This window comes from Lolium perenne, chromosome 4, assembly GCF_019359855.2.
Source record: "Lolium perenne isolate Kyuss_39 chromosome 4, Kyuss_2.0, whole genome shotgun sequence".
Taxonomy (NCBI): domain Eukaryota; kingdom Viridiplantae; phylum Streptophyta; class Magnoliopsida; order Poales; family Poaceae; genus Lolium; species Lolium perenne.
Window position 1 is genome coordinate 50,251,285 of NC_067247.2, and position 112,022 is coordinate 50,363,306.

Genomic DNA, 112,022 nt, shown 5'->3' on the forward strand with positions numbered 1-112,022 from the left:
GCTCGGATGATGGCTCCGCCTACATAGCTTCTGACGAAGAGCAGTCCTCCGAGAACCTGTGAAACAATGAGAATCGATGCATCACTTTTGACCCCGGAGTGGGTTTGTAATGAATAACTTAAATTTTTAAGTAGCTAGGGACGAAAACATGTTATGCGCGGGCGGAGAACACTTATCCTGCTATCCGTTTAATATTATATGCATGTTTCGTTTTTGTGTTGGAAAGCAAGTGCTGACCTCGTTGTTTTCCGGCTTGCCCGCTTGACCTTCCGCGAGCCGGAAGACCTTAGCCGGAAACACTCGCCAGCGGCGACGAAGCCCAATGGCAATCCGTCAATAACCGTGGAAACAAGCCCCCAAGCATAGGTGCCGGAAATTGCTACTAGGAATCCACGAGTTCGCAACAGATAACAATTTAATCAGAAAACTTAAGCTTACGTCCTAAAGGACGATTTTTGAAAATCACGACTTTTGTATACGCCTAGGCGGAAATATCCAGCTCTGCGGTTTTGGTCGGAAAACATACATGATCTAAAAATGAACAAGTAAAGGAGGTAGAAGACTCAAAGAGTGAACCATAAGCTTTATTTCATTGATCATGTATAACTATTACAGAGTTTGTAACTCGGAAAAAATACGCTAAGTGTAGAAAGGACGTAGCTGTGCGATGTTCCAAGGGCGATCTGTCTCGTCGTAGATGTCATCCGGATCCTCACGCTTGCGTTTCCGGTGCCAATTAGCGGGTCTGTCCTTCAGCTCTCGGAAATCAACAAGGTAGTACGATCCGTTATGAAGCACTTTTCTAACGACGAAGGGTCCTTCCCATGGAGACTGCAGCTTATGGTCTTTCACCTGCCGAAGGCGGAGGACCAGGTCTCCTGTCATGAAAGAGCGATTCCGAACTCGACGACTGTGATAACGTCGGAGCTTCTGCTGGTAGATGGCGGAGCGCTGGTCAGCTAAATTCCGAGCTTCCTCGATCAGGTCCACAGATAGCTGTCTGGCCTCGTCAGCTGTTTCTTCATTGAAGGCGGAAACTCGCGGCGAATCGTGGATGATGTCGGAGGGAAGCACGGCTTCGGATCCGTATACCAGGAAAAATGGGGTAAACCCTGTTGACCTGTTGGGGGTAGTTCGCAAACTCCACAAGACAGCTTCCAACTCGTCAGCCCAAGCTCCAGCTGCTCGTCGCAGCGGTTCTTCAAGACGTGGCTTAATTCCTGATAATATTAGGCCGTTAGCCCTTTCAACTTGACCATTGGATTGTGGGTGAGCCACAGATGCAAGGTCTAGTCGAATCCCTACTGTCTCACAATAATCCTTCAATTCTCCCTGTGCGAAGTTTGTGCCATTATCTGTGATTATGCTGTGTGGGATGCCGAATCTCATCACGAGGCTGCAGACAAATTTTAGTGCCGTGGCACCATCGGCTTTTCTCACTGGCTTTGCCTCGATCCATTTGCTGAATTTGTCAACAGCGACCAAGAGGTATTCAAAACCGCCAGGAGAAGATCTTTTTAACTTACCCACCATATCGAGCCCCCAGACCGCAAATGGCCTGGTGATAGGTATGGTCTTCAGCTCTTGGGCTGGAGCGTTTGGTTGAGTAGCGTAGTACTGACAACCTCGGCATGTCTTGACTATCTTATCAGCATCTTCTTTAGCTGTGAGCCAGTAAAAGCCTAGCCGAAAAGCTTTTGCAACGAGTGACCTGGGAGCGGCATGATGCCCGCAATCCCCTGCGTGGATCTCTCTGAGTATTTCAATGCCATCTTGGCTGGAGACGCATTTGAGGAAAATTCCCGTTGCGCTTCGTTTGTAGAGCTGTCCATCAACGATTGTGTAGGATCTTGCTCGTCTGATGATCTGTCGTGCTAGGACCTCGTCCTCCGGCAACTTCTGATCAATGAGATAGTCCAGGAAAGGCTGGGTCCAAGCCGGAATGATAGCCATCACTTCCTTTGCCGGAGATACTGCCACTTCTGGATTTTCTGGGTTAGCGCCCTTTACTGAGGGTATCCGTAGGTGCTCGAGGAAAATGCCAGGCGGAATTTGCTTCCTGCCGGATCCGAGCTTGGATAGCATGTCTGCCGCTGCGTTATCGTCTCTCCTGACGTACTTGACTTCGTATCCGAGGAAGCACTTGGCGATCTCGTCAACTTCGTCTCTATAGGCCGCCATGACGGAGTTTCTGGCGTTCCAGGTTCCGGCTACTTGTTGTGCCACCAGGTCGGAATCTCCACAGCATATGATGTGCTTGATCCCGATTTCTTTAGCGATGCGCAGACTGTGTAGTAGAGCCTCGTATTCCACCATATTGTTTGTAGCTTCGAAGTGGATCTGCAGAACATACTGCAGTTCTTCTCCGGTAGGGGACTTCAGGGTGACTCCGGCTCCTGAGCCTTGATGCTGCTTGGATCCATCGAAGTGCATGACCCATGTTTCTGGTTCCGGCTCCAGACTTGCATCCGAAGCTTCTGTCCAATCTGCGACGAAATCTGCCAAGACTTGGGATTTAACCGCAGTCCTAGGTTTGTAGGTGATGTCGAAGGCGGATAATTCGATGCCCCATTTAGCCGTACGTCCTATTGCGTCAGCGTTGTTGAGAATCGTCGACAGCGGAGCCTTGCTCACAACTGTTACTGGGTGCTCTTGGAAGTAATGTCTCAGCTTCCGGCTGCCTAGGAACACTCCATAAGCTAGCTTCTGAAAGTGAGGGTATCTTTGCTTTGACTCCGTCAGTACCTCGCTAATGTAATAGACTGGTCTTTGGACATCATATTCATGACCTTCTTCCTTTCTCTCCACCACGATGACGAGACTGATGACTTTGTTGGTAGCTGCCAGGTAAAGGAGCATTGGCTCTGACTCTGCTGGGGCTGCCAAGATAGGTGGGGAGGTGAGTATGTCCTTCAACCCTTGAAGAGCTGCATCCGCTGCCTCGTCCCAGACAAACTTGTCTGTTTTCTTCAACAGCTTGTACAGGGGAAGTGCCTTCTCGCCAAGACGGCTAACAAACCTGCTGATTGCTGCGACGCAACCAGTGAGCCGTTGCACATCTTTGAGACAAGTTGGCCTTTTTATGCACAAAATTGCCTTGATTTTTTCCGGGTTCACTTCAATGCCCCTGTTAGAGACAATGAAGCCAAGGAGTTTTCCAGCTGGTACGCCAAAGACGCACTTCAGCGGATTCAACATCATCTTGTACCGACGGAGATTCTCAAAGGTTTCTGTGAGGTCGCTGATCAAGTCGGATCCTTTCCGAGTCATGACCGCGATGTCGTCGACGTAGGCGTGTACGTTCCGGCCGATTTGGTCCTTCAAGCACCGCTGCATCGTACGTTGGTAGGTGGCACCTGCGTTTTTCAAGCCAAAGGGCATAGTAACATAGCAGTAAGTGCCGAAGGGGGTGATGAACGAAGTCGCCTTTTGGTCAGACTCCTTCATCCGGATCTGATGATACCCGGAATACGCATCAAGAAAACACAGAAGTTCCGCCCCCGCCGTCGAATCAATGACTTGGTCAATGCGCGGCAAGGGGAACGGATCCTTCGGACAATGCTTGTTCAAGCCGGAGTAATCGATGCACATTCTTAGTATTTCAGTGTTCTTTTTGGGTACAAGGACGGGATTTGCGACCCAATCAGTGTGGATCACTTCTATTACAAAACCTGCCTCTAGTAACTTTGCTAATTCCATTCCTATGGCGCGGCGCTTCTTATCTCCAAAGCGTCGCATAGCTTGCTTCACCGGTTTGGGGTCCATGTTGGCTCCGATTGAGACCTGCTTGGAATCTTCGCCTTCCTTGAAGTTGACTTTCTTGGTCTCTATCGCGGCCCTGAAGGAGTTTTTCTGTTCTGAGATCTGCTTCTTGGTGGTCTGCATTTCAGTCGGATCCACCGCGGCTCTGTAGCCTTTCAGCTCTTCTCCAGATATTACAGACTCTGCGAAGGCGGCTTCGCCCTGCTCGCACTCATGAGCCTTTTTGTAGTCTCCGGATATGGTAATCATACCCTTAGGACCCGGAATCTTGAGCTTGTTGTAGATGTAGCACGCTCTCGCGTGGAACTTGTGGTAGGTGGGCCTGCCGAAGATGACGTGGTAGGAGCTCTTGAAGGGCACAACTTCAAACGTGATCTTTTCTTCGCGGAAATTGTGAACGTCGCCGAAGGCCACGGGAAGTGTGATGCTGCCGAGGGAATTCGTCTTCTTACCCGGAACCACGCCATGAAACTCAGTTGTGCTGTGTTTGAGCTGTTCCTTGGTGAGTTCATCCGCTCTAGAGTCTCCAGGTACATGATGTTCAAGCTGGCTCCACCATCCATGAGGCACTTGGAGAAATCATACCCGTCTATGCGGGGACTTACAACCAAGGCGTAGCATTCTTTTGGCACAATAACAGGGTGATCCTCCCTGTCAAATGTGCACGGGACTTCCGACCACCTGACATACTGCGGCACAGCCGGAACTGTGGCGTTCAGGATCCGGGTAGCTGACTTGGTAGCGCGGACTGTTGGGGTTCCGAGGAAAGTGTGGTAAGCCCCCACGCTCTTTTTCTCGAATGGGTTGGATTTACCTGCGGACCCTGCCTTGGGATCCGGCGAGTTATCATCCTCATCCATTGCCTCGAAACTGTCCTCCTCCTTGTCTTTTTTCTTGCCCTTGCCTCCTTTGCCGCGAGGGCGGTGCTTCCGGGCTCGCTTGTATCCTGCTTCCGGGTCGTTTTTCAGATCGTTGACCCACTTGCAGTTGCGGTTAGTGTGAGTGGACTTCCATGTAACCGGATCCAGGTGGGCCAGGCAGGGCATGTCTCTGTACTCCTCGTAGGTTTGCGGGCCGCGGGATCCGCCAGCTGTGACCTCAGTGCCGTGCTGCTGACCCCTGCCGGCTCCGCCTCCACGGCCGCGTCCTCTTCCACCTCCTGAACCTCCGCGTTGGAACGCCATGGCGACCATCTCGGATCCGCCACTTTTCTGGTCATCAGGTGGGTTTTTGCGTTTATGGCCGCTGGTGTTACCGTTGTCACGGTTCTTCTTTTGCTAGTGCAGGGGAATTGCCGTCGCTGCTAGATCTCCGCCTGCGTCGTCATCGGCGGCAGTGTGATCGCTGGCGATGGTGATCATGTCATCCAACGTCAGTTTGTTTGCATTGACCAAGCAAGTTAGCTTGTGTCGCAGCAATCCTCCTCGCTGCAAGCCCCCAATGAAGGCGTGCATTGTTGTGCGGTTGTCGACGTTCTCGCACTCGTTTCTGCATGCCAACCATCGGGTGAGGAAATTCCTCGATGTTTCACCCTTCTTCTGGATACATGCCTGCAGGTCGCTTGTTGTGGCAGGTCTCTTGTAGGTGCCCCTGAAGTGTTTCTCGAAAGCATTCTTCAGGTCAAACCAGCAAAAGATGGAATTCTTCTCGAGGTCGCTGAGCCAGATCCGGGCTGGACCTACAAGGTACAACTGAAGCATGCGGCAGGCGATGTTAGGGGTTCCTCCGGCGAAGGTTACAACATTATAGTAATCCTCAATCCAGGTATCCGGCCTTTCCATGCCATCATAATTCTTCAGATTTCCAGGTAGCTTGAGATTCATCCTTGGCTTTGGTTCCTCTCGAATCATCCTGCCAAAGCATTTTGGGCCAATGTAGTCAGATCTGTACTCATTGAGGCGTTCTCGGGCGTCGCGTGGGCCGCCGCCTGGGGTTTTTGAGCGGGAGCGGGATCTTCGGCCACCGCCTCCGCCTCCGCCTCCGCCGCTGGGTGGCGGTGAAGGGGACCTGCGAGGGGGCCTGTAAGATTTTTTGCTTCCGCCTTCTAAATCCCGGCGGTCTTCCCGAGGCTCGCTCCGGCTTCGGTGGCTACCTTCACCTTGGTGATAGTCTCCTCCGTCGTTCCGGCTCCTGCGAGGCTCTGGCTCACGTTCCGCGTTCCGGCTCCTCCTGGGCTCCAGCTCGCGATCATTGTTCCGGCTCCTTCTGGGCTCGGGCTCATGATCGTTGTTCTGGTTCCGACGTGGTTCCAGCGTGCGCGCCTTGGTCCTTGGCGGCGGCATATTGTCGCGGATGTTAATTCCACCAACCCCATGGGGCCTGGTGTTTCCGGCTGGACTGCGGCGGCGAGGTGGCGGGGGACGCGGGTACCCGTTAGGCGGAGGTGACGGATCCCGGTACTTGTTCCTACCAGTGTACATTGCATCCTTTCCCTTCTTTGGGTCTGACGGAGGCGTCTTCGACGGCACGGGGATTGGGGTCGGGTGTTCCCTTGCTTTTCTTCTGCGCTCCATGGATCCGGTGCGCGATTCATCATCAGGGTGGCGATTGATACGGGCGTCCTTCTGCGCGGTGGATACACAGAGATCCGGATTGGATTCCAACCTGCGCGAAGTATCGGCATTACTCTGCTGCTGCATTGCAGAAGCAACGAGCTTGCAGACGTAATCAATATCAATTTCCTCGTCCTTTTTGTTCAGGATTTCCGCCGCTTTCTGCATGTTATCCTTTGGAGTTGCGAGCGGCTGCTGTTCAACAGGGGTTGCGAAGTTGATCCTGCGGGGCGGGATTGCTTCTCTGACGATTCTATCAGCCTCCGCCTGTGCGTAGGTCATTTTCACCTCCCACTCTTTTCTCATACTCTTGACTTGCTCGAGTGTTGCGGTGATTTCGTGATCCTGTCTTTCGAAGCGATCCATGATATGCGCAGCTTCTTCCCTCTCATCCAATATAGCAGCTGCGGTATTGGCGAACTTCTTGGCTGTAGCCAGCATTTCCTTTCTGGTGGCCTCTAAAGCCTCCGGATCTGCGGCGTCGCCGGGGGTTATTGGCTTGTTGAGGACGTCTGACTTTGCGACCAAATCCATGCGTGCTTGTGCAACTATTTCCTCCGGAGACAGGACATCCTCGAACGGACGTTCCCGATCTAACGGAGATCCGGCATTAGATGGTCCTGGGTCGGAGGTGGTGTTTTCATCTTCGCGTTCCTGCTGTTCCAGCGGTGCCACGGTTGCGAGAACCTGCATAGGCTGGGCGGAATCGACCTCAGGTTGCTCACCGCCTCCGAGCTCTTCTATCTTGCGATTGAACTCTTCCGTGTCCATAGAGGAGGAATCATCGGAAGTTGGGCTCAGGTTGCCCAGAAGCGACTCTTCACCCGGGGCGTCGCTTTCTCCGACAGCCTCTTGCTGATCCGAGCGCCGTCGTTCTCCGCAGACCTCAACTCCGTGCACGGGACCAGCTCCGACTTCTTGAGGGGCGGCTCCTGCGGTATGGGCTATGAAGTGTACGAAGTGACACCTTTGCTTCTCTAACACCTGGGAGACCCAGGCGGATCTGCATTGGTCTTCCACCGTTATTTCCTGCTCAGGGGCGGATTGGGTGGGTTTTGATTTTTTCAGATCTAAGGCGGAATCCTCCTTAGGAAGTTCCTGCGACTCAGATCGGATCTTCGCGACTGCGCGTCTTCCAGCGGTCGCGTCAGCGTTACTTACCAGTGGGTTTCCGTCGGAATCGACGGTTTCCCCGATGAAGATGTGTATGCCGCCGATTGGGACGATGGAGAGCTTGACAGGGTTAGTCTTAGCCGGAATCCAGCACTCATCCGGAGGGACGATCGGAAGATTCCCGGCGTAAAGAACACGCCCCACCGCAATCGTGTCGTCGTAGCTTCCCATGGCGGAACCCTCCCGGTTCCGGCCTCCAGACGCCGCAGGCCCCACGGTGGGCGCCAACTGTCGTTGCCTATTCGACGGTACCTCGGAGGAGGGATCCTCACGAGGGGGAGAAGAAGTAGGGGCCATAGGGCGGAGTGCACACGGGACGGTGGTACGCGAGTTACCCAGCTTCGGAACACCTGCACGATGACAGGGCCTACTGCCGCTTGTCTGGAATTATCTGGGCGCTTTCGCGATGTTACAATGAGTTGTGGTTGTGCCCCTACGGCTCCCAGGATCCGGCTTATAAAGACGCACGGATCTAGGGTTTACATGGAGAGTCCTAGCCGGATTACAGGTTTGTCTAACTACGGTACAATGTCTTGCCGTGTACGTCAAGGATCCACCCTTCCATCTATGTCGTACCGGATCCGGGTACCTACTGGGCCTTCATGGATCCGGGTTCCTCCAAAAAGGTCGGTCGGATCCGACTCCCTGCTCCTGGGCCGGACATCTTCCATCAAGATCAACAGCAACTGGGCCGCCCGATGGGCTACATGCCTCATCACCATCTGTGGGCCACCCGGGCTTGCCGGATCTAGGCACTGTCGATGGTACACCTATGAAGTATACCCACGACAGATACCTTAAATAGGTGTGGGACAGTTAAAGATGCGCTTGTGATTCGGATGGCCCGAAGAAGGAGAATAATAAACGAGAGCGAGAGGGGACAATCCAGAGACGCCAGGAAGTACTGTAGATATGATTATCATCATCATGTATTCCCTTGCTTTCTGAGTTTGGACTGACTGATCTCCCGTATGGGGCCATTCGGTCTAGCACAAGCCAAGAGCATGTGGCCTGTGGCGGCGACTGACAGATTCAAAGGCAGGAAAAGCTCGCCAAGATGCCAGCATCGTGTGTACTCCGACCTTGTGTACAGAAGCCATCCCATTATTTTCCCGGTGGGCTTGACCTTCTTCACTTGATCGCGCATGCATACGTGCGCGCTTAGCGCACCCACACGCCATTTCCCGTCACTTTCCCCCGTCCAAGGCCTGCTCGACGTCACTGCATAGCTCGGCGCCGCTCCAGCTATCCAGGCCCGTATAAAAAAACAACGATAGAGCCAGCCTCTGTGCTCCGCGCACTTTCTTGAGTGGCGTAGGATAGAGGAGGAGAGGCTGGGCTCGCAGTGCCGTCGTGGAGAGAGATGGGATCGCTGGGGAAGGATGCGCCGTCATCGGCGGCGCCGGCGGGGGAGGGCAGCTCGAGCGTGGTGCTGGCGGTGAACGGCGTGCGGCGCGAGGCCGCCGGCGTCCACCCGTCCATGACGCTGCTCGAGTTCCTCCGCACCAGGACGCCCGTCCGGGGACCCAAGCTCGGCTGCGGCGAAGGTACGTCGTCTATCTCCTCTTCTTCTTTCCGGCTTGATCAGTTCCTTCCCGGCGGCGAGAATCTTTAGTTGAGTAGACAAGCCGCCCGCGGATCAAAGGCGGCTAGCTCGAACGAAGCGACGAGCCCGGCGGGCCATGCGTGCGAGGTATGGATTCTTCGATCCGGTTTTCTCTAGTACGTGCGCGGCTCACGAGCGACGTGTATTTTTCTCCATCCCATACGTGCTGTACATACGTGCATCGGGTACTGGTGCTACTATTCCCGTGATTGCATTCTTTCCTTTTCCTTTACTTTTTCTGTGTACTTGATTCATCAGGTACAGAGATCGCGCAATATATATCAGTGTCCACCGCTTTGCCTTTTTCTGCAAAAAGTTCTTTGCTTCCTCCTTCACGACACACAACGATTTGGCGCGATTGCTCGTATCATACGGGTGCGTGCGTGGCATCTTCTTTGAGCGCTATCATAGGTCCATTAACCATTTAGACAACAAATCTCCTCCTCGCTTTCTCCGGTCTCCGTGACAATGTCACCATCTGACAGAGATCCATGGCGAACAGACCAAACCAAGACAAAGTACACATCCTACACCGCACACGGCACACCGCACACGACATGCCTCGATCGCCACAGAAGATCTCTGTATTAACTTTTCAACCTGCTCTCAGAACTTGACACCACAGACGATCAAACTAATCACTACTCCACCTTCGCGGGACAGAGTACTTAAAAACTGTAGTTTGAATAGTAGTATGCCATTATGCAAGCAAAACGATATGCCTTGGCTCTTCACTTTTCTCATAGTGGAGTCGGCATACAATGAGATCAACAATCTAGATTTGTTCAAAAAATTTAAAGAAAAACTTTTCGTAGGTATGGATCACTGGACCTTTCAATCTCGGCTTTGTACTTGTTTAGTTAGGGGCCATATGCAACTGAGAATATAGTATTATCTTAGCAACTTTGGAACGTGTATCAATTTGGTTGGTAGATAGCGATACTGTTATCAGTGGCAAACTTTTTGCCGCTAAGTCGGTACCGAACTTTGGCCCATATCAATTGAAATAAAACATGTTGTCCAAGTTAAAAAAAAAAAATTGATTCATAAAATTATGAAGAAATATGGAAGAAGTGCCACCTTCGATCGAGACGAGCAGAAAATCAACTCTATGCCAACTGAAGTTAACTTAGGGCATGTACAATGCTAGACTCTTAACTGGATGCTTAGAGAGAAAAACATTAATACCAAAAATTAGGAAATCATCTAAGCGCTCCTCTTTCCAATCGGAGATGCTAATTGCCAATGCAAAAATGCTTCTCTTGGCCCGCCGCACTCTGTGTTTTGCTATGTAGGAAGCCAAGCGCTTGCTGCACATGTTTGCGCCGACGCTACAACTAGCGTTGGGATTTGAGGCGTAACCGTTAATTGGCTGGGAAAACAATCCTGGCGCCCACCCTTAGCGCCGCATGTTGTACTTTCCTTTACGGCCAATACATCGAGATGAACAGAGGAGCAGTGGCTCCAAGAGTGGTGTCTCCAATGGTGTTGGGACACTTTGTATAGCCCTTGAGAGATTCTAAATATCCGTCGAGTGGCCATATTTTATACTGATTTTCACTATTTGTCTCCTGTTGTGCTAGATTTGAGCCCACTTCGCCATTTTGACATGCTTCTCATTCTATGATTTACAAATAACTATCCCAATTATAGTTAATGATTTCTCGCCTATTTGTACCAAACTTTTTTACCCATCCCGCCACTAATTGTAACTTATGTCATTATGTGACACATTAAATCAATATACTAGTAACATCTATCGTGTTGCTAGACATTAAGATAAATTCCTGTTAATAAATTTCATTATCGATCATTGAGATATTTTTGATGTGCTAAATTGAAAGTATATTCTCATAAAAAAATTATGTTTGTTTAATTTTGGTAGAGGCATCTTTTCCTAGACGAGTTTATCAATATACGTAAGTAAGAAATAACGGTACATGATTCATCCCATTTTTTTCTTATCGCTATTCCATCATATGCAGGCTTGCGCCACTTAATGAATTAAGATGTGTTTAAAGTTATGTATTTGAGTTAATATTTATCCTCACATATTTAAATAGTGTGCCAGTGTGTTCTAGAAGATGAGTAAATAGTATGTTCACAAGTACAACAAATATCTTACATATCTATGTATTTTCGTATTTTTAACACATTGTACGTGATACGGTCTTAATCATAGTTATCATAACCGTGATTCTGCCATGCGATTCTACAATCCAAATTGAGTGGACTGGTTCTACGATTATAGTAAATAGTAAACAGAACCTACGATTTTACTATTTTGATAGTTATGATCCTATAGTTCGCGATCTAACCATATAGGTCCCGATCTGATTCAAAATTACTTACGATTCTCATGACCTTGGTCTTAAGTACTGATATTATGCCAATACAAAAATTTGTCTACCACGTTGAGATGACCAATATTTTCGTCTCGGTTGGATTATCTGATCCGGTCTTTTCTAGTTGCACGCACGGTCCTTGCAAGGTAGGCAGAGTGGAGAGGAGAGATAAGCACTATGCCACTATGTCAAACTAGGGTTTCGCAGTGCCCAATGAGGGGACAGATAATTCGCCGTGTGGCTAGCTATGGTGTAGCACTCATTGACTTATTCAAGAGCAGGAAAAGTTCACTGGATGCCAGCACAAGTCCCCATCGTACGTGCGTAGTCTAGTGTAAGTTCTGGCCAGATGGACCTGGGTGACATATATGGACGATGCTTTTTCTTCTTCTTATCTTCGAAGGGGAAGGACGATGTTTCAGTACAGGATCATCGGTCCAAAATTAACCTGGTACGTGGCCTTGACCTTGTTGACGTGCTCGTACGTGCGCGCTGAGCGCACCCGCACGCCATTTCCCGTCGATTTCCCCAACGCCGACGTCACTGCATAGCTTAGCCCGCTCAATCGCTATATATATATATACATGCCTCGCCGCTCTAGGTATCAAGTCCGTATAAAGGACGGCGGCTTCCTCTGTGCCCCGCGGCACTTTCTTGAGAGAGGAGGGGACTGGTCGGGTTGTGCTGTCGAGGAGAGAGATGGGGTCGTTGGGGAAGGGTGCGGCGGCCGCGGGAGAGAGCTCGCGGGTGGTGCTGGCGGTGAACGGCGTGCGCCGCGAGGCGGCCGGCGTTCACCCGTCCATGACGCTGCTCGAGTTCCTCCGCACCAAGACGCCGGTCCGGGGACCCAAGCTCGGCTGCGGCGAAGGTATGAGCACTCCCACTCGACGATTCCATCGTTTTTCTTTTCATTTTCGGTTCGTTCCTGTGAGAATCTTCAGCGCTCTAGGCGCGGTTTGAGGCGGCTCGAACGTAACGACGAGCTCGGACGACCATGCGAGTTGCTCTCATTTGGATTGCTCGATCCGATTTTCTCTAGTACGCGGTCTTCGATAGAGCTTTTTTTTTTCCATAGATAGAGCTAACTTCGTTTACGAGCGACTTGTATTTTTCTCCACACCATACCTAGGTACGTGTAGGAGAAACGAAGGGAGAGATATATCATGGGAATTACTCCCTCTATATATAGTAAAATAAGTGGCGCAAGTTTGGCTAAATTAGAAAATATTTATGTGGTCTAGATACTTGTAAATCTACACAAATCTGTAACAGTTATTTTCCTTTCGAGAAAGTAATTATAATTATTACAGATTTGCTAGTTCTCAGCTTTTCACTCAAGTCATACACTGTTCGATTGCATTGTGATTCGTGCATATATGAGTTGGAAGTTTGGTTGTAAGTGGGAGTTGGGACAACGGTCTTTCATTGCAAGTGTGGTCGCAATTTAAAGATATAATTCATAATCTGGCCGATAGATTTGCTTTATAATTCGTGCTAGTATTAAATTTAGAATATGAGTTATAACTGAGATTTGATAACGCTATCTAACTAACTGAAAAACTAATATAGCTGCCGCGCCGGACTACTATACCCCTGATTACATCCTCCTCTTCTTATTTTGTGCTAGGTTTTGTATCGCTATCGTGCTTCATTCATCACGTGCATGTATAGATGGCAAACGAATGTCGAGTATAGTTTCCTTTTTCTACAATTTTCTTTGCTCTCTCCTTGACGGCACACACGGATTTGGTGATCTCGGTCCTATCATACGTGTGCGTGCGTGGCATCTTTTTTGTCCCTCTTCTTTGAGCGCTATCGTACGTACGTCAATTATCCATCCAACGAACAAATGTCCTCGCTTTCTACGGCCTCCGTGTGAGCACGCGTCAATGTCACGATCTGATGGAGATTGGCGAACAGACCACAAATACACATCCTACCTGTTTAGTTATTGATGCTACTTCTGCTTGCCGGCCAGGGGGCGACTCCATCTCCTGCACACTGCACACGACCTGCCTCGCCACAGGAGATCTCGGTACTGGCTTTCCAACGTGCTCTACACCACACACGATCACACGAATCACTACATACATATGCCTTTCACTTGTCTAGCCAATCCAACTATTTATTCATTTGATGTTGACCTATAATTCAGGGAACGGTGAGCTAGGGGATTAGCATCACTTTATACAGCTCAATGATTCAGGCAAAAGGATATCCGTTCTCTGTTTACTTTTCTCGTATATAGTGGAGTAGGCATGCAATGAGATCAATAATCTAGATTTCGTTCAGATATATTAAAAAACTCGTAGTAGGCATACAAGGGAATCACTCCTCCCACATTATTGGACCTTTTACTCTCAAATTTGCACTTTTTTATTCTTTTAGTTGGGTGGTCAGGTCCTATATGCAACTGAGAATATATAATCTTAGGAACTTTGGCACGGTGTTTATTCTTTTGCACTTGTCTATTCTTATTGTTGATGTTGTAATATTTTAATGAAAGTCATGTTATTTTGCAAAGGGCATGATATCTTAAAAAAAGTATCACATAAAAATAATCTTTAAATATGGAAACAATAATTTAATGTTCACAAATATAAATAATTATGACATGATAGGTATGCCTAAGAAATATAGAAAGACGATTAAAGGAGGCTTAACATTTGTTCACAAGCTTTTGATGAATAAATGTAAAATTAAATTGAATATTCTGAATGATTCAGATCCAAAATAGCCCATGATTTTATATCGGTATAAAATTGTTTGATTTCCATTTGCCAAATTTAGCAAAATGTTCTGTTACATTCTTGATCATTTTTAGGCAGACAGAAGCAGCCGGTTTGGTTTCAGCAGATACGATCATAACCAGTGGTGTTTCTGATTTACCGCTGATTTACGATGTCCCGTTGCTGCGTGCAGGTGGATGCGGCGCATGCGTGGTCCTGATCTCGAAGTACGACCCGGCCACCGACGAGGTGACCGAGTTCTCGGCGAGCTCCTGCCTGACGCTCGTCGGCAGCCTGAACCACTGCTCGGTGACCACCAGCGAGGGCATCGGCAACACCCGCGATGGCTACCACCCGGTGCAGCAGCGCCTCGCCGGCTTCCACGCCTCCCAGTGCGGCTTCTGCACCCCCGGCATGTGCATGTCCATCTTCTCCGCGCTCGTCAAGGCCGACAAGCCTGGCGCCACCAGCGATGCGGCCCCGGCGCCGACCGGGTTCTCCAAGCTCACCTGCTCCGAGGCCGAGCACGCCGTATCCGGCAACCTCTGCCGCTGCACCGGCTACCGGCCCATCGTTGACACCTGCAAGAGCTTCGCCGCCGACGTCGACCTCGAGGACCTCGGCCTCAACTCCTTCTGGAAGAAAGGCGCTGACCGTGCCGACGTCGACAAGCTGCCGGCATACTCCGCGGGTGCCGTGTGCACGTTCCCCGAGTTCCTCAAGGCCGAGATCAAGTCCTCCCTGGAACATCAAACGAACGATGTCCCGCCGGTGATCGCCGGCGACGACGGCTGGTACCATCCCAAGAGTATCCAGGAGCTGCACAGCCTCTTCGACGCCAACTGGTTCGATGAAACTTCAGTCAAGATCGTGGCGTCCAACACCGGCGCAGGAGTGTACAAAGAGCAAGACCTCTACGAGAAGTACATCGACATCAAAGGGATCCCGGAGCTGTCAGTCATCGACAGGAGCAGCAAGGGGGTGGAGATCGGTGCGGCCGTGTCCATCACCAAAGCCATCGAGGTCTTCTCCGACGGCACTCCGGTGTTCAGAAAGATCGCCGGTCACCTCAGCAAGGTGGCCTCGCCGTTCGTCCGGAACACGGCGACCATCGGCGGCAACCTGATCATGGCGCAGCGGCTACGGTTCCCCTCGGACATCGCCACCGTCCTCCTCGCCGCCGGCACCACCGTCACCATCCACACGGCTTCCAAGATGCTCTGCCTTACGCTGGAGGAGTTCCTCGAGCAGCCTCCCTACGACGCCAAGACAATACTACTCAGCATATTTGTCCCGGACTGGGGTTCAGAGAGTGTCATCTTTGAGACCTCCCGGGCAGCTCCGAGACCGTTCGGCAATGCTGTCTCCTATGTCAATTCTGCATTCCTGGCAAGGACTTCAGGGGACCTCCTCATCGAGGAAATCTGCCTCGCTTTCGGCGCTTTCGGTGTCGATCACGCGATCCGGGCTCGGAAGGTTGAGGACTTCTTGAAGGGGAAATCAGTGAGTGCGCCTGTGATACTTGAAGCAGTTCAGTTGCTCAAAGATGTTATCACGCCGTCAGGAGACACCACACACCCGGAGTACAGAGTCAGCTTGGCTGTCAGTTTCTTGTTCACTTTCCTGTCTTCACTAAGCAAGGACCTGGTTGAACCGACAAAGGATATTATCCCCAACGGTTCTGATGTTAATGGGATCATGAATGGTAGCACTGAGTACTTACCTGAGAAGAATGCTGAGGTCGCTAGCGATGACTTGCCGATTCGCTCTAGGCAAGAACTTGTTTTCACTGACGAATACAAACCTGTCGGCAAACCAATCACAAAAGCCGGGGCAGAGCTACAGGCTTCAGGTATAATCTTAGACCTTTAACTTTCGAGAGTTTACTTCAGCTACTTTGCACTCTATCTCTTCAATTACAAGTGTTAGTACTTCTTGACAGTGTAGGTCAACCTTATAACTTAATGGCCTTGCCCTTGAGTGCTTAACTCTAGATTTCTATAGCCTGAACTTCTGAGCATTGTTTAGAGCAATTCCAATAGTATAGCCAACTGCTGGCTATAACAAGGTGTCATATCATTTGTAGTCATCTTATAGCTAACATATATAATAGTTGGCTATAAGAATGAAGCACTTTACTAACATATGGCCCACCTTTCACTCTCACAAAGTGCCTAGGAGCACGTGCAAGAGCTGGCTATTGCATAGTAGCCCACCTCCCTTCTCTCTCCTCTTCTCTCTCCTCCAACTCATCTAAAATATATTATTTAATGTCTTATAGTCAGCTGACTGGACTCTATTGTACTTGCTCTTATGGTTATATTTTGTTCAGAACAAGATATTTTGATAGTTCTTTTCTTCAAGACACAGATCACTTGGTAGTTCTTTTTGTTCATATCTAGTATACTTGTCCAGTCAATGCTGAGCCATCTGCTATGCTTAATCCCTGGATATATTACCTCCACATTTTTGGTGGCACCTTTAGCTTCTCTATCCCGAAGCATGCACTTGACCATAATCTTGGTTCTTGTCCAGGTGAGGCTGTGTATGTTGATGACATCCCTGCTCCCAAGGATTGCCTCTATGGAGCATTTATCTACAGCACACACCCTCATGCTCATATAAAGGGTGTCAACTTCAAATCATCTTTGGCTGCACAAAAGGTCATCACGGTTATCTCTGCAAAGGACATTCCTGCCGGTGGAAAGAACGTTGGATCAGTCTTCCCGAAACTCGGAGAAGAGGCGCTCTTCGGTGATCCGGTTTCGGAATTTGCTGGTCAAAATATTGGCGTTGTGGTACTCTCTTCTTAACCACCTGAACTCAATTTCAGAAAAAGGAACCCAACGTTTTGAAAAACTGTTTGAGCTTACAATTTTGTTGCCTTGCTCTTATTCAGATCGCTGAAACACAGAAGTACGCCTATATGGCAGCAAAGCAAGCTGTCATCGAGTACAGCACCGAGAATCTTGAGCCGCCAATTCTGACAATAGAGGATGCTATCCAACATAACAGCTACTTCCATCCTCCCCCATTTTTGGTTCCTCGGCCAGTTGGGGACTTCGACAAGGGGATGTCTGAAGCTGATCACAAGATATTGTCAGGAGAGGTACACACTTCATTCCAGGATGCTACAGTTAGCTTGTGACAATCCCCAATATATACTCACACATAGTATCCCACAGGTGAAACTTGAGTCCCAGTACTACTTCTACATGGAGACGCAGACCGCTTTGGCCATCCCGGACGAAGATAACTGTATCACCATCTACTCCTCGACGCAGATACCTGAAGTCACTCAGAATATCGTCGCAGACCTCCTCGGCCTTCCGTACCACAATGTTCGTATCATCACGAGAAGAGTTGGCGGTGGCTTCGGTGGGAAGGCAATGAAAGGATGCCATGTAAGTTCCCCAACAATTTGCACAATTTGTTTGCAATTGGTAGTACAATAATCTTCTGATCATGGAGGAATTATTTGTGTTCTTCAGGTGGCATGTGCGTGTGCACTTGCAGCCTACAAGCTGCGGCGCCCTGTCCGGATGTACCTTGACCGCAAGACGGACATGATAATGGCCGGAGGGCGGCACCCCATGAAGGTGAAGTACAACGTCGGGTTCAAGTCGGACGGCACTTTAACAGCCCTACACATGGACCTCGGGATCAACGCTGGTATATCGCCCGACATGAGCCCGTTGATGCCGTCGGCCATCATCGGCTCCCTGAAGAAGTACAACTGGGGCGCCCTGGCCTTCGACGTCAAGGTGTGCAAGACCAACGTGTCGTCCAAGTCGGCGGTGCGGGCACCCGGCGACGTGCAGGGCTCCTTCATTGCGGAGGCCATCATCGAGCACGTTGCGTCGACGCTCGGCGCCGACACCAACTCCGTCCGGAGGAAGAACCTCCACGGCATCGAGAGCCTCACGGCGTTCTACGGGGACGCCGTGGGGGATGCCGCCACGTACAGCCTCGTCGACATGTTCGACAGGCTCGCCGCGTCGCCGGAGTACCGGAGCAGGGCGGCGGCGGTGGAGCAGTTCAACGGCACCAGCAAGTGGAAGAAGCGCGGCATCTCGTGCGTGCCGATCACGTACGAGGTGAGGCTCCGGCCGTCGCCGGGGAAGGTGTCGATCATGAACGACGGGTCCATCGCCGTCGAGGTCGGCGGCGTGGAGATCGGCCAGGGGCTGTACACCAAGGTGAAGCAGATGACGGCGTTCGGGCTGGCGGAGCTCGTCCCTGACGCCGACGGGCTCCTGGACAAGGTGCGCGTGATCCAGGCCGACTCGCTGAGCATGGTCCAGGGCGGTTTCACTGGCGGGAGCACCACCTCCGAGGTTAGCTGCGAGGCGGTCCGGCTGTCGTGCGCCACGCTCGTCGAGCGCCTCAAGCCCATCAAGGAGAGCATGGAGGCCAAATCCGGCGCGGCGGCGCCGTGGAGCGCCTTGATCGCCCAGGCGTCGATGGCGAGCGTGAACCTGTCGGCGCACGCCTACTGGACGCCCGACCCGGCGTTCGTAAAATACATCAACTACGGCGCCGGCGTCAGCGAGGTGGAGATCGACGTGCTGACGGGAGCGACGACGATCCTGAGGAGCGACCTGCTGTACGACTGCGGGCAGAGCCTGAACCCGGCGGTGGACCTCGGCCAGGTGAGCTCGCGCGCCGCCGGCCGATTCAGATGCATGGAGATCGATGGTTGTGAGCTCTGGTCTTAACTCTTAAGTCTTAACTGATTTTTTGTCGAACACTCAGGTGGAGGGGTCGTTCGTGCAAGGCGTGGGGTTCTTCACGAACGAGGAGTACGCGACGAACGCGGACGGGATGGTGATCAACGACGGCACGTGGACGTACAAGATCCCCACGGTGGACACCATCCCCAAGCAGCTCAACGTGGAGCTCATCAACAGCGCACGCGACCACAAGCGGGTGCTCTCCTCCAAGGCCTCCGGCGAGCCGCCGCTGCTGCTGGCCGCGTCCGTGCACTGCGCCATGCGGGAGGCCATCCGCGCGGCCAGGACCGAGTTCTCCGCCGACTCGCCGCTCACGTTCCAGATGGACGTGCCGGCCACCATGGCCCACGTCAAGGAGCTCTGCGGCCTCGACGTCGTCGAGAGGCACCTACAGAGCCTCTCCGCCGCCGCCGCTGCAAAGGCGTGATGCTGTTTGTCAGTTGTGTAGACATATGGTGGAAAGTGTGTACTGTAACGAGACAAACCATGGTTTGGGACAACAATGGCCGGTGAGCTTGTGTCATGCTGTGTATAGAAGAGAGACATAATAAAGCTGTCGACTTGGATTCTCATCGGCCGACGGAAATTCTACATTGTTTATCGGATGGATTGTCAACCCGGTGAAAGACAACCAGAAGTCCCAGATGGCCCAGACTGAAGGGAGACAGTGCAGCCAGCTATGCATTTTTCACCTAAGCTCCTCAGACGCTAATGTTATCATGTACAAAACTTGCCCCATGTCTTCTAAGAAATCAAAGTGGAAACAATTGAAGACCAATGAGTATGCGTACTGTGTGTTAAATTTTTAATTTGTAAAGGAGAACACATCATAAGCTATCTATAAGAGCACCACGATCTATCGCAGTCTAAATAGAAAATACAAAGCAAACACACATTAAGTAACATGAGTATAATCAGGACTGAAGTAACAAAAAATATTATGTACATGCCTGAAGAGGATTGAAATGCGGAGAATTCACGGTTCTAATTATCCCATCAACACTCCAATCTGGCAGAGATGGAATTGGTTTTGTCCTAGGAAATAAAACTTCAACAAGGTCACGTCGACGATTAGCAGCTGCTTGCACGATTGGAATTGCATCATGCTATATCATAAAGAAAACTGAGATTAGATGCTATATAATCCAGCACGGAAATGACAAAGCCATCAGTGTCATTTGATTTTCTTTCGAGAAAAAATAACACTGAGAAAAAGGGATATTCTTGAATTCATCACACTGACAGTAACAGTTCGAGACACTGCCCAACACATTAGATAATTTGCAGCAAAACTAGACACAGTTACCCTTCTTGAACCATAGTACATGGACTCGGAAGAACACCTAAAAATAAGAAGTTATTGCTAGTAGAGCCTAGAGCTGCAAACTTAGCACTAGACCTGGAGGAACCTACTAGTAACATGATTCTGAGATGAGATATGTAAGACCTGTTATTCCACTTAGCACTAGAGCTGCAAACTTGGGATGTCTTCCCAAGTCTGAAACACTGACGGATACCCACACAGATGCACTTGAATAAAACCTACTGTACAGTATTTAGTTGAACATGAACAAAATATATATTGTAGTTGTATCTCAGGAGATATTTAATTAGATTCCACCCTGTATGAGATGCAAGGAGAAAGTGACTATATTGCAAATCGCAAAGCTTACGAGGAAGTAAAAAGGGAGATGAAGGCAGAGATATACTTACCATGTTAGGAGTGTTAGGGTCAGCTCCAGCCTCTAGAAGCAACTTGACAATCTCGGTTAAGCCATTTTTAACTGCTTGTATTAAAGGAGCTGATGCAGGGTAACCAGGTGGAGCATTCACATCAGCACCAACCTATGGATACCAGTAAAATAGGTTTAGTAACAGAACTTGCACAAGTAATCATGCCACATTCAACTAGAAATAACAAGTAATCTACGAAATCAGGACTCAATTAAACATTAAAAACATAAGAAAATACATGAAGTCAGCAGATAAATAGACCTCAATCAGTAGCTTGATGCATTTCAAGGACTTCGCAGAGCAAGCCAACAGGAGGGGTGAAGCAAAGTGATGGGACACTTTGTTGAGCTGAAAAGGGAAACGAATGATAGTTCTGAAAAGATTTATCTATATCACATAATAATATTTTTATGAACCCACCAAGTATTTTGATGCATCTCCAAAAGTAAACCATTAGATCATCAAGCTAAGTCCCAATCCATTTAACCAATTCAAACGAAGCTTGGTCGTTCCCCTTCCCCCGCTACAGTAGGGAGGGGCGATTTTCTGAATCCTCACCGGAGATCCACCTCGCTCGCCGTCGGGTCGTCGATTCCTCCTCCTCCGGCGGCCGCCCCGGCGGCGGGAGGGCGGGGAATCGTCGATCCATGGCTTGTACATAGTGTAGGGTTCTCTAGGTGGCCTGCCGGCGGTGCTGTGAAGGTGGTGGTGCGGTCGGCGTGGCGTTTTGAGATGGAGCTCGTCCTCTTCGACGGCGGTGCTCTTCGGAGCTCTGCGGTGGAGCTCTCGTCTTCCCCGAGCTCACGAATCCGCGGATCCGTCGAGTTTGTCAAGCCCTCACCGGCGGCGGCGTGGCGGTCGAGCCGGAGTTCCAAGAATAAGGAGAAGGAGGTTATGAGGAGTCCGGCGATGGAGGTGGGGTGCGGTGGTGTAAGTTCTCAGGAGCTGGCGACCGGCGACTTCCCGTCCGCGGAGGGGCTGCACCTGATCCAAGCCATCAAGGGGTGCAGCGGCGGCGGCGCGCCACCGGCGGCATCGAGCTCGTCTTCTTCATCGGGATCCAGGGGTCTTCTTTGTATTTCTGGCTTTGTTTCTGGGTCTTTCTGTAAGAACTGGACTTTAATATAATTTCCTTTTCTGCGCAAAAAAAAAAAAGTCCCAATCCATTTAGGTGACAATGGAATCATTATCTAAAAAAAAGGTGACAATGGAATAGACAACTTACATCAGCAGCATGCTCCAGCAGAACCTTCACAACCTCAACATGATCATTAAAAGCAGCAATGTGTAATGGCGCCCCACAATAATTAACAAGATCCACAGGAACTCCTTTGGACAGCAACAGCCTTGCAGCCTCACAGTGCCCTGAGGGACAGTAAAGATAATACAAATATAGATATATCAGTACCAGAGCCTCTACAACACCATTTGTATGAAAGCAATGTCATTCCTTCGATTTCCAGAGCCAAGAGCGAATTCAAGAATGAGAAAGCACACCTTCCACTGCTGCAAAGTGCAGCGGCGTGGAGCCCATCTCGTCAGGCATCGCAGGGTCACCGCCGTGGTCGAGAAGGTACCTCATAACCTGTCCTCCCACTGGACTGTCATGGAACGCAGAGATAATAGTGTGTTGCAATTCCTTGTCTGGGCCAATCCAAATTCTGCCTTGGTATCTGAGTACTCCCTTGGACAATGAGAAGAGGGGGTCACACTGGGGATCAATTATCAACTTCTGTATAAGCTGAGAAGTGTAGGAGTCATCCTTATAGCTGTCGACGACCTTGTCAAGCCAATCAGGTTGCACCACAGTGGCTACCATCAATGGTGAGGAATGGACAGGCTTCCTGGACAATGCGTCTGCAGCCCCATTGAGAACACCTTTCTTGTACTGCACAGTATACTGGAGCCCCATGAGTTTAGTTAGAGCACGGCGTTGCCATTCCGTGTGTAACCTTTGGTCAGTCAAATGAGCTAGACTCTTATGGTCAGTTTTTATCACAAATTCCCCAATCTGAAGATAGGAGCGCGAAATAGGGGACGGAGGACGGGAGGGGCGCCTAACCGCCGCCGTATAAAAGAAAAAGTTTATCGCGCGCGAGACGCAAATTGATGCTTCTACAGGTGCTTCAACAGGCGTTGTAAAATAGAGCGCGGGTCAAAAGCGCTATCTCGTGCGAGACTGGCTTTTCAGAACCTGGGTGCATGTGAACCCACTTTTTCAAAAGTGCGTTTGTGATGTAAAAACATGTTTTAAAAATAGAAACACAAAATGAATGCAAAGGTGATCTCAAATATGTGCCCTGGACATGAGTTTCGTGACGAAAAAACCTTTTATTTTGCCTCGGTAAAAAAGTGAAATTTTGCAGGGCTATATAGCAGTATATATGTGACGTATTTTGTCTTTTTAGATTCTAAAATAAAAAAGTGGTTTCTCCGCGAAAACTTTCTACGCACACATGGAACATGCATACGTACCCCGTTATTTTTATTTCAGAATTTTTTAACATTTGGAAAATGCATTTCCCACCTGGTTCACGTGCACCTAGGTTCAACTGTGACTTTTCCTATCTCGTGCACTATATCTACTGCGCCAAAAAGAGCGCAGGAATAACTACCCAGTTTTACAGCTCCAAAATTTAGAGCTTCTGTTGGACATAAATATGGTCTCACGCGCGAAACACGAATAGAGCGTGCTGCAAAGTGCTTTTAGAGCACCAAAATTTAGCGCGACTATTAAAGATGCTCTAAGAATAGAATGGTATTGCGCGGAAAAATTACGGAGATTTATTTAAACGAAAACGTTAAGACTGTGTTTGGATGCCTTTATGAACATATCCTTTCATCTTAGTTGTAGACTTCGTTTTCCATAACATATCATTATTGCTTCTAGCTGATTATAATGTTGTACTTCCTCCACCTATCAAAAATGTCTCAATTTTATTCGCGCGTAGTTGAGATGAGATACTTTTGGGAAATCTGTCATGAAGCTGAGGGCTGCGCCTTCAAATTTGGTTGGGGCAGTACCCATATAACTACCACGACTGAAATCTGTCATGAAGCTGAGGGCTGCGCCTTCACGATACCAGGCCTTGGACCAACGGGGCCGGATCAGTCTACACTTGTGCGCGTTTCCAAAGCTTTAACCCCATGTCTCAGACGCAGCCAGCAGAGGCTACTGTTGGCAAACATGGAGGCGTCAAGTGGGTTTATTTGAATTACCTGCATTTACAATGAGCAAACGTGCTCTCAGTCTAGCTCAACAGGTTGATGCAACAATGATGAATGGATCTACTAACAGGCTCTATGAACCACCTCGCTGCCTTTTTCAGTAGTTTGTTTGTTTTCTTTTTCTAAAAAAAGGCCTATGCATCATTAGTTTAATTAATGTCTGACCTGATGTAACAAAACCCTGCATATAGTTGTTGCTCACTTAAGCAAAGAAAGGACATCTCAAGATGAAGTGCTAAACTATAAGTGTCATTGTACGAGAGAAAAACAATCCACATGCCGTTGTTTCATCATCGGGTGTAAGGCATGCATGGCTCTATGGATACTGAGTTCATCGTAAACCATTCTGAGCCTGATTTTCTAAACCATTTGTTGTGTGATCTTTGCGATTGTTCCAAACAAGTACTGGAGAGGGTTATGCACTTACCAGGCCATAGAAGGATAGTGCTATAACGTAGTCCTCCTTTGCAAATGCTTCCTTTGCGCGTGACTTCCAATCTGCAATTCTCTCTTTCACCGAAACTACAGGCTGAACACAATAGCATGCTCAGTTACAGGTGTAAAGATTGATCGTTTGGACACCACAGCAATAGTTTAAAGTTTGAAAATTAAATAATGTGCTGTTTGATCAAAATTCCTTCAATTATAAATCTTGATAGATTTGCAAACTTGGTTGGGGTAGTGCCATACAACCACCACGACTGAAATCTGTCAGAAACTCCCCTATTGAACAAAACGTCAATTAAATTTTAATACATAGCTCTATATTTAGGTACGCGTAATGACATCTTCCATCCAAATACATCAAGGATGCTTGTACCAAGATTTTATGAAGAACCTACAGGCTTGCAGATAGAACAAGGAGGTTACAATTTCACTAATGTTATCATGTACAGAACTTGCCCTATTTCTTCTAAGAAATCAAAGTGGAAACAATTGAAGACCAATGAGTATGTGTACTGTGTGTTAAATTTTTAATTTGTAAAGGAGAACACATCATAAGCTATCTATAAGAGCACCACGATTTATCGCGGTCTAAATAGAAAATACAAAGCAAACACACATTAAGTAACATGAGTATAACCAGGACTGAAGTAACAAAAAATATTATGTACATGCCTGAAGAGGATTGAAATGCGGAGAATTCACGGTTCTAATTATCCCATCAACACTCCATCGTCGAGACGCCGGCAAGCGGGGCGGAACCATAAGTCGCGGCCCCGCGCTGCTTTCGCGGCGTCGTCGCAGAGTCGGAGGACGTCGTCGCCGTCGCTGTTGTCCTCTCACCGTCGCGGCCTGCCGTTGCCGCCGAAGTCTCCGTTGCCCGTCTCGCGCGCCGACCACTCATGGCTGACGGACAATGGCGCTGTCGTCGCACTCAGGTCGTTAGGCGATGCTTCAAGGGCGAGGGCGAGCCCCGGGCTATCATCAGGCTCATCAGCAGTGCGGTGTAGCAACTCCAATCTGGCAGAGATGGAATTGGTTTTGTCCTAGGAAACAAAACTTCAACAAGGTTTGTGGTTTGTCGTGAGAGCTAAATTAGCCTATGAGCACACTCGCAATCCAGATTGCCATAGAGACTCTCCACATTTCCTGCCGCACAGCCGCCTGCCGTTGTTTCGCGCTGTGGTTCCCAAGCTGCACGGACTGAACCAACAACAAAAATGAGTCTGTCCGTGGACAAACGAGTACCTACAGTGAGAATCTGTGAAACTAACCTGATCGATGACATCAACCGATTGACGACGGCCTCGCCGGATTGCAGCTGCCTGCGGACTAGAAGAAGAACAAGAGCTGGGCCGCCGCGGAGTATTCATCCAACACACGAATCCAATCAATATAAACAATTATCACTTATCAGACCTAACCAACAAATCACAACACATTCTGGAGCAACAAAATATTGGCCTGAGTCGCATCCCTCGCCACTCCCATCGATTACCCAAATCCGGACTGAGAGTCCATGACTTGCTCTTCTCTCCTCTCCTCGACAAAGTCAAAGTCTAAGTCACACGCGTAACTCGCACGCGACCTGTGACGACGAGCTTGTACTTATAGAGGAAGGCTTGAGGTAAGAGAGGATGACTACAGATCTTTGGTGCTCACATGGACGGAGGGGATGAAAGGATGAGATGGGGGAGGCCTGGATCGGTGACGTGGAGGCTCATCTTGGGAAAGGAGCATGTCTCGGGAAACAAAAGGAAATGGCATGTAAACGAGGCATGGATGCGCTATTTAATCTCCTGATTTGCTGGCATCCATATGGTTTTGCATACGCTGATTTCCTGCCGGATAGTTATGGTGCTTGTTCTTCTTCTCGCATGGATCACTCAGTATTATTCATCGGTTAGTCAATTAGTCCACATCAGACCACACATACCTTGCACGCGCAACATCTTGCCACTAACCGTCGTTCACCCCGGATGGTACTTGCTGCGTTAGGCTCTGCTAACAATTCTGAATCGTGAGCCAACTCTACTTATTTATTACTCAAATTGATCGAGTGGTGTACTGAGTAGAATCTAAAATTTTACAATTCCAAAATTATGATTCTACGGTTCACAATCCTACCATATACCAGACTTTGTTGTCAGCACGCTACGGCTGTGTATTGGGACATGTCGATTCCGTTCATCTGCGAGGTTTTTTTTTAACGGAATTGCTAAGTTTCAGCTAGCTGAGACATAGCTTATGTCTTAATTAGTCACGTGCTTCATCGTTGGATTTTGTTTCAGCTTGAAGATTCGTGTTTACTGCTTTTTGTACTTTGTTTAGGCCCGCATCGAAACACACTGATGTAATTCGACTGAGACATAAGTTAAGTCTCAGTCGATCGAGACTTAGACACACCCTTTTTTCAATGACAATGTCTTGTAAAAGTTAAACTCGCAAGTTTGAAGAATTACCAAAGCCACAACTAGCACAACATTCATGCATGAGCTGGGTAAGTGCAAGTTGCATCCATTAGAGCACATCAGTACGTCATGCAAACAGTACAAACCATAATATATCTCGTTTCAATACAACCGGACAACTAGTATAATACATGGCACCACACCGAAACTAAATACGACAACCAGTTCACGATCCCTTACATGAATCCATCACCTCTTTGAATGAATTGGATTTTCATAAACCAAGACATAAACTAAGTTATATTCTTCTCTCAGGAACAAACTTGACTAATGGTACATGAAGAATCATGTCTGTTGACAAGTATCAAGAAAAAAACACCACCTCGCCACGGCCACACCACCGGGATCTACACCATATATATAATAACAAGAGCAATTCATCATCCAGCGCTAACAACAACATACATCACACCCGAGCCAAGATGAAAAAGCATCACTTCCACCATCCTTCCTACGAAGCAGACCCTTTTCTCACCTCGCCATCAGGGAAAAATGTAGCCCTCTGTCGCCTTCAGCTCCGACCACACAAGCTCTCACCCGTGCCCAGCCACCAAGCGCATTTACATGTCCACCATTGCATTATTCAGCTCCAAGGTCTCGATCCGGCCTTCATGGAGTCTGTTGCAGCAACACCGGAAGGATTTCCCATTACTTATTATTTATCAAAGGGTGCAAATATATTTCACAGCATGTTAGATCTAACAAAATCAACTCTTGCTCACATCAGGGGGATAAACATGACACAATGATGATAACCAGCTGATTTTATGCTTCAAATATTCGTACCATTCTGCAAAAAAACATGCATGACAACAAAAGCTCCATGAGCGGCATGAGAGGAAACTACTACTCAGACACACATTGGACAGCGAAAGTATCTTACTTGAGGGTCTCGTCATACGCAAGTCTTAATTAAACAGTTTTGAACCAGAATATCCTTATCCTGTGATCGGGGGTTGTGACAACATATTGAGTGCTATCGCTGCTCACCTAGACAGTACCTGCTCATTCAGTAGAAATATTTCATGTATATTAAGAAGACTAACAGTGGCTATCATTTCTAAGAAGTCTCAGACGTCAGATCTCATAATGCACTAGACATAAGTAGTTTTTTTGCCAAACGATTGATATAATTTTGGGCTATTATATATAGTTCACGTCAGGATGAAGTGATCTAGCCAACTAGTGATGAGATAAGAAGGATATATCTTACATAATATTCAGGAATCTCATAGGAAATTAAGCACTAGCAACACAGTCCACCATTTGGAGCAACCATACAAAACATTGTAAACATTCAGCAAAAGAAAACTAATATGCCAACAAGTGATAAGTATTAAGCAAATGGTCATATCTAAGTTCAAAATCTGGCTGCATCATCTAAATGAGAGATATTCAGCAAATTAATGATCATGTGAATTCAAATATTAGCACCATAACCTCTAATAACAGGCCCAGATGACGAATTCTTAGTACTACAACTAGAGAACTAGGTAGCCAGATCATCATCATCATCACCATAATTCAAGGCCATCGCCTTGATGGCCAGAACATAGAGAGGAACAAGAATCTACCTAGACACAACATGGAGTCGAAGCAGAAGAAGGGCCACTGCTCCAGGTCTTCCAGATTCCTCCAAGTTATGCATCAGGATGCAGCTCCCAGGTACCCATCTTGGTCGTCTGGTCCTTTTCTTGAAATCCTTCAACAAGAACAAAACATGATTTGTCATCTCTAAAAGTAGATTTAGCAAGAATATATAAATTAGGAGGATGGTTTCGACTTAAAATTCACATGACATGGGGAGCAACCGTACATCTATAGGCCACCACACAGTCAAAAGAGCTTGAATTTGATTAAGACAGGTACCAGATCAAACAGCGCAAAGCATTCAAACTTACTACAACCAAAGCTGAAAACATCAATTGCAACATATGTTTAGTGCTGAAAACATCAATCGATTGCTTATCAACCTGGGAAAAAGAAACAACGTATATTAATGACACAAGATGTTGCATTTATGAAAGAATGAGAAAAGATGGCATATATCAATCTTGTATCAGTCTTTCATAAAAGTAGAGCAACCTCTCTATGTTTTCTTCAAATCCTTTTTGTTCCTTTCCAGCAGTTCCTTTTCATTTACAAAGCACTTGACATGTACACTAAAATCAATTGCAACGACTGCTAGGCTGGGCTGACAGACAATAGTGACATCAAGACGGGGATTTTGAAATTAGCTACAACAATTGCATCATGGATTAAAATAATAATAAAAATTGTTACTTATGTCTAATCAGCTAAACACCATAGCAAGTTAGTGGAAGATATAGAAAATAAGTGTCACTGCTTTGCTCCATAAGAATATTATTTCAAAATTCAGATAAGTCAATATATCAAGCTGGCCTTGTGTCCCCCCGGTAAGTTCCCCTATCAAAAAAAAAAGTCACAACAGGTCGCCGACGCAATACCAAAGGCCTCCACCACCACCTTCGACGGTAGCGGCTAGCTGCGAAGCGCACAATGGGTCCTGGCGGCGAGGTCGGTGAAGTTTCGCACACCAGCGAGCTCATCTCCAAGCCGGAACACCAGATCGACCTCTCTTATCAGCGCCGCCAACATGTCATATTCTGGTGGGTTCCTGGAGCAAGGCGGTTCCGCGACCAAGACCATGCCGAACCGAGTCGCTTCACATCTGTTTGCCATCAGCAGCAACAGCTAGACACAATCAAGGAAATGAATGAATGCACAGAGAATATATCAAAAAAAGGGCAGCCCGGTGCATGAAGCCCCCACTTTGTGCGGAGTGTGGTGAAGGGTCAGACCACATTGGGTCATTGTACACAGCCTTTCCTTGCAATTTTTGCAAGAGGATGTTTCCATGACTTAACCAGTGACCTTCTTGTCACAAGGCAACAGCTTTTACCACTGCGCCAAGGCACATCGAATAAATAAGCAACAACAATCCTAATTTACAAGGCAATACTTAGGTGATTCTTTGTAACCATCGTGTGGTGATTCCTCTGTACAACACTACTAGACCATGAAAGCGCGCGCTGCTGCGCCCGTCCATAATGTGTAAAAAACTGAAGAAATGTCTGAGAAATTTAGATAATAGAAACATTTGTTGAGGTCTAAAAAATGAATTAGGATAATAGAAATTATTTTTTTATCAAGTTAGAAATTATACTCACATTGATGCTTTTCGTTTTTACACATTGCACATGTTGTATCATGAGAAGAATATTCAAAAATTGGATAAATCAAACGTTTACAACATTTTGTCCTCTAAAGGATCACTAGTAGAAAACCTCTCATCCATCTAAGCCATAAATACCGGTTCCCTTACGAACCGGTACTAAAGGGTGTATTAGTACCGGTTGCACAGCTCAGACCTTTAGTACCGGTTCGTAAGGACCTTTAATACCGGTTCGTGACACGAACCGGTACTAAAGGGTTCGCGTCAGCTGAAAAACCTTTAGTACCGGTTCGTGACACGAACCGGTACTAAAGGGTAGACCTTTAGTACCGGTTCGTGTCACGGACCGGTACTAAAGGTTTTTCTGCTCCCCCACGCAGCTCCACCCCCCCCCCCCCCCGGATCGCCTTTTTTGACACTGTAAAATAGAAAAGAAAATGATAGAAAATTCAAAAAATAAAATGTTTTCAGATTCTTCTATGTTATGCAACCTACTATTAGGAAAAATTAACAAATTTGAATTTTCACTTTTTTTGCAAAAAAGTTTTAAAAAATGGTAAAACCGCAATAACTTTTGCATACGACGTCGAAAAAATACGTATAATATATCAAAAAAATCCTGGGAAAAAGTTACATCCGAATTCACCAGGGTTTACCCGGTTAGCCAATTTTTAGATTCTCAAAATTCCAAATGAAAATATGAAAGCAGGAAGATTTTAGTTTTTTTCCAGAAATTTAAAATTTTATATATTTTTATTTTTTTAAAATTAAAATATTAATTGTAAGATTTTTTGAGTCCTAACATATTACTATTACTTTTATCAAATTATAAGATTTTCAATTTTTCAAGTTTTAGGTTTTGCAAAAAATATTAAATTTTTTAAAAATAATTAAAAATAATAAAAATTAAAAAAGTTAATTTTATTTATTTATTCAACATTATTATTACATCATTACTTTTATTTATTAAAACAATTATTTGGAATTCAAACGATAAAAAGTGTGACATCGACCAACATGTTAATAGGATTGATATGATACTATTATCACATACATGCGCGCGAAGCACTTGGAAGTGGAACGGGATGGAACTTGGAAGTTAAGCGTGCTAGTGCGGGAGTAGTGTGAGGATGGGTGACCGACCGGGAAGTTTGACTACGGGTAAGTAATTTGACTAGAGATTAAGTGTAGTAAGAGACTAACGGAAATACTAGTAATTCTGAAAAAATAAAAAAAAAGAGGCCGTGAAAAAAAGGGTGTGAAAAATAATTAGAAAAAATAGAAAAAAAAATTAAACGAAATAGGCTTTAATACCGGTTCGTGTTACGAACCGGTACCAAAGGTCTCCAGCCCCACGGGTTCCTCCGTGCCCACGTGGAGGCACCTTTAGTACCGGTTCGTAAGCAACCGGTACGAAAGGGGGGGGCCTTTAGTGCCGGATAATTAGTACCGGTTGCTCAACCGGTACTAATGCCCCTATGGAACCGGTACAGATGAGCGTTTTTCTACTAGTGGATAGCATCTACTCTTGCATAGGATTGAACAATTCAACTGTAACAGGAAGGTCAAGTCCTCAAAAGTTCAACTCTTGCAAACATAGAATTGGCTATCTTCCAAAGTTGATAATAACTAAACCAAAGAATTTTAAAATTTACTAAGCCTGCACCGCATCAAGGTGAGAGTGTAAAAGTTTAAGAGCCAACAAACCATACTGATGTCTCTCGCAAGAAAGGAACACTGTTTTTTTTCAACAGTATACACAGTTTATGAAGAATGAATCAACACAAGCCTTCCATAACTTAGCCAAATTTCCCCTTCTTCCTCGTCCCGACCAGATCCCACCTGTGCAACCTCCCCTTCTGCCTCGCGACGCCGCCCCGTCCCTCGATCTGCCTCGCGACGCTGCCCCGTCCGTCGATCTGCCTCGCGACGCCGCCCACCGGTGGCCGCCACCCCTCCTCTACCGCTTGCCGTGCCCCCGGAGCAGGAGTAGAAGCAGCACGCCGCGGAGCAGGAGCCCCTGAGCACGCCGCGGAGCAGGAGCCCCTGAGCACGCCGCGGAGCAGGAGCCCCACCCTCCCACCGGCGCCTCTCTCCACCGACGAGCTTCGACGTCGCACTCATCTCCCCTCGGCGCCCACGTCTCCAGCCAGGTAATCCCCTCCTCTCCCGCTCGAGCCTTTCTCCTCTCCCCGCATTGGCACGAACCCTAACCCTAACCCCGCCCCGGCCATGACCTCCACCTCGCCCTGCAGTTTCCTTGCCGCACCACCGCCTCATCGCACCGCTGCCTCTCGCCTCGCCGCCCACGTCCAGGACCAGGAGGAGGAGCAAAATTTCAGATGCCAAGTTCAGCTCGCCAAACCATTCCATTAACCCTGATCTGGTAGTGTTATGCTAGACTCTACTAGTAGGCATGCAAGTGGACAGTCCGGCAAACATGACGGACAGCTCGCGGGATTAGGTGTGTGGTGCAAATTAGCTAAAGACTAATGATTGTTTCATTAGATGATTAGAGAATGAAGTGACGAGGCGGACAGGCCTTCATGGTTTGGCGGACGTACTACTCTGGAAAAGCATCGACACTAAACCCAGTGAACAAGCAACATGATTCATGGCCATTAAGGTCTAATAGTCCATTGAATTGAGGAAAAAAATATGTGGATCTGCTCAAGCACTTGTTTACAAAAATGCATATCCTTGGAGCACAAGGAAACAACAGCACATGATTACAATGTCTAAACGAAAAAAAAGGAACCAAGTATTCTAACGCGGAGTCTGGTATACAAAAAAAGAACTACAATGGACAAAGAAACAAGTAGCTTGAACAAACCTTTGCCTCCTTCTGAACATCCATGGCTGCACCGGAAAGATCCTTAATTAATCCATTTATGAAATTGACTGGCTGGCTATTGTTCATCATAGCGGCAAACACATTTGCATGCTCCTGTAATGTTACGAATTCAAAGTGTACATAAAAATCCTATATCCAGACTATGTTGCAGTGCTACAAGGTGCAGCGGCGTGGAGCCCCTCTCGTCGGGCATCGCAGGGTCAGCACCGTGGTCCAGAAGGTACCTCATAACCTGGACATTCCCCTCTCGTGCAGCGATGCCGCCCGCGCTGAGGATCTCCGCTGCCCGCGCCGCGCGAGGAAGCTCCGCCCGCTGCAGGAGCCAGGACGAGCCGAGGAGGCCGCCCAGCTGCTGCTGCTGCCGACGGAGGAGAGGTGCGGCGAGGAGAACACGGCGGAGCTGTGGTGCGCGAGCTGGAGGCTGGCGGGCGGGGGCGTAGCCAGCCGCGTCGGCTACGGGCGGGTACGGGCGAGGGCGGCGCCATTGCTTCGCGCTGTGATTCTCAAGCTGCACGGACTGGACCAACAACAAAAATAAGCCTGTGCGTGGACAAACGAGGACCTACAGTGAAAATCTGGGAAACTAACCTGATCAATGACATCAACTGATTGACGACGGCCTCGCCGGATTGCAGTTGCCTGCGGACTAGAAGAAGAACAAGAGCCGGGCCGCCGCGGAGTATTCATCCAACACGTGAATCCGATCAATATGAACAATTATCACTTATCAGACCCAACCAACAAATCACAGCACATTCTGGAGCAACAAAATAGTAGCCTGAGTCGCATCCCTCGCCACTCCCATCGATTACCCAAATCCGGACTGAGAGTCCATTGCTTGCTCTTCTCTCCTCTCCTCTCCTCTCCTCGACAAAGTCAAAGTCTAAGTCACACACGTAACTCGCACGCGACCTGTGACGATGAGCTTGTACTTATAGAGGAAGGCTTGAGGTAGGAGAGGATGACTGCAGGTTTAGTGATCTTTGGTGCTCACATGAACGGAGAGGATGAACAGATGAGATGGGGGGAGGCCTGGATCGGTGACGTGGAGGCTCATCTCGGGGAACATGCATGTCTCGGGAAACAAAAGGAAATGACATGTAAACGAGGCATGCATGCGCTATTTAATCTCCCGATTTGCTGGCATCCAAATGGTTTTGCTTACGCTGATTTCCTGCCGGATAGTTATGGTGCTTGTTCTTCTTCTTGCATGGATCTCTCTGTATTATTCATCAGCTAGTCAATTAGTCCATAGCAGACCACACATACCTTGCACGCGCAACATCTTGCCACCAACTGTCGTTCACCCCGGATGGTACTTGCTACGTTGGGCTGTCCTAACAATTGTTGGCTGAATCATGGGCCAACTCTATTTCTTTACTATTCAAATTGATCGAGTGGTGTACTGAGTAGAATCTAAAATTTTTCAATTCCAAAATTACGATTCTATGGATCACAATCCTCCAAAATTACGATTCTATGGTTCACAATCCTACCCTAGACCGGACTTTGTTGTCAGCAGGCTACGACTGTGTATCGGGACATGTCGATTCCGTTCATCTGCAAGATTTTTTTCGATGACCATTTGTCTTGTAAAAGTTAAACTCGCAAGTTTGAAGAATTATCAAAGCTACAGTACCCCATCGTAAGATGCTACAAACCATAGCTAGCACAACATTCATGTAACATGTGTTACAAGAAAGAAATATATACACGAGCTGGGTAACTGCAAGTTGCATCCATCAGAGCACATCAGTACGTCATGCAAACAGTACAACCAGAATATATATCATTTCAATACAACCAGGATAATACATGGCACCACACCGAAACTAAATACAGCAACCAGTTCAGGATCATCCTTACAGGAACCCATCACCTCTTTGTATGAATTGGATTTACATAAACCAAGACATAAACTAATTTATATTCTTCTCTCAGGAACAAACTTGACTAATGATACATGAAGAATCAATGTCTGTTGACAAGTATCCAGAAAAAAACACCACCTCACCACGGCAACAGCACCGGGATCTACACCATATATATAATAACAAGAGCAATTCATCATCCAGCGCTAACAACAACATACATCACACCCGAGCCAGGATGAAAAAGCATCACTTCCACCATTCTTCCTACGAAGCAGACCCTTTTCTCACCTAGCCATCAGGGACAAAATGTAGCCCTCTGTCACCTTGACCACACAAGCTCTTTCCCGTGCCCAGCCACCAAGTGCATTTACATGTCCACCATTGCATTCTTCAGCTCCAACGTCTCAATCCGGCCTTCATGGAGTCTGTTGCAGCAACACCGGAAGGATTTCCCATTACGTATTATTTATTAGAGGGTACAAATATACTTCACAGCATGTTAAAGCTAACAACATCAACTCTTGCTCACAGGAGGGGGATAAACATGACACAATGATGATAACCAGCTGATTTTATGCTTCAAACATTCAGACCATTCTGCAAAGAACATGCATGACAACAAAAGCTCCATGAGCGCATGAGAGGAAACTACTACTCTGACACACAAACAAGATAGTACTTCAGAGATATATCAGGCATAAATATCCAACGACAACGCCATGAGAGGAATGGGTTTGTAGTTCCTAGCATCTAGTTCATCCGTACCCTTGGTTGCATCTTGAGCCTCTTAGGTTTCTCTATGATTATAGAGTAATAAGGATGACACATTGCATCAAACTTATAAGAAATAGCATACATGGAGAAAATTCAGAACATGGTGTCACTGGACACCGGCCAATAAGACATTCTCCTGGGATGCTTGAACTAGCATATCTAAAGGTATATGTTCTCCCGGGATCCTTGGTGTCATTGATATTACCAGCAAATTTCTAATGTCAATGGAGCCTCTTATTGTTCTCCACCTTCTCCGGGACACGGGGAAGCATATTCGTGTGCAAATTTACAACCTTGAGTATGTGTTATGATAATAAGACTTACAGGACCATGTCTCATACATAAGTACATATGGCATTACTCATTCATTCGATCAGTAACTAGGAGCACAACATGATTTTTATAATTGGGCGATAAAAGGTCAATGGTTCAACATGAGCAACTATATATATACATGCTATTTCAGAAGAACAATTATATTCTTTAACATCATCAATATATCGAAGTACATAAAGAACCAAATATAAAAGGGAAAATGGAAAATCAAAAGAACTATGGCATACCTTTATGCCCAAAGGTGGCATAAATAAGAAAGTTGCCGCTTTCATCAAATACATCATTAGTGGAAAAGCAAAGAACTATGGCATCCCTTTATGCCCAAAAGAACATTTTCTGACTTTTCTATTTCCTTCTCATCAACCATTTTCCACATAAAATAAATAGCCTCAAGATGATACAAGTGAACGTCAGTTTTTCAAAGATCTTGTCACTTGTAAATCTATTATTTCTTCTAAGACACACGAGTTGTAAAGCTTGCTGATCCCAATTTAGCTCTTGTTGCTGTTGAAGCTATTTCCATAAGACATGCAAAGAAAATACACAAGTGACACACCAAAGTTGATTTTGAATCTATTTCCATTAGACAGCCAAAGAAAAACAGAAATGCTTACAAAAACACATATCATTGTAAAACTTAAACAGAGGAGTCCAGGTGCAAACTCTTGGCACACTAAAGCTATTGATGTCAGAATAACAATCTCGTTGCAAAATAAGAAGCATGTTAGGAGAGGATTGATACGTCCAATTTGCATCACTATTTTATATCATAATTTGCTGTTATTCATTGATATATTTCATATTGGGACACAATACTTATGTTACTTCATCTATTTTGCATGTTTCATCATTATTGGAGGATCAAGCACCGGAGCCAGGATTCTGCTGGAAAAAGCACCGTCAGAACGCAATATTTCGGAAGATCAACTGTGGAAGGAAATTATACCAAAAATCCTATTTTTCAAGATGACGAAGGAAGCCAGAAGGAGGAGCCAGCTGGACCCAGGGTGGGCCCACACTATAGGGCGGCGCGGCCCATGGCCTGGCCGCGCCACCATGTGGTGTGGGGTCCCCACAGCCCCTTTCGCCTCCTTTTCTTCGTGAAATCCTTCGTCCCGAAAACCTAAGCCACAGAGGGTACCTCGCGAAGAGTTACAGCCGCCTCTGCGGGGCGGAGAACACCAGAGAGAAAAGAGCTCTCCGGCGGGCAGGAATCCGCCGGGGAAATTCCCTCCGGGAGGGGGAAATCGACGCCATCGTCACCGTCATCGAGCTGGACATCATCTCCATCACCATCATCATCATCTCCACCATCATCACCGCCTTCTCCACCGCTGGACACCGTCACCGCCGTGGCAATTTGGGTTTGATCTTGATTGTTTGATAGGGGAAACTCTCCCGGTATCGATCTCTACTTGTTGTTGATGCTATTGAGTGAAACCATTGAACCAAGTTTATGTTCAGATTGTTATTCATCATCATATCACCTCTGATCATGTTCCATATGATGTCTCGTGAGTAGTTCGTTTAGTTCTTGAGGACATGGGTGAAGTCTAAATGCTAGTAGTGAACTATGGTTGAGTAATATTCAATGGTATGATATTTAAGTTGTGGTGTTATTCTTCTAGTGGTGTCATGTGAACGTCGACTACATGACACTTCACCATTTATGGGCCTAGGGGAATGCATCTTGTACTCGTTTGCCAATTGCGGGGTTGCCGGAGTGACAGAAACCTAAACCCCCGTTGGTATATCGATGCAGGAGGGATAGCAGGATCTCAGAGTTTAAGGCTGTGGTTAGATTTATTCTTAATTACTTTCTTGTAGTTGCGGATGCTTGCAAGGGGTATAATCACAAGTATGTATTAGTCCTAGGAAGGGCGGTACATTAGCATAGGTTCACCCACACAACACTTATCATAACAATGAAGATTATTTAGCCGTATGTAGCGAAAGCACTAGACTAAAATCCCGTGTGTCCTCGAGAACGCTTGGTCATTATAAGTAAACAAACCGGCTTGTCCTTTGTGCTAAAAAGGATTGGGCCACTCGCTGCAATTGTTACTCTCGCACTTTAATTACTCGTACTTTATTCAACTGTTACATCAAAACCCCCTGAATACTTGTCTGTGAGCATTTACAGTGAATCCTTCATCGAAACTGCTTGTCAACACCTTCTGCTCCTCGTTGGGATCGACATTCTTACTTATCGAAAATACTACGATACACCCCCTATACTTGTGGGTCATCAAGACTATTTTCTGGCGCCGTTGCCGGGGAGTGAAGCGCTATTGGTAAGTGGAATTGGTAAGGAAAACCTTTACTGTTTGTGCTGATTTTATTTCTGCCTGCTGCTATAAGTCATTATGGAGAGATCTTCTCTTCAATTTTTATTTGGGAAATCTACTACTACTGCAACGGTAGTGGATGAGGCGCCAGGTGAGGAAGTGATACCATATAAAATACCTATGAAAATTATTGAACGTGTTATGGATAACCGCTATGAAGGGGATGGAACTGTCCACCCTGGAGATCATTTATTGTTCTTACATGAATTATGCGGTTTATTCAAGTGTGCAGGTATTGCTATGGATGAAGTGAGGAAGAAACTATTCTCTTTATCGCTGTCTGGTAAAGCGGCGCATTGGTATAAATTACTGGATAATGGGGATTCTCTTGAATGGAATGATATTGTGCCCCGGTTTTATTCTAAGTTCTATCCTCCAAGTGAAATTCACAAGGATCGGAATCGCATATATAATTTTTGGCCTCATGATGGAGATAGTATTGCCCAAGCTTGGGGGAGATTGAAGTCTTTAATGCTCAAATGCCCCATTCATGAGCTTCCTGGTAATGTTATTATTGATAATTTCTATGCAAGACTTTCTTTTCAAGATAAGACCTTGCTGGATACTTCTTGTTCTGGATCATTTACACGCAACAAAGAAGAGTTTAAAATGGACCTTCTTGATCGGATCCAAGAAAATACTGAAGGTTGGGAGAACGACAAGGATAGAGAATCAGGTATAATTTATGATTATAAATGCATTGAAGCTTTTATGGATACTGATAAATTTCGTAATATGAGTGCTACATATGGTCTTGATTCTCAAGTTGCTGCAAATCTTTATAAAGCTTTTGCCTCTCATTATGAATTGCCAAAGAAGAATTTTGATAAGTATCATGAACAGTATAAAGATAAAATTGATTCATCTATTAATAAATGCGTTGTAGTTGAAACTGCTGATCATGTTATTCCTGAAGCTTATATTGAAAAAACTCCTTTCCCTGCTAAAATGAAGGAGTGCTCTGTTATAAATAGTGCGGTTCATAAAAGTGAAAAGAAACCTGTAGAACCTGAAGAACAAATAAAAGTTGAACCTGCTGTTGCAATAGTTAAAGATCTTGTGACTGAAAATGTGGAGGATGGTCATATTATTTTCTGTGAAGATGCTTCTAATATTGTTTCACATCCTAATAAACCCAAACAAGTTAGTGTTCCTATGCTATCTGTTAGAATTGGTGATCATTGCTATTATGGATTATGTGATATTGGTGCAAGCGTTAGTGCTATTCCTTATGAGCTTTACACGGGGATTATGCACGAAATTGATTCTTGTGAACTTGAAGATATTGATGTGGTTATTCAGCTGGCTAATAGAGAAACTATTTCTCCAATTGGTATTGTTCGAGATGTGGAAGTTTTATGCGGTAAGATTAAATATTCTTGTCAAAGTCTAAGTCACACGCGTAACTCGCACGCGACCTGTGACGACGAGCTTGTACTTATAGAGGAAGGCTTGAGGTAAGAGAGGATGACTACAGATCTTTGGTGCTCACATGGACGGAGGGGATGAAAGGATGAGATGGGGGAGGCCTGGATCGGTGACGTGGAGGCTCATCTTGGGAAAGGAGCATGTCTCGGGAAACAAAAGGAAATGGCATGTAAACGAGGCATGGATGCGCTATTTAATCTCCTGATTTGCTGGCATCCATATGGTTTTGCATACGCTGATTTCCTGCCGGATAGTTATGGTGCTTGTTCTTCTTCTCGCATGGATCACTCAGTATTATTCATCGGTTAGTCAATTAGTCCACATCAGACCACACATACCTTGCACGCGCAACATCTTGCCACTAACCGTCGTTCACCCCGGATGGTACTTGCTGCGTCAGGCTCTGCTAACAATTCTGAATCGTGAGCCAACTCTACTTATTTATTACTCAAATTGATCGAGTGGTGTACTGAGTAGAATCTAAAATTTTACAATTCCAAAATTATGATTCTACGGTTCACAATCCTACCATATACCAGACTTTGTTGTCAGCACGCTACGGCTGTGTATTGGGACATGTCGATTCCGTTCATCTGCGAGGTTTTTTTTTAACGGAATTGCTAAGTTTCAGCTAGCTGAGACATAGCTTATGTCTTAATTAGTCACGTGCTTCATCGTTGGATTTTGTTTCAGCTTGAAGATTCGTGTTTACTGCTTTTTGTACTTTGTTTAGGCCCGCATCGAAACACACTGATGTAATTCGACTGAGACATAAGTTAAGTCTCAGTCGATCGAGACTTAGACACACCCTTTTTTCAATGACAATGTCTTGTAAAAGTTAAACTCGCAAGTTTGAAGAATTACCAAAGCCACAACTAGCACAACATTCATGCATGAGCTGGGTAAGTGCAAGTTGCATCCATTAGAGCACATCAGTACGTCATGCAAACAGTACAAACCATAATATATCTCGTTTCAATACAACCGGACAACTAGTATAATACATGGCACCACACCGAAACTAAATACGACAACCAGTTCACGATCCCTTACATGAATCCATCACCTCTTTGAATGAATTGGATTTTCATAAACCAAGACATAAACTAAGTTATATTCTTCTCTCAGGAACAAACTTGACTAATGGTACATGAAGAATCATGTCTGTTGACAAGTATCAAGAAAAAACACCACCTCGCCACGGCCACACCACCGGGATCTACACCATATATATAATAACAAGAGCAATTCATCATCCAGCGCTAACAACAACATACATCACACCCGAGCCAAGATGAAAAAGCATCACTTCCACCATCCTTCCTACGAAGCAGACCCTTTTCTCACCTCGCCATCAGGGAAAAATGTAGCCCTCTGTCGCCTTCAGCTCCGACCACACAAGCTCTCACCCGTGCCCAGCCACCAAGCGCATTTACATGTCCACCATTGCATTATTCAGCTCCAAGGTCTCGATCCGGCCTTCATGGAGTCTGTTGCAGCAACACCGGAAGGATTTCCCATTACTTATTATTTATCAAAGGGTGCAAATATATTTCACAGCATGTTAGATCTAACAACATCAACTCTTGCTCACATCAGGGGGATAAACATGACACAATGATGATAACCAGCTGATTTTATGCTTCAAATATTCGTACCATTCTGCAAAAAAACATGCATGACAACAAAAGCTCCATGAGCGGCATGAGAGGAAACTACTACTCAGACACACATTGGACAGCGAAAGTATCTTACTTGAGGGTCTCACATACGCAAGTCTTAATTAAACAGTTTTGAACCAGAATATCCTTATCCTGTGATCGGGGGTTGTGACAACATATTGAGTGCTATCGCTGCTCACCTAGACAGTACCTGCTCATTCAGTAGAAATATTTCATGTATATTAAGAAGACTAACAGTGGCTATCATTTCTAAGAAGTCTCAGACGTCAGATCTCATAATGCACTAGACATAAGTAGTTTTTTTGCCAAACGATTGATATAATTTTGGGCTATTATGTATAGTTCACGTCAGGATGAAGTGATCTAGCCAACTAGTGATGAGATAAGAAGGATATATCTTACATAATATTCAGGAATCTCATAGGAAATTAAGCACTAGCAACACAGTCCACCATTTGGAGCAACCATACAAAACATTGTAAACATTCAGCAAAAGAAAACTAATATGCCAACAAGTGATAAGTATTAAGCAAATGGTCATATCTAAGTTCAAAATCTGGCTGCATCATCTAAATGAGAGATATTCAGCAAATTAATGATCATGTGAATTCAAATATTAGCACCATAACCTCTAATAACAGGCCCAGATGACGAATTCTTAGTACTACAACTAGAGAACTAGGTAGCCAGATCATCATCATCATCACCATAATTCAAGGCCATCGCCTTGATGGCCAGAACATAGAGAGGAACAAGAATCTACCTAGACACAACATGGAGTCGAAGCAGAAGAAGGGCCACTGCTCCAGGTCTTCCAGATTCCTCCAAGTTATGCATCAGGATGCAGCTCCCAGGTACCCATCTTGGTCGTCTGGTCCTTTTCTTGAAATCCTTCAACAAGAACAAAACATGATTTGTCATCTCTAAAAGTAGATTTAGCAAGAATATATAAATTAGGAGGATGGTTTCGACTTAAAATTCACATGACATGGGGAGCAACCGTACATCTATAGGCCACCACACAGTCAAAAGAGCTTGAATTTGATTAAGACAGGTACCAGATCAAACAGCGCAAAGCATTCAAACTTACTACAACCAAAGCTGAAAACATCAATTGCAACATATGTTTAGTGCTGAAAACATCAATCGATTGCTTATCAACCTGGGAAAAAGAAACAACGTATATTAATGACACAAGATGTTGCATTTATGAAAGAATGAGAAAAGATGGCATATATCAATCTTGTATCAGTCTTTCATAAAAGTAGAGCAACCTCTCTATGTTTTCTTCAAATCCTTTTTGTTCCTTTCCAGCAGTTCCTTTTCATTTACAAAGCACTTGACATGTACACTAAAATCAATTGCAACGACTGCTAGGCTGGGCTGACAGACAATAGTGACATCAAGACGGGGATTTTGAAATTAGCTACAACAATTGCATCATGGATTAAAATAATAATAAAAATTGTTACTTATGTCTAATCAGCTAAACACCATAGCAAGTTAGTGGAAGATATAGAAAATAAGTGTCACTGCTTTGCTCCATAAGAATATTATTTCAAAATTCAGATAAGTCAATATATCAAGCTGGCCTTGTGTCCCCCCGGTAAGTTCCCCTATCAAAAAAAAAAAAGTCACAACAGGTCGCCGACGCAATACCAAAGGCCTCCACCACCACCTTCGACGGTAGCGGCTAGCTGCGAAGCGCACAATGGGTCCTGGCGGCGAGGTCGGTGAAGTTTCGCACACCAGCGAGCTCATCTCCAAGCCGGAACACCAGATCGACCTCTCTTATCAGCGCCGCCAACATGTCATATTCTGGTGGGTTCCTGGAGCAGGGCGGTTCCGCGACCAAGACCATGCCGAACCGAGTCGCTTCACATCTGTTTGCCATCAGCAGCAACAGCTAGACACAATCAAGGAAATGAATGAATGCACAGAGAATATATCAAAAAAAGGGCAGCCCGGTGCATGAAGCCCCCACTTTGTGCGGAGTGTGGTGAAGGGTCAGACCACATTGGGTCATTGTACACAGCCTTTCCTTGCAATTTTTGCAAGAGGATGTTTCCATGACTTAACCAGTGACCTTCTTGTCACAAGGCAACAGCTTTTACCACTGCGCCAAGGCACATCGAATAAATAAGCAACAACAATCCTAATTTACAAGGCAATACTTAGGTGATTCTTTGTAACCATCGTGTGGTGATTCCTCTGTACAACACTACTAGACCATGAAAGCGCGCGCTGCTGCGCCCGTCCATAATGTGTAAAAAACTGAAGAAATGTCTGAGAAATTTAGATAATAGAAACATTTGTTGAGGTCTAAAAAATGAATTTGGATAATAGAAATTATTTTTTTATCAAGTTAGAAATTATACTCACATTGATGCTTTTCGTTTTTACACATTGCACATGTTGTATCATGAGAAGAATATTCAAAAATTGGATAAATCAAACGTTTACAACATTTTGTCCTCTAAAGGATAGCATCTACTCTTGCATAGGATTGAACAATTCAACTGTAACAGGAAGGTCAAGTCCTCGAAAGTTCAACTCTTGCAAACATAGAATTGGCTATCTTCCAAAGTTGATAATAACTAAACCAAAGAATTTTAAAATTTACTAAGCCTGCACCGCATCAAGGTGAGAGTGTAAAAGTTTAAGAGCCAACAAACCATACTGATGTCTCTCGCAAGAAAGGAACACTGTTTTTTTTCAACAGTATACACAGTTTATGAAGAATGAATCAACACAAGCCTTCCATAACTTAGCCAAATTTCCCCTTCTTCCTCGTCCCGACCAGATCCCACCTGTGCAACCTCCCCCTCTGCCTCGCGACGCCGCCCCGTCCCTCGATCTGCCTCGCGACGCTGCCCCGTCCGTCGATCTGCCTCGCGACGCCGCCCACCGGTGGCCGCCACCCCTCCTCTACCGCTTGCCGTGCCCCCGGAGCAGGAGTAGAAGCAGCACGCCGCGGAGCAGGAGCCCCTGAGCACGCCGCGGAGCAGGAGCCCCTGAGCACGCTGCGGAGCAGGAGCCCCACCCTCCCACCGGCGCCTCTCTCCACCGACGAGCTTCGACGTCGCACTCATCTCCCCTCGGCGCCCACATCTCCAGCCAGGTAATCCCCTCCTCTCCCGCTCGAGCCTTTCTCCTCTCCCCGCATTGGCACGAACCCTAACCCTAACCCCGCCCCGGCCATGACCTCCACCTCGCCCTGCAGTTTCCTTGCCGCACCACCGCCTCATCGCACCGCTGCCTCTCGCCTCGCCGCCCACGTCCAGGACCAGGAGGAGGAGCAAAATTTCAGATGCCAAGTTCAGCTCGCCAAACCATTCCATTAACCCTGATCTGGTAGTGTTATGCTAGACTCTACTAGTAGGCATGCAAGTGGACAGTCCGGCAAACATGACGGACAGCTCGCGGGATTAGGTGTGTGGTGCAAATTAGCTAAAGACTAATGATTGTTTCATTAGATGATTAGAGAATGAAGTGACGAGGCGAACAGGCCTTCATGGTTTGGCGGACGTACTACTCTGGAAAAGCATCGACACTAAACCCAGTGAACAAGCAACATGATTCATGGCCATTAAGGTCTAATAGTCCATTGAATTGAGGAAAAAAATATGTCGATCTGCTCAAGCACTTGTTTACAGAAATGCATATCCTTGGAGCACAAGGAAACAACAGCACATGATTACAATGTCTAAACGAAAAAAAAGGAACCAAGTATTCTAACGCGGAGTCTGGTATACAAAAAAAGAACTACAATGGACAAAGAAACAAGTAGCTTGAACAAACCTTTGCCTCCTTCTGAACATCCATGGCTGCACCGGAAAGATCCTTAATTAATCCATTTATGAAATTGACTGGCTGGCTATTGTTCATCATAGCGGCAAACACATTTGCATGCTCCTGTAATGTTACGAATTCAAAGTGTACATACAAATCCTATATCCAGACTATGTTGCAGTGCTACAAGGTGCAGCGGCGTGGAGCCCCTCTCGTCGGGCATCGCAGGGTCAGCACCGTGGTCCAGAAGGTACCTCATAACCTGGACATTCCCCTCTCGTGCAGCGATGCCGCCTGCGCTGAGGATCTCCGCTGCCTGCGCCGCGCGAGGAAGCTCCGCCCGCTGCAGGAGCCAGGACGCGCCGAGGAGGCCGCCCTGCTGCTGCCGACGGAGGAGAGGTGCGGCGAGGAGAACACGGCGGAGCTGTGGTGCGCGAGCTGGAGGCTGGCGGGCGGGGGCGTAGCCAGCCGCGTCGGCCACGGGCGGGTACGGGCGAGGGCGGCGCCATTGCTTCGCGCTGTGATTCTCAAGCTGCACGGACTGGACCAACAACAAAAATAAGCCTGTGCGTGGACAAACGAGGACCTACAGTGAAAATCTGGGAAACTAACCTGATCAATGACATCAACTGATTGACGACGGCCTCGCCGGATTGCAGTTGCCTGCGGACTAGAAGAAGAACAAGAGCCGGGCCGCCGCGGAGTATTCATCCAACATGTGAATCCGATCAATATGAACAATTATCACTTATCAGACCCAACCAACAAATCACAGCACATTCTGGAGCAACAAAATAGTGGCCTGAGTCGCATCCCTCGCCACTCCCATCGATTACCCAAATCCGGACTGAGAGTCCATTGCTTGCTCTTCTCTCCTCTCCTCTCCTCTCCTCGACAAAGTCAAAGTCTAAGTCACACACGTAACTCGCACGCGACCTGTGACGATGAGCTTGTACTTATAGAGGAAGGCTTGAGGTAGGAGAGGATGACTGCAGGTTTAGTGATCTTTGGTGCTCACATGAACGGAGAGGATGAACAGATGAGATGGGGGGAGGCCTGGATCGGTGACGTGGAGGCTCATCTCGGGAAACATGCATGTCTCGGGAAACAAAAGGAAATGACATGTAAACGAGGCATGCATGCGCTATTTAATCTCCCGATTTGCTGGCATCCAAATGGTTTTGCTTACGCTGATTTCCTGCCGGATAGTTATGGTGCTTGTTCTTCTTCATGCATGGATCTCTCTGTATTATTCATCAGCTAGTCAATTAGTCCATAGCAGACCACACATACCTTGCACGCGCAACATCTTGCCACCAACTGTCGTTCACCCCGGATGGTACTTGCTACGTTGGGCTGTCCTAACAATTGTTGGCTGAATCATGGGCCAACTCTATTTCTTTACTATTCAAATTGATCGAGTGGTGTACTGAGTAGAATCTAAAATTTTACAATTCCAAAATTACGATTCTATGGATCACAATCCTCCAAAATTACGATTCTATGGTTCACAATCCTACCCTAGACCGGACTTTGTTGTCAGCAGGCTACGACTGTGTATCGGGACATGTCGATTCCGTTCATCTGCAAGATTTTTTTCAATGACCATTTGTCTTGTAAAAGTTAAACTCGCAAGTTTGAAGAATTATCAAAGCTACAGTACCCCATCGTAAGATGCTACAAACCATAGCTAGCACAACATTCATGTAACATGTGTTACAAGAAAGAAATATATACACGAGCTGGGTAACTGCAAGTTGCATCCATCAGAGCACATCAGTACGTCATGCAAACAGTACAACCAGAATATATATCATTTCAATACAACCAGGATAATACATGGCACCACACCGAAACTAAATACAGCAACCAGTTCAGGATCATCCTTACAGGAACCCATCACCTCTTTGTATGAATTGGATTTACATAAACCAAGACATAAACTAATTTATATTCTTCTCTCAGGAACAAACTTGACTAATGATACATGAAGAATCAATGTCTGTTGACAAGTATCCAGAAAAAAACACCACCTCACCACGGCAACAGCACCGGGATCTACACCATATATATAATAACAAGAGCAATTCATCATCCAGCGCTAACAACAACATACTTCACACCCGAGCCAGGATGAAAAAGCATCACTTCCACCATTCTTCCTACGAAGCAGACCCTTTTCTCACCTAGCCATCAGGGACAAAATGTAGCCCTCTGTCACCTTGACCACACAAGCTCTTTCCCGTGCCCAGCCACCAAGTGCATTTACATGTCCTCCATTGCATTCTTCAGCTCCAACGTCTCAATCCGGCCTTCATGGAGTATGTTGCAGCAACACCGGAAGGATTTCCCATTACGTATTATTTATTAGAGGGTACAAATATACTTCACAGCATGTTAAAGCTAACAACATCAACTCTTGCTCACAGGAGGGGGATAAACATGACACAATGATGATAACCAGCTGATTTTATGCTTCAAACATTCAGACCATTCTGCAAAGAACATGCATGACAACAAAAGCTCCATGAGCGCATGAGAGGAAACTACTACTCAGACACACAAACAAGATAGTACTTCAGAGATATATCAGGCATAAATATCCAACGACAACGCCATGAGAGGAATGGGTTTGTAGTTCCTAGCATCTAGTTCATCCGTACCCTTGGTTGCATCTTGAGCCTCTTAGGTTTCTCTATGATTATAGAGTAATAAGGATGACACATTGCATCAAACTTATAAGAAATAGCATACATGGAGAAAATTCAGAACATGGTGTCACTGGACACCGGCCAATAAGACATTCTCCTGGGATGCTTGAACTAGCATATCTAAAGGTATATGTTCTCCCGGAATCCTTGGTGTCATTGATATTACCAGCAAATTTCTAATGTCAATGGAGCCTCTTATTGTTCTCCACCTTCTCCGGGACACGGGGAAGCATATTCGTGTGCAAATTTACAACCTTGAGTATGTGTTATGATAATAAGACTTACAGGACCATGTCTCATACATAAGTACATATGGCATTACTCATTCATTCGATCAGTAACTAGGAGCACAACATGATTTTTATAATTGGGCGATAAAAGGTCAATGGTTCAAGATGAGCAACTATATATATACATGCTATTTCAGAAGAACAATTATATTCTTTAACATCATCAATATATCGAAGTACATAAAGAACTATGGCATACCTTTATGCCCAAAGGTGGCATAAATAAGAAAGTTGCCGCTTTCATCAAATACATCATTAGTGGAAAAGCAAAGAACTATGGCATCCCTTTATGCCCAAAAGAACATTTTCTGACTTTTCTATTTCCTTCTCATCAACCATTTTCCACATAAAATAAATAGCCTCAAGATGATACAAGTGAACGTCAGTTTTTCAAAGATCTTGTCACTTGTAAATCTATTATTTCTTCTAAGACACACGAGTTGTAAAGCTTGCTGATCCCAATTAAGCTCTTGTTGCTGTTGAAGCTATTTCCATAAGACATGCAAAGAAAATACACAAGTGACACACCAAAGTTGATTTTGAATCTATTTCCATTAGACAGCCAAAGAAAAACAGAAATGCTTACAAAAACACATATCATTGTAAAACTTAAACAGAGGAGTCCAGGTGCAAACTCTTGGCACACTAAAGCTATTGATGTCAGAATAACAATCTAGTTGCAAAATAAGAAGCATGTTAGGAGAGGATTGATACGTCCAATTTGCATCACTATTTTATATCATAATTTGCTGTTATTCATTGATATATTTCATATTGGGACACAATACTTATGTTATTTCATCTATTTTGCATGTTTCATCATTATTGGAGGATCAAGCACCGGAGCCGTGGATTCCGCTGGAAAAAGCACCGTCAGAACGCAATATTTCGGAAGATCAACTGTGGAAGGAAATTATACCAAAAATCCTATTTTTCAAGATGACGAAGGAAGCCAGAAGGAGGAGCCAGCTGGACCCAGGGTGGGCCCACACCATAGGGCGGCGCGGCCCATGGCCTGGCCGCGCCACCATGTGGTGTGGGGGCCCCACAGCCCCTTTCGCCTCCTTTTCTTCGTGAAATCCTTCGTCCCGAAAACCTAAGCCACAGAGGGTACCTCGCGAAGAGTTACAGCCGCCTCTGCGGGGCGGAGAACACCAGAGAGAAAAGAGCTCTCCGGCGGGCAGGAATCCGCCGGGGAAATTCCCTCCGGGAGGGGGAAATCGACGCCATCGTCACCGTCATCGAGCTGGACATCATCTCCATCACCATCATCATCATCTCCACCATCATCACCGCCGTCTCCACCGCTGGACACCGTCACCGCCGTGGCAATTTGGGTTTGATCTTGATTGTTTGATAGGGGAAACTCTCCCGGTATCGATCTCTACTTGTTGTTGATGCTATTGAGTGAAACCATTGAACCAAGTTTATGTTCAGATTGTTATTCATCATCATATCACCTCTGATCATGTTCCATATGATGTCTCGTGAGTAGTTCGTTTAGTTCTTGAGGACATGGGTGAAGTCTAAATGCTAGTAGTGAACTATGGTTGAGTAATATTCAATGGTATGATATTTAAGTTGTGGTGTTATTCTTCTAGTGGTGTCATGTGAACGTCGACTACATGACACTTCACCATTTATGGGCCTAGGGGAATGCATCTTGTACTCGTTTGCCAATTGCGGGGTTGCCGGAGTGACAGAAACCTAAACCCCCGTTGGTATATCGATGCAGGAGGGATAGCAGGATCTCAGAGTTTAAGGCTGTGGTTAGATTTATTCTTAATTACTTTCTTGTAGTTGCGGATGCTTGCAAGGGGTATAATCACAAGTATGTATTAGTCCTAGGAAGGGCGGTACATTAGCATAGGTTCACCCACACAACACTTATCATAACAATGAAGATTATTTAGCCGTATGTAGCGAAAGCACTAGACTAAAATCCCGTGTGTCCTCGAGAACGTTTGGTCATTATAAGTAAACAAACCGGCTTGTCCTTTGTGCTAAAAAGGATTGGGCCACTCGCTGCAATTGTTACTCTCGCACTTTAATTACTCGTACTTTATTCAACTGTTACATCAAAACCCCCTGAATACTTGTCTGTGAGCATTTACAGTGAATCCTTCATCGAAACTGCTTGTCAACACCTTCTGCTCCTCGTTGGGATCGACATTCTTACTTATCAAAAATACTACGATACACCCCCTATACTTGTGGGTCATCAAGACTATTTTCTGGCGCCATTGCCGGGGAGTGAAGCGCTATTGGTAAGTGGAATTGGTAAGGAAAACCTTTACTGTTTGTGCTGATTTTATTTCTGCCTGCTGCTATAAGTCATTATGGAGAGATCTTCTCTTCAATTTTTATTTGGGAAATCTACTACTACTGCAACGGTAGTGGATGAGGCGCCAGGTGAGGAAGTGATACCATATAAAATACCTATGAAAATTATTGAACGTGTTATGGATAACTGCTATGAAGGGGATGGAACTGTCCACCCTGGAGATCATTTATTGTTCTTACATGAATTATGCGGTTTATTCAAGTGTGCAGGTATTGCTATGGATGAAGTGAGGAAGAAACTATTCTCTTTATCGCTGTCTGGTAAAGCGGCGCATTGGTATAAATTACTGGATAATGGGGATTCTCTTGAATGGAATGATATTGTGCCCCGGTTTTATTCTAAGTTCTATCCTCCAAGTGAAATTCACAAGGATCGGAATCGCATATATAATTTTTGGCCTCATGATGGAGAGAGTATTGCCCAAGCTTGGGGGAGATTGAAGTCTTTAATGCTCAAATGCCCCATTCATGAGCTTCCTGGTAATGTTATTATTGATAATTTCTATGCAAGACTTTCTTTTCAAGATAAGACCTTGCTGGATACTTCTTGTTCTGGATCATTTACACGCAACAAAGAAGAGTTTAAAATGGACCTTCTTGATCGGATCCAAGAAAATACTGAAGGTTGGGAGAACGACAAGGATAGAGAATCAGGTATAATTTATGATTATAAATGCATTGAAGCTTTTATGGATACTGATAAATTTCGTAATATGAGTGCTACATATGGTCTTGATTCTCAAGTTGCTGCAAATCTTTATAAAGCTTTTGCCTCTCATTATGAATTGCCAAAGAAGAATTTTGATAAGTATCATGAACCGTATAAAGATAAAATTGATTCATCTATTAATAAATGCGTTGTAGTTGAAACTGCTGATCATGTTATTCCTGAAGCTTATATTGAAAAAACTCCTTTCCCTGCTAAAATGAAGGAGTACTCTGTTATAAATAGTGCGGTTCATAAAAGTGAAAAGAAACCTGTAGAACCTGAAGAACAAATAAAAGTTGAACCTGCTGTTGCAATAGTTAAAGATCTTGTGACTGAAAATGTGGAGGATGGTCATATTATTTTCTGTGAAGATGCTTCTAATATTGTTTCACATCCTAATAAACCCAAACAAGTTAGTGTTCCTATGCTATCTGTTAGAATTGGTGATCATTGCTATTATGGATTATGTGATATTGGTGCAAGCGTTAGTGCTATTCCTTATGAGCTTTACACGGAGATTATGCACGAAATTGATTCTTGTGAACTTGAAGATATTGATGTGGTTATTCAGCTGGCTAATAGAGAAACTATTTCTCCAATTGGTATTGTTCGAGATGTGGAAGTTTTATGCGGTAAGATTAAATATCCTGCTGACTTTTTGGTACTTGGTTCTGCTGCTAGTGATTATTGTCCTATTATTTTTGGTAGACCTTTTCTAAATACTTGTGGAGCTATTATAGATTGCAAGAAAGAGAAAATTTTGACTAAATTTGCTGGTGAATCTTATGAGTTTAACTTCTCTAAATTTACCAAAACTCCTTATAAAGCTGATTTGCCTAGTGATGATTTTAAAATGGAGCAATGTGCATCTATTGTTCTTGTTCCTAACAATCCTTTGCAGCAACATTTGGAGGATAGCGAGAGTGAAGTTTTTAGGAAAGAAAGAGATGAGCTTGAGGAAATTTTTCTTCGCCAACCTATTCTCAAGCATGATTTACCGGTGGAAGATTTGGGTACAACACCGCCACCAAAGGAAGATCCTGTTTTGATTTAAAGCCTTTGCCTGATAATCTTAAATATGCTCATATTGATGATAAGAAAATATATCCTGTTATTATTAGTTCTAAGCTTTCAGAGATTGAGGAAGAAAGGTTATTGGAAATATTGAAGAAACACCGAGGAGCTATTGGCTATACTCTTGACGATTTGAAAGGGATTTCTCCTTCTATTTGCCAACATGCTATTAATATGGAAGATGATGCAAAGCCTGTTGTTGAACATCAATATTGCCTAATTCCGAAGATGAAGGAAGTGGTAAGGAATGAGGTATTAAGACTTCTTGAAGCTGGTATTATATATCCTATTGCTGATAGTAGATGGGTTAGTCCTGTGCATTGCGTTCCCAAGAAAGGAGGAATGACTGTTGTGCCTAATGATAATGATGAGCTCATCCCTCAAAGAGTAGTTGTAGGGTATAGAATGTGCATTGATTTTCGAAAAGTTAATAAAGTTACTAAGAAAGATCATTACCCTTTACCATTTATTGATCAAATGCTAGAAAGATTGTCTAAAAATACTCATTTTTGTTTTCTTGATGGTTATTCTGGGTTTTCACAAATTGCTGTTAAAGCTAAAGATCAAGAGAAACCCACTTTCACTTGTCCCTATGGAACTTATGCTTATAGACGTATGCCTTTTGGTTTATGTAATGCTCCTGCTACTTTTCAAAGATGCATGTCTGCTATTTTTCATGGTTTTTGTGAGAGTATTGTAGAGGTATTCATGGATGATTTTTCCGTCTATGGGAATTCTTTTGATAGTTGCTTGCGAAACCTTGATAAAGTTTTGCAGAGATGTGAAGAAACTAACCTTGTTCTTAATTGGGAGAAATGCCACTTTATGGTTAATGAAGGAATTGTATTGGGACATAAAATTTCTGAGAGAGGTATTGAAGTTGATAGAGCTAAAGTTGAAGCAATTGAGAAGATGCCCTATCCTAGGGATGTTAAAGGTATTCGTAGTGTTCTTGGTCATGCTGGGTTTTATAGGAGGTTTATTAAAGATTTCTCCAAGATTTCAAAACCTCTTACTAATCTTCTTCAAAAAGATGTACCATTTGTTTTTGATGATGATTGTAAGGAAGCTTTTGAAACTCTAAAGAAAGCCTTAACAACTGCTCCTATAGTTTTTTTTTTTTTTTTTTTTTTTGAGAAACAACTGCTCCTATAGTTGAACCTCCTGATTGGAACTTACCATTTGAAATTATGTGTGATGCTAGTGATTTTGCTGTAGGCGCTGTTCTTGGACAGCGAGTAGATAAAAAACTGAATGTTATTCATTATGCTAGTAAAACTCTTGATGCTGCTCAAAGAAATTATGCTACAACTGAAAAAGAATTATTAGCTGTAGTCTTTGCTTGCGATAAATTTAGATCTTATATTGTTGATTCAAAAGTTACTATTCATACTGATCATGCTGCAATTAGATACCTTATGACAAAGAAAGATGCTAAGCCGAGGCTTATTAGATGGGTACTTCTTTTGCAAGAATTTGATTTACATATTGTAGATAGGAAAGGTGCTGATAATCCTGTTGCTGATAATTTGTCTAGATTGGAAAATATTGCTTATGATCCTGTTCCTGTTAATGATAGTTTTCCAAATGAACAATTGGCTGTAATAAAGGTGAGCTCGCGAGACAGTCCTTGGTATGCTGATTATGCTAACTTTATTGTTTCCAAGTACTTGCCTCCAACCTTTTCAGCTCAGCAAAGGAGGAAATTCTTTTATGACTTGAGGCATTATTTCTGGGATGACCCACACTTATACAAAGAAGGAGTGGATGGTATTATGCGAAGATGTGTTCCCGAATATGAACAACAAGAGATATTGAGTAAATGTCATGGTAGTGCTTATGGAGGACATCACGCCGGAGAAAGAACCGCGCAAAAGGTTCTACAATCAGGTTTTTATTGGCCAACTCTCTTCAAGGATGCGAGAAAGTTTATTTTATCTTGTGATGAATGCCAAAGGGTTGGTAATATCTCCAGACGTAATGAAATGCCTATGAATTATACTCTTGTTATTGAACCGTTTGATTGTTGGGGATTTGACTTCATGGGACCTTTTCCGTCTTCAGAAGGTAACACTCACATACTTGTTGCTGTTGATTATGTTACTAAATGGGTGGAAGCAATACCTACAAAAAAAAAAAAAAGTGCTGATGGTGAGACCTCTTTAAGAATGCTTTTAGACATTATTTTTCCTAGATTTGGAGTGCCTAGATATATTATGACTGATGGAGGTTCTCATTTTATTCATGGAGGTTTTAGAAAAACTCTTGCTAAGTATGGTATTAATCATAGAATTGCTTCCGCTTATCATCCTCAAACTAGTGGTCAAGTAGAATTATCAAATAGAGAGATTAAATCTATTTTGGGAAAGACTGTTAATAAAACTAGAAAGAATTGGGCTAGTAAATTGAAGGATGCACTATGGGCTTATAGAACTGCTTATAAAAATCCCATGGGAATGTCACCTTATAAAATGGTTTATGGGAAAGCTTGTCATTTACCTTTAGAACTAGAGCACAAAGCTTATTGGGCTGTTAGAGAATTAAATAAAGATCCTAAACTTGCCGGTGATAAGAGGTTGTTGCAATTAAGTTCTCTAGATGAATGGAGAAGTGAAGCTTATGAAAATGCTAAACTCTTTAAAGAGAAAGTTAAAAAATGGCATGATAGAAGGATTATCAAAAGAGAATTTAATATTGGGGATAAAGTCCTATTGTATCGGTCTCGTCTCAGATTCTTTGCAGGGAAATTACTCTCGAAATGGGAAGGACCATATGTTGTCGAGGAGGTGTATCGTTCAGGAGCAATTAAAATTAGCTCTCTCCAAGGCAATGCCACGCAAGTGGTGAATGGACAAAGACTCAAGCATTATATCTCGGGTGATTCTTATAATGTTGATGTTGATATTATTCAAGTGGAAACACCGGAGGCTTTCATCAAAGGGCAAATTGACAGTCCGCCAGAACTCGACTTTGAATAGGTAACAGTACTGGTAATGAAAAGTACGCAATTTACTTTCCGAACAATATTTTTGCTGTTTTTGGAAAATATGAAAAATTACGAGTTCGAAACGGAGTGGAAAGGACGCACGAGGGGGTGCCACCATAGGCCGGCGCGGCCTGACCTGGGCCCGCGCCGACCTATGGTTTGGCCGCCTCATCGCCCCTTTCCGACTCTGGTTCGATCTGGTACTTTCCTTTTGTCGTGAAAATTTTTGCTATATAATCCCCCGGACCCCTGGAGGTCCGTATATCGTTTTCTCGACGTGTTTTGTTTCGAGCTGTTTCTGCCAGGATTTGCTTCGGATCTAGAGCCATCATGTCTTCGTCGGAAACTCCGAAGGACAGCTCCTGCAAGGATGTTGGCAACTTGTACATGGAGGAGCTGAGGATGCACCCCAAGGAGTTGCTGCTTGTTGAAGGAGAACTGCAGGTCAAGGATGTCCAGGGTCCTAAAGGAGAAGGAAGCTTGGAAGATAGGATGGAGAAGCTAGAACAAGAGGTTTTCAAATACAAGAAGATGGCTGAGCGTGAGGTGGATATCTTCCACAGGATTGTGTCTGAACTCATTGCTGAACATGAGAAGGAAACTGCAAAGCTTTGGAGCGACATCCTCTCACTTCACGACACCACCAACAAGCTCCAAGCACAACTCTATGACGTTCAGAATCAGAACCGTGAGTATGAAAACAAAGTTTAAATACATAAGCCGTGCTGCCAGTTTCAGGATTCCCGAGACCAAGATGTCGTTTCTTGATGGAGAGCCTCTTCCTTGGAAGTTTGATGACGGGAGTTCATCACCACCATCGCCGCAGGAGTAATTCATCATCGGTATTGGCATCCCCTTGGTTTGTTCCAAGCTTGGGGGAGTGCCGCGGTATCACATCATCACTACCTTTTACTTTTTATTGTCAAGTAGTGTCATATCATGAGTAGGGAAGTTATCGTATAAGATGGGTTGCAGTTTGGAAGTATCTCTCCTTTAGTTGGTTGTCTATGTATCCCTTGGTGTGAGTTATCGTTATGGAATATTAATGAGAAGTCTTATCATTTACATATTGCACATCTTATTTTAGTTTGCAATCTCTACTATATGATTTACCTTGTTGTTAGTATTGGTATCACTTTGGGAGCATTGAATAAATCTATTTGGTTTTGGCAAACTTAGCATTGGTCAATAGCAACAACACTTTGAGGTTTAAGTAGAAAAGAGAAATACATGTAGTTGTTTCATTGTCTTTCTTTCCTGTTAGCTCATAGCTTATTATTCTGAAGTTAAAACTGTTTGTGCTTATAAGGAAGATGCATGATTGTTTCTATCACATGTATATTTATTTGTTTCCCTCGACTCTTATGCTTGCTAATTAACCTTGCTAGCCAAAGACCTGTACTGAGAGGGAATACTTCTCGTGCATCCAAACCTTAGCCCAAACCTATGTCATTTGTGTCCACCATACCTACCTACTACATGGTATTTTCCGCCATTCCAAGTAAATACTTCATGTGCTACCTTTAAACAATTCAAAACTTAGTATCTCTTATTTGTGTCAATGTTTTATAGCTCATGAGGAAGTATGTGGTGTTTTATCTTTCAATCTTGTTGGGCAACTTTCACCAATGGACTAGTGGCTTCATCCGCTTATCCAATAATTTTGCAAAAAGAGCTGGCAATGGGATTCCCAGTCCCAAATTAATTAAACTAAATAGACACTCCTCCATGGTATGTGATTGATGGACGGCATCCGAAGGATTCGGTTAGCCATGGCTTGTGTAAGCAAAGGTTGGGGGGAGTGTCATCATAATAAAACTAAAATAAAAAGGCACTCCTTCATGGTATGCGATTGTTGGCAGGCACCCGAGGATTCGGTTAGCCATGGTTTGTGAAAGAAAGGTTGGAAGGAGTGCCACACAAAATAAAAATAAAATGGGAGCCGCTCTTTGAAGGTTGTCTGGCAAGGGGGTTAGAGTACCCGCTACCAGTCGTTGACAACAACAAACACCTCTCAAAAATGTTACTTTTATTCTCTTTATATGATTTCAAAACTGAAAAAGCTCTAGCACATGATTTAATCCCTGCTTCCTCTCGCGAAGGGCCTGTCTTTTACTTTATGTTGAGTCAAGAACCTATTTCCCTCCATCTCAAGCAAGCATTTGAGTAGTTGTGATCAAACCATTATATTGTGATTTGCTTCATCATGTCTTTTATTCTTCCTTGTTTAGTACAAGTTTTATCTGAATGAATATAGCTTTGCAAGTTATCAATGATCATGAAGAGACCATTATGATTGAGTATGCAAGTTGTGCCTTATAAACTTTAACATGAGAGCGCTGCTCAATGAGATAAGTATAATCATTAATTGTTCTCTGACCAAGAACGAAGTTTGCCATCACCAATTATGATTTCTTATGCACCTTTATTTGTGATTACCTTATACTTGTTTCAAGTTGAGTTATATGAGGAAGTTGTCTACTATAATGTCTTGTGCGAATGAATATGATGCTTCTTGTCCGTATTTTATTTATCGACTCTTCACTCCATAAACATGTGGTCCTGTTCTGAGAGCTCGCCGCTTGGGGACAAGCGAAGTCTAAGCTTGGGGGGGTTGATACGTCCAATTTGCATCACTATTTTATATCATAATTTGTTGTTATTCATTGATATATTTCATATTGGGACACAATACTTATGTTATTTCATCTATTTTGCATGTTTCATCATTATTGGAGGATCAAGCACCGGAGCCAGGATTCTGCTGGAAAAAGCACCGTCAGAACGCAATATTTCGGAAGATCAACTGTGGAAGGAAATTATACCAAAAATCCTATTTTTCAAGATGACGAAGGAAGCCAGAAGGAGGAGCCAGCTGGACCCAGGGTGGGCCCACACCATAGGGCGGCGCGGCCCATGGCCTGGCCGCGCCACCATGTGGTGTGGGGGCCCCACAGCCCCTTTCGCCTCCTTTTTTTTCGCGAAATCCTTCGTCCCGAAAACCTAAGCCACAGAGGGTACCTCGCGAAGAGTTACAGCCGCCTCTGCGGGGCGGAGAACACCAGAGAGAAAAGAGCTCTCCGGCGGGCAGGAATCCGCCGGGGAAATTCCCTCCGGGAGGGGGAAATCGACGCCATTGTCACCGTCATCGAGCTGGACATCATCTCCATCACCATCATCATCATCTCCACCATCATCACCGCCGTCTCCACCGCTGGACACCGTCACCGCCGTGGCAATTTGGGTTTGATCTTGATTGTTTGATAGGGGAAACTCTCCCGGTATCGATCTCTACTTGTTGTTGATGCTATTGAGTGAAACCATTGAACCAAGTTTATGTTCAGATTGTTATTCATCATCATATCACCTCTGATCATGTTCCATATGATGTCTCGTGAGTAGTTCGTTTAGTTATTGAGGACATGGGTGAAGTCTAAATGCTAGTAGTGAACTATGGTTGAGTAATATTCAATGGTATGATATTTAAGTTGTGGTGTTATTCTTCTAGTGGTGTCATGTGAACGTCGACTACATGACACTTCACCATTTATGGGCCTAGGGGAATGCATCTTGTACTCGTTTGCCAATTGCGGGGTTGCCGGAGTGACAGAAACCTAAAAGCCGTTGGTATATCGATGCAGGAGGGATAGCAGGATCTCAGAGTTTAAGGCTGTGGTTAGATTTATTCTTAATTACTTTCTTGTAGTTGCGGATGCTTGCAAGGGGTATAATCACAAGTATGTATTAGTCCTAGGAAGGGCGGTACATTAACATAGGTTCACCCACACAACACTTATCATAACAATGAAGATTATTTAGCCGTATGTAGCGAAAGCACTAGACTAAAATCCCGTGTGTCCTCGAGAACGTTTGGTCATTATAAGTAAACAAACCGGCTTGTCCTTTGTGCTAAAAAGGATTGGGCCACTCGCTGCAATTGTTACTCTCGCACTTTACTTACTCGTACTTTATTCAACTGTTACATCAAAACCCTCTGAATACTTGTCTGTGAGCATTTACAGTGAATCCTTCATCGAAACTGCTTGTCAACACCTTCTGCTCCTCGTTGGGATCGACATCCTTACTTATCGAAAATACTACGATACACCCCCTATACTTGTGGGTCATCAAGGATACACTTGCCACCATGAAGTGTATCGTGAAGACGGGTTGCCCCCAGACCTAAGGCTCTCATCAAGCCACCGAGAGTGCACAACAACGTACGGGCACATACTTCATGAACTATGAACTATCTATGATCTAGCAAAGGCCCACAAGATTCAGTCAACAATAGCAGCAACATATGAGATATAGTAGAAATAACTTAGAAGTCACACTATTAAGGAAATCAATCTATAGTAAGCATGAGTCATGAACCGCCGACCAACCAACAGCCTAAAGAAGAGTTAATGGCACTATTAGTCAAAGCTCGTAGGACAATATTAGGCAATGGCACTTGAAAGAAGCGTATAGAAAGAATTCTGAAGCTTCAAAATAGATTTTACAAGACACGACCATGCCCATACAATTGTACGGAGATCATTAATAAAGATGATCGAAAGGTAGTTAACAGAGTAAGCAAAAATGTGCAATTAGAAATATGAAAAAAAAAGATGATCAAAATTATCTCGCCGTACATGAATATACAAATCGTTTCAAATCATGGAACTACTAACATACTAGTTTTTTTAGGGTGATTTCACACAACTGCTGAGTAATTCATTCAGTGCAAAGGTTCAAAAGCAACCTGAAACATTAATAAATAAAAAATTAAGCCTACACAAGCTAGAACTAGAACTGGCTAAAAATAAATAAGCTTACACATGCTAGAATGTTAATCAAAAATAATTACTCTAGAACCATTTAAATGAACTAGGCAATTATTAAACATAGGCAATTAAGCCTCATCACATGATGAAGTACTAGAACTAGATTCAATAGAAGTAACCATATTCAACATAGGCAATTAATCACTAGCAACATAGTTCTCCATTTGGATCAACCATACAAAACCTTGTAAATATTCCACAAAAGAAAATATTGGCTTTCATAGTGTAACCCAGATTGCAAGTCTAGATCAACACAAACAAGTCAACTTTGGAAGGGGTAGAGGACGACCAAAGTTGACTTGGGCGGAGGCTGAAAAAGAAAATTCAGGGATTGAAATGGACTTAAAGTCTTGGCTCTGATAGGACTTGATGGAGATGAGCGATCCATGTCAAGGAAGCTTAGTTTACTCTCTTTTTTCCTTCTCCTATTTGTTTTGGTTTCCTTTTATTTCTGTTGGGTTTCATATCTAGCCTACCCCAACTGGCTTGGGAAAAAGGCTTTAATGTTGTTTGCCAACAAGTGACAAATATTCAGGAAATAGTCATATAAGTTTAAGATCCGAGTGCCATCTATGAGAGATATTCAGGAAATGATCATGTGGATTCAAATACTAGCACCACGACCCTCTAATAACAGGCCCAGATGGCAAATTCTTAGTAACACAACTAGACAACTAGGTGACCAGATCATTATCATAATCACCATAAATAAAGTAAGAGTTGCCAGAACCCGGAGGGTTGGGTGTTAGAAATATTTACACCATGAATTTGGCTCTTATTGCTTCTTCAGTTTGGCGTGTTATCAAAGCACCAAATTCTTTCCTTGCTGCTGTGTTGAAATCTAAATATTTCCCACAGACTTCTATTTGGAGGACAAATACCAATTTACCAAAATCTGCCTTTTGGTCTTCCGTTTTAAAAGTTCTTCCTCTTATGGAAACTTCTATTCATATGCAACTTGCCAAAGGTAATTCAAGTATTTGGTCCTCGCCTTGGTGCCCGGACTGGAAGAATATTTATGATCATCTTTTAACCCAACCGGGTTCCATTTGTCCTGCTATCGTCAAAGATCTTTGGCATCTTGACACAAAACATTGGGATGAACAAAAGATTGCTTCTCATTTTGGTGATGACTTCAAAACCAAAGTTTTACAAATTCCCATTATAAAGGCCGATTTTGACGATGAAGTATGCTGGATACACACACCTAATGCTCAATGCACAACAAAGAGCGCATACAAGTGTTTTTTGCAGGATGCTAGAGGCAACTCTCGAGAATTAATATCTAGCGACGAGAAGAAAATCTGGTGGGATGTGTGGACAAATAAAAAATTAGCTCCTAGGATCAAAACCTTTGCTTGGAGATTAATTAGAAGGGCACTTGCGTCGGGAGCCAGAGCTTCGAAATTCTCAAAGCACATTGCAAAAGAATGTTCAAGGTGTGGTATGCTAGAAACTGACTCTCATTTATTTTTTCATTGCACCTTTGCCAAAGCAGTATGGTTTTCTTCTTCAGTAGGGTTTAAAACCGATGCTTTTGATACTACTCTCTATCCTTCAAATATTATCCAATCTATGTTACATACTGCTCAATCTAGCATGTCTCTTGAAAAAATGTTTACCTTACTGTGGTGTATTTGGAAAGCACGCAATGATTATCTGTTCAACAGAAAGATTTGGTCAGTATTGCAGGTTCATCACGCGGCTTCTGCTCTCCTTTTATATGGCACAGAAGACCAGGCAATGCACCAGGAAGCATCCCATCTAGCTGCTCATACAACTATACATGAAGCTATTACCACACCACTTGTTGCTTCTTTGCCTGCAGGTCCAAATGCATGTTTGCAGGTGCAACCTATTCTTCCGCAGCAGATGGCACCTTCTCCAGGAACTACAGTCAAGGACACATCAAACATTACAGGACCGATTGTCTTTACAGATGCTGCATGGTCACCAGGACGTGATGGCCAACCGATGTCAGCCGGATTAGGTCTCTTCATTCAGTTGGGTGAAGATAGACCTTGCTCACATGTTTACATCTCGGCAGTCTCTCCTCCAGTCTCTTCAGCAATTCAAGCTGAAGCTTTTGGCCTGCTGCTTGCAACGAAGGTAGCAGAAGTACTTCGACTCCAGTGTACTACCTTTCTGACGGACAATGCAACGTTGGCAACAGCGGTGGCATCCCAGGATCTTATCAACGCTCCAGGTCACTGGACAATTAGGCCACAACTGGCAGATATAATAGCCAGCTCTTCCTTCAATACAAGCAAGATCTTTCACATATCCAGAAGTCTCAATTTCAAAGCTCACCATCAGGCCAAGCTTGCTCTTAAGCTTCAGGGTAGATCTTTGTACTTCAGATGTCTAAACTCTCCTACTAAAGTTTGTCTAAACAGGGATGTATCATCAGTGCTCAGTGTTCCTGAGTGCATGCTACTCTATGTAAAATGCTGCTAAATTAATAAAATTACCATGTTCCAAAAAAAAAAAACCATAAATAAAGTAAGAGTTGCCAGAACCCGGAGAGGAATCAGAATCTACCTAGACACAACATGGAGTCGAAGCAGCAGAAGGCCACACTGCCCAGGTCTTCCAGATTCCTCCAAGTGATGCATTAGGCTGCAACTCCAAGCTACCCATGTTGGTCATCTAGTCCTCTTCTCGATATCCTTCAACAAGAACAAAACATGATATGTCAGCTCTAAAATCAGATTTAGCAAGAATATATAAATTAGGAGGATGGTTTCGACTTAAAATCCACATGACAGGGCAGCAACCGTATATCTACAGGCCAGCATACACAGTCAAAAGATCTTGAATTCAATTAAGGCAAGTACCAGATTAGAAAACACAAAGCACTCAAACTGACCACAACCAAAGCTGAAAACATCAACTGCAACATATAATTAGAGCTGAAAACATCAATCGCTTGCTTCTCACATGAGGGAAAAGAAACAACGTATATGAATGACAGAAGATGACATATTTATTAAAGAATGACACATCATATAAAGAAACAGTGTAGAGCAGCCTCTCTACGTTTTCTTCGAATTCTTTTCATTTACATGCACAGTCAAATCAATTGCAACGACTATCAGGTTGACACACGCTAGTCACAATGAAGGGTAGGATTCGAAAATTACCTACACTTGCATCATGGATTAAAATGATAAAACTAGTGCTGCTTATTTTCGAGAAATGTCTACTGCGTTTCATTTCATTGGAAAGGTAGAATTCAGATTTACAAGCCTCCTAAGAGGTCAAATTCGAAAATAGTGTTGCTTATGTCTAATCAGCTGAACACCATAGCAAGTTAGTGGCAAATATAGCAAAAAAATGCCACTGGTTTGCTCCATAAGGATAGTATTTCAGATAACTCCCCTGTCAAATAACGAAGTCATAGCAAGTCGCTGACGCAATATCACCAGACTCCATCAGAACATTCAACGACGGCGTCCAACTGCCAAGCGCAGAATGGGCCTTGGCGGAGAGGTCGGTGAAATAGCGCAAACCAGCCAGCTCATCTCCAAGCCGGAATACCATCTCGACCTCGCTTGTCGATGCCGCCACATGTCTTCTGCTGGTGGGTTGATGGTGCTGGCGAACAAGACCATGCCGAGCTGCTTGACATCTGTACTCCATCAGCTACAGCAACTACACAGAATCAAGGGAATAAATGAATGCACGGATAATATATAAGCAACAATCCTAATTTACAAGGCAGTACTTAGGTGATTCTTTGTAACCATTGTGTGGTGATTCCTCTGTACAACACTATCTGCATGCATATAATCCATGACAACAAATTTGAACAAAAAGGAAAGGACACCATGCACGTAGGTATGTGTCAATGTGTGTGTTACCCTCCCTTGAATATTATAGTGTGGCTGCTGTACTACTTAATGAAACAACACCCAGAAATGCAAGATCAATATATTTTTGTCACGTGCAGAACTGTATCCACTATCTGCTATTTTAGTGTTGAGGCTATCAATTATTATTCAAAATCAATACCAGCTACAGATACAAAATTGCACAATTTATTAATGCCAGCATTACCATTCGGTCAAATGTTCTGGATTCCATCTAATTGCACACCGCCAACTGAATGTAGATGACAAAAACCAAATGAAAACAACACAATAGCAGTATCAAAAATAGCAGATAGACAAGTATGACATGCTTAGCTCGATTAGGGCTTCAATGGAGCTAATTCAGCATCTGTAACACAAACAAAAGAATGCAATGATGTGTAAGAGGTAAGATGGCTATTCAAGATAAAAGTTCAGTTGATATTAAACAAAGCAAACCAAAGGAGCTACTTCATGTTCGCATATGCCGAAGCACATAATAACCACGGCTAGATGTCCGTGGTATCACAGAACACATGGGAGACGGAGTACAATAGACATAAGCTTATCATCTGATGCTATTCAGAAATGCCCTAACACATAAATAAACCCAAAGAGGATAACCACCTAAAAGTGTGTACAATAGACACTATCTTATCATCTGATGATATTTAGAAAAAGGAGGAAGACCAATTTGGAAAACATTATATTTTTAATCCAAAAAGCTGGAGATTCCCACCTTAACATCAGGAAGCATAAACACAATAGCTTAAAGGACTCCCAGCAGCCCGACCACAAAAGAAACCAACTAGACACAAAAGAAACAACTCCTAGAGCAAAGCTTCACTGTAAAAGAGCAAAAGAGATATAAGGATAGAAATACATAAGCTCTAATTTTCGTCCATCACAAATGCCAGAAACAATCCAGCTGAAGAACAACACTCCCATGGCCTAAGCATTAACACTTCAAATTCGAAAATGGTAAATCTTGAAGCATTTATCAGCTCTACTAAATGCAACTGTAGAAGCAAAGCTAATGGCAAGATCAAACATGAACCTAAACCAACATCTTATTATAGGCGCATTTTGTCTATCTATTGCCAAATTTGTGCTAGGGTATGATCTAGCATGGCAAGAATGACACATTCTTGGCATCAGTAGTTCAATTATAATAGGGTACTGTCAGGTACCATAGTATTACCGTTGGTTGCACAGTGCTAACAAATCATGATCTTACATTTTGGTGTAATATGTTGGCCAAGTTTTAAAAATTAAAATGAGTAGAGGAGAAGTTAAAACAATTCAACCTCAGGATGCTTAGCCTATTACGGAAAGACTTCCATTTGTAACATGAACTAAAATGCTTACATTGCAATAAACAAGGAGGATAACTTGACACATTTACCACAATTTTGCTTGCAGCTACTCAACAGTCAACACCAACCAATATAGCAGCACTCAACACCATCCAAATATGTTTAGCAAGCAGCCAAGCACAACTTACTTTAGTGTCCAATTTGCTAGCAGAAATGTGCTCCAAAACAACCATAGTTAATCACTTTCACACTAAAATTTACATTAACAGAAAGTTACAAACTAGTTAGTTTCTGATCATCTCATACTGATGGTATGAGATGCATCATATAAGGTTTTCCCAAGCTATCTAAAACATACATATGTAATAACTAAACGCTTGATGCTCACATGATGAATAAAAAGCAACTAAGGACTCAGAGGTGGCTCACAGGCTGTGGCGGAAGAACGCCAGGACAGAGCCGAGGTGATGTGTGGGCCCGCTGCTACAACCTCATGGTAGATGATGCAGGGAAAGAGGGTGCGTTGTCACCGCCGGCTGGAACTTTGTGGCGGTGAAGGACGCCACACCAACTTGAACCTTCAAGACTCTGAAGTGGGGTCCTCAAGGAGCAATGACATCCTTCTCCATCCCTGTTCACAGGAACATGGCCAATTTACTTAGTATGAATTTCTTACAAGCCAAATAAAAAACAAGGGAGCAGAAAGGCTACTAGCATTGTCAATAAAAATTCTTCATCCATTGGACATTTAAGTTAATGACGCAAGACACCATCCCAGGCAGTGGATGAAACAAAGTTTACGGCTCCATATTGTGTTCGCTATAAGCACACTTTCTTAGGTCGGTATCCCAGATTAGTAGTCTGCACGCTACACCGACGACGGTAGGCGAGTAGAGTTGGCTCATCACTACCATACAAAGTTATCTAATTTTTGAATAAAATTTGCAAATCACGTATTAGATGGTCCCATCAGGCATAAAAGAAACAATATGAAGTAGCATATACCAATTTGAGCGCAAAACAGTGAATGCTTAACTAGTAGTTAGCATGAATAAAAGGAATTCAAATGTTATTTTCTTATTTGTCCAGCTTCTAGTAAAGCACTAGGAAGGTACACGTGGCTATTACTACTGTTGGGCCAGTACTACCACTAAATTGAAATTCAGATTCCTATACAGTTTCTATTTGTAACAAAAAATACTCATTTTACCAGATAAAAAGCAAAGAGAAATAGGCCATAGAACTCAAATGACAAAATTATTGTGTCCCAAAAGAAATTACGATGTCATCAACAGATTGCTACATAAACCTTTCCAGCAGTTTTTGTGGTAATAACCACAGATGAATGGTACCAACAGCACATCTGCATATGTAAGTGATAAGGACCAAAGACTCATCGGAAGTAACTCCACACTGCTACAAAGCTAATTGTGTAATTTCATACTTCAGTGTGCTGCTTATAGCTATCAATGTAGTGTTCCATGTGGTGAAAGCTTAAATGTTCTACATGGTCGTAAAGAGCCCAATTGACCTGTTACCCACCAAGACAGCATGGTTGAAAAATGTGTTAAAACACAAGTTTGATTTTACCTACTTCAGAGTTAACATATTCTGAAGGGTTTCAACGCTCAGCGGTGCGTTGAAATTCATAGATAAACAATGAGTTCAACATTAAGTTTATAGATTTTATCTTACAACAAGAGTTCATGGTCATTAATCAACAACAAAGTATATATTATCACTTCTTAGGAACCTTTGGGAAACCATTGGATTGTTGGATAGACAGAAACTCTGTACTTCCTGCACACACACACACTCTTGTGCTCATCACAGTCAACCTGGATAGAGGGAAACTTAGTAAATTGACCATAAAAAAATGCAATTTAGAGGCTGATAACAGTATGTTACACAATTGTTTGAGGAATCTGATGTTAGTGTTAATGTATCAAATATTTCCAAAAGCACGAGAGTTACCTTGGCAATCAAGACTGATTTAGCTTTCTTAAAACTTGTAGCGAGCTGCTCATATTCTGGAGCGAATTTCTTGCAGTGGCCACACCTATAAAACATAAAACAATCACCAATAATTAACCAAAGAGTAAAGAACACAGTCATCCTCCGGAAAAACTACTTTATACAGACAAGCTGGTAAATATGAGACTAACAGAAACAGTTAGCATGACTTTAAGAGTGACCGCCCATACAACCAATTAGGTTTGGTTCCTATATTGGTATTGCCTAAACAATTATAAAATGTTACTTGAATATAAGAAATAGAAATTTGTGTTGAAGAGCAGGCCCAGTGTGGCTTATGCATGCATAATAGCTGCCAATCAGATTTTTTATTAATGGCAATGAAATGCAAAATCAAGTCTTTGCACCGTACGCTATCTTCACTATTTTGGAATGATAGTGCCATCGCGGGTTACATGCTAAACTTCAAACAAACATAACATTTGAGCTGGTAAGGACCCTACAATTAATCGCTGTTCCAGAAAAATGACATGACACCGGCTTTAGAATGCCTTGGTTTCGAAGATTACGACGCCTCCGCTCCTTCTCCCACTGCCAAAGAAGAAACGATTTTTCAGCCATGCTGAATTAGGAGAAGAGGATTGGGTTTAGGGTTTGGTTAGCATACCTTGAAGGCGACGTCCTGGAGCAGGGCCCAACGATGGCCTCGCCCCGGTCGAGGACGCTGAACGGAGGGCAGCACACGGCGGAGCTGCGCCGCCGCGTCGGGCTGGCCGGCACCACCTCGCCGACGTGCAGCATCCGCCGTTGGCCACGTGCGCGACGCGGGCAGTGGGTTCGACGGGGCGCCGCGCGCCGTCCTACCGGTGCACGCGCGCGCCGGCGAACATGCCGCCACGATGCCGTGGTTCCTGGGGTTGGAGCCTCTCTCATCCGCGAGTCTCGGGCGGCGGCGGCCGTTCTTGTGCAGGGGACAGAGGGGTGGAGCAATGTCTGAGGGAGGAGGGGACAGCGGAGGTGAGGAAGGCTGGGGGAAAAAGGGCGGCGCCGGAAGGGATGTGGCCGGAGGGAGCGTTCGGTGGAGGCAGAGACCAGGGGCGGCGGGAATGGAAAGCAGAGCATAGATGTGTCGGGGGCGAGATCGAGGCGTTTACTGTGTTGGATGGGTGGTGTGGTGATCTGCTGGAGGTGGGATTAATTGACGGTCCAGCGAACCGAGGCGTTCGCCGTTTAATTTCTTGGTTGAAACAATCGGCTTAATCACAGTCAATTAGGCTGGCCATAGTGGATAGTATCATATAGTAGTATCATGTATATGATACTTTTCTATGATACTAGATCCATAATGCGTAGTATCATAGATTAGTATCATAGTTTTGCTATATTAATTGATTTGTAGAATCCCAATACAAATCTGTGTACAAGATTTATTTGATACTAACTTTTCTCGTGATGTCTTATGATAATCTGATTCTACCTACATGATACTCTAATCTTCTCTCTCATCCATAACTAACTGCCACATCAAGATTTTTGTAAGTAGGATCGTAATACTAACTAATCTACTAAAGACTATTTAGCCTTAATCTCGTCTTCTGAAATCTCGTTTTGGTGGCGCCGTCTTTACTTAGGTTCAAACAACGCGTGTGTATATAGACTAGTACACATGCACGACTAGACTCCATATATGCATGCATCCGTGCGTTTTGTTTTCACGTAGTAAGCCACTTCACATACTCTCACTTGTGTATATTGTAGAATTAATACTAGGTCATGTCATGTACACGAAGCAAGACAACTTCGAAAACTATCCTTATGGTTTCATGCAATAGCCGAAGCTGGCCACCGCCAATCTCCAATGCCGTCTAGATATATATATTGGAAGAAACGTTGAGGGTCTACCAATGATAAAATCAAAGAAGTACCATCACCAATGAGACTTTGTGAATCCCTTTAGGATTCCATATGCAATGTTTTTAGGATATTTTTTCTCTCATGGTTTGTCTTTTAGTTTCCACATATGTTCATTCGATTGAAGGCCCGACCTACTCCTTGATTGCCCGCACGACCTAGGGGCGGAAACCCTAGATCTCAGCCCTCCACCTCCTCTCCCACTCCCCACCCCCGGCCGCCGCCGGGCAAAGCCCGCGTAGTGCCGGCGGCGGCGGGCCTTTCACTACCTGGCACGAGGTGGACCGGCGCGGGACGACGTCCTCCTTTGGCGGCAGTGCAGATCGGCGACGGTCGGCGGGGCCTGGCGTGGCGGTGGCCGGCGAGCTGCTTCAGGGGCGGCCGGTCGCAAGTTGAGGCGGCGGTGAGGAGGTGCTCGTGGCTCTGGCGACCCGGGAGGTCGCGGCGGAAAGGGGCCTCCTTGCCAGTGCTACATGTGTGTGCCTAGGGGGGTGGCTGGCCGGACTGGCCGTGGGCGCCGGGGGCGGCTCGAGCCTCCTCGACGGCGGATCTGGACGCTGTCCTTTGCCCTCGGATCTGGCCGGTGTGGCCTGGCCGTGGCTAGAGAGGCCACCTAGGCCTGCAGGTTTGTCCGGAGCCGATGACGGTGACACTCTTGGGTGCCATTCTCCTCCTTGGAGGCGTCTTCGTTGAGCCTCGGTGCTGCCCCTTCATGGTCGGATGTCTCTAGGTGAAAACCTTGGCCCTTGTTGGGTCGATCAACGGCGTCACCTTGGTGTCGCTCCCCTTCTAGGAAGCGTTGCTTTTGAGACCTCAGCGTTCTCTTGCTTCTCTTTCCATGGTCACTTGCGCCCGGCGGTTGCTCGTGTGCAGTCGGCTGGTGGGGATTCAGGTGATGGTATGCCGGCGACACCCTTCGCACTTCATTTGCTCGAGATGAATACCTCCAGTTTTTCAAGTTTATCTTAGTTAGTGGTAGTCGTTTGCTGTTGTTTTTGGGTGCCGTTTTCGCTCGGGTATGTGCTTGTATTGTAAGCTGGTAACTCCAACGGTGTCGGTGTGTGTGTTGGAGTTGTGTTGTCCTCCTAGCCGGTTGATGGCTTTGTTAATTCGAAGTTGGGCTATTTGAGCCTACTGTTTGAAAACATATGTTCATTCATGTAACTTGACTTTCTACTTATAAAATATGTGGTTTCTGCGAGCCACCTTCGAGTGGGTGAGTGTGCAAACTCAAGCCTTGGACTCTTGTCTTTTCATGTGCGTCCCGTACCAAAGAACAAGAGTCCAACAACAGTGATCCACACACAACCTAGGACGTAGCATGGAACGAGAACGATCGTCAACGACGTGGCCATAGCGAAACCTCGTTGTTTGAGGTCATCCCATCATCCATATTGTGCCCAACACCGTGAATGGTCAAATGTCTTCACACTTGCATCCCCCGTCACTGATGCGAAAGCAATGAGTCAACTCACCTAGCTCAACAACTACACAATGAGTCTTCCCATGCCTACAAGACAAAGAGTGCAACACACAACAACGTGTACCGGACCACCTCAACAAATGGTATATATGAGACACGGAGCTCCCCGTTTAGTATCTAAAAAGGAGGGGTTGCTACACTAAATGATTCTCTTCCCTTGTGTATTACAACTACTAATAATACTTTCAACTTGTTTTGAAACTAACACACAACAAAAGAAAAAGTAATCCATGGTTGTGCAACACAACCCGCCACCCTCCAACCGCTCGCCCAAAGCGTGATGGTTGAGAGGACAACCATGCTAGCTTCGCCTTCCACCCACCATTGATCTTGCGCATATCCGCACAGACTCGTCCCGCAGGCTGCCTAGGTAGAGGGGGTTATATAACGGGATTTCCTCTTTTTTGTGTAAGAGTAAGTCAAAGAAACATGGAAAACAATAATTGAGACCGAGTTTTAACAAAAATCCCTATCGTGGTCTCAAAGTTGAGAATTCACACTATAAGGCCATAACATTCATGTGTGATAGTCATGTCTATGAACGAGTTGCCCCCTCATGGTTATGTGTTGGCTCTTTCCGCCTCACAACACCCCTATATACATATAATAGGACCACATGCAAGTGGGGGGAGGGATCCATACACCTCATCGTTTGGTTTCACACGTGAAACCCTAATCGGTGGGCTCTACCTCCTAGACCTACTTCAAAAGGGGTAGCCCATTTTAATTTTCTCAAGTGACCTCGAAGTGAGAGATTCACACTATAAGTCTAGAAACTTTCTACGAGATAGTCCTACATGTGAAGCGGCTCCCACTTGAGAGTTGTGTATTGGCTCTTTACACCTCACAACGCCCTTATATACATATAGGACCATATGGAAGTAGGGGAGGGATTTTATCATTGTTTGTGTTAGGGTATATCATATGACTCGAAAAACCGAAAATGAGCCCATGTTTTCACATTTTTGCTCGGTGGCCTCGTAGTTGGAGATTTGGACATGAGGGGAAACGAAAGATAAAGTGCGGGCAAATAAATACGGAAAATAAAAAAAATTATGGCCTAGGAAACAAATTCTTTTAAATTGTTAAAAAAATTAAAAATGTGTATGCCGAGTCCCATGTGAGACCACACTTGGCATACCTGCGCCGTTAGCGTTTATCAATTGTCACTACTACATGCACCATCTTTCTTTAACCACGCATGTTGGTGAATCATGGTGGCCATTGGTTATCGAGCACCGCCTTTTTCCGAGAGCTACGCTTGGCATAGGTACATGTTTGTGAGAGCTTGTGTTTGTCGAGTGTGGCTTCTAAAAATGATTGATATATCAGGCTAGTTGCGAAGTATTAGTTTTTGCTGAACGTTTTCTTCTCAATGCACTAGGGTTATGGTCATGGTTTGCCGAGAGCGTGATAAACTGGATTCAACATACCATATGTCACTTCTCTGATTAAGTAAATGAGGTGATTACCGGGCCCATGATCCGAACAAAGCTCCATGGTGAAACTTCCCTTACCTACAAATCAAGTCCACATGCCATCGATCCCATCACAATCAACAAAGCCTTTTTCTCACGACTTCTCTTTTTCCCTTTTTTGATTTTTGATGACCTAGGTCTCACATGGATGCATGTATCATGTATGTAGGTAGGTACACATACGATCGAGCAACAAACGGTCTAGCGTGTGGCTCATCGACCATGCTGCCCCACACGTACTAGCTAGTTAGGTTGATCATCGGCGTCGAGTTTCAGTTCTTTGGTGATCTCGTGATAATATATACCGAACGCATGACATGCACAACCCGAGCCTTGATTGACGCCGTGATCGTCCGCTCGAACGCACCTTGACATGTATGCGTGGCGTGGCCAATTTTTCCATGCATCTATGGCATGTATGTGATGTGTACTTTTTGAAACACACACACTGGAGCTGACTGGTGATCATGTGTATCTCAACAAGCTGGTACGACTATACACACGTACGTACTTTTTTTTTGGGGAACGTACGTATATAGGCATGCATTCGCGCGCCAAACATTGGTTTTGTTTTTATTTTTAACAAAAACATTGGTTTTGATTTGGGCAGACTTTTAGCCCAAAACGGAGGAGACGGAAATATTGGCCCAGAGGCCTGTTCTGTGGTCGGGCAGAACCCTAGCCGCATTTCCCCTCCTCCCTCCCCGTTCTGTCTCCAACCCGCCAGACTCGAGAGAGGCGGCGGCGCGGCTGGCTTGCTCGCCGGAGTCGTCATGCACCGATAGGCTGGTGCGCGCCGCTCCGTCGAGCTTGCCTGTCCGCGTCACGCGCGTGGCCGATGGTGTTGGGTGCGGTGCTGCACGAGGGCGACGGGTTGCCGGCCACCATGAAGCGCCGGCGGCAGAGGGGCTTCGTCCGCCACGCGCGGCTCGTCGCCTCCATCTTCTTCCGCCTTCGCTAGCCGAAGCAGGGGCCAGCCGACCAACACGGGAGATAGCGGGCGACGAGTGGGTTCCGCCCTGTCCGTCTCCTCCGACGTGGTCGCCGGGGACAAGGCCGCTCCCGCCATGGAGACCCCGACCAAGGTACTCGTCCTCCTCCTCCTGGCTTGGTTTCTGGCGTCCCTCCCCCCGAAAAATCCCAACTTTGACCCAATCCCTCTTCGTTTTTTTTGGTGCACAGGTACTCGGATCTCGGCGAGGATGAGGACTACGACACCCGGAGCTCGACCGCCCCGGCAGTATGGAGCGCGCCTACATGAATGCCAGGTCTGCGTCCTGCACTAATCCCTTTCCTCTGTTTAGATGCACCGCCATTTGTGCTGGTCTGTTCACGGTTCTTAGTTACTACTAGTTAGTTTAATTGATTTAGATTTGTACTTGTAATGTGGTTGTTCTGCCTGTGAATGTCTCACTAGTAAAATCTGCACAATAATCATTCTGGCATTGTGAAATGTATGTTCATTCCCGTGTCATAGTATTGGTTGGCCATGCAATGGTAGGTTAACCAGCACCTTGCCTGATATTTGAAATGTAGGTTAGGCTGTTGAAATACGCCCCATTTCTTGGTGCAAATGTAGGAAAAGGGTTTGATGTTTGAAATGTTTAGTGGTGAGCAATTAGGCTGTCATAAATTACATGCTTGTTGCGGCACGCTATGTGGTGTTTATTGGATCTCCTGTCTTATACATCAGCAGAGCTTGTTTGCGTTGAGCTGTACAAAATTTCTGAAGTTCGCTGGTGCATATCTGCAGGCAGGTGCTTGGCGTTCCGCGGTTCTTGCTGGTTGCGACTGCTTCGTTCCAGCTCTGGCGGTGGCGGTGGTACACCACTAGCTGCTTCTGCCCAGCACTTCTTCAAGGCCGTTGAAGAGCTTGGGTCCTGGGAGGCAGGGCGCGGCCTTCCTTGTCTGCACCGACCAAGGCCACTTATGTTTTTTTTTTCTGTGGTGGTGGCAAGGGCTGCCTGAAGCGCCTCCACAAGGAGTAGCACACACGTCTGCAAGGTGAGCTCGCCGTTTTGTGGTTGGATTCGATTTGCCGTGGTTCAAGTTGATGTGGGGATGCCCTGATGTGATTCGGTTGGGTTGCAGGATCTGCTGCTGGGTGTCTTGTCGACGATGTTCCGGAGCAGCTACCGCCGGCCTCCTACCCAACGTGCTTCTGTCGGCAAGAAAGCCGTCACAGAAAGGTGAGATAAGTGGCAACGTGTTTTATGCTCATTGCTGCAAATTGAAGGGTAAAAGATGCTACTCTGCAACTCATTTGGTCTAGAAGTTCCAAGTTTAATGTGTGTTTCTGCTATGCAGGCGCTGGAGCTGGAGCGGCAGCGGCGGCATCGCGGCTTGTCTAAGGCATTCTATCTCCATCCTATTGTCTTTGAACTTGGCATAGTTGGTAGCATTTCTGGTGACCGTTCATGCAGCTAGTCAATATCCGGGATTCGTCTTTGTTTGGGTTCAGTTGGTTTTGGTGCAGCTCATGGACGCAAACGACATGCTCAGTTTGGGTTCAGTTGATCCCCTTCGTCTGTTTAGATGCACCGCCAATTGGGCCGGTCTGTTCATGGTTCCTAGTTCCTATTCGGTTGATCCCCTTCGTTTGTTTAGATTTGTACTTGCAATGCAGTTGTTATATCTGTGAGTGTCTCACTATTTGGATTGTAGTTTATGAAATGGTAGGTTAATTAGCACCTTGTCTGATATGTATTTGAAATGTAGGTTAGGCTATTTGAATACCCATTTCGTTGTTCATACGTAGGAAAAGGTTTGATGTTTGAATAATGTTTTGTGTTGAGCAATTAGGCTGGCATAAATTGTCTGCTTGTTGCCACACGTGGTGTGGTGTTTATATGATCTCATGTCTTATACATTAGTAGAGCTTGTTTGTGTTGAGCTGTCCAAATTTGCTGAAGTTTACTTGGCGTATATATGCAGGCAGTGGAGGTTGTTAGAGGGCTCTTGCTGGCTGCGGCTGTTTCATTCCAGTTCCGGTGGTGGCGGCACACCCCTATCTGCTGCCGGCAGCACTCCAGGGGCCTCTGCAAGGGCGTTCAGGGTGATGTAACACCCCGGTTTTCCGATAATCTTTTTCCGATAAAAAAACATATCTTTCGACTCTTAATACCCACATTTAATTGGTTCTCTGAATCAAAAATCCGACTCCATAGTTGTGTCGGCCTCGTCAAGATGGTCGAAACAGACTACTCATACCCCGAAATCGAACTCCGGATGCATCTTCCAATGTTTATTTTATTTCAATGGTTATGATTATTTGGGAATTTCGAATTTATCTTTTAATTAAGGTAAAGAGGGTGATCTGACCCTTATCTCTATCCTAGTCTTGAGCCTCATCCACTCCATCGTGAGCACTCCATCATCATCCCCAAGCCAGACCCCCTCCCTCACCCGTGGTCTCCTCCTTTCCTCATGGCTTTCCCTCCACCTCCCCCTTCCTGGCCTCTTCTCCCCTGAATCTCCAACCTGTACCACGGCCCAGGCCTTCTCCAAGGGCAGCTGATAGTATCTTGAAGAGACAAGCAGAGGAGAGAAGAAGATCGAAGAAGAGGAGAAGAAAAGAAGATCCTCAACCCTTACCTCTGTCCGATTTCTTCTGTTCAAGCTCCAAGTGTGAGCTTCCCCATCTTTTGTGATTTTTCTTACATGCTATACATGGTGATCCCATGGTTCCTAGGGTTGGGGATGAGTAAACCATCTTATGGATTAGGGAAAGAGAGCCATATTTCCGTTTCTGGGCAAGCAGTTTCAGAAACCTTCATTTTCGAGTACCCAGATGCCCGAATCAGAGGAGGCTTGTTTGGAATGATTTGTAGGTCTTGTTCCTGCGATCGTTTTGAGTGGTCATTCACTCAATTTGGTTGAGCGGTTTAGTCGCAGCGGTAAAAACAAGTTCCTGATCCGTTTTCACAAAACAGTGTTATCATAGTTGTTGTTCATAACTTTTCATGCTATTCCATGGTAGATAAATTGGTGTTCTACAGGGGTATAGCTATCTGGTATCTTGTACTTCATAGATTGACTTGTTTTACTTAAATTCCATGGTTGTTTATCTTGCTATGAATTTCCAAAGTCAGCTGTTTCATATTCTGAAATCTGTGAACAGCATAGTAGTATTTGCTAGATATGAGCTAGTTAAGTTCATAATCTGAGTTTGAATAGTTGGACTTATTTGTAGGTATGTTTCTTGTGAATCCATAGCCATATCATTTGCTTCGTTCCGAGCTTTCAAACTCTAGTTTTGAATTGTTTTGTGAAGGGGCAGCAAAGGGTTGCTTCCCCGGGGTTGCGATTAGGACCGTGTATGTGCTTGTTTGTCATGCCTTGCTATGGTGCAATATTTGAGCCTTGTATGCATGTTGTTACAGCAGGTTGCAGCACCACCCCGCAGGAGGTAGCCTCACACCACCTCCCTCGCAACGGTTGAGGCGAGTACACCGGGCAATCCAAGATATATTCATTTCTATAATATGCCCATGTTTATATGATTCACTTATATTCATGCAATGGTGAACATGACATTTCCTAGTGTACATTCCAATGCACCATACCACTAGTATGATATAGGGATTGGTTATTCTTGGTTCTTATTGATACAAAATCCATCATGGGCGTATCTTCCCAACTCTAAGGAATGATCCTCGCTTTGCGAGCGTATGGTCCTTCGTGTCCATCCCCATGCTATGGTCCTCTCACTTGGTGACATGGAAAGGAGTTGTGGTGAGACGTCGCCCCTCCTCAGCTTGCCGACAAAAGCTCAGAGCCTAGTCACGGTCTTATTCGATTGCATTGTTTCCTCATGCATACCTATTTCACTCCAAGGATGGGAAGTTCGAGCATTACTTTCCCATGTTCAGAGATGGAGTCATGTTCTTACTTTCCAATATTGACCATGCTTATGTTGTGTACTTGCTGAGTCTTGCGACTCACCCCTCGTGGTTTTGTTTCAGGTACAACTTAGTGAACGATGGTTTGCAAGTGGTTGGAAACGCGTAGCTCCCACGGATGTGCACTCACAAACTACACCACCCTTGCTTTCACCTAGCTTTATCATGACATCTCACATGCTTTGGCTTATGGTTCATGATCGCTAGGTTTGCTTGATGTGTATAAAGTATAAACCTTGTTTGGTTTGTGGTTGTGACCACTAAGGTTGTTTGTGTGTGGCGTAGCGAGGTGGGACTTCACCATCTAGCTCCGCATGTGTTGTATGAGCTTGTTTATGCTTCCGCTGTGGTACTCTTATAAATATATTGTGTTTATTTCAATTGCCTGTTGTGGATGTCCGACAGTACAGGGGAGGTGCTACCGGAGTTTTCCACTAGCATGTTAAGTTTTGTTGTAGTTGTGGTAACATCCTTCTTACAAGGAGGGGTGTTATAGGTAACTTCCGCTTGGGTCATGGGTAATTTCCTGGTGTATGCTCATTGCTGCAAATCGAAGGGTAAAAGATGTGCAGGCGCGCGGTAGCTGGAGCTAGGCTGCGGTAGCAGCAGCAGCGCGGCCGGTGGCAGTCTATCTCCATCTTGTTGTCTTTGAACTTGGCATAGTCGTTTATGCAGCTAGGCAATAGGCAGGATTCGTCTTTGTTTGGATTAAGTTGGTTCGGGTGTAGCTTGAGTTGTGCACGGACGCAAACTTGACATGCTCCGGCCCAGTGATTGAGTTTTTGTTTTGTTTTGTTTTTGATAATAGTTGGGTTGTTTGGGTCCTGCAGTAAGTGCCTCGTTTGTAGTAGTACTCACTTTGTTCAGTTATTTTTCTTGTAAAATGCGTCGTGTTGTGATGAGAAGAATCGTGATGGAGGTGATCTCTGTATTTGAACGCGCTTGTGTGATGTGCAAAAGTGCAGAAAAAATTGAATTGATATGTCAACCTTAATTTGATTCCCTGTGCACCAGAATCAGATGGATGAATCAGTGTTTTTTATTTCCGAAATTGAAATTGCGTCAGTAACATTAATAGTGGATTATTAATTAACGTACTAGCAGCTAATACTCCTTTGGCTGAAAGAAAGAAAAGAAAAAGGCGATCCAGTTTTGGAGCTAGTACGGTTTAGAAGGTGAGCAGAATTAGATGGATCTGAATCAGTTTTCCATTTATGTTTTCTTTTCATTTTTCACATCTATATGTATACACTTGTGGGAGGAGGCACGTGAATGGCCTTGATGGTGGAAGGAATGGATCGACGAGTCGGCTGTTTCAAATCCACTAGCCGTCGTAATCATCATTGTAAATTAAATTTGGGAGGAGGCCAACGTGATTGGGCAAGTCGTTTCGAGTATCGCGAATTCACCGCTGCCGATGCCGTATAATTAGTCGATCCTAGTAGTTAATGTAGTGCCAGCTGCCTCCGCACGCACTCTCCGCGCGTTTTCGATTCACCGGTACCCGTGCTTCCAATGATGGTGGATCAGTAAAAGCTGCGCGTGCGCGGGAACCGATGCGTCCACGGGGGATGGATTTGATCGGTCGGGTCAGGTTGAAAAAACAATGACGCAATCTATCCTTTAATGCGAGCGAGCGATCCAGGTCATGACTTAAAGCAAGTCTGATAGGAATCGGTCGGTGGTATAAGGACATTAAATAATATATTTTAGATGAGTTGGAGGAGAGAAGAGGAGAGAGAGAAGGTGGGCTACTATCTGATAGCCACTTCTGCGTCTTTCCGACTTTGTGAGAGTGAAAGGTGGGCCATATATTAGTAAACTACTTCATTGTTATAGCCAACTATTGTACATGTTAGCTATATGATGACTACAAATAATATGGCATCTTGTTATAGCCAGCAGTTGGCTATACTATTGCAATTGCTCTTAATTCCATCGACGCGAGTTGCGTGCACAATCAATTGACCAACTACTCATGCGCGGGGTGGAGTTTGACGATCCCGAGGAGCGACCTGCTGTACGACTGCGGGCAGAGCCTGAACCCGGCGGTGGACCTCGGCCAGGTGAGCTTTCGTGCAAGGCGTGGGGTTCTTCCCGAACGAGGAGTACGCGACGAACGCGGACGGGATGGTGATCAACGACGGCACGTGGACGTACAAGATCCCCACGGTGGACACCATCCCCAAGCAGCTCAACGTGGAACTCATCAACAGCGCGCGCCACCACAAGCGGGTGCTCTCCTCCAAGGCCTCCGGCGAGCCGCCGCTGCTGCTGCTGGCCGCCTCCGTGCACTGCGCCATGCGGGAGGCCATCCGGGCCGCCAGGACCGAGTTCTCCGCCGAGTCGCCGCTCACGTTCCAGATGGACGTGCCCGCCACCATGGCCCACGTCAAGGAGCTCTGCGGCCTCGACGTCGTCGAGAGGCACCTACAGAGCCTCTCCGCCGCCGCCACCCACAAGGCGTGATGCTGTTGTTTGTCCGTTGTGTGTATTCTAACGAGACAAGCCATGGTTTTCGACAGTGGCCGGTGTGCTTGTGTCATGCTGTGTATATGAGACATAATAAAGCTATCGACTTGGATCAATTGCAAGCGTTGGATTCTCATCGGCCGACGGAAATTCTACACTGTTTTTCGGATGGATTGTCAACCTGGTGAAAGACAACCAGCTATGCCCAGACTGAAGGGAGACAGTGCAGCCAGATACATATCATCGCTGAAACAAGAACACTCCTTCCTACAAGTAGCACCAGCTATGCATTTTTCACCTAAGCTCCTCAGACGCAAAATGCAGAGAAATGTTTAGCTATTCTCAGGAAAGCATAACATCCAACCTATATATACAACACACCACCCTACAAAACTAAGATGCGAAAACATGACCCTCTCATCGCCATATCCTACCAAAATCGAGAAACCATGATCGAGCAGAGCGTAGGACATCCCAACACATGAGCAGTCTTAGCTATTAATACTAGGGTATAGTTGCCGTTGAAGGGATATCTCAGGGAAATGTGAGGAAACAAGGCAGAGTTTTCCGTGTTTCCTTCTCTCTGAGCAGCCCGTCAATATTACACGCACCGCGACACCTCTGCAGCCTTCTCGGCCTTCGTGCAATCAAGTCGCAGAGATCAAAAGGCGTCAAAACTACATCTTTGTACCTCAGATCGAGCTACAAGATTTTTAGATATGTCCATCTTCCTCAGCAGATGATGGATTCGACCTGTCATGGTAATAACCAAGACAACCAATGTCACCGTTACCTCAGGGCTTCCCTAATCTCTTCGCTCCCGGGGTCCAGCTGCACTGCCTGCCGGAACGCGTCAGCGGCGCCATTGTAGTCCTAGATATTGAGAAAATATCAGTACCGCGAGGGGAGATATATACAAGTGGAGAGAATGGGTCAAATTGCAAGGGTAGAATCAATGCAAGCAGCTGTACCTTCATGAAGCTGAGGGCTTCGCCTTCACGATACCAGGCCTTGGACCAACGGGGCCGGATCAGTCTGCACTTGCGCGCGTCTTCCAAAGCTTTAACCCCATGTCTCAGACGCAGCCAACAGAGGCTACTGTTGGCAAACATGGAGGCGTCAAGTGGGTTTATTTGAATTACCTGCATTTACAATGAGCAAACGTGCTCTCAGTCTAGCTCAACAGGTTGATGCAACAATGATGAATGGATCTACTAACAGGCTCTATGAACCACCTCGCTGCCTTTTTCAGTAGTTTGTTTGTTTTCTTTTTCTAAAAAGGGGCCTCTGCATCATTAGTTTAATTAATGTCTGACCTGATGTAACAAAACCCTGCATATAGTTGTTGCTCACTTAAGCAAAGAAAGGACATCTCAAGATGAAGTGCTAAACTATAAGTGTCATTGTACGAGAGAAAAACACTCCACATGCCGTTGTTTCATCATCGGGTGTAAGGCATGCATGGCTCTATGGATACTGAGTTCATCATAAACCATTCTGAGCCTGATTTTCTAAACCATTTGTTGTGTGATCTTTGCGATTATTCCAAACAAGTACTGGAGAGGGTTATGCACTTACCAGGCCATAGAAGGATAGTGCTATAACGTAGTCCTCCTTTGCAAATGCTTCCTTTGCTCGCAGTGGCGGCGCCAGGTTCGAGTTGTTGGGTATTCATTGTAAATTTTTTTGGTCTCGAGGCACCATACTGTATGATTTAGAAGCTTGTTAGTAAAAAATTAGGTTTGCTAAACAGCTAATCTGCTATGCGCATGTGTTTGAAGATGTGAAAAGTAGTAAGCCGGTTGGACGCCGAGTCATGCGCATTGCCGCCGCGCACCATCGGCCGTCGCGCCTGCTCCGCCTCGGCAGCCACTGCCAATGGGCGATGGCCACTGCTCCCCTTCTAGCTCTGCCGTCGGGCCGCCATGTTTGCCTACAAATAGGACCAAAACGAGCGCAGTCCCATCCTTAATTCTCTCCCTTCAGATTTAATTCTCCATAATTCTTTCTCAGGTCCAGAGCTATTGATTGGCCATGCCTGCATGGGACTCTCCTTAATCTCTGGCGCCATCAACTATCCCTCCATGAATTGAAATCTACCTTAACGAGTAGCTGAGAGGAGCGATTAATTCTGCATGGTGATATCTTCCAGACGAGAACATGTATATTATAAAGTTTATTTTGCTCAGATTCTTGGGTATTCACTTGCATACAGGTGCATACCCCCAGCGCCGCCGCTGTTTGCTCGTGACTTCCAATCTGCAATTCTCTCTTTCACCGAAACTACAGGCTGAACACAATAGCATGCTCAGTTACAGTGTAAAGATTGATCGTTTGGACACCACAGTAATAGTTTAAAGTTTGAAAATTAAATAATGTGCTGCTTGATCAAAATTCCTTCAATTATAAATCTTGATAGATTTGCAAACTTGGTTGGGGTAGTGCCATACAACCACCACGACTGAAATCTGTCAGAAACTTCCCTATTGAACAAAACGTCAATTAAATTTTAATACATAGCTCTATATTTAGGTACGCATAATGACATCTTCCATCCAAATACATCAAGGATGCTTGTACCAAGATTTTATGAAGAACCTACAGGCTTGCAGATAGAACAAGGAGGTTACAATTTCAATAATGTTATCATGTACAAAACTTGCCCTATTTCTTCTAAGAAATCAAAGTGGAAACAATTGAAGACCAATGAGTATGCGTACTGTGTGTTAAATTTTTAATTTGTAAAGGAGAACACATCATAAGCTATCTATAAGAGCACCACGATTTATCGCGGTCTAAATAGAAAATACAAAGCAAACACACATTAAGTAACATGAGTATAACCAGGACTGAAGTAACAAAAAATATTATGTACATGCCTGAAGAGGATTGAAATGCGGAGAATTCACGGTTCTAATTATCCCATCAACACTCCAATCTGGCAGAGATGGAATTGGTTTTGTCCTAGGAAATAAAACTTCAACAAGGTCACGTCGACGATTAGCAGCTGCTTGCACGATTGGAATTGCATCATGCTATATCATAAAGAAAACTGGGATTAGATGCTATATAATCCAGCACGGAAATGACAAAGCCATCAATGTCATTTGATTTTCTTTCGAGAAAAAATAACACTGAGAAAAAAAGATATTCTTGAATTCATCACACTGACAGTAACAGTTCGAGACACTGCCCAACACCTTAGATAATTTGCAGCAAAACTAGACACAGTTACCCTTCTTGAACCATAGTACATGGACTCGGAAGAACACCTAAAAATAAGAAGTTATTGCTAGTAGAGCCTAGAGCTGCAAACTTAGCACTAGACCTGGAGGAACCTACTAGTAACATGATTCTGAGATGAGATATGTAAGACCTGTTATTCCACTTAGCACTAGAGCTGCAAACTTGGGATGTCTTCCCAAGTCTGAAACACTGACGGATACCCACACAGATGCACTTGAATAAAACCTACTGTACAGTATTTAGTTGAACATGAACAAAATATATATTGTAGTTGTATCTCAGGAGATATTTAATTAGATTCCACCCTGTATCAGATGCAAGGAGAAAGTGACTATATTGCAAATCGCAAAGCCTACGAGGAAGTAAAAAGGAAGATGAAGGCAGAGATATACTTACCATGTTAGGAGTGTTAGGGTCAGCTCCAGCCTCTAGAAGCAACTTGACAATCTCGGTTAAGCCATTTTTAACTGCTTGTATTAAAGGAGCTGATGCAGGGTAACCAGGTGGAGCATTCACATCAGCACCAACCTATGGATACCAGTAAAATAGATTTAGTAACAGAACTTGCACAGGTAATCATGCCACATTCAACTAGAAATAACAAGTAATCTACGAAATTAGGACTCAGTTAAACATTAAAAACATAAGAAAATACATGAAGTCAGCAGATAAATAGACCTCAATCAGTAGCTTGATGCATTTCAAGGACTTCGCAGAGCAAGCCAACAGGAGGGGTGAAGCAAAGTGATGGGACACTTTGTTGAGCTGAAAAGGGAAACGAATGATAGTTCTGAAAATATTTATCTATATCACATAATAATATTTTTATGAACCCACCAAGTTTTTTTATGCATCTCCAAAAGTAAACCATTAGATCATCAAGCTAAGTCCCAATCCATTTAGGTGACAATAGATCATTATCTAAAAAAAAGGTGACAATGGAATAGACAACTTACATCAGCAGCATGCTCCAGCAGAACCTTCACAACCTCAACATGATCATTAAAAGCAGCAATGTGTAATGGCGCCCCACAATAATTAACAAGATCCACAGGAACTCCTTTGGACAGCAACAGCCTTGCAGCCTCACAGTGCCCTGAGGGACAGTAAAGATAATACAAATCCAGATATATCAGTACCAGAGCCTCTACAACACCATTTGTATGAAAGCAATGTCATTCCTTCGATTTCCAGAGCCAAGAACGAATTCAAGAATGAGAAAGCGCACCTTCCACTGCTGCAAAGTGCAGCGGCGTGGAGCCCATCTCGTCAGGCATCGCAGGGTCACCGCCGTGGTCGAGAAGGTACCTCATAACCTGGACATTCCCCTCTCGTGCAGCGAAGGACGTCGGCGTCGCACCTACAAAGGGGGGATATAATATCTCAGTGATATAAAAAAACGATTTTTTTTCCTTCCACGGACGGGCACAGAATTTCAAGTACTGTGTGTGCACCTGTTTTCGACACGGCATTGACATCAATCCTTGATTCCTCCACCAGGAACCGGCAGCTCTCCAGGCAGCCCCTAGAAGCAGAGTAATGGAGCGCGGTATTCCCCCTCGCGTCCTTGGTTCCCCGCAGGTCCACCTTGCTCGCCATTTCTGAAATCGCAGGAACAACTGAAGTCAGACGGCACAGACAAGAAATTGCACAAATGAGACTCAAAATCGGTGTAACTAGGGCATGCCCAGACCGATTTCCTGAAGTGAGCCCACGCCGTACTTAAATTTGGGGTTTCTCCCGTTTCAGAAAAAAAGGGGTTTCTCCCTTCTTAATGTTTTTGGGGGTTTCTTCCCCAAATCGAAGGAATCGAAGTTAGTTAGGAAAAATGTCAAGGAATCTACGGATTTGCAGCCACTCCAACTGAAATTTGTACCGCACAAGAACAGAGAGAGAGAGAGAGAGAGATTACTCTTGAGGAGGCTGAGGTTTCCTTCCACGGCAGCCTGGAGGGCGATGTCGGAGGGGGAGGGGAGGAGGAGGCCATGATGGCGGCAACCCTAGACGCAAGGTTCTGGCTGGGCTCCGCCTCCGCGCTTGGTGTAGGGTTTTGGGAAGGGACGGGAGGAAGGCGAGGACAATTCAGGGGATGGGGTGTGCTACTGTGGTGTGTTTGTGTGTATGGCGCGAAATAGGGGACGGAGGATGGGATATTACCTGGCCATGGGCAGCCCGGCCCGAGGCCCGGCCCGAAAAACTCGGGCCTGGGCCGAGAAATGTTGGCCCGACTGCCGGGCCGGGCCGGGCCTGGGTAGCCCAAAACAGTGATTAACACTACGGCCCGGCCCGACGGCCCGACGGGCTTGGTGCGTATTTGGTCGGGCCGGGCCGGGCTTGGGCCGTATTTTTTGCGTCGGGCTTACTTCGGGCCGGCCCGACACATGCGCAGGTATGGATGGGAGGAAGGTTGAAAAAAAAGGGAGTAAGGGCATCTCGTTTGGATGGTCGAGCGGACGCGCGCGTGGGGTCACGCGCTGCGCCCAACACGACAGATTTGGGTCGCGGCGCCGTATGGTAGCTTTTTGCTTGTAAATTCACTATAAAACGTGTCACACGTGCTCGACCAAATTAGCCTGCAGTTGGTTGTGTACAGCTAGATCTCGAATTTCATGGTGCGTATGAAGAATGTCCTGGAATGATGCCGGACCACCTTGAGGAGTAATCAACTCTCCCTGGCCATCCCAGTCATTATCAAAGAGTGAATCATCCCGCTCTACCTCAACAATCATGTTATGCATGATTACACAAGCGGTCATCATCTCCCACAGAGTTTGCACATCCCAGGCTCTGGCAGGGTGTATGACGATAGCCCAACGAGCTTGGAGGATGCCAAACGCCCGCTCGACATCTTTCTGGGCTGCCTCCTGCTCTTTGGCAAACCTTGCCTCCTGCTCTGAGTTGGGTTTTCGGATTATCTTCACGAGTGTAGCCCAAGGTGGATAGATACCATCAGCAAGGTAGTACCCCTTGGTGTAGTGGTGGCCATTGATCTCAAAATCCACATCAGGGGACTGACCGTACGCTAGCCTATCAAACACCGGAGATCGCTGCAGCACATCGATGTCATTGTGCGAGCCAGCCATTCCGAAGAATAAGTGCCAAATCCATGTGTCATGTGAAGCAACAGCTTCAAGAATGACTGTGCACCCCTCAGAATGGCCGTTGTATGCCCCTTGCCAACCAAAGGGGCAGTTCTTCCACTCCCAGTGCATGCAGTCTATGCTGCCAAGCATCCCAGGAAACCCCCTGGAAGCGTTGATTGACAACAGACGAGCTGTGTCCTCTGCATTAGGTTGCCGGAGGTACTGTTCTCCGAACGAACCGATCACTGCTCTGCAGAACCTGTACATCGCTTCCAAGCCGGTAGACTCACTCATGCGTGTGTACTCATCTACGAAATCACCGGCAACGCCATATGCGAGCATCCTAATCGCTGCCGTGCATTTCTGGTACGAACAGAGGCCTACCTTGCCAATTGCATCCACTTTCGCGCAGAAGTAGTCGTCGTAGAGCTTGACGTCATCCATTATCCAGCGGAACAACGGTTTGGACATCCGAAAACGATGGCGAAACAAGGTCGGCGGGAACACTGGATTGGGTTGGAAGTAGTCGTTGAAGAACTGGTCGTGGCTGCGTTCTCTTTTGCGGCCCAAGGCGGCCGCGCGCCCCGGCAAGGACCCCCGGTGCACGGGGATCTGCGAGACAATGTGCTCGTGGATGATCAGCGCAGCCTCCGTGAAAAATTCGTCGTCCGACTACTCGTCTGACGGCGTGTCGATGAAGTTCTTGAAGTAGTCGTCGTCGCTGTCCACCATGATCTACAGATGAAAAGGGACAAATTTTAGATCGCCCATTTCATCGAACACCTCGTAGGCGGAGGCCATCCAATGCGTCCGTAGGGACCTGCAGGCCATGGTCGTCTCGGCCGACTTGCGGTCTGGAAACACGGTGCACGAGAGCTCACCTCTGGCGGCAACGGCGCAGCTGCGAACGGCGGGAGGTCTCGCGACGGTGAGAGGTGTTGGGAGGATGACCCCCGGTATGCCAAATGCATAGCCTTGTCTAGGCAGTTGATGTACCAGTTTAAAGGTTATTCCGGATGACAAAGATAGATACGTGGCTAAGTGAACCTATACCGGTATCCCAGGAGGGGTATACCGGAATAAGCTAAGAAGGTACTCGAGTACCGGCATAGGCTATACTGTAGCACGTCGGCAGTCTGGTCAAAGATTCTCTCAAGGACTAGAGGACAAGGATGAGCGAAGCAGTTCGGCTTTAAACGAAGCCCTGGCGCCAAAGCAGAGGATGACGTAAAAGCTACCGGAGGATGTCATCTTCCTTGATTAAAGACATACCGGCGTCACCTGATGCCAAAGAGGCTTTGTAAAGTAGTTTGTCCAGTCAAAGATGTCATTAGGGTTTCTTTCCTTGTAAGCTACCCTCTCCCCTATATAAGGAGAGGGAGCACACCCCTGCGTGGGAGGATCGATAGACTCACCAGCTAGAAGTAGAGCTTGCACTGTTCTTCTTCAACCGGAAAAGGCTATGCCGGAAACGCTTATGCCGGTAAAGGTGAAACCGAGCAAAATTATCGAGCTGCAAGGGCAGCATATGCTGAAGAGGAAATGCCACCACCAAGGTACCGGCAGGCAAGAGCCGCGGTACCGGAACATTACGATGAAGCTGATTCAGGAATGGAAAGAGTCGGAGTTTACCGGAACCCATTGGGAGAGCGTGTTGGAGAAAGACTCCTGCCAGACCAGGATGCGAGGCACAGGCTGGACAGAGTGCATCTCTCTGAGATAATCGAAGCTGGAGGTCCTCCGGGTCCAAAGTGTTTTGGCCCGTGGATCATGAGGGAAGAGCCACCGGTTCGCAACTTCCAGTTGCCCCGTGATACAAAAACATATGATGGCACCACTAAGCCGGGAGATTGGCTTGCGGACTATGTGACCGCAGTGTACGTCGCTGGTGGCGGAGGTATCGCCACAGGCGGAGGAAACCGGCGTTGGGCCGTGAGAATCATACCATCTTTTCTGGTAGGACCGGCACGTATTTGGCTTAACAATTTGCCAAAGGGAAGCATAAATGGTTGGCTGGACTTTGACGAAGCTTTCGTGAGCAACTTCAGCATCACGTACCAGAGGCCAAACATACCGCAGCAGCTTGCCCTATGCCAGCAGCGCGTAAATGAAACAGACCGGGATTACCTGACCCGGTGGAATTCCACAAGAAACTCCTGCGAGGGGGTGATAGAGGCGCAAGCTATCACTTGGTTCTGCAATGGGTGCTGGAGAGGCTCACCCCTATGGCAAAAGTTGCAAAGAAACATGCCGACAACTTTGGCAGAAATGATACGTGTGGCGGATAACTATGCGTTGGGAGATCCAATGCAACCGGCAGTTCAGGCTGAGCCGGCGCAAACCAGCCAACCGCGTCAAGATCATGTTATCACCAGAATTTGACCGGATCAGAGGTGGGCCGCGATCAAGATTGGGCTTGAAGAATATACATGGAAGAAATACGTGAACCGGCCTTGTACACGAAGTTTGGGCAGTTTGCCCTTGTATCTGTAAATGTAGTAGGATACGTGTCGGTTAGTTAGAGTTTGGCTCGTGCACGGTTGGGATTATTCCCACGTTAGAAAGTCTACGGACTATAAATATGTATCTAGGGTTATTGAGAAAAACAACAATCACGTTCATCACAAACCAATCTAGGCGCATCGCCGACCCTTTATTTCGAGGGTTTCTTCCGGGTAAGCATCATGCTGCCTAGATCGCATCTTGCGATCTAGGCAGTGCACGTTTATTCGTTTATCATGCGTTGCTCGTGCTGAAGCCTTGTTGATGGCGAGCAACGTAGTTACCATAGATGTGTTAGGGTTAGCATTGTTTCGTCGTGTAACATGCTTTGTCCATGCAACCCTTAGACGTCTAGCCGCTCTTACACCTATCTTAGGTGTAAGAGCGGCACCTTGCTTGATCATTATCTAGTAGATCCGATCCGTTATGATCGCTCCTTGTTCTTCAAGGATTAGTTTAATATCTGCATAGTTAGGCCTTGCAAACGGGTTGAAGGATCCAGTAGCACGTAGGGTGTAGTTTGCTAACCCTAGACAAGATGTTCCGGGGATCAACTTCGTGTTGGTTTTTAGGCCTTGTCTAGGGTCGGTTTATTATCACCGTGCGTGGCTGCCAGGCTCAATCACGAGTAGGATGTTCCGATTATGTGGTGAGAACCCTAAATCGTCGTAGGTCGTTTTAGCTACATATTGATCAAGCAGGACCACCATGCAATCGTAAACCCCATACGAGTCATGGGTGGATCGGCTCCTTGAGCCGATTCACGGGATAACCTGAGAGCCGATCGAGGCTCGTATTTAATGTTTACGTGTATGCCATGCAGGAAACTAAGCGAAGCAAATCCATCACCTTCCTGATCAGGTATAGATCAGGTGGCACGCCCTTGCACCAGCATCGGGACGTGTGTACCAGGAGCTTTGCGGGCCGTCGCTCGGAGGGACCAGGGCCAGCCGCAGCCCTAGGTTGTTCCCGGCTCTTCGTGTTGCCAGCCGTAGCTCGCCGGTGGGTTTCGGACGCCAACACATTCTGGCACGCCCGGTGGGACAGTCTTCGACATCAACTGCATCGCCATCTACATCTGAGATGGCGGAAGGTACTCCAGTCACGTATGAGGATCTGCCCGAGGAGCTCAAGAAGAAGTATGACGATGTCAAAGCTATCCTTGAAGCCGACCTCATCGGCTCTTTCCACAGGACCCGCTCACATGGCATCAGATGGAGAGGGTTCACACCTGAAGACACGCTCGATGGAGTGGACCTGTCCACCCCTTCAGAAGAACGCACCAGGTCCTTGCGTCAAGAGATCAATTTCATGGTAGCTCATTCGCTATACCGCCATTCTGAGAGCCTGGTGAACACTTTGGAGCGTGTCGCCCTTCGGGTGCTCCATGAAATCTTGAGGCATCAGTACTCTCCGTCAGGACCTGCTCTAGGGACTCACCAAGGAGAGCTACCACTCCAGAGCCAACCACCGCTGCCGTTCGCGCTGGCAGCACCAGAGGTGCCGAGTACACCGGCATTCGTCGTCTACAAGATCGGTGGCGATCCTAGCGATTACCAGTTCTTGTATGAGGCGCCTAAGGAGATCCCTCACGGATACACGTGCACATACGTGCCAGACAGTAGTAACTGGGCACTCACGAACCAGGCTACAACAGCAGGGACTTCCGGAACAGCAGGAGGAGCTTCTGGGTCAGATCTTGAGAAGCAGACGTGGCTAGCTAAGTATGCCACTCCGACGAACCTCCAGAGCTCAACTCCTGTAGCTAGCTCAGATCTTGAGAAGCAAGCGTGGCTAGCTAAGTATGCCACGCCAGCGAATCTTCAGAGCTCCACTCCTGCAGCTAGCACTGCGGATCAGATCAGCACGATCTTGAGAGACCAGTTCGGCATGGTGCCGAAAAGGAGGGCAATCGGCTATTCCAAGCCGTACCCCAACGACTACGATTTGATCCCACTACCACCCAAATATCGGCTCCCTGAATTCTCCAAGTTTAGTGGGTCAGATGGCTCCAGCTCTATCGAGCATGTAAGCCGATATTTGGCGCAGCTGGGCACGATCTCAGCTGCAGATGCACTACGCGTGAGGTTCTTCGCACAGTCCCTCACAGGATCGGCTTTTGGGTGGTACATATCACTGCCACCAGATTCGATCCGGGCTTGGAAGCAGTTGGAGGAACAATTCCACATGCAGTATCACTCAGAAGCTTCCGAGGCTGGCATTGCCGATCTAGCACAAGTACGTCAGAAGCGCGGAGAAACAGTGTCAGAATACATCCAACGCTTCAGGGCCGTTAGGAACCGATGCTATTCGGCTCGTTTGACTGAAAAAGAAGCGGTTGAGTTGGCGGTGGTGGGTCTCGCATCACCTATCAAGGATATGGCTTCCCAAGCAGACTACCCTTCACTGGCACACATGGTTCAGAAACTGTCATTATATGAACAGCGCCACCCAGAGCTGTACCAGGACAAATTCAAGCGTGCAGTAGTCCTGGTTGAGACAGAGGAAGATGAAGGGTCTGCGGGAGATCAAGAGGTAGCAGTGGCTGAATGGACTCGGGGGGCAACCCCCGTGTCCTGCAAGTGGGTTAAGCCACAAGGTCCGCCCAGAGGGTTTGATTTTGACGTAACTAAAGCTGAGCAAATTTTCGACCTCTTACTTAAGGAGAAGCAGCTGAAGTTACCCGAATGCCTCAAAATCCCCACGGTACAGGAGCTGAACGGAAAGCCATACTGCAAATGGCATAACACATTCTCCCATACCACCAACGACTGCAGGGTGTGGCGTCAGCAGATCCAAATGGCGATAGAACAAGGACGTCTAATTTTCAACCAGTACGCCATGAAAGTCGACACACACCCCTTCCCCGCCGTTAACACGGTGGAATACGCTTACCCCGAGGGGTGCAAACCAGGTTTCTCGTTAAGCATTAACATGGTCGAGCCTGGGCACCACTCTGGTAAGAACAAAGGCGAGGGCAGCCGCTCTCGTAGCAAGGACAAGGAGGAAGCTGTTCCACGCGATCGGCTCCGGCACGATGGCAAACGCTACATCACTGAGGGAGAAGTGAAGAATGTGCGATATCAACGACCTCTCTCTGATCATCTCCTCAACAAATATGTAAGTCAGTACGACCAGCGCCGGCGGTACAACAGCGACGATGAAAGGGATCGTCTAGCTAGCAGGGACGCCAGGAGACATCGTCGGCATGATCGCGATGAGGAGAGATACGAGCGCCGTGCCAAGGAAAGGTCAAGAGAACAAGACGACGTGGACAAGCACTGGGACTATCCTTTCTTCAAGCACTGCTGGGATTCAGGAATGAGCCGATTGCCTACAATCGGCAATCGCCCGTAATGTAGACAGAAGAAGAAGGGTGCAACAGACGTGTCAGTGTTCAAGCGTCTAGGGCCTCTCCCATCTAGGAACAAGCAAACTGAGTCCTCTCGGGAAGAAGACCTCGAGGAGTTAGAAGATGACTACAAAGAAGAAAAGGACAAGTACCACCGGCCAAGGTGGTGCCCTGATGGACTCAGCCGTTCCCAAAAGCGTAGGGTTCAGCGACTGCGTGGCTTGGAGGAAGCCGAAAGGTTATACCTGCACACGCTAAGGAAGGCGCGGCCTGATCTGGCCGCGAAAATTCAATGAACCCTGGACGAAGAGGGTCGACCACAAAAGATGGAGTGGCGCCCCAAGCAAAGGAAAGCCGATGATGAGACATCGGCTAGTACAAACATGGTGTTCATCCTTCCAGCGGAGTTTTGTGCTCCAGGATTAGACGAAGCGCCTGTGGCACAACTTGACTGCGGCCCACGGCCTGTTATCTTTGAGAAGCCACGTGAAAGAAGCTACAGACACCTGAAGGCCCTGTACTTACGAGGTTATATCAATGGGCAGCCTGTCAATAGGATGCTGGTGGATACCGGAGCGGCAGTCAACATCATGCCATACTCCATGCTACGTCGGTTGGGACGCTCTAGCTCGGATCTGATCAATACCAACGTTACACTGAGCGATTTCAACGGCCAAGCATCTGATGCACAAGGTGTTCTGAACGTGGATCTGACCGTAGGGAGGAAAACCATCCCTACGACATTCTTCATTGTCGATAGCAAGAGCACTTACGCTGTCCTGCTAGGGAGAGATTGGATCCACGCCAACTGTTGCATTCCATCTACGATGCACCAATGCCTAATACAGTGGGATGGAGATGAAGTAGAAGTCGTCCATGCAGACGATACAGCCGAGATTTCAACGGCTGGCATGAACGTTTGGGAGACGGAAGGCCAAGAGCCACTCTCAGGGATCACTTTGGACGACTGCGAGTACATCGACGTGTCAAAAAACAGGGTGAGGCTGGTCTTATCCATTGGCCGGACCGTGTAACAAGAGCAAAGTCTATGAACGTACATGGGAAGGCCGATCCTTGTGATCGGCCCCAAAAAATAAAAGGTAATGATCTTGTCTCAAGCATGTCACGTAGTCATAGTGAAGCACGAAACAGATGTAAACCTCTTTTGAGCAATGCAATCAAGTTGGGGGCCGATTCCAGCAATCGGCCCATATTATCCTTGCCATGCGTTTTGCCTGTGTTCAGCGTCGATCTAACAGGTGACGGAAAGCTAGGGTATGGGTTTACATCGGCTGATGAGCTGGAAGAAGTCGACATTGGTCCTGGGGATAAGCCACGACCAACTTTCATCAGCAAGAAGTTAGATCCCCATCTCAGGAGCCAGATGATAACTCTATTAAAAGAGTACCCAGATTGCTTTGCATGGGATTACACAGAGATGCCTGGGTTAGACAGGAGCATCATTGAGCATCGGCTCCCTCTCAAGAAAGGATTTTGGCCATTCCAACAACGAGCACGTCAGATGAAGGCCGAAATTCTCGAAGAAGTCAAGAAAGAGATCGAGAAAATGTTAGCCGCCGGGTTCATCAGGCCATGCAGGTATGCTGAATGGATCTCCAGTATTGTACCTGTGGAGAAAAAGGATGGCCGATGGCGTGTGGCTATAGATTTCCGAGATCTCAACAGAGCCACGCCAAAGGATGAATATCCAATGCCTGTGGCAGAAACATTGATCAACGCAGCTGCTGGCCACAAGGTGTTGAGTTTCATGGATGGCAATGCCGGCTACAACCAGATTTTCATGGCCCCAGAAGATATACACAAGACTGCATTCCGAGTACCAGGATCAGTGGGCTTGTTCGAATATGTGGTCATGACTTTTGGTTTGAAGAATGCCGGTGCAACGTACCAACGAGCCATGAATTATATTTTTCATGATCTGATCGGCAAGTTGGTGGAAATCTACATCGATGACGTGGTGGTCAAGTCTGTCTCCATGGAAGGACACTTGGATGATTTGCGACGCATCCTAGACCGAACTCGGAAGTTCGGACTCAGAATGAATCCAAAGAAGTGTGCCTTTGGTGTGACGGCCGGTCAGTTCCTAGGTTTTCTTGTTCATGAACGAGGAATTGAGATCGGCCTGAAAAGTCAGGAGGCAGTACGTACCATGCAGCCGCCTACCACGAAGAAGGAGCTCCAACGTCTGATCGGCAAGATCAATTTCGTCCGGCGATTCATCTCTAATCTCTCAGGACGAATTGAGCCGTTCATGGCGTTGGTCAAGATTAAATCTGATGACGAGTTTCACTGTGGGGCAGAACAACAGCAGGCGTTTGATGAGATTAAGCGGTATCTAACAACACCGCCTGTGCTAGTTCCGCCTCAGCAGGACAGGCCGTTCTATATCTACCTATCGGTAGCTGACACGTCCATTGCTTCAGTGGTGGTGCAACTCTACGAGGGCGTTGAAAAGGTTGTATTCTACCTCAGTAGAAGGATGTTGGATGCAGAGACAAGGTATCCTGAGGTCGAGAAGTTATGCCTCTGCCTGTTCTTCACCTGCACCAAGCTCCATCACATCCTTTGACAGCAGAAATCATCGTCATATGCAAGTCAGACGTTGTCAAGCACATGCTGTCGGCTCCTGTTTTGAAAGGCCGACTTGGTAAGTGGATGTTTGCGTTATCGGAGTTTGATCTCCGGTATCAGCCTGCAAAAGCAGTCAAGGGACAAGCGTTGGCCGATCTCATAGCTGAACGGATCAATACTAATATAGCAGCACTATCTATACGTGCATGGGCTATGTTCTTCGATGGGTCGGCTTGTGACGATGGTTGTGGCATCGGCATTCTGCTCGTGTCGCCTTGGGGGGCAACATACTCCTTCTCCATCAGACTATCTACCCCTTGCACAAACAATGTCGCTGAGTATGAGGCAGTACGCAAGGGACTGGAGTTGCTGCTGGAAGCCGGGGCAAAAGTGGTGGAGCTTTTTGGAGACTCGAAGTTGGTAATTTCCCAGCTCACGGACGAATACAAGTGCGAGAGTGAGTCGCTCTTCCCATATTGGATGGAATGTCGTGAGCTGATGACACATTTTCGGTACATCAATTTCAATTGGGTCCCAAGATCTCAGAATACCGATGCCAATGATCTCGCGCAAATGGCGTCAGGGTACAAGGACATACCAGACGGGTCAAGTTCAGTGCGCTTCCCTGGAACAGGATGACTGGAGAGCTGATATCTTTAATTACTTGAAGGATTCGGCTTGGGGGCACCTAAACGGATAAGATACAAGGCTATGAAATATGTCCTTATAGGAGATGACATGTTCTACAGGACGTTGGAAGGGTTACTACTCAAGTGCCTGGGACCAACTGAGTCTAATCGGCTCTTACATGAGGTGCACGAAGGCGCCTGTGGAACTCACCAATCGGCTCATAAGATGAAGTGGCTGATTAGGCGATCAGGGTTTTATTGGCCCACTATGCTTGAAGATTGCTTCAAGTACTACAAGGGATGCCAAGCGTGTCAGATGTTCGGGAAGATTCAGATGGTACCCGCATCAGCAATGAATCCCATCATCAAGCCTTGGCCATTCCGAGGTTGGGGCATGGATATGATCGGCAAAATCCATCCTGCGTCGAGCAAAGGCCACGAGTGGATCCTGGCCATTACAGATTACTTCACCAAATGGGTGGAGGCCGTCCCTATGAAGAAGGTAAAATCAGAAGATGTTATCAAATTTGTCAAAGAACACGTCATTCATAGGTTCGGGATTCCCAAACAATCACGACCGATGGAGGTTCGGTCTTTATTTCTAAAGAATTCAGAAAATTCTGCGATGACATGGGGATTAAGCTGATCCGATCATCTCCATACTATGCTCAAGCCAACGGGCAAGCTGAAGCGTCTAATCAGAGCCTGATCAAGCTGATCAAGAGGAAGATTGACGAGAACCCTAGGGTTTGGCATGAAACACTGTCAGAAGCTTTGTGGGCCTACCGCATGTCATGCCATGGAGCCATAAAGACTTCGCCTTACCAGCTCGTCTATGGGCAGGAAGCCGTATTGCCTTGGGAAATTACGGCTGGATCAAGACGTGTCACGTTTCAGAATGATCTAACAGCTGAAGAATATGCAGCTTTGATGAGTGACACTATTGAGGATGCAACAGAACTTAGACTTTGGTCGTTGGAAAAGATTAAAGAGAATAAAGCTAGGGTAGCTCGTGCATACAATAAGAAGGTCAGACCAAAGGAGTTTCAAGTTGGTGATCTAGTATGGGAAGCTGTGTTGCCATTAGGAACCAAGGATAAAGCGTATGGTAAATGGTCTCCTAATTGGCACGGTCCATATAAAGTCGTCCATGCATTGAAGGGTAATGCATACATGCTAGAGCAACTGGACGGCACTAAGTTCCCAGTAGCTGTCAACGGCCAACATCTCAAAAAATATTTCCCAAGCATGTGGGAGGACGAACGGTGAAATTTGGGGGCCGATTCATGAAATCGGCCAGTAAAAAAAATTGTATACAAATCATAGCCGATGCGCAGACATCGACTTGAGAAATATGGATATCAGTGAAAAAGCCGATGCGTAGCCATCGACTCTAGAGGAACAAGCTCAATTAAGCAGGTTAACGGATTGATTTCATGCCAGAATTCATGGCATCTGAGGTAATTTTCCCGTGGATTTTGCTGAATCTGTGCGTTTGAAACCGGGAGATGGCGTGGACACGAATTGGATCTGTTGACCGTGTGAACAGGCCACTTTTATGGCCTTAGAGCATGTTTATGGCATAAGCCGATGCCCTGCCATCGGTTCTTTGTGCATCGACTTCGTTTGACAATCGGCAAGATCGACAAAGAAGCAAAATTAATTGGGGAATATTTCTTCATTAATAAAGGATTTCTTACAAAGAAAGAGCCGATTGCTCAAGGAAGGAAGAACAAAAGAAAGGCCTATTGGCCGATCTACTACTACTGCTAGGCCTATGCTACTAGGTCCTAGTCTACGGGCCGTTGCTGCCCTCGTCGTCGTCGTCGGAGCTCTCGTCGGCGCTGCTGCCGGCGGGCTCCTCGTCGCTGCTCCAGCGGCCCCCATTGGGGGCCTCCTCATCTTCATCATCTTCGTCGTCGTCGTCGTCGTCGTCTGACCCGGCGCGGAATCGCTTTGCCGGCGGGTAATCCTCGAGGGAGTCGTCGTCGTCGTCTTCCTCCTCCTCTTCCTCGGAGGAGGTGTAGCCGTCCCAGGAGAACGAGTCATCCTCGCTCTCCGATCCCAGTTCCCCATCGGCGAGGAACTGGAGCTCTTCGTCTCCGCTGGTCAAGGACTTGTCATCCTCGGACCAGATGGAGGAGGCGTGGTCCTCCTGGTCCCACTCCTCTGGGGCGCGCTCGTTGTGCGCCGCCATCTGAGCCGCCATCGGGTCCCACTCTGGCGTCGGCTCGCGGGAGGAGGAAGAAGAGGAGGAGTAGGACTGGGAGGAGAGATCCGACGAGGCGGAGGAGGAAGAGGAAGAAGACATTGCTCTGGATTGGGGTTTTTTGGGTGCCGATGTCCAGAACAGAGCAAGGGGATGAAGAGGCGAACTGTTCGGCGCGGTTAAATAAAGGGGATATAGTGGAGATTCAATGCCACAGCAGTTTCCGAGGAGGTGGTGCCCAAAGAAAAAAAAAACAATGGTCAAATCACGCGGAGAAGTTGGGAAGGCGAGGCATCATGATGAAGGATACTGCGACGGTTTTTGCTCTGCCACGACATGACCCGACGAAGAAAAAGCAGAGTGATTTTGGAATTATCATTTCCAAAACCAGGGGGGCATGTGTTATCACCAGAATTTGACCGGATCAGAGGTGGGCCGCGATCAAGATTGGGCTTGAAGAATATACATGGAAGAAATACGTGAACCGGCCTTGTACACGAAGTTTGGGCAGTTTGCCCTTGTATCTGTAAATGTAGTAGGATACGTGTCGGTTAGTTAGAGTTTGGCTCGTGCACGGTTGGGATTATTCCCACGTTAGAAAGTCTACGGACTATAAATATGTATCTAGGGTTATTGAGAAAAACAACAATCACGTTCATCACAAACCAATCTAGGCACATCGCCGACCCTTTGTTTCGAGGGTTTCTTCCGGGTAAGCATCATGCTGCCTAGATCGCATCTTGCGATCTAGGCAGTGCACGTTTATTCGTTTATCATGCGTTGCTCGTGCTGAAGCCTTGTTGATGGCGAGCAACGTAGTTACCATAGATGTGTTAGGGTTAGCATTGTTTCGTCGTGTAACATGCTTTGTCCATGCAACCCTTAGACGTCTAGCCGCTCTTACACCTATCTTAGGTGTAAGGGCGGCACCTTGCTTGATCATTATCTAGTAGATCCGATTCGTTATGATCGCTCCTTGTTCTTCAAGGATTAGTTTAATATCTGCATAGTTAGGCCTTGCAAACGGGTTGAAGGATCCAGTAGCACGTAGGGTGTAGTTTGCTAACCCTAGACAAGATGTTCCGGGGATCAACTTCGTGTTGGTTTTTAGGCCTTGTCTAGGGTCGGTTTATTATCACCGTGCGTGGCTGCCAGGCTCAATCACGAGTAGGATGTTCCGATTATGTGGTGAGAACCCTAAATCGTCGTAGGTCGTTTTAGCTACATATTGATCAAGCAGGACCACCATGCAATCGTAAACCCCATACGAGTCATGGGTGGATCGGCTCCTTGAGCCGATTCACGGGATAACCTGAGAGCCGATCGAGGCTCGTATTTAATGTTTACGTGTATGCCATGCAGGAAACTAAGCGAAGCAAATCCATCACCTTCCTGATCAGGTATAGATCAGGTGGCACGCCCTTGCACCAGCATCGGGACGTGTGTACCAGGAGCTTTGCGGGCCGTCGCTCGGAGGGACCAGGGCCAGCCGCAGCCCTAGGTTGTTCCCGGCTCTTCGTGTTGCCAACCGTAGCTCGCCGGTGGGTTTCGGACGCCAACAGATCAGTACCGGGATAACCGGCACAACAAAAGAAGGGAAGATTTTCCGGATCGAGGTATGGTCTGCAGCAAGTGGCCGCGGTGCAGGATCATTTCGGTGCCAGCGGAAGCCAAAGACAAAAAACCGGATCGCAGCCGTGGGCGGGTCCAAAGAAACAATGGGTTGAAAAGAAACCATGGCAAAATAAAGAAAGATACACCATGGAATCCGCAATGGATCAACCGTGCCGGTGGCACACACCAAATTCGGCGAGACCGGCAAACCATTTGACAAAAGATTGCTCCTGGACCAAAAGGTTGATGGAGAAAGGCATGATGAAAGATGCCGGAAATCAAGGCTCCGGAAGGTTACCACCACCTCCTCCGCTTACCGGTGCAAACGCGCAACCGGTGCTGCCTCAGCCAAACCGGCAGCAGCAGAAAGAAGTTCATCAGGTGGGTAGTGGCAATGGCCAAGCGCCACCACCGGCACCTTTGGGCCGGAATGTTTATCAAGATCCACACATGTGTTGTGTCGTATTTGTCACTGAACCCACAGATAAGCAAAGTGTGCATCACCGTTCCATGGAAGTGAACGCGGTGATGCCGGCAGTTCCAAAATACATGTTGTGGTCAGATCAGGAAATTACCTGGTCATTCAAGGATCACCCAAAGATAATGCCAAATCCGGGTGGTTATGCTCTAGTTGTGGATCCAATCATGCATGGGCCAACGACAAGAGTCAAATTCAGCAAAGTGCTGATAGACAATGGGAGCAGCATAAACATCATGTACCGGCACACTATGTGAACGCATGGCATAACAGAAAACATGCTGCAGCCAACCCACACAACTTTCCACGGGATAGTTCCGGGCTTGTCCTGCTCACCTATGGGAAAAATCCAGGTGGATGTGTCCTTTGGAGGACGTGATAATTGCCGGGTCGAGAATCTTTTGTTCGAAGTGGTGGATTTGGACAGCCCTTACCATGCACTGCTGGGGAGACCGGCATTGGCGGCGTTCATGGCCTCCACTCATACCGCATATCTCAAGATGAAAATGCCGGCACCTCGTGGACCCTTAACTGTGGTGGGAAACTATAAAGTCTCACTGGAAACCGCTTCCGCCGGATCAAACCTGGCGGAATCGCTGGTGATAGTGGAGGAAAAGAAAAGAATGCAAACTGCTGTGGCGCTGGCTCAATCCTCTCAGCTAAGCTTAGCGGCGATGAGCGGAAACTTGGGCACACCGACATTCAAGCCGACAAAGGAAACAAAGGACATCGTGCTGGACCTAGCATACCCAGAGCGTACCGTTCGTATCGGTGCCGGCCTGAGTGAGGCATAGGGAAGCGCGCTCGTCAGCTTCCTCCATGAGAATCAGAACATCTTTGCCTGGTCTACCGATGACTTCGTGGGGGTTCCGAGGGAGCTGGCTGAGCACTCTTTAAATGTCCGGAAGGATGCGAAGCCGGTGAGGCAACCTTTACGCCGGTTCGCTGAAGATAGGAGGAAAATCATAGGAGAAGAAGTGACAAAGTTGCTGGTTGCTGGTTTCATCGTGGAGGTGTTGCATACCGAGTGGCTGGCCAATCCGGTGCTGGTCGAGAAGAAAAAAGAGGAAGACCCCAAGGCTCCAAAGGTGTGGCGCCGGATCCATTCCCTTTACCTCGGATTGATCAGGTGATCGATTCTACTGCTGGTTGTGAGTTGTTGTCTTTTCTGGATGCTTATTCCGATTTTCATCAAATCCCCCTGAAAAAGGAAGATCAAATAAAGATTGCGTTCATTACCCCGCACGGGGCTTATTGCTATGTTACTATGCCTTTTGGGTTGCGCAACGCTGGTGCAACGTACCAGCACTGTATGCAAAAGTGCCTGATACGTCTCCAACGTATCTATAATTTCTTATGTTCCATGCTAGTTTTATGACAATACCTACATGTTTTATTCACACTTTATAATGTTTTTATGCATTTTCTGGGACTAACCTATTAACAAGATGCCACAGTGTCAGTTCCTGTTTTCTGCTGTTTTTGATTTCAGAAAAGCTAGTTTACAAATATTCTCGGAATTGGATGAAACAAAAGCCCACGGCCCTATTTTCCATGGAGTGTTCCAGAAGATCGAAGAAGAGTCGAGGAAGGCCAGCAGGGGGCCCACACCATAGGGCGGCGCGGCTGTGGGGCCCCCCGCGCCGACATATGGGGAGGGAGCCCCGACTCTGCCCCTTTGCCTATTTATTCCCTCGTCCCTGAAAACCCTAGCACCGAGAGCCAAAATACCAGAACAGTTCCAGAGACGCCGCCGCCGTCAACCCTAACTTGGGGGGTTCAGAAGATCTCCTCCGGCACCCTACCGGAGAGGGGAATCATCACCGGAGGGCTCTACATCACCATGCCCGCCTCCGGACTGATGCGTGAGTAGTCCATCCTTGGACTACGGGTCCATAGCAGTAGCTAGATGGTTGTCTTCTCCTCTTGTGACATCATGTTTAGATCTTGTGAGCTGCCTATCATGATCAAGATCATCTATTTGTAATGCTACATGTTGTGTTTGTTGGGATCCGATGAATATGGAATACTATGTCAAGTTGATTATTGATCTATCATATATGTGTTAATTATGATCCTGCATGCTCTCCGTTCTTAGTAGAGGCTCTGGCCAAGTTGATACTTGTGACTCCAAGAGGGAGTATTTATGCTAGATAGTGGGTTCATGTCTCCATTGAATCTGGGGGAGTGACAGCAACCCCTAAGGTTGTGGATGTGCTGTTGCCACTAGGGATAAAACATCAATGCTTTGTCTAAGGATATTTGTATTGTTTACATTACGCACAGTACTTAATGCAATTTTCTGTTGTTTGCAACTTAATATTGGAAGGGGTGCGGATGCTAACCCGAAGGTGGACTTTTTAGGCATAGATGCATGCTGGATGGCGGTCTATGTTCTTTGTCATAATGCCCTAAGTAAATCTCATAGTAGTCATCATGATATGTATGTGCATTGTTATGCCCTCTCTATTTGTCAATTGCCCAACTGTAATTTGTTTACCCAACATGTTATTTATCTTATTGGAGAGACACCACTAGTGAACTGTGGACCCCGGTCCATTCTTTTACATCTGAAATACAACCTACTGCAATCATTGTTCTCTTTTGTTTTCTGCAAGCAAATATCATTTTCCACACCATACGTTTAATCCTTTTTTTTCAGCAAGCCGGTGAGATTGACAACCTCACTGTTAAGTTGGGGCAAAGTAGTTTGATTGTGTTGTGCAGGTTCCACGTTGGCACCAGAATCCCTGGTGTTGCGCCGCACTACACTCCTTCACCAACAACCTTCACGTGATCTTCATCTCCTACTGGTTCGATAACCTTGGTTTCTTACTGAGGGAAAACTTGTTGCTGTACTCATCATACCTTCCTCTTGGGGTTCCCAACGGACAGGTGCTTTACCGTCACAAGCAGCTACTTTTCTGGTGCCGTTGCCGGGGAGGTAAGGTAAAAGGTATTCACATCCTCTGACTACTAAGCTATTTCCTAGCACTGTTGCCGGTGTGTGAGTGCTCGAAGCTATTTCCTTTAGATTCTGCAATTATATCTTTTTGTTTCTTGTTTTTATTTTTACTAGTTAGGCTTAATGGAAAACAACAAAAAAATTAGAGATCTTTATGAACTTTATCTTGAATTAGGACATGATGTGTTTGAAGAGAGAATTAAAAAACCCATGGAACTTTGTTTGCAAAATAGTTGTAGCAATGTTTTTAGCATGAATTCTTTGAACACTATTATTTTTAATGCTATGGAAAAGTCTAAGCTTGGGGAAGCTGGTTGTGATATTTTTAGTCCCCCAAGTTTTGAGGAGAAAATTTTCTTTGATGATACTTTGCCTCCCATTTATGATGATTATAATGATAGTGCTATTTTGGTGCCACCTACTATGGAGGATAAAGTTTATTATGATTATACCATGCCTGCAATTTATGATGATTACAATGATGGTTGTGATAGTTTTACTCACACTATTACTAATAAAATTGATTATGCTCATGTGGAGAGTAATGATACTTTTATGCATGTGGATCATGATAAGAATGCTTTATGTGATAGCTATATTGTTGAGTTTATTCATGATGCCACTGAAAATTATTTTGAGAGAGGAAAGTATGGGTATAGAAATTTTCATGCTACTAAATTTCTTCTATTTATGATGAATTTTTTGAGCTTTCTCTTGATTTGCTTTTATTTGCTGGGTACTTTAAGACCTACTGGTCCTTATGAGAGAGGGAGACAAGATTTCATATATCACAATAATATTAAGTCTCCTCTCCTTGTGTTGAAATTTTTGAAGTTACACTTGTTTTGTCTTCCTATGCTACTCACTTTGTTCTTCATTGACTTGTTTTCTTACAAGCCTCCTATGCATACGAAGAGTGTTAGATTTAAACATGTTTTATATATGCTTCTTGATGCTCTCTTTTCAACTCTCATCTTTATGTGAGCATCATAAAAATCACTATGCCTAGCTAAAAGGCGTTAAAGAAAAGCCCTTATGGGAGACAACCCATCGTTTTTATTTTCTTTTATTTTTGATTTTCTTTTTTGTTTTGAGTCAAGGTGCTTGTTACTTCTGTAGCAATACCTTTGTATCTTTATTTTCTTGCATTGTTGTGCCAAGTAAAGTCTTTGATAGAAAGTTGATACTAGATTTGGATTTCTGCGCAGAAACAGATCTTTATCTGTCACGAATTTGAGATTTTCTCTCTGTAGAAGAATCTTAAAATTCTGAAAAAACTCATGAGTAATTCTCAGATATGTACGCAACTTTCGTTCAACTGGATCTTTTCCATCTGAGCATGTTAAGTGCCTCTAAAAAATTCGTCTTTACGGACTGTTCTGTTTTTGACAGATTCTGCCTTTTATTTCGCATTGCCTCTTTTACTGTGTTTGAGTGGATTTCTTTGCTCCATTAAATTTCAGTAGCCTTGGGTAATGTCCAGAAGGGTTGGGAATGATTGTGCCCATGCAGAACATGTGAATTTTTGATTATGCACTAACCCGCTAATAAGTTTGGTGTGAAGGAAGTTTTCAAGGATCAAGAGAGAAGGATGATATTACATGATCAAGAAGAGTTAAAAGCCTAAGCTTGGGGATGCCCCCGTGGTTCATCCCTGCATATTTCAAGAAGACTCAAGCGTCTAAGCTTGGGGATGCCCAAGGCATCCCCTTCTTCATCGACAACTTATCAGGTCACCTCTAGTGAAACTATATTTTAATTCCGTCACATCTTATGTGCTTTACTTGGAGCGTCCGTGTGTTTTTATTCTCGTTTGTTATTTTAAGTTTTCTTAATAAATCGGATCCTAACATGCTTGTGTGGGAGAGAGACACGCTCCGCTTTTTCATTTGAACACTTGTGTTCTCCGTTTTATTTTTCATGTTCATGGCGAAAGCTGAAAGCTGCAGCACTTATTGTTATTTGGTTGGAAACAGAAAATGCTCCATGTGGTAATTGGTATATTGTCTTGATTAATTTGATACTTGGCAATTGTTTTGAGCTCTCAAGTAGATCATGTTTAAGCTCTTGCATCATGTAGTTTAAATCTATTAGTGGAGAACTACCGTAGAGCTTGTTGAAATTTGGTTTGCATGATTGGTCTCTCTAAGGTCTAGATATTTTCTGGTAAAAGTGTTTGAGCAACAAGGAAGACAGTGTAGAGTCTTATAATGCTTGCAATATGTTCTTATGTAAGTTTTGTTGTACCGGTTTATACTTGTGTTTGTTTCAATCAACCTTGCTAGCCAAAGCCTTGTACTGAGAGGGAATGCTTCTCGTGCATCCAAAACCTTGAGCCAAAACCTATGCCATTTGTCTCCACCATAACTACCTACTATGTGGTATTTTTCTGCCATTCCAACTAAATACTTCATGTGCTACCTTTAAACAATTCAAAACTTTATTACTCCTTATTTGTGTCAATGTTTTATAGCTCATGAGGAAGTATGTGGTGTTTTATCTTTCAATCTTTTTGGGCAGACTTTCACCAATGGACTAGTGGCATATACATCCGCTTATCCAATAATTTTGCAAAAAGAGCTGGCAACGGGGTGCCCAGCCCCAATTAATTAACTTTCATTAATAATTCTCTTCACATGTTTTGCCCTGATTTATCAGTAAGCAACTTAATTTTGCAATAGACACTCCTCCATGGTATGAGAAATGTTGGAAGGCACCCGAGGATTCGGTTAGCCATGGTTTGTGAAAGCAAAAGGTTGGGAGGAGTGTCATCTATAAATAAAACTAAAATACATGTGTAAACAAAAGAGAAGAGGGATGATCTACCTTGCTGGTAGAGATAACGTCCTTCATGGGAGCCGCTCTTTGAAAGTCTGTTTGACAAGGGGGTTAGAGTGCCCACTACCATTCGTTGACAACAACAAACACCTCTCAAAACTTTATTTTTATGCTATCTATATGATTTTAAAACTTGAAAAGCTCTAGCACATGATTTAATCCCTGCTTCTCTATGCGAAGGGCCTTTCTTTTACTTTATGTTGAGTCAGTTTACCTACTTCTTTCTATCTTAGAAGCAAACACTTGTGTCAACTGTGTGCACTGATTCTTACATGCTTACTTATTGCACTTATTATATTACTTTGTGTTGACAATTATCCATGAGATATGCATGTTGAAAGTTGAAAGCAATTGCTGAAACTTAAATCTTCCTTTGTGTTTCTTCAAAACCTCTTATTAAGAATCTATTGCTTTATGAGTTAACTCTTATGCAAAACTTTTTGATGCTTGTCTTGAAAGTACTATTCATGAAAGGTATTTGCTATATGATTTAGTTGTTTAGTCATTATCTTTTTGTTAGCAAACTATAGACCATTGCTTTGAGTCACTTCATTCATCTCATATGCTTTACAATAGTGTTGATCAAGATTATGTTGGTAGCATGTCACTTCAGAAATTATTCTTTTTATCGTTTACCTACTCGAGGGCGAGTAGGAACTAAGCTTGGGGATGCTTGATACGTCTCCAACGTATCTATAATTTCTTATGTTCCATGCTAGTTTTATGACAATACCTACATGTTTTATTCACACTTTATAATGTTTTTATGCATTTTCTGGGACTAACCTATTAACAAGATGCCACAGTGCCAGTTCCTGTTTTCTGTTGTTTTTTATTTCAGAAAAGCTAGTTTACAAATATTCTCGGAATTGGACGAAACAAAAGCCCACGGCCCTATTTTCCACTAAGTGTTCCACAAGACCGAAGAAGAGTCGAGGAAGGCCAGCAGGGGGCCCACACCATAGGGCGGCACGACTGTGGGCCCTCCCGCGCCGACATATGGGGAGGGAGCCCCTGGCTCCCCCGACTCTGCCCCTTCGCCTATTTATTCCTTCGTCCCCGAAAACCCTAGCACCGAGAGCCAAAATACCAGAATAGTTCCAGAGACGCCGCCGCCGTCAACCCTAACTCGGGGGGTTCAGAAGATCTCCTCCGGCACCCTGCCAGAGAGGGAATCATCACCGGAGGGCTCTACATCACCATGACCGCCTCCGGACTGATGCGTGAGTAGTTCATCCTTGGACTACGGGTCCATAGCAGTAGCTAGATGGTTGTCTTCTCCTCTTGTGACATCATGTTTAGATCTTGTGAGCTGCCTATCATGATCAAGATCATCTATTTGTAATGCTACATGTTGTGTTTGTTGGGATCCGATGAATATGGAATACTATGTCAAGTTGATTATTGATCTATCATATATGTGTTATTTATGATCTTGCATGCTCTCCGTTGCTAGTAGAGGCTCTGGCCAAGTTGATACTTGTGACTCCATGAGGGAGTATTTATGCTAGATAGTGGGTTCATGTCTCCATTGAATCTGGGGGAGTGACAGCAACCCCTAAGGTTGTGGATGTGCTGTTGCCACTAGGGATAAAACATCAATGCTTTGTCTAAGGATATTTGTATTGTTTACATTACGCACAATACTTAATGCAATTGTCTGTTGTTTGCGACTTAATACTGGAAGGGGTGCGGATGCTAACCCGAAGGTGGACTTTTTAGGCATAGATGCATGCTGGATGGCGGTCTATGTTCTTTGTCGTAATGCCCTAAGTAAATCTCATAGTAGTCATCATGATATGTATGTGCATTTTTATTCCCTCTCTATTTGTCAATTGCCCAACTGTAATTTGTTTACCCAACATGTTTTTTATCTTATTGGAGAGACACCACTAGTGAACTGTGGACCCCGGTCCATTCTTTTACATATGAAATACAACCTACTGAATCATTGTTCTCTTTTGTTTACTGCAAGAAAACATCATTTTCCACACCATATGTTTAATCCTTTGTTTTCAGCAAGCCGGTGAGATTGACAACCTCACTGTTAAGTTGGGGCAAAGTAGTTTGATTGTGTTGTGCAGGTTCCACGTTGGCACCAGAATCCCTGGTGTTGCGCCGCACTACACTCTTTCACCAACAACCTTCACGTGATCTTCATCTCCTACTGGTTCGATAACCTTGGTTTCTTACTGAGGGAAAACTCGCTGCTGTACTCATCATACCTTCCTCTTGGGGTTCCCAACAGACGTGTGCTTTACCGTCACAACCAGTGCCTATTTGATCAAATCGGTAAAAATGTGCAAGTCTATGTGGACGATGTCGTGATAAAAACTAAGGTCAAAGATACCCTTATCGATGATCTGAGGCAAACATTTGACAACTTGAGAAGATTCCGGATGAAACTTAATCCGGAAAAATTCACCTTCGGTGTTCTAGCCGGCAAATTGCTTGGCTTTCTAGTATCAAGCCGTGGTATAGAGGTTAACCCGGTAAAAATCAGAGCCATAGAGAGAATGACTATACCGCAGGATCTTAAGGATGTGCAAAAGTTTACCGGAAGCTTGGCGTCATTGAGCCGGTTCATAAGCCGTTTGGGAGAGAAGGCCTTGCCGCTCTATGCCTTAATGAGAAAATCAAATACTTTCGTTTGGACCCCGCAGACAGACGCAGCATTCAAGGAGCTTAAGCAAATGCTGGCAACAGCTCCGGTATTGGCTTCGCCCTTGGAAAGAGAACCCATGTTGCTTTACATAGCCGCAACAACCCTGTTGTGGTTGTGGTAGAAAGAGATGAGGAAGGAAAGACCGTGCAGAGGCCGGTATACTACCTGAGCGAGGTGCTCTCCCTCTCGAAACAAAACTACCCTCATTTCCAAAAAATGACGTATGGCGTGTTCATGGCCGCCACGAAGCTCAAGCACTACTTCGAAGAGCACCCCATGAAAGTGGTGAGCGAGGCACCTATCTCGGAGATTATGGGCAACAAGGACGCGAGCGGCAGGATTGCTAAGTGGGCAATTCAGCTGTCACCTTACGTACCGGTATACAAAAGGAGAGATGCAATAAAGTCACAATCCTTGTCGGATTTCCTGGTTGATTGGGCGGAGATGCAGTACAAACCGCCGGAACAAAAAATAGAGTACTGTAAGATGCACTTTGATGGATCCAAGCTCAAAGAGGGTCTGGGTGCCGGCGTAGTCCTCACCTCACCTAAGGGAGATCATCTCTGGTATGTTCTGCAAGTACATTTCAGGGCATCGAACAATGTCGCTGAGTATGAAGCTCTGGTTCACGGGCTCAAGGTCGCAAAAGAAATCGGTGTTCACCGGATCATTTGCTACGGTGATTCAGATATTGTGGTACAGCAATGTTCCGGAGATTGGGATGCAAAATATGCCAACATGGCCTCATACCGGTTTCATGTGCAAAAGATTGCCGGATTCTTCGAAGGGTGTGAGTTTCACCATGTGCCGCGGGCAGAAAACGAAGCCGCGGATGCTTTATCCAAGCTGGGCTCGTCCAGGCAGGAAATTCCTCCCGGAATAGCCTTGGCTCACTTGAGGACACCGTCGATCAAGCCAAGTCTGGAGTCAGAATCATTTTTCGTACCAGAATCACACATTGTGCCAATGGATATTGACGAAGAAAACCCGGGGACTGTTCCGGCAAACCGGGGGACTTCAGGGTCAAAACCGGAAGAAGCAATGCTGGTGGATAGCATGGAGATAGATGTACCGGTGTTTACAGTTCGAGAAGCACCAACTTGGGTTGAACCTATTAAGGAATTCCTGATCAACGGCACCTTGCCGGTTGACGAAACTGAATCAAGGAGGATCCAGAGGAGATCCAAGGCCTATACCATCATCAACGGTGAGGTGTACAAAAGAAGTGTTACCGGTGTCCTCCAAAGGTGTGTGGAACCGGAAGAAGGAAAAGAAATGCTCGTGGAAATTCACCAAGGAGAGTGCGGGCACCATGCCTCATCAAGAGCGCTGGTGGCGAAAGTGTTCCGGCGTGGGTTCTACTAGCCCACGGCACTGGAAAATGCAGAGGATTTGGTGCAGAAATGCAATGGGTACCAGAGGTACGCCAAGCAAAATCATACCCCAGCATCCGGTTTAAAAACTATACCGATAACTTGGCCCTTCGCTGTTTGGTGCCTGGATATGGTTGGACCATTCAAAACAGCGAGAGGAAGCATGACTCACATCTTGGTGATGGTGGATAAATTTACTAAATGGCTTGAAGTGAAACCTATTGCAAAATGCGTTGGGCATACGGCCGTAAAGTTCTTGAAAGATGTTATCTTGCGGTATGGATACCCGCATAGCATCATCACTGACAATGGGACAAACTTTGCCCAAGGAGAATTTAAGCGGTTCGATGAGGACAACAATATCTGGTTGGATTTGTGTTCAGTGGCACACCCACAAGGCAATGGCCAAGTGGAAAGAACAAATGCGCTGGTGCTTTCTGGTATAAAACCGAGGCTCATTGAACCACTTGAAAGAACGCCGGGATGCTGGCTCGATGAGTTACCATCGGTGTTGTGGAGCATAAGAACAACACCAAACCGGTCTACCGGATACACTCCGTTCTTCATGGTTTATGGAGCTGAAGTGGTAATACCAACCGACATTATCCATGACTCACCACGGGTTCAGCTCTATACCGAAGAAGAAGTAAAAGAGGCCCGAGATGATGATGTCGATTTACTGGAGGAACAACAAGAAATGGCTTTGGAAAGGTCAGCCATATACTAGCAAAACCTCAGACGCTATCATAGCCGGAAGGTTAATCCGAGAGTTTTCCGGGAAGGAGACTTGGTGTTACGCCTGGTGCAGCGCACTGAGGCGCGGCATAAGCTCTCACCTCCGTGGGAAGGACCATTCATTGTGAGCAAGGCTCTGCACAATGATGCCTATTACTTGATCGACGCACAGTAATCGAAGAAGGGAAAGACGGACAAATCCAGAGAGGAAACCAAGCGCCCATGGAACATAGCTTTGTTGCGCCCTTTCTATTCCTGAAGATATGATGTAAGGCGTTCCTTTTTGTACCTTATTTGCTATGAATAAAAGATGCCGACACCTCGAATGAGACTCGGGGACTACTGTTGACGCGTAAAGCACACGCCCGTTGGGAACCCCAAGTTGAAGGTGTGATGCGTACAGCAGCAAGTTTCCCTTAGTAAGAAACCAAGGTTTATCGAACCAGTAGGAGTCAAGGAGCACGTGAAGGTTGTTGGTGACGGAGTGTAGTGCGGCGCAACACCAGGGATTCCGGCGCCAACGTGGAACCTGCACAACACAATCCAAATACTTTGCCCCAACTTAACAGTGAGGTTGTCAATCTCACCGGCTTGCTGTAAACAAAGGATTAAATGTATGGTGTGGAAAATGATGTTTGTATGCGAAGAACAGTAAAGAACAATGTTTGCAGTAGATTGTATTCAGATGTAAAAGAATGGACCGGGGTCCACAGTTCACTAGTGGTGTCTCTCCAATAAGATAAAGCATGTTGGGTGAACAAATTACAGTTGGGAAATTGACAAATAGAGACGGCATAACAATGCACATACATATCACGATGAGTAGTGTGAGATTTACTTAGGGCATTACGACAAAGTACATAGACCGCTATCCAGCATGCATCTATGCCTAAAAAGTCCACCTTCGGGTTAGCATCCGCACCCCTTCCAGTATTAAGTTGCAAACAACAGACAATTGCATTAAGTATGGTGCGTAATGTAATCAACACAAATATCCTTAGACAAAGCCTTGATGTTTTATCCCTAGTGGCAATAACACATCCACAACCTTAGAACTTTCTGTCACTGTCCCAGATTCAATGGAGGCATGAACCCACTATCGAGCATAAATACTCCCTCTTGGAGTCACAAGTATCAACTTGGCCAGAGCCTCTACTAGCAACGGAGAGCATGCAAGATCATAAACAACACATATATGATACATCAATAATCAACTTGACATAGTATTCCATATTCATCGGATCCCAACAAACACAACATGTAGCATTACAAATAGATGATCTTGATCATGATAGGCAGCTCACAAGATCTAACATGATAGCACAATGAGGAGAAGACAACCATCTAGCTACTGCTATGGACCCATAGTCCAGGGGTGAACTACTCACACATCAATCCGGAGGCGATCATGGTGATGAAGAGTCCTCCGGTAGATGATTCCCCTCTCCGGCAGGGTGCCGGAGGCGATCTCCTGAATCCCCCGAGATGGGATTGGCGGCGGCGGCGTCTCTGGAAGGTTTTCCGTATCGTGGCTCTCGGTAAAAGGGTTTTCGCGACGGAGGGAATAAATAGGCGGAAGGGCAGCATCGGTGGAGGCACAGGGGCCCCACACCATAGGGCCGCGCGGGCCCCCCTTTGGCCGCGCGGCCCTGTGGTCTGGGCGCCTCGTCACCCCACTTCGTATCCCCTTCGGTCTTCTGGAAGCTCCGTGGAAAAATAAGACCCTGGGCGTTGATTTCGTCCAATTCCGAGAATATTTTCTTTGTAGGATTTCTGAAACCAAAAACAGCAGAAAACAACAACTGGCTCTTCGGCATCTTGTCAATAGGTTAGTGCCAGAAAATGCGTAATAATGACATAAAGTGTGTATAAAACATGTGAGTATCATCATAAAAGTAGCATGGAACATAAGAAATTATAGATACGTTTGAGACGTATCAAGCATCCCCAAGCTTAGTTCCTACTCGCCCTCGAGTAGGTAAACGATAACAAAGATAATTTCTGAAGTGACATGCTATCATAATCTTGATCAATACTATTGTAAAGCATATGAGATAAATGAAGTGATTCGAAGCAATGGTAAAGACAATGAATAAACAACTGAATCATATAGCAAAGACTTTTCATGAATAGTACTTTCAAGACAAGCATCAATAAGACTTGCATAGGAGTTAACTCATAAAGCAATAGATGCTTAGTAGAAAGTTTTGAAGCAACACAAAGGAAGATATAAGTTTCAGCAGTTGCTTTCAACTTCAACATGTTTATCTCATGGATAATTGTCAACACAAAGTAATACGATGAATGCAAATAAGCAAGTATGTAGGAATCAATGCACACAGTTGACACAAG

The 112,022-nt window shown here is 45.6% G+C and overlaps 4 protein-coding genes and 2 long non-coding RNA genes across 9 annotated transcripts; 3 read left to right on the forward strand and 3 right to left on the reverse strand.

The window, feature by feature from the left end:
- The first annotated feature begins 8,767 nt into the window (after positions 1–8,767).
- Positions 8,768–19,467, forward strand: LOC127292476 (indole-3-acetaldehyde oxidase). 2 transcript variants are annotated; one of them, XM_051321880.2, is made up of 7 exons: positions 8,768–9,034; positions 14,361–16,019; positions 16,703–16,965; positions 17,067–17,276; positions 17,353–17,571; positions 17,659–18,819; positions 18,923–19,467. In XM_051321880.2, exons 1-7 carry the CDS (start codon positions 8,851–8,853, stop codon positions 19,325–19,327), a joined length of 4,101 nt encoding a protein of 1,366 aa, XP_051177840.1. In that variant the 5' UTR covers positions 8,768–8,850; the 3' UTR covers positions 19,328–19,467. The 2 variants fall into 2 exon arrangements, with proteins under 2 accessions (XP_051177840.1, XP_051177841.1); XM_051321881.2 differs by lacking the exon at positions 8,768–9,034 and adding an exon at positions 12,032–12,306.
- A 19-nt stretch (positions 19,468–19,486) lies between these two features.
- LOC127292478 (uncharacterized) lies at positions 19,487–84,739 on the reverse strand. 3 transcript variants are annotated; one of them, XM_051321886.1, is made up of 13 exons: positions 84,548–84,739; positions 84,090–84,236; positions 83,864–83,995; positions 83,592–83,731; positions 83,314–83,400; positions 83,032–83,163; positions 82,269–82,424; positions 81,630–81,679; positions 80,968–81,019; positions 80,361–80,531; positions 80,182–80,262; positions 79,688–80,029; positions 19,487–19,592 (listed from the first exon to the last, which is right to left on the reverse strand). In XM_051321886.1, exons 2-12 carry the CDS (start codon positions 84,232–84,234, stop codon positions 79,991–79,993), a joined length of 1,185 nt encoding a protein of 394 aa, XP_051177846.1. In that variant the 5' UTR covers positions 84,235–84,236; positions 84,548–84,739; the 3' UTR covers positions 19,487–19,592; positions 79,688–79,990. The 3 variants fall into 3 exon arrangements, with proteins under 3 accessions (XP_051177846.1, XP_051177847.1, XP_051177849.1); XM_051321887.1 differs by lacking the exon at positions 82,269–82,424; XM_051321889.2 differs by lacking the exons at positions 19,487–19,592; positions 79,688–80,029; positions 80,182–80,262; positions 80,361–80,531 and adding an exon at positions 80,582–80,721.
- On the reverse strand, positions 20,169–22,546 carry LOC127346765 (uncharacterized). Its single transcript, XM_051373033.2, has 5 exons — positions 22,132–22,546; positions 21,860–21,999; positions 20,896–20,982; positions 20,614–20,745; positions 20,169–20,522 (listed from the first exon to the last, which is right to left on the reverse strand). The coding sequence occupies exons 1-5, from the start codon at positions 22,544–22,546 to the stop codon at positions 20,511–20,513; spliced, it is 786 nt and encodes a 261-aa protein (XP_051228993.1). The 3' UTR covers positions 20,169–20,510.
- LOC139830841 (uncharacterized) lies at positions 23,692–25,038 on the reverse strand. Its single transcript, XR_011744331.1, has 3 exons — positions 24,982–25,038; positions 24,290–24,391; positions 23,692–23,853 (listed from the first exon to the last, which is right to left on the reverse strand). It is a non-coding gene; the product is annotated as an uncharacterized lncRNA (long non-coding RNA).
- On the forward strand, positions 72,747–77,298 carry LOC127292480 (uncharacterized). The gene is made up of 7 exons (XR_011742467.1): positions 72,747–73,101; positions 73,199–73,284; positions 73,770–74,020; positions 74,108–74,205; positions 74,324–75,643; positions 76,399–76,458; positions 76,981–77,298. It is a non-coding gene; the product is annotated as an uncharacterized lncRNA (long non-coding RNA).
- LOC127292479 (probable aldehyde oxidase 2) lies at positions 78,973–79,505 on the forward strand. The gene has a single exon (XM_051321891.2). It carries the CDS (start codon positions 79,048–79,050, stop codon positions 79,384–79,386), a length of 339 nt encoding a protein of 112 aa, XP_051177851.1. The 5' UTR covers positions 78,973–79,047; the 3' UTR covers positions 79,387–79,505.
- Positions 84,740–112,022: the final 27,283 nt, after the last annotated feature.

Coding starts and splice junctions, on each gene's coding strand:
- LOC127292476 (XM_051321880.2), top strand. CDS start 8,851: ATGGGATCGCTGGGGAAGGATGCGCCGTCATCGGCGGCGCCGGCGGGG. Junction 9,035..14,360: donor CAAGCTCGGCTGCGGCGAAG/GTACGTCGTCTA, acceptor TGCTGCGTGCAG/GTGGATGCGGCGCATGCGTG. Junction 17,277..17,352: donor ACAAGATATTGTCAGGAGAG/GTACACACTTCA, acceptor AGTATCCCACAG/GTGAAACTTGAGTCCCAGTA.
- LOC127346765 (XM_051373033.2), bottom strand. CDS start 22,546: ATGGGGCTCCAGTATACTGTGCAGTACAAGAAAGGTGTTCTCAATGGG. Junction 22,000..22,131: donor GCACTTTGCAGCAGTGGAAG/GTGTGCTTTCTC, acceptor ACTGTCCCTCAG/GGCACTGTGAGGCTGCAAGG. Junction 20,983..21,859: donor TGCTGGAGCATGCTGCTGAT/GTAAGTTGTCTA, acceptor TTCCCTTTTCAG/CTCAACAAAGTGTCCCATCA.
- LOC127292479 (XM_051321891.2), top strand. CDS start 79,048: ATGGTGATCAACGACGGCACGTGGACGTACAAGATCCCCACGGTGGAC.
- LOC127292478 (XM_051321886.1), bottom strand. CDS start 84,234: ATGGCGAGCAAGGTGGACCTGCGGGGAACCAAGGACGCGAGGGGGAAT. Junction 83,996..84,089: donor CAATGCCGTGTCGAAAACAG/GTGCACACACAG, acceptor CCCCCTTTGTAG/GTGCGACGCCGACGTCCTTC. Junction 83,164..83,313: donor GCATCAAGCTACTGATTGAG/GTCTATTTATCT, acceptor TGGTATCCATAG/GTTGGTGCTGATGTGAATGC.